Source organism: Thalia democratica, chromosome 7, assembly GCF_965202585.1.
Source record: "Thalia democratica chromosome 7, ktThaDemo2.hap1.1, whole genome shotgun sequence".
NCBI classification, from domain to species: domain Eukaryota; kingdom Metazoa; phylum Chordata; class Thaliacea; order Salpida; family Salpidae; genus Thalia; species Thalia democratica.
Window position 1 is genome coordinate 5,417,024 of NC_139171.1, and position 144,179 is coordinate 5,561,202.

Here is a 144,179-nt window from a genome sequence, read left to right on the forward strand (position 1 = left end):
ATTTTGAAATTTTAAAATCTGTAAAAAGCATCTTGTAGCTTAGTAAAAACAATATAAAATAAGATAAAATTGTGAAAAAAGTGTTTTACCCCTCCTCCCTACACCCTAAATTCAAAATTTTAAAAACAAGACAACTTTGTTAAGTAATCGGTTTCTCCTCTTATTGCCATAGTTAAAAAGTATTTTTCATATTTTTTAGATAAGTTTGTAATTCGTTTTATTTATTTAATTTTTTTAATATTTTTATCCATAGGAATTTATTATAGTTGTGAATTATGAATCACACTAAAACTATAAACAAATAACTAGACACTTTTTACAAACTAATTTCTACATGGTTTTAAAACATGGGGGTAAAACACATTTTTCACAATTTCATCCTATTTTATATAGTTTTTACTAAGCCACAAGATGCTTTTTACAAATTTTGAAAATATTAATATTTGAGATATAGCCAGTCAAAGTTGGAGGCAACAATAGGTTTCATGTGGAAGGTGCACACTAAAACAGCAAAAATAGACTATTTCATTTAAAATCTATCTTTTCCTACGTTTTTTGTGATAAATACTTAAAAATTTCAGGAAGTGTTTTTTGATACATTTAGAAAATTCTCTCAGAAAGATTTAAAAGAATTAAAAAATAAAAATTTATATAAAAAATTTGCAAAAAAAAAGTTCTTTTTTTGTTTTTTTATAACAATTTTTTAATTTTAAAAATTTTATTCAGACTAAATTTTCTATATTTTTCAAGGAACATTTCCTGAAAATTTAAAGTAGTTATGTCAAAAACGTAGGAGGAGATAGATTTTCACTAAAAAAGTTATTACTAAGATGTCTGAAATTTTGACACTTTAAATTATAATAGATATGTTTTTTATTTATCCATTGAATTTTTTTATGTTAACTTCACATATTGTATACTTTGTCATGTATATGCTACAATAGTATATAACATACCAATGTTCTGATAAATCTCCAGTGTTAGTTACTAATAAATATTTTAAATGGTGGTCTGATAGTTTATATTTTATACACTCCCTATCAATATCTAGTATATCTAAACATAATTACCTTCCAGGTAAAATTTTAAATAAAAAATAAATAAGAACGACTATCTTCTTCAAAAAAAAAAATTTTTCCAATATTTGTAACATATTATAACAAATTTCCAGACTTAATTAATAACAGTATAAAAATATGAACGGTGATCTTAATACAAAGAGATTGGACGCCCCCCACCAAGACCTGTCAGATGCATACAGTTGCCCAGCCAACTTCCTGGAAATTGAAGTTGTAAACCCGATCACTCACGGGATTGGAAACACTGGCAGATATACTGACTATGAAGTTGTTGTCAAGGTTGGATATTAATTTATTTCCAGCAAATATTAAAAAAAAATCAATATTGGTTATGTGATATATATTTATATTACTTGAAGGTTCACTGATTATGAAGTTATTGTCAAGGTTGATAAAATGTATGTTTTTTTATAAAATAAGTATTCATTAATGTTTATTTTATATATATTCTACATATAAGATGTAACTTTATAAGGCGTTAAATCCTGGAGATCCTGATAAGCTAAGCTTATCGGAATGTATACCACAGATGTTCTTGTGCTAAAACTTTATTTCAACTAACGGCGTTTCACTGCTCTCAAATAAATTTAAGAACAGATCTATGGAGTCTATAAAATGTTAACACACATTAGAAAAAAAAAGCAGAAAAAAGCATGTATAATTATGTATAGTATTTATCTAGGTAGTAACTATAAATGGACTTTATGGTTTAAAAACAAAGTTTGGGATAAAAGCATAAAATTATAAAATTGTCTACAAAAAAAACAAATTTAATAAAAGTAGGCACTAACCTCAAAAAGCTCTAAGAATAGGCAAGTTTTAAAAATGAAAATTAAATTGAGTTGTGCAGAAATGTTACGTCATAATAATTTTAACAAATTGTTCAATAAGTTATACAGCTTAAAAACATGAAGTATTAAACTTGCAAGTATATGTGAGTTTTGTGAAATAAATTAGTACATAAATAGACAGAGTTATTTAAAGTAGAATCGTTAGTTATGGGGACAGATATTCGATAAATTTTGCCGCTTATTCAGAAGTAGGTCTTTATCTTCTGCTGCAATTACTGCTCTTTCTGTATTGCAAGTTGGGCAAATTCTACTTACTCCGTTGGATGCATGTTTGATCTTTGAAACAATACTCCACTCCATGTTTGGCCTGAGATCCTGAGTGGAGTATTGTTTCAAAGATCAAACATGCATCCAACGGAGTAAGTAGAATTTGCCCAACTTGCAATACAGAAAGAGCAGTAATTGCAGCAGAAGATAAAGACCTACTTCTGAATAAGCGGCAAGATTTATCGAATATCTGTCCCCATAACCGACGATTCTACTTTAAATAACTCTGTCTATTTATGTACTAATTTATTTCACAAAACTCACATATACTTGCAAGTTTAATACTTCATGTTTTTAAGCTGTATAAATTATTGAACAATTTGTTAAAATTATTATGACGTAACATTTCTGCACAACTCAATTTAATTTTCATTTTTAAAACTTGCCTATTCTTAGAGCTTTTTGAGGTTAGTGCCTACTTTTATTAAATTTGTTTTTTTTGTAGACAATTTTATAATTTTATGCTTTTATCCCAAACTTTGTTTTTAAACCATAAAGTCCATTTATAGTTACTACCTAGATAAATACTATACATAATTATACATGCTTTTTTCTGCTTTTTTTTTCTAATGTGTGTTAACATTTTATAGACTCCGTAGATCTGTTCTTAAATTTATTTGAGAGCAGTGAAACGCCGTTAGTTGAAATAAAGTTTTAGCACAAGAACATCTGTGGTATATTCTAACTATTAAGTTGTAGTGCAGGTAAAATATATACATTTCTTAGGTTACATGACAATTCGAATTTGGACAACTCAAATTCCAACAATTCAAATTCTTAAAAAAAATTTCAAAAGACTATATCTCAATAAGTAATATAAATTAGAAAAAAATATATGTTGATCTTATTAATATCTACAGGCCACCTTTATCTTTTTTGAAAAACCTTAAACATTTTTCAAGACAGTTTAAAAATACTAAAAATAACTATATTTTTTACCTTATTTAAGCTATATCTAAAAAAATATTTAATGTTTTGCAAAAAGAAAAAATACATTGTGTATATTAATATGACCTACATATGTATTTTTTATATTAGACAAATATACATTACTTTTTTGATTGTGGCCCTTTCAATTTTTATTATAAGAATTTGAATGTCCGAACTAGAATAGTCTTGCACCCCATTTCTTAAAAGGGATAATTAGTTGATTTATTTGTTTAATCTTATGCTGATAATTAAGATAGTTAAGTCTTTATATTAATATATTTATTTATCACTGTTGTTTATATTTTAATTTACTTGAAGTATATGTGTATTTTATTAAATTTTTAGTAAAACTTAAATTAAAAAAGTACTTTTTCTATGCATATGTCATTTAAACTTTATTTACTATTTATTTAATTAGTTAATTCATGAAAGTGAGTTTAATAAACTTAATTTTAATTAAATCACAATTGGTATTTTATTTGTGTATTTTTAACATTAGAAATTAGCATTTATATACTGATTGCAATTAATAATAAACAGATTGCTTAATTTATATTTTATTTCACAAAGCTTTTCAAAAGTATACTTATTTAAAGCTATAGAGGAGGTCCAACATATTTTTTTACAAAAATTAACTTTGTCTTTTTTATGAAAGCTTTAAATACAAACTACGAGCCTGTTTTTATAGAATTCAAAAATATCATTTAACTTTTGAGATATATTTTTTTTTGTAAAAAGTTTCTGATACAAGCTTATGGACCGTAAATTTTTTGAGGTCAATTTTCTTGGAAATTTAAAAATTCACTAAAAATCTATCTCCTTCTTCATTTTTCTAGCAATCTTCTTCAAATTTTTAGGAAATGTTCCTTACATTAAAAGGAAAAAACGTTACTTTCGAGTTTTGATCATGTAAAAAAAAAAAAAAAAATATCATAAAAATTATAAACAAAAGTGTTTTAATTTTCAAAAAAATAACATTTTTACAAATTTTTTTTTTAAATTCCGAAGTAACATTTTTTTGTTATTGTACTGTAAGATTTGACTCTGAAAGTTTGAAGAAGATTACTCGAAAAATGTAGGAGGAGATAGATTTTAAATAAAATATTTTTCTTTGCTGTTTCAGTTTTCCCTTTCCATAGGGAACCTGTTATGCGGCCTAACTTTGACTGATCATATCTCAAAATTAATTTGAATTTTTAAAAACCATAAAAAGCATCTTAAAGCTTAGAAAAAAGTCTATAAAATAAGATTAACTTGTAAAAAATGGCTTAACCCCCCTATGGCCTTAATTGTCAAGTGGTAAAAGTTAAATGAAGTTGATAAATTTTTTGTTAGTTAAACAGTTAAAAATAAGTTCAAATTATGACGTATGAATAAATTAATTTAAATAAAAATTTCAGAGTTTAGAATAATAATAAACAAAAAATGTTAAACTTCATTTAACATTTACCACTTGACAATGAAACGAGTATAGTTTTGAAAAACTTTTGAAATAAAATATAAAATAAAATGAGTAATCTATATACAATAAGTTACAAATGATTTTTTCTTATCGTAGTACACAAGAAAATGCATATTTTTAACATATTAGTTAACTTATTTATAAGTTATTGATCTTAAATTAAAGATTCTTTAGATATTAAAATTAGGTTTTGATTTTGTGTTTAGTTTGAAATAATGTGCTTAACTATGTGAAAATAAATAATAAAAGCTAAACAAATAAGTAAAGTTTATACTGCATTGTTTTAAGTTTTATTGGTAATTACTATTTTATAAGCTATAGCGTCATTAAGAATGTTTTAAGTAAAGTCAATTTGATATAGTTTAAAGAAAAATATAATGAGGAATTTGTTAATCAAGTACTTAATTTCACAGGATTAGCTCACAGTGGGCCATTGATCATTTTAGTGACTTCAAAATTAACTAATAGTTTTTTTATTTAATTGTTTAGAGCTGGGCTTCTTTAAAAACTGGGCTTGGTTCTATTTTGCTTTAATTATTTTAAAAGTTATGTAAGCTTAAATGTAGCAAGTTTATCTTGTTTCAAAGTTTATAAATACTTTGTAGAATCCTAAAACAATACCAAAATTAATGCTCACAGCAACTACTATAAGTACCTTAAAAGCTTTAGTACTTTTAAGTTTTTCCTTTTCTGCGGTTTAGTGTTGATTAAAAAAAAGTTGACAATATTTTAACATTTAAACAAAAGTGCAAAACTTCTTATTTAAAAAACTACTATGCTTTCTGATTTTTTTTGGTGTTTTTTGGGCAATATAGAAAATTTTGAGTTAAATTATAAAAATTTTTAAGTCTTTAAGTTTTTAGATTTTAAATAGCTCATTTTACTTTTCGATATTCATTATACCATTTTTAAGAAAAATATTTTTAATAATATATTTCACGTTTTTTTTTTAATTTTATGCAAGCAAATTTTTGACTAAATTTGATTTATTTTGTGTAGTTTTTTACTGTAAAAGGCAAAAACTTGTTGTATTTAAACTTTCTTTACCTTTGAAACACTTGAAGCAAAATACTAACAAAACCAATTTTGAAACAGAGAAATCAAGTTCTTTCTAAGTATGTTTAACTTTTAGATTTTCTATTCAGAAAAATTGTTTTTTAGTCAATGGCCGTTTGATCCTATTTAACCCACTGTGTAGCTGTTTTCATTTTGATAATAATTTTAAAAGTTGTACTAAAATAAAATTGAAACCAAAAGGGTAGGTCCAAGTAATTATAATAAGTTTTAACTCCCTTATTTAAGGCCATAGGGGGGGGGGTAGAAGCCATTTTTTGACCAAAAATAACATATAGACTTATATTATAGTAAATTTCATAATCTTTCAGATGCTTTTTTTAGATTTTAGAAATATTAAGTAACTTTTTTTTTATGACCGGTTATATAAAGGGTTGTCTTTATAAAGGGTATATAAAGGGTAACTTTAAAGCCGTTTTTCTCAAGTTTTTAAAAACGGGCTTTAAAATCTATCTTCTCCTTCATTTTTCAAGCAATCTTCTTCAAATTCTCAGGAAATGTTCCTTACATTATGAGAAAAAAACGTTATTTGTAAATTTTAATAATTAAAAAAAAAAATAATTTTATGACAAAAATAAAAATAAAAAAGTGATTTTTTATCAAAAAAAATTTTTTTTTTTCAAAAAAAAAGGTATTTTTACTTGAAATTTTTTAAAGTTACAAATAACGTTTTTTTTGTTATTGTATAAAGAATAAACTGTGAAAGTTTGAAGAGGATTGCTTAAAAAATGAAGGAGGAGATAGATTTTGAATGCATTAGTCTTTTTTTGCTGTTTTAGTTTTTCCTTTCCCATAAGGAACCTGTTATGCGGCCCGACTTTGGCCGGTCATATCTCAAAAACTAATTCGAATTTTTAAAAACGGTAAAAAGCAACTTGAAGCTTAGTAAAAACTCTATAAAATAAGATCAACTTGTAAAAAACATGGCCTACCCCCCTATGGCCTTAAATGCTTTAAGCATAAGCTATAATTTTGTTTTCCATTAGTTTTTTTATCTTATTTCTGAGAAAGAATCAGTTATGTAGAAATTTTCCCAATTTTATACACAAACACAGTTTCCAAGTATAATTTGTAATTTAAAATGCATTATTTTAGTTCAGTAAATAAAAACAGTTCTCACTTAAAGTTTGAATAAATAATCTTTTACAAATATGAAATACACAAGTTTGATAAAAGTTTTACTAAAACTTTCGACATGTTTTGGCATAAACTTTTTGCTTTACTATTGATTTCAATTCATTGATTTTCTTATCCTAAATCAATGAAAAAAATGTGTTTTATATTTATATCCAACTTAAATGCTGCTAAATAAAAATAAATAAAGCGTGTATACAAACATTATTTTTATAATTATCACGTTTTACTGATTTTAGTTTATATAATATGTTTTGGTTTTAAGAAAACAAATAGAGAGATCTCAACTGCTGGAGGAGAAGTAATATATTTATTCTTTCAAAAATTTATTTTACAAACTAAGTTTCGGTCAAAGACCTCTTCAGTGCTTAAATAAATCTTATTCAAATAGAATCATTTCTATTTGAATAAGATTTATTTAAGCACTGAAGAGGTCTTTGACCGAAACTTAGTTTGTAAAATAAATTTTTGAAAGAATAAATATATGATTTTAGTTTATGTCAACTATGAAAAATACTTTTATTTTAAAAAGGTGTTGTATTTCTAAAAAATAGAATGTTAAAATCTTTTAGTTAAACATTTTTTGTTATCATATTTTGAATTGTAACAAAAGTAAGTTAACTGATTTAAGTATTTTACTCTACATTTATGTCTTTTAAGTTCATTTTTTATTTTAACCAGTATGCAAATTTTTTTAATGATAATATACTAATGTACTATATTTTTAACTATATACAATGTTTGTGTTTAAATTGTTTTTAATAAAGATTAAGGTTTTTATCAAAATCCGTTTATTTTAAAACTTTTAAAATTTTATTTTTCTCTTAAAAATAGTTTCAATAGATTACCCAAATATCTACATTATTGATAACAAACTAATTTTTTACGTAATAAGTTTTAGATAACCTGTTTAGAAGTATGAACATTTTTATTATTAATAAATTTTTAATCATCTTATCAATTTTTTTTTTAATTACTTTTAAAGCGTGTAAGTAATATATTTTTTATAAATTTAACTTTTATTTAGAGATGATACTATTTTATATAACCAGATAAGCTTTCTAATTAAGTTTTGTTATAAACAAATTAGCAATAAAAGTTATCCGGAAGTTATCAAACAAAAAATCGTTCATTACACGCATGAAATAGTTGTAATGCAAAAAAGTTTGACATCATTAGTTTGTTTTTTTTTTTCCAATAATTTTTTTTTTGTCTAACTTCACTACACTTAAAAATAATTTACCTAAAAGCTACAATACTTCTCAAAGTTATATACTGGTATTTTTAAATTTCCTTTGAATAGTTTTTCCTATTTTTGCTTAACAGTATAAACTACAATTTAATGAGGAAATAGACAAGGTGCTATGCATTTAGAAGAAAGATAAGTTTTACGTTAAATAAAATGAAGTTAAACTTAGCTTAAAAAATATTCGTTTTGTATTTGAAAAAAAAAATTAATTATAACTTTTCATAAACTTTGAATTGCAGTTAAAAACATTTATGTGTTTGTACCAAAGCATTGAAATCGAAAAAATATATATATCCTACGTTATTTCATGAAAATGTTATTTTAAGATGTTTAAATCAAATTTATATTTACGATTAAATTTTTTTTATATAGACCAGTGTTTAGTGTTTAGAAGTTTATTTTAAACCACAGTCAGTTAACAATACTAAATAGAGTAATTAATAAAAGAAAAAATAAAGAACAGTTAACGTAAGCTAAACATTAACAATAAAGTTGTGTGAATTAATTAACTGATAGTAATCAGGAATCTTGTTCTGATCAAGACAATACTTTAAAGGTATCCAAGTGGTTCACGACTCGATAACCTAAAGATTTTTTTGTGCACCAGGTCCTTAGACCAAATGTTTTGAGCGTCTTTTTTTTTATCGTTCGATAAACTTATGATAAAAGTAATTTAGCATAGAATAAAAGCAGCAATGTAAATATATAAATTTGTTATAGACAATGCAGTATTTTACACAGACCAACTTACCTTTATTCAAGATGAAATATTCTTCAAAGGAAATTGTTCAATTAGTTAACAGATATGTTTTATAACAAAATAACTTGACTGATGTAAATAACTTATTTAAAAATAATTTCATGTTGTTTATAACAAACCAAATTACCCGTTTTCAAAATCAAAGACTCTTAGATTCACCTGTCCGAGTAGCATAATTTATTAAGTTTATCTCATATATTTGGTTGAATTTATTACAGGTACTGTATGTGATACATTATATCGAACTTGAATTTTTTTTTTAAGTTTGCAGGAGATACAAAGTTAATAATATAAGTTATACCATAGGGGATAACATTTATACAGATATGATGTTGTACTTATCTTATTTTATCATTTCAACAGACCAACTTACCCGTTTTTAAGATGAAAGATTCTTCAGTTCGCAGGAGATATAAAATTAATAATATATAAATTTGTATCTTCTACGAACTGATAAGTTATACCACAAGAGATAACATATATTACAGATATGATGTTGTGCTTATGTTATTTTATTTACAGACCAACCTACCCGTTTTCAAAATGAAGGATTCATCGGTTCGCAGGAGATACAGCGAATTCGAATGGCTCGTAGATGAACTGGACAGAGACAGCAAGGTATATTATTTGTATTTATTTATAAATATGTGTGCTTATTTATCTTATATAGGTACATGATTGTTTTGGATTTTATTCAGAAATCTAGCTAGATATCATGAATTAAAAGTATTTTTTTTTCCTCAAAAGTTATATTTTTTCAAGTATTATGTAATTTTGTTAATGCTATGATACTTTAAGTTTTCAAGCTTGTAATCTTAAGTATTTTATTTTTTTCTCTTGCTACTTATGATAAACTTTATAACAATAAGCCTCTAGTTTGACTAACTTAGGAAAGTTTTTGTCAATCAAGTTGGATTTTTTTGCTGAAAAAAGTAGCAACAAAATTACACTACAACTTAATACTTTGTATTTAGCAATAGCTACTGAAAATTCTGCTTTAATTTTAGAACATCAGTAAAACTTAAGTTGATAATCATTATTACAACTAAAACATCTCTACAAGGTTAAATTATGAGAGTTGTGCTTTTAATGTCATATTGTTTAGATAAATATATTTCCTGTTATGACACCTGAACCTCAAGTTTAGTTGATTTTTTTATTATTTTAAAGAAAGTAGTTAAATACCAGGAAAACTTACAAAGGTTATGCGAACCATAATATCTTCCCAAAACGATATTGATTTATTTCTTACCTTGTGATCCATCTATTTGGCATCACCGTTATATATTAAACAAATTTATACGTTTTTAACAGATAGTAGTTATCCTCTATTACTAGCAATTTTATGAAAACTGTCATACGTTTGATATCTCAATAAAGTTATATAAGTCGCATGTTATAAATTTCATTTATTACAGACAGTTGTAAATATAATTTTTTTGTATTAACATTTTATGATAACAGATAGTTGTAAATATATTTATTATGTAATTTATTAGTTGTGTTACAATATTTAAATATTATCATATTAAAACTTTAACTTATTATAACAGATAGTTATATTTTTTTTTATATTCAAATATTATTGTACTAAACTTAATTTTTTCATTACAGATAGTAGTTCCCCCGCTGCCTGGCAAAGCGCTGAAACTTCAATTTTCTCAATTTTTCGGTAAAAAGAACGGAATTTATGACGAATCTTTCATTGAAGAAAGAAGGAAAGCTTTGGAAGTTTTTATTAACAAGTTTGTTATGTTATTTATTTTTTATAAGAAATTGGAAAACTTTATTAAAAGTTTGTTTTAGTTTATACAAATAGTATTAAGTTTTTAGGTAGCTTTTAAAGTTTTTGTTACTAATTATAAATTTTTTTTAAATATCAATTTTTTATAAACACTTATTATCGAGTTTATATGTAAATACTAAAGGTTTTATAAAAAGTTCTGGTCGATAGTGCTCGACAAATTAAATTGGAGCTAAATATTTATCTATTTATATAAAAACTATATTTTATACAGCTGTTTTATACATGAAATATAAAGTTTCATGTACTTCTCAGTAAGCTACAGCTTATTATAATAGTAAACAAAAATTTAGATTTTGAAAATTTTTCTAATAATTGTGACGTAGTAATGATACAGTTTATTGTACAGTTAGCTGAATTTAAAAATAATACGCTGTAGTTGTTAATTTATGCATTTTAGGAAAGTTTAGAAAGGTTATTTTAGAAAAATGTTTTAAGCTATTAGAAAAATTTTTTTGGGCTGTTGGAAAAATTTAATAAAATATTCGTGTTTACCGCTTAAAATTTATTTTATTTTAATATTTAGTTGGTTCTAATTTTGTTAAAATAGTATTTTTGATAATGGATACATATGTTTTGTCTTTCGCTTTTCTTGTTTAGTGTTACGTTCTTATCTGATTTTACGATTTCTAATTTTTCTAAGTTACAAAGTTTGCAGCCGAATTTAGTATTGAATTTTTATTTTGTCCTGTTTAATATTTCTTATTTTATTTTGTAGTCTGTATTTTTATCTTTTAAATTCCAAATGTAGTTTGCTAGTTCTGTTGTGTATCTTTTGTTAATATTGTTGAATGATGATTTGTGGTTTCTGTATTTTTGTTTAAAAGTATTTCCGGTGGATCCAATACACTGCTTTGTTGTTTTATTTGATGTTACTGTTGCTTTATAAATTATATTTGACACTAAGCATTCGTTATTTAAAGGGCAAGGTTCTTTACTGCAATTAAAAAGTTTATCTTTTATGGTGCTTTTATCGTCTATTTTGTTTTGGTTTAATATTTTATTGTTGTGAGCTATTTATTTACTACTGAAATTGTTTGTACAACTGTAAGATATTTTAATTGTATTTCGGTCAAATATTTTATGGAATGGGTGGTTTTCGTCAAATGATGTGGTAATCAGATTTAAGAATTGTTTGCCTAGTTTTGAACTTACATTTAGACTAAATGGTAGACAAAAGACAAAACATATGTATCCATTATAAAAAACACTTTTTTAACAAAATTAGAACCAACTAAATATTAAAATAAAATAAATTTTAAGCGGCAAACACGAGTATTTTATAACATTTTTCCAACAGCCCAAAAAATTTTTCTAATAGCTTAAAACATTTTTCTAAAATAACCTTTCTAAACTTTCCTAAAATGCATAAATTAACAACTACACAGGGTTGCCACTCGGTCAGGAAAAGTCAGGAAATCAGGAAAAGTCAGGAAAAATTTAAAAAAATTACAAAAGTCAGGAAAAGTCAGGAAAAAATAGGGGGTTTTGAAAAAAAGTCAGGAAAAGTCAGGAAATTTGCTAAAATTAAAAGAAAAGTCAGATTTTGTCAGTTTAAATTTACAAAACTCCTTGTTTTCAAAAGCCTTCAAATGGTAAAAAATAAATTAAAAGTCTTAAAAAGTCAGAAAAAAATTCCGAAATTTCTCCAGAAATTTACAAAAATATTTAATTTTATTTCCAATGCCTTCATCTGGTGTAAATTAGTAAAATATCCTTTATAATACTGTAAAAATTTTCTATTTTCATATTGAACAAGTACCCTACTTGAACAAGCAGATTTTGTAAGCTTTTTAGTATTGATGATCTGTAGCAAGGACACTTCCATGGTGAAACTGTGATATATACACTAAAGTTTATCTTGCATAATTTTAGAATCTAAGTGTTTTTTGTTTAAGTAAATAATTGAGTTTTTTATAACTAAGCAGTTAGTTTAGTATTTTATGTAACAAAAAAATATGTATACTTTACCTCTTTATAATTTTTTAAAAAATTGTTTAAATTTATAAAATAAGTTACAAGAGAGGTATATGCCAAGATTAAGTTTAATTATTATTTGTTTTTTTTTCTAGAGTAACTTAAGTTTTTAAAGTAAATAAGAGTATATTTGTATGTTACAAATTTTATACTAAATGATAAGAGAAATGTTTTATACAACAGATATATAGTTTAATTTTTTATGTCTTGTTTTTACAGTTGATTAAGTATATTCTTTTTAATTGATTTTTAATTTAAAGATTTCATATTAAACAGTTTGGGTAGTATTTTATTAAACTAAGTGAACAATTGATATAAGTAAAACATGTTTTAAGTAAATACTTTTTATTGTTAGATATTTTTAACTTCTAGGTTATTTTACAACTTATATGCTAAGTCTGACTAAAGTTTACTTTTTTAGTTAGATAAATAGCTTATTACTGGTAAAGAGTAAATTTATTTTTCGTATAAAGGTGTTAGATTAAAATTATTTGTACAGAAAACTATTACTTTATGTATTGGGTTTTCAAACTCAGACTAACCATTGTTATTCTTATCAGATCAGTATTTAATTGTTTTTTTCATATTTTAATTATGCCAAAGTTTACATATTTTAAGAATTCTTATATGAAAGTTCCTAATATGTCGTTTGTTTATCTAGATACATTTATGCTAGGAAATGCCAAAATTTTTTCAGACAAGCTGTGTTTATAAGGTAATAATACAATGCTGATAGAGCTGTTTTTTACAAACATCAATCATACACAGATGGTTTAAGTGATGTACTGGAAGTTTGATGATAGAATTCAGCAAAAAACTGTTGTTTTTAACCTGTATTAAAATTAGATTGAAAGCTTTATATAATTTTAAGTGTTAGGTTATGTATTTTATAATAAATTTAACTTAAGAATTTGATTTAGAAAAGTCAGGAAAATTTTAGTAAAAAGTCAGGAAAAAGTCAGGAAAAGTCAGGAAATTTTTCTCAGCATGATCAGTGGCAACCATGACTACAGCGTATTACTTTCAAATTCAGCTAACTGTACAATAAACTGTATCCTTACTACGTCACAATTATCAAAGAAATTTTCAAAATCTAAATTTCTGTTTACTATTATACAGGGTTGCCACTTTACCTGGAAACCTGAAAAAACCTTGAAAAACCTGGAATTTTGATCAAAAAACCTGGGATTTTTAATAATTTTAACATTTTTAGTATTAAAATTTCAATTTGACGGAAAAAATCTATTATATAAATAAGATTTATTTGTCAACATCAAAATTGTTTTTATTTAAAAACACATTTAAAGTAACTTTACAGCATCTTTTAAATGTATTTGTACTATTTAACACAGATTCGTTTATAGAAATTAACTTAAAAATAGATAGAAAAATGTTTACTTTTAAAAACCTGGAAGAAATTTAGAAAACCTGGAATTTTTTTTTTTAAATGAGTTGCAACCCTATGTTATAATAAACTGTAGCTTACTGAGGAGTACATGAAACTTTATATTTCATGTATGAAACAGCTGTATAAATTATAGTTTTTATATAATTAGATAAATAAATTTAAATTAAAAGGTGTTTAAAATTTCCATTACTAAGTTAATAGTTAATTGAAATAAGATAACTACAAATAATTAAAATATTAAAAAAAGTATTGCAAGAAATGTTGAAGTTAAGATTATAAAAAATTTAAAATAAGTTAATTAAAAGAGTTTTTGGTAATTTGTTAGCAAATAAGATTTTATATCTATTATGATAGTGTTGGTACTTGTAGCCAACAAAAGTTAATCTTTGTTCTTTAGTTGTAATGTATCAATATGACAAAAGATTTATTCATTATTTCATGAAAATATTATTTTAAAGTTAAGTATTTTCTTTCAAACAAAATATTTCTCAAGGTTGCAAACTGTAAAACTAGTACTTAAAAACTTTTTTAAATAACATTTTTTATAAACCAATAAGGCTTAAAAAAGTTTTTGAGAACAATTTTATAGCAGTTATTGAACTAAAACTAGTTTTCAAACTATGTGAGGTATAAATTTTTGTTAAAGTCACATGAATAAAAATAATAATTTAGTTAGCCGAATCTCATAGAAGACATCATATGTAAACAAGTTAGTTTAATCAATCAAATTAGCTTCAAGTTCAAAATATTACTAACTACCAATTAACAAATAAACGTTAATTACAAAAAATATAAATAAACAATTTTAATAAAATACTTATATTGGAAATATATTTATATTTATATTGTAGTGAAGTTACTTCAATAGGATCTTTTGCTAGCAAACAATTAAACCTAAATTTTGAACAGTTATATTGGAAATAGAAATGTAAGATTAAGACTAAAGTTATTATTACTAATAAAAATAAAGTACTATCAAGTTACGTCATAATGTTTGTCATTTATAAAAATTACATTTTAAAATCACGACAATCAATTGGCAACACTTTTTAAAAGTTTTTTAATAATTTTATATTTTGTATTATTGTTTTTTTTATTATTAATGAAAATTTGATTAAGATATTACAAAAATTGTGGTATATTTCTTTACATAGTTTTAACTAGATTTAATTTGCTTTCAAATATTTTTGAATAGGACTATTTCTTCTGTTCAATTGTTTACGGTATTAAAAGCTTTTTATAATAGATTAAAATTTTGATTAAGTTCAATTTAAACAAATACCTAAAAAATTAAAACATTAATCCTTGTTTGTAAATAAAGTTTATCAAGTAAGAACATTGAAAAAAGCCTTGATTTAATCTAAACTATATAACTAATTTAAAATTATTCTAGTTGAACTAATTTTAAGTTTTTAAAGTTAATTACACTGTTATCTCTAATTTAACTCCAACAAAAAAGTGCATTTTAAAAAATTCACATAAGTTTTTAAAAAATTAAAAAATTTAAAATAAAACATCAATAAATTCGTTGCATAATTTTGCTTTCGTCAAAAAGAACTTTTAAAATTGAATAAAAGAAGCTCTAAATTTATCTGGTTTTTATAAATTAAAGCCCCATATATCGATTCATATTAAGAAATCTTAAAAGATTAATATAAATTATGAAATCATATTGATTAATAAAGGGAAAGCTACTATCGCATTGTGGAAATTTTGAAAGAATTATTTTAGTTTAAATTGTCTTTGAAAAGCTCTGCTTTTCAAATTTTTTTAAATTTTCACAGCTTTTCAAAGAAAAACATAGTTTAAAGTGATACTACATAGAGTAGAAAGTTATATACTAATAATTTACTTAAGAACTTTATGACCTACGTTATATTAAAATACCATTTTATTATTAATATCAGCTAACTTAAAGTATTATGAGTTATAAATAATTAAAGTCTTTAAAACTTTACATCTGTACAGTTCTGTTAGATTTGGATTAAGGATAATAATAATAAGTGTTTTGAATATGTATCAATTTGGTGATAAATTTAATTAAATGTAACAACTAACTTTTTATTGTAACATACACGCTTTATAGTTTTATCTATAAAAATAAATTATAAGTTTGTTTGAGCACAGAAACTTAATATAACTATTATTAATGTTTGTTTTTTAATTTTTCTATTAGTTAATTAAAGTTGGAAAATACAGTAGTTACAAGTCAAAAAAGTTCAATAGTTCATATAAACATTAATTTTTTATCAAAAATTGTTTACTATTGGTTTTTTGTTGTTATGAGTAAATAAATAGATTTATATCGATGTACACAAGTTAAAAAGTTTATAAAACTTAAAAAAGTTATATTTATAATGATTACAATTTTTTTCGCTTAAAAATCAGTAAATTTGTTTAACTATGTTATTTCAAAAATTGAATTCTTTTCACTCCTTTTAAGTACTTTTACTTAATGTGAGCTTAAAACCTTTAAAAAATGTTTCAACTTATTGTACATGTTACTAAGTAGGGTATATTTTGTTTAAAAACAAAAAAAAAAACTACATATTTCAATATTTTTCCTTAAAAGTTTTATTTGTTAACTTTAAATCTACTGTTGATTTGTAAACTAGACTATACAGTACTAAATTTCAGTTAATAAAACAGGGCTGCCAAAAAACCTAAAATCCTGGAAAAACCTGGAATTTGAGAAATTTTGAAAAAAAAAAACAACTGGAATTGTGAATAAAAATCACTAAAAAACCTGGAATTTTAAACAATTTTACTCGTTAAGTAGTAAAATTTTAATTTGACACCAAAAATCTACCATAACGATAAAAAAAAAGTTGTTCTCATCAAAAAAGTTTTTAATAAAAAACAAATTTAAACTAGCTTTACAGTATCTTTTCAATGTTTTTATACTATTTGACACAGATTTTTACCTTTAACTTAACTTTAAACTAAAAATATACCCAACAACTGTACTTTTAAAAACCTGGAACAAATTTCTCAAAAACAAAATTGGTAACACTGAAAAATCAAGTAAAGTTTTAAGAGTACACGTATCATTTAGTTTCAACCAAGGTTTCAAACTTGAGTTGATACATTTTGATTTTGTTTTGTTAATGAAATGCAAAGCTGTTTATTTATGACTTTATCACCTATTATTATTAAGTATTAAATTTGAATTTTGCTTTACACAAAATAGAAAATTCTTGCACATTTAAGTGATTGAAAATAATTAATTTTAATTTTGTCTTATACATTACATCATCAGTAATAGTTTGTTTTCAATAAGAAACGCATATATGCTTGATAAAATATAATATTGTTAAGTAGAAGTTCATGAGTATAATCATTTTACTAAACAGGGTTCAGTGTCACTACTAGTGTATAATGAAAATTTTTTTATGTTTTTCGAATCATATATTTGAGCAATAGATTATAAGTGTTATCATTTTTATTTAATCAAACAGAGTTGCACGTCATCCATTAGATCAGAATGATAAATTTCTTCCTATGTTTTTAACATTGAAAATAATAAACATAACTTTTTAATATTTCTATCAATTATGTATATACGTATATTCGTAATGAAAAGTATCTCTACGTGTTTTAATTAAAAAATTAATACGTACAAATTTTATAGAAAAATATATTTTTTACATTTGTTTAGCATTAAAAGTGTAATCAAATATATATTTATTAATTTTAACATACAATTATTAAACAGGGTCGCAGGTCATCCGTTAGCTCAGAATGAGATATGTCTTCACAGTTTTTTACAATAAAGAAATAATTAATACAATTTTCTAATGTTAATATTTTTTATATTTATTAAACAGGGTCGCAGGTCACCCACTAGCTCAGAATGAGAAATGTCTTCACATGTTCTTACAATAAATAATAAATACAATTTTCTAATGTTAATATTTATTATATCTATTAAACAGGGTCGCAGGTCACCCACTAGCACAGAATGAGAAATGTCTTCACATGTTCTTGCAGGAGAAATCAATCGACAAACAGTATGTTCCCGGTAAAGTAAGGAACACCTGAGTTGATTAAGTGGTAATTGATCCTTAATCTTTAGTTAGTTTTGAAATCATTGTCTAGTTGATTATTAGCTACAAAGCTTAAAATGTTTATATGAAATTAAATATGTTTTCACATGATAAAAAAGGACCTTTTTTAAGCAAAATATGTTTGTTGAAAACTTAAAAAATAAAACTATTTAACAATTGTTGATTACACTTGGTAGCTTTGATTAAGCTAGAAACTTTTCATTAAACTAACTAAATTTTAAAGTGTTTTTACTACTAAAGCCTGTGTTTAAAAGTTTTCTCTTCTCTAAAAAAAACTGATCTAACATTTTTTTCTTTATAAAAATTGAAGCTATTTTAATTAAAAAACCTGATTTTCTTTAAAAGCAATTATTATTTATCTCTTTTTTCACAACTATTTTGTTTCACCCTTTTTTTTTGATAATTTTTGAAAGCAATCTTTTGGGTTATATATATTTATTTTCAAGTGTATTTTAAATTTGCTGGTAATATTCTTTTTGTTTGATATAAATGTGTGTCAAATTAACCCTTTTTCTTAGCCATGTGCTTCAAATTACTAACAAAGATTACTTGACTAAATATTTGAATACTTTTTTATCTTTGTAAAATACGACTATTTTTTTTCCACCCAGTTTGTAAGGTTTACATAAATATTAAAGAAAAACATGCTCTAAAAAATAAAGTACTTGAAATTTTTTTAAGAGATTAACATCTACAAATTTTTTTTCATTCCTAATATTTTACTTTCTCATATTTATACCGACTAATACGTGTATTTATTTTAAAATTGTAAATAAACTTTCATAATCATTGTAACTTTAAACAATAGTTTCTAAATACTATATGATTTATACTTTCTATAAATAATACTGAATTAACTGCAGCTATTTAAAAATAATAAGTGTAATAAACGCATTCTTGAATTTTATTTTTGTAGTTTTTATTAGTGCAATATGCTTAAAAAACCAAAAAAAAAATGTATAAAAAACTATTACCATACCCTAACAAACTAAGTTTAATAAAACATTTAAATTTAGATATTATTGACGTTATCAAAAGTAAATGTTATAAAGAAGCTGTTGCTGGTGATTTAGCTAAAATTTATACCAAATTAGTCTTAATCAACAAAAATCAATTTTCAAATTGATTTATCATAAAATTTTGCTGACGGCGTTATTTCAGCTTTTTATATACTTTCCGACGACAGTCATTCTAATATAAGGGGAATTTTTTTTTCTTTGGAATTTAAATTTCAAAACACGACAACATTTTTGTTTTTAAATAATTTGTTTACAGAAATTAATAGTACAATTAAAATAAATTATGTTTTTTTAGTTTAAGTTTATTTGGTCGGTGCTAGAGACTTTATAACAAGTGAAACATTTTGGCTTTTTTTTTTTGGTCCTCGCAGCGTTCGAAAAACACGTTTATTTTTTAAATACTAAACTAATCTTATTAGTCAGTATCTTTCTTTTTTATAAAAACTTAATATTTCTAAATAAAATACTTTTTGTTTTTTTTTTTAGTTTTATTCTTAAACTGGGGTCTTCTTGATCAAAAACTTTTTAACTCTGTAATAAAGAATTTTTTTAAATATCTTAAAGTTGAAAAAATCATTAAAAATAGTAAGACTTTATCAGAAGTATTAAATACTAATTTTAGACTATCTTTTTATTAAATTTATTAGAATTGTTGGCTTTGGTTTTCGTCTATCTAAAATAGAGTTTCCCAAAGTGGGCCAAGTGGCCCCCTAGGGGGCCATGAGGCTATAACTTGAAACTTACACTAGATATTCTTGAGTTGCAGATGAAAAGCAAAAAAAAAAGGTCTTATGTGTATTTTGTGGTAGTTTAGAAACTTACACTAGATATTCTTGAGTTGCAGACGAAGAGCAAAAAAAAAAGATGTTAGGTGTTTTTTATTGTAGTTTATGAGTAATCTTGTTGAAGGGGGCAATTGCTTTTTCAATTTCTTTAAAGTGGACCATTTGCAAAAAAGTTTGGGAAACCCTGATCTAAAACAATAATAAATAGCTTAGAATAAGACTTTTATCAGTAGAAACCTGTTGTTAATACTTTAATTATCTCTATTTTAAACACTGATTAAAGTTGTTAATGAATAAACAACATATATTAACGTTCTTTTAAAAACTAAGCATTTTAATCAAGATCAATACTTATTTTTAATATTAAATGTTTTATAATAACAGGTTAAAAACATTTTATAGTACTTGTCATAAGTACTATTTGTTAGAAGTCTAGGATTATCTGTGTTTAAGACCACTAAAAAGGTGTACTCTACAACTCACATCAATATATTTACTTAAGGAGTTTTAGGGTTGTTTTTGACCTGATGTGAATATTTGTCATTTTCTACACCAACTTTAGCAGTATTTGATCTTCAAGTTATATTTTTTCTTAAACCTCATTTTAAGTTTACTACGTAGTATATTATGACTTATTTTTTAAACTAAGCTAAGACATATAAATTTTTACTTTTCCTTATAGTTGTATTCAAGTTGTTTCAAATAAGCTTCAAAACTTAATTTGTCCAAAATACCTTAAAATATCTTTTAAATTATGAAAAACTTCTAGCAATATCTTAAATTATCATAAATTTTGCAATCTTTAAATAATTAATTATTAACTATCTAATTTAATTCAGTGAGTATAGGTTTGTTTTTTAAAATGTATGTGATGAATACAGTTGTTCAATAATTTTTTTTTACATATTGAGCACTCTAGTTCATACAGTTTTATAACTTATGTAATATAGCCCCTTTTTAGAAAGGCACTCTATTGAAACTGTTGATATGAACTCAAGGAATGACTCGAAGCACATGAGAATAGACTATTCTTTAAAAAACAATCATTTAGCATGTAGTCCAGGGTTTCCCAAAGTGGGCCATGACAATTGTTCAGGGGGCACGAGCAGCAAAGAGAGGAATGAAGGAGCCATAGCTTTTTAATATCTTTAAAGGGGGCCATTTGAAAAAAGTTTGGGAAACCCTGATGCAAAAGTTATATCAGAAACTATACAAATTTGTTCAAAATCTATGTTGGAAAACCTAATGGTATTCAAGAGTTTATGCGAATTTACTTGATAATGATAACTTAAACAACACTTATTTCGGCTTTCCAACCAAATAATCTGCGCTTGAATGCGAAGAGCTCAAGTACTTCGAGCATGACTTTTACTTAGTTAGGTCCATTGAATTCAGAGAATGTAAATTCCCATTTCCAGAAAAAGTTGTCCGCCGACATAAAGAGAATTAAATCGACAAATGAACTAATTATTTTTAGTGGCAAAACCTACAATCTCTGAATTATTAGCAAAACTAGCTAAAATAGGTTAACGAAAAACTCCTTGACTAATGTCTATAAGATAGCTTCTAAAAACTGTTTTAAGCAAATTAATCTGAAGGCAGCATCGTAAATAAAAGAATTGAGTATTAGAGGTAAAGTTAAAGGCTCCACCGAAAAAGAGCCTTTATAACAGTCAAAGACCATAAGCAAAACTTTCATAACTAACTAGAAAGTAAATTAATTAACACGATGAATCAAGTATTGGAGTTATTTATATAAAGATACTTGATAAAATAAAAAAAATATCTAAAACTAATTTAGTTCAATGGAAAAATTCCTTTAAATTTATTGATCGGTTCAATAAAATACAATAAAAAGAACAATAAATTTCCTGAAGTTTGATATTGAGAAGTTCTATCCTTCTATGACATATAGAGCTATCTAATGCAATAAAGTTCACATAAAGTTACATTTAAATAAACCCTCAAGACAAAAGAATAGTTATTCATTCCTGCATGAGTGTACTGTCTGACTTCAACGGTACGGCATGGGTAAAGAAATAATACACCAGTAATTTTGATGTTGCTATTGGCAGTTATATGCATGCTGAGATCTTCGATCTAATATGTCTTTATATGTTATTTGATTTATCTTCCGTGAATAGTTTATTATCTTTAGGCCTTTATCATGACCATAGTTTAGCCGTTTTTAATAGATCTAAGTGCGAAAATGAAAGAGCAATAAAAAGAATTAGAAGTACACCTAACTTCTACCGATTTAAGATTTCTGAGGAATTTAGTTTAATCCAAAAGGTTTTTTAAACATTAGCGTGAACTGAAGTAGTAACACCTTTGCACCATATGAAAAGGATAATTTAAACGTAAAATACATAAATGATGGATCTAATCATTCCAAGTTAACAAGAAAAGACATAAGCTCAATGATTAATAACAGACTAACCAAACTTTCTAGTAACAAAAAGATAGTTGATAGCATCAAAAAAGGATATAATGAAGTATTAACTTCAAGCAGACATGATAGGCGAAAAGGCTATCTGAATTCTAATTGTAAAAAGACCAAAAAATAAAAACAAATTGTATATTTTAATCCTCCGTTTTGCAATTCTCTATAAACCAATACGGGAAAGAGATTTTTGGATCTTGTTCGTCTACATTTTTCCAAAAACAATAATTTTCACAAGATTTTTAACGTGAGTATAATCAAAATATCGCACAGCTATTTGTTTTTCTAATATGAAAAACATTATCAACTCGCACAACAAAAAAAAATTAGAGGCTGAAAAAAAAACAAACAGAACGTGCAATTGCATAAACAAAATGAATCGCCCATTTAATGTTGAAATCTAAAGGTATATATAAAGCAACAGTCAGAGATAAGGAATGCATTGGTTCTTGGGGGTTTCTATCTAAACAAAGTGGCAACAACACAAGTACAGTATCCTCAAGAAATTACAAGCAACAGCCCTGGCCAAATTAAATACGTCAAATAACATCAAATTCTTCGAAATTAAATGACAAATGCTATTTAAAGTCGACTACTCAGTACACAGAAAAGTTGCTCTATCTGCAATCTAGAAAGAATTCCCATTGCCGAAGCGCACAGAGTCAAACCACTTAATGTAAGAAAAGAACTTTCATTTACATGCCCCATTTTAGATCTAGTTATTTCTAATTTTTATATATTGGTGTAATATTTTGTTTCTTATAACATCCTAAGTTATAATTATTTCTTAATGGCCGTTTATTTAAAAGTATCATTTTATTTGACGAGTGTTTTTGCTTAAATTTAATTTCACAATTAATTAATTTTCCTTTTATCTACTTAAGAACGTAACTACAATGACTAACTAATTGCTTTCTATTCACTTTATTTTACTGTAAATATTTAAATGCTTCATATTATTTTATTGTTTCTTTGAAGATCCTTTCAGGAAAAACAGTGTCAGCTAAAGTAGCAATAGTTGAAAAAAAAAATTAATAATGTAAATATAGTTTTATACAAACAAATACATAGATGAAATTTATAAATGACTACAAATAAAAATTCATACTACATTTAGGCGACTTTTCTAGTTAGCGGGCTAGATTTACAAGAAAAGTTCTTAGATTTACTAAAAAAATTCTTACTGAATTTATATAAAGTTTTATAATGATAAAAGAAAATAGTAGTTAAACTACAATGATACAATCATTTAATAAACACAACTTACTAAAAAATAAGGTTACAGGAATGATTCAAAATATATGTGATTTTTCAGATTATCAAAAAGCTCTTTCTTACTCTATTTAAAAAAAACTGTACAACATTAAGCTATATAAAACTAATTTAAATTAAATGTAGCTACACAAAAGTTTACTTTTAATTATCAGAATAAATTAGTGTAAAAACATAAAAGAAAATGTCATTTAATTAGAACTGTTAATTTGAAAGTAAAACTTTTATTGAAAAATCAAACTAACAGAAAAATAATGAGGCTGTTTTGACTGTTAGTAAAAATTTTAAGTAGTGTTTGTTTTTAAATAAAACCTGTTTACAATAGTATTGTTTTTTTAATTTTATAGAATCTTTAAATTTTTATTATATTTTTCGAAATACTTATTTATTCAAATGAGAAAGAGTACTAAAACAGCACAAACTTTTACTTTAACCAAAAACTCTTAGTTAATTACTTAAGTAAATTATTCAGGCCTGTGGGAACAATATTTTTTATTTAATTCGGAAAACAACTTAGAATCATATTTTTGCTAACAATCTTAATAAGATTTTGTATATAATAGGAAATTAAATATTAAAAAATACATACTGTATAGTTATTTTGATTATTGAATGTTTAAAACAGCTGTATTGTGATGTAAAAATAAAAAAAGCTAAAATGAATTATTTAATTTTAGTCATAACAAAAAAAAAGTCCCTGTTATATAAAATACTTGCACTGTTTTGAAAAAAAAAACTACTTTGGTTTAATTTGTTCCCTTCTTTTTCACAAGCTAGAAGTTCGAAAGTATTTTGTTTTATTTCTAAAAGAAGTAAAAAACAATAGGAGAAATGAAATAAAAAGAAATTGACGACGACGAAATATTTAATGAAATTAGTGTGCCTACTTTATTTGCTTTACATTTTGCTGTTTATCTAAAATATTTTATTGCTAACAGCATTAGTAAACTTGATTAGCTTTATGGCAATAAAAACATTAATTAAGGAAAATAACCAATTTAAACTTTATAAGTAATAAAAGCCATAAGATTATAATTTGTTTTCGAAATATATTTAAAGGATATTTAAAAATTAAAAAGTTTATGTCAACTAACTTTATTGGAATATAAATACAGCAAGCAACTTATTTACATATTAAATAAACGTTATAAATTAGTATCAACTTTTTTATATAAACATGACTTTTATGTGATAATAAACTTTATCTTAAACTTTAACAAAACAAAAATAAGAAAAATTTGAATTATTTAGTAACTAAAATAAGTAAAATTTTCAACAATTACAAAGCTTTTGTAGCTAACTATTAGCAAAGTTAGAAAAAGTATCTAAAAACTTTGAATTGTTTTTATGTCACATTAGCAAATGAAACATAATAAGTGCTAACACATATAATACAATGATATATACAATAAATTAAGTTCAAAAGACCTTTTAAATTACTCAATAAAATCTCTGTGCTAAAGAGTTTATAAAAATTATATCATTTTTACATACAGTAATAGTTTAGAAATGAAAAAAGGCTAAACTGTAAAATTTGATTATTTTCAAACCAAAAGTATGAATGAGGTTAATAAACTTATTGGTAGGAAAACAATATGAACTATTGACTAATATTTAAAAAATGAGTTTCTTAGATAAAACTTTCTATTAAAAAACTAAACACAAATATTTATTTTACACAAACAGTAGTTATTTATAAGTGAAAAAAGAAGCCGTAGTAGTATAGTTAAAATATTTTTATCTAGAAAATAGTATGAACAAGGTTGGTAACCTTATTGTAAGAAAAATCATATAGTAATTGTCGTACTTACTTTTTTAACAAAAAATATAAGCAATACACTCCGGTAAAACTGAAGAAAAAATCTTAAAAAGCTTTGTTAACAAACTTATTAGTAAATCCTAAACACAAAGATATCAGAAGTATTTTTAAATTTTAAAATATTAAACTTCTTAGCAAGAGGTGTAATACTACAAAGCCATTAAAAAATTTAATAAAAAAGTGCTTTTTAGTTTATAACAAGCCCTTTGTAAACATTAGATCTTAAACTTCTGTTAATTTGTAGACAATTAATTTAATTAAAAATACTAATTACAATACAATTTAAGTTTGTTTCATATGATGACGTTTCGTATGAGTATTCAGGTTACCTTTTGAGTGAGTTTTAATTTTAATATCACAGTGACTACAAAAAACTCAGGTTCATACTGTCAGACCATGTGTTGATTTAAATCTTTTTGTGTTTTGAAAGATCTACCTTCTGGACAAATAGGACATTTGAAACTTTTAACATCACTGTGAGTAGCTTGGTGCTGAACTAAACTACTTTTATGTGAAAACTTTATATCACAAATTTGACAAGATTAAAGTTTTGCTCCGTGATAAGTAGCTAGATGTCGATTTAATGTACTTTTTATATGCAATTTTTTTATTGCAAATTGGACAAGTAAAAGGTTTTTCATGGTTTTTCTCCAGTATGAGTAGCTTGATGACAATTTAAATCATGTTTCCTGGAGAACCTTTTGTTACAAATTTGACAAGCGAAAGGTTTTTTGTACTGACTTGACAGTATGGTCTCGTTTAAAAATACTTTCAAGCAAACATCACACTTGAAACTTTTTAATTCGTCATGAACTTTCTTGTAAAGATTAAAAGATTTCTTAGAAAACTCTGTATGACACCCTTGGCAGTTTAGAAGCTTTCTTGTAATTATTATAAAAAATCAAAATATATATAACAATAAAAACTTCAATATTTACTTTAAACCTAATTTAAAATTTAGATATACAAATTTTTAACATTTCGAAATTATAAAACTTATTGTAACCACGTTTTAAAAAAGTAAGAGTGACTGAAAATAACAGTCTAACTTAAACTAAAATGTTTCGGGCTATAATTCAAGAAATATACACTTAAGTATATTGATTAAAGTCTTGAGAACTAAACGTTTATTGTAGTGTACAGTATTTATAATTTTAGGAGTTTTTTGTAACGCATTTAAAAACCGTGAACAACAATACTCACCACTAAACTTAGAAGAGCTACCAACTTGATCACTAATTTTCTTGAAACTTTTACCTAAAACTTGATGTGTGGTACAATCTATACAAGAGTTTTATTTAGTTTATATGAATGTTGAAATAAAACTAAATTTTCATTTTGTCTATTATATAAGTTGTTTAGTTGTTCAGGCATTTAAAGTGAAATGTTTTCTTCAACTTTAACTTTTTTTAAGTTTTTATAAACTGGCTAGTTTTCTTAAGAATAATTGAACTTAAACACAAGATGTTTTAATGTTAAATAAAGCAATTAAACAAAATGTAAAAAGTTACATAAGTATATAAATTTAACTAAACGCATGTAAACTAGTATTAATCCTAAAATATTTCTAAAAAACTTTCATCTTTAAAGATGTAAATATATATATAAAACTGTTCAAAAATATAGGTTTAACCGTTTGCTAACAAAAGATCCTAATGAAATAACTTCACTAGAATCAAAAAATTGAAAAAACAAATTGTACAGTAATCTTCCTTTATTGTACCAACATATGTTTCTGTGTGTTAACGAATTAATACACTTCAACTGGGTTCTATAAAAAAATAATTACTGTAATGAAAGTATAGAAGCATAGAATAAAGTAGGTGTATGTTATTCATTAAAATAAAGTATTTTCTACAGATAATAGTTAATAATAGGTAAAATACTTTTAATATTAAATCCAACTGTTATAAAACTGTATAATAATTGTAATTATTAAGTCTAAAAAAAGTAAAGTAAACTAAAATTCACAACAAAACATAATATAAATAAACCACTCACGTTAATGGAAAGAATAATTGATTCAAATTTTACTGTTGTCAATGAATGAAGAAAATACATTCATTACATCTAACAATTGCGTCACAATATTAATGAGATTATTTCAACTATTTAATTTTTATCTTTTCTACTTGAGTTTTAAAACAATCTTTTTCAAGTTGTAGATTTTCAACTATTTTTTTAAATTGGCAAGTAGTATATTAGCTCTATTAGTAAGACCTACAAATTAAAATTAGTTTTAATATGGGTATAAAGTTTTAAAGTAAAGAGGTTACTTTATAATAACGTAAACTATTTTGATACATACTTATGAAACTTTTATACAATACATACATTAAGAAAAATGTAAATACCTAAAAATTTAAAACAATAGTACAGTGATTGTACAAAAATTATAATTATTATGAAATATTTACAAGGAAGTTGCAAATTCATTATATAGGTAAGAAAGTTTCAATGTATCAAATATTTTTACAAGTCTACTACTATTTTATTTACTTTTACTAAACAGCAAAATAACTTAACAATACAAGTTACCTTTATATAGTAAACCTATAGGATCCATTTAGATGACTTTTGAGCAAAAATTATTAATCTAAACAAATTTAAACAATGAAACACTCAAAATTCTTTCTAGTAAACAACAATAGTATTTTTTAAATAACTACATTTTATTTTCGCGTTTAATCTGAATACAAAAGTCTAACATAAAAACGAATATATAAATATATATAAATAATCGGTTTTTCTTACATTACATTACAAATTTTAGAGCAGTTTATGAATATTAAGTTCAATATATAAAACATAAAAAGATAAAAACTGCTGCACATTTAACTTTTAGTAAAATAAATAACTTAAAAACTAGTTTTTTTACTAAATTTGCCAATATTTTACGTAACTTTATAACTCAAGCATTTTAAATAGCTTTAAACCTCTCATGTCAAAAACAATGAACTATTTTTCTTATTTAAAGAAGTTTGTAACATATATGCACAATAGTTTAAGGTCCGAACGTTTAAAAAAACGAATGAAAATAATCATTCAGAGTAGTTATAGAACTCAAAAAAATTTTTGTAAAACATGCTAATAATACGTAAAAAAAAACTAAATTTCAACTAAACAAGACAAACTTATAGCAAGTACATCAAACTTTTTGTTTGTGAATTCATAAATACTTGATTATTCTTTAGAAATCTTAAAAAAAAGTTTATTCTAGCATTCATAAAACAGATCAAGTTGTATTGCACAGTTGTTTTAACTTAAACTAAACATTTTGTCCAATTTTACACTCTGTTTTCCTAAAAAGATTTTCATGTTTAGATAAGTAAGATTAAAGTCAAAACTACTGCAAGAAAACTTTGGTCCTTAATGAGTTACCATGTGTTGGTTGAGCATTCCTTTTGTTTTAAAAAATCTACCTTCTGCACAAATAGAACACTTAAAGATTTTGGCATTTTTGGCATTACTGTGAGTAGCTTGATGTTGAACTAAATTACTTTTTTGTGCAAATCTTTTGTCACAAGTTTTACAAGCAAATGGTTTTTCTCCTGTATGTGTTCTATAATGTGTGGTAAGAACTGATTTGCTAATAAATATTTTCAAGCAAACATCACACTTGAAACCTTTTGATTCGTCATGGACTTTCATGTGCTGATCAAGAGATTTTTTGGCAGCATATTTTCTATGACAAATATGACATTTGAAGAGTTTTTCTGTAATAGTGTTGTATCATACTTACCAATAAAAACTTTAATGAATATTAAATATTTAATAATATTATACAACAACTTTTAGATACTATACAGCAGTTTATGACAAATATATTCCGACGTGTCAAAATATATTTTCTAATATAATGTCTACAAAAATCTGCTAGCTAAATTATGTTATATCACTTATCTTTTTTATACTTTCAATTGCTGTTTGTCCTTAAAATAGAAACCACAAAATACTCACTACTAGTTTTAGAAGAGCTTCCAACTTGTTTTTGTTTTTGCAATTTTTCATTTAAAACTTGGGTAGTGCTACAATCTAAATAAATTTTATTTGTTAAAAAATTATTGTGTTATAAAAAATTGTAATATTTCATATAGGAATAAAACAATGTACTTCAAGTTAATTTAAATCTATAGATTTAAATGTTTTTTGTAGTGTACAGTAGTTATGTTTTTAAAATGTTTTTGATACAAAAACTTCTTTTATAAACAATTATATTCACAAAAAACTCAAAATTAGACTTAGAAAAGCTTCCAACTTTGTTACTAACTTTCTTAAAAAATTTATCTTAAACATGTAATGTTGTACAATATGAAAAAGTTTTATTATTTAGTTTGTATTAATGTTACAGGAAAATATTTTTTATTAAACTACCTTTGTTTTGTTTATCAGAGTTATGTTTTTGAGCTTCAGACATTCCAAGTGAACTTTTTTCATCAACTTCAACTTCTTTAGAAAATCTATTAAACTGACCGATTTTCTTAAAATCAGTTGAACTTAGAGCTATAATGATTAAAAAATAGAGTGAAAGAAAGCAAATCAAAAAATATATAAAGGTAACACAAACACATTTATTTATTTTTAAAGATAAAGGTAAGTTAGCCACTGTTAATCCTAAAACATTCCTGTAAATAATTTAGTTTGTAAACAGATTATAGTTGATTTAAAATTGAGAAGTAAAAAGCTTATAATTAAAAAAAAAAGTTTATTAACTTACTGATTTCAGTAACTACAGATTTATTAATCTTTTCAAAATATTCAAGATTATTTGACGAAACTTTAACTTGATTTGAATTGATTTCATTCTTGTTTTTGTTCTCTGAACTTTTGCTACCATCAATTAAAATAAATGTAAAATATGCTTATTAAATTGATCTAAATATATAAGCTAAACATTTTTTTAGTTACTAAACTTATGTTTTTAAATCAAATTTTGTTTCAAATACAAAAATCTTAAAGCTTTGAACTAACAAAGTAAACTTGGTCTTCAAATTTTCTTCTAGGCAGTCAACCTTATTTGATAGGCTTTTATTTGAAATAATTAGTTGTTTCTTTTCAAATTGTAGTTTTTCTACTTGATTTTTGAAGTAATTTCTATCAGCTTGTAACTTGTCAATTACTTCTTTCAAATTGAGAAGTAATAAATTTGCTTGGTTTGATACATCTGTAAATAACATAGTATGACAAAATTTCACTAGTGTTTTAAGCATTTGCTTTCTTTAGTATCGACCTTTTTAAGCATATTTTGTACATAAGTTTAAGGTAACTAGTTTGTAATAAAGAACATACTTAAAAAGTATTGTAATAAAAATAATATAGTTATGATAAAATATCAGTAGTAAAAAGCATATATCTAAAAAAGTGTTACCCGCATAAAATTGCAAAATTTAAATTTCCTAATACAACAACTGTATCAAATGTAAAAAGAAATAATTAGTTAAAAAATAATGTCTTGTAGTTCTGTTAAAAGTAAATTATCACTAAAAAATAATATTTAAACTCTTACATAAAGCTTAACATTAGATATAAGTTTATAATGTATTATATCTTTTTTTTGACAGAAAAAGATTAACAACTAACCTTCAATAATGAGCAAGTTTTTGTTTGTGATTTCCATTATATTGTATTTCAGTTGATTCTTTTTCAAAAACTGATCAATTAAGTTTGAAAATACTTTATTATAGTTTACTTTACAAAACCTGAATATCAAACATAGTTGAAATAAATATTTGAAATAGTATAACAGCTTTCATGGCATACTATGAGCAACTATAAGTTTTTAAAAAGTTTTTTTTCACTTACTTGCTATTCTTATAACAGTATTGTTAAGCAAAATATATCATAAAGTGCAAACATAAAAAGAAAACCATAATAATAAAAACTTTCAGTTTAAAGAGCAATTACATACTACAAGTTGTTCAATTGTTATTTTTTAAATTTGGTCAAAATTTATGCAATTCGAAATACAGTAACAGTATTTATTTACAAGTCAAGAAAATAAATTATATAGTAAAACAATATTTTTTTGAAACAAAGAACCCTTAAACAAAAAAAATAAATTGAAGTAAAATCGAATAGTAGGAAAAAAGTTGTTGGGTATCAATCAAAACTATTGTTTATTATCACAAAATAAACTTGTAATAATAACAATTTATACAGTATCCTTCTTTTATTACACTAACACACGTTTCTGTGTATTAAAAGATTAATATACTTCAATGGAGCTCTGTAAAAAAAATACTGTAAGGAAAGAATAGAACCTAAAGTAGGTATATACGTGTGTCCATTAAAGATAAAAACAATTGCTATAGATTTTTATAGGTCAATAATAGTTTGTAGATAAAATACTCAATGTTAAATCCGTTATATACCACTTAAGCTTCTAATCTTTCCTTACAGTATTTAGTGTTTACAGAGCTCTGTTGAAGTGTATTAATCTGTTAACACACAGAAACAAGTCTTAGTTTAGTGTAATAAAAGAAGGATACTGTATAATTTGATATTATTTTATATTCAAGCAAACTTGTTTTGCTAGGATCGTCTGTTAAAGAACTAAAAAATTTATATTTGAATAGAAATTAACTTTTAAGCATAAAAATAAATCATACGATTTCAACAAATCAGAAGCTTTTAATTTATTTACAATGGAAAGTTTTTATAATGTATTGTAGCAGTTTATCTTTAGTTTTTATCTCTGCAAACATCATCTTCAAAGTAAACTAAAACCCAAAAAACAATCCTTGCTATAAACAACTGCAAATAACAGCTGAGTTATTTTTTCACATGAGTTTTTTCATGAAACCGTAATTCCCTTTTTGTATAACTTTTGTGATTACAATAACTACAAGAAAATTTAGGTTCATAATGATAGACCATATGTTGGTCTAAATCCTTTTTCAGTTTAAAAAATCTACCTTCTTGACAAATAGAACATTTGAAACTTCTAAGATCACTGTGACGATACTGATGCTGAACTAAATTACTTTTTTGTGAAAACTTTCTATCACAAATTTGACAAGCAAAAGGTTTTTCTCCTGTATGAGTGGCTTGGTGTTGAACTAATACAGACTTTGAAGCAAATTTTTTGCCACAAACTTGACAAGCAAAACGTTTTTCTCCTGTATGAGTAGCTTGATGTAGATTTAGTGAATATTTACGGGTGTAAGTTTTGTTGCAAAGTTGACAAGCAAATGGTTTTTCACCAGTATGTGTTCTATAATGTTTTATGAGAACTGATTTGCTTATAAATAATTTCAAGCAAACATCACACTTGAAACATTTTGATTCGTCATGAACTTTCATGTGTTGGTCAAGAGAACTTTTGCTAGAATATTTTCTTTGACAAATTTGGCAAGTAAACTGCTTTTCTGAAAAACAAAAAAAAATTAAAATTTACACAGCAATAAAAAAGTACTAACTTTTACATAAATATCAAATTAAACATTTAAAATAATCTAGGCTAATCCATGGATAAGTAGCAAAAAACAAGGAAAAACTTTTTTTTTTAATTTTTAAAATTAAACACAGGTCACCTTACATTGCAAAACTAAAAAGGCAACATCAAGTCATTTACAAAAATGTTCTCTATGAGCACTAAAAGCGTGAGAAAGTGTTTAAGAAATATGTTATAAAACCCTGTTGTTTCTGCTTCTTGTTTAACTTCCCTATGAAAACCGCTGGGAACTGAATTGTTCTTAAATGTCACTCCATGCTAAAGTGACTGTGATTTCTCAGACCTAGCTGTTACAGCTACCTATGTGGTTTTTGCTTACACTTACTTAAGCTGTTAAACACACCCAAGTTTACAGATCATTCATTGAGGGTTGGATCAAATTTAGCCAAAACGTTTTGTTACATTTTTTAGATGGTAAAGAAGATATTTTGATGAGCCAAGTGCCTAAAATCAAATTTCATACTTTAATTGATTTACTTCAATTTTTTGTTGTCCATCTTTGTCTTAGTCCATTAACGTCTTAGTATTAGGTACTTGCGTTTTAAATTTTTCATTAAAAGAAAGATAATTAAAACTTCTCTCTTAAATTGTTTGGAATTTTAAATTTCCTCTATTGAAACATTTTTTTTATTAATCTAGAGACTATTGTTGTAAGTTGCAAAAGTTTAAGAAATTATAGGGAAGTAGAAACCCTGATTAAAACTTTTCATGTAAGTTTGGTGTACTTTAGCTTTATATAGATTTTTTGGTGCCTATTATATAGCTTTAGTAACATAATTAAAATAAATATATTTTAAATAAAAAACGGAAACTCTGATAAAACAATTAGGCTGTTTTAAAGTCTCAAACTAAAATAATATTAATAATTAATGTAATCATATTTTCTTAAAGTAAACAAACAACTTTACATACTTTTAATAATACTAAAATAACAATATAAGGTTAATGTATAAAATAAAATAAAAATTTCTTAAAACTACTTATGAAGGTTTATACAATATTTCTTAGTAGTATAAAAAGCTTATCAAAAAGATAATATACAGTTATCAACAGTTAAATTAAATTAATGTAGTATATCATAAGAAATATTTGAAATACTTCAAATAAAAAACCCATCTATATTTAAAAACTACCAAATAATTTTTGAGTTTAAGTTATTTATAGAACAAGTATAAAAGTTTGCATAAAACAACTTACCTCTGTCTAACTTGTTTATAAATTCCATTATAGTTATAAGCAAAAATTCTAGCTATAACTTAGTATAATCTGAAATTTTTTAAATTAAACTTAAACAACAAAACACATAAATAACTTGAATAATGAAAACTAATTTTTTTTTTGTATATGTATAAAAAAATTAACACTTAACAAAAATTATTAAAATGGTGCAACAAGTTTTTTTTCTGAGTAAAATTTCAGTAAAATAGCTGCTTAATAGGTTTCAAGGTAGATATTAGTGTTTATGCAGTAATTAATTCATTAGTTTAATATATTTTTTCAATGGATGATTGTGAGTTAACTCTGGTGGCAGTGATCACATGATTAAAATGTCGTGTGATTGTTTTTAGTGAACACTTGCTTAGGGAATTGAGCTTGATGATTTTGCCATACTTTGTGGTTTTTAGTGATGAGATTTTAGCCGATGAGTTCTCCAGATGGCGATGAGTTCTCCAGATGGCGTGTCACCAAGTCATTAATTTTTTTTTTATAATTAAAGCTGGGCAAGTAATTAAAGTTAAATATAATGAGGCAGGTAAAATTACACATGATGTAACACACTCTCTTATTACAAGAAAATGTTAATTGTGCGACTTGGAGGGGTAAAGTTTGAGACTGAGGATTATTTACCATTAAAAAAAAGTATTAAAATGTAATTCTAGTAAACTATACTTTTTTATTGAGAATTATTTTAAATAACCAGACCAATTAAAGTAAACTTTTTTAATGATCAAAAAACATTATCTACGGTAACCTAGTAAAAAAAATACTAACTAATTTCTAATGGTAAGTTTTTTATTTGTTCTTCCTAACTTATTCTAAAGATTAATAAATAAACTTGATCTATTAACTTTTAAAAGTTGAAGTCAACAAAACTATGTAAAGCCAATGTTAATAATAAAAGCTTTAACAACTTAAATACCTTTAATTTAAATTACCAAGTTATTCAATTTTTAATTAAAGTTGTTTTAAAATTTATTATTGTTATTGTACAAGTTTCCACAGGTTGTTTATATTTAAGGTTACTTTTGCTTATTAGGGGACTTTTTAATTTAACATTTTCTTAACTTTTTTAAACCAGGGCTGTATTTCTGATTTTAAACTGGGCATAAAATTAAAACAAACAAATGCTAATAACAAAACTATATAATTGCTTTAGGTGTTTATATAAACTAAAAGAACTTATATTTTTTCATCGTTAGAATTGGTCTGAAACCTATAAGTTTGATTTACTTCATCATGAGCAAGCAGTAAACTCACTATAAGCACTTAAGTTGACCAAGTAAAAAAAAATAGATTTGAAATAAGTTTTATTTTAATTAACTTCATCTTTTTTTTTATTCTTTTTATTTTAGAAGTCATATTTTCTTTAAAACAAATCGTTGATTTTAAACAGTTTTTAAAAATTTTAAGAGAAAAGGTCATTTGTGTTTAAAAAAGGTAAATTTTACTTTAAGCATAAAATTAAATGTTTCTAAATTATAACAAAGATATTAACTCTGTTACAAAGATAACTTTTAATATTTTAATTTGTTTATAGATATTGATAATACTATTCTACACCTCATCACCAGAAGGATTTTAAAGAAACATAGAATGTATCTATATTTTATTTAAAGTTTGAGTTTAGGAAAAACTTTTTGCAGCAGATTATCTTTTTTTAAGCTATTTAAAGTATTTGTTATAACTATAATTTGTTAGTTTTGATTTCAAATACAAATATTAGAGTGAGCTTAATACAAACTAAGTGTAACATTTAATAAAAAAAACATTCAACTTCTTAAAGTGGACCAGCAACTAGACATAAAGAATTTTTTTGAGTTTTTTTATTAAAGAAAAGTACATAAAAAAAAAGCCAAGCCTAGCGCATTTAAAGCAAAAACTAGCATTTAAAATGTCGTTTAGTCTCATTTTTTGTCTTTAAAAATTTAAAACAAATCGTCAAATATAAAATTTAAATTTTATAATAAGTATTTACAAGTTTGTTTAAAGAATTTTACAATATAAGTTAGCGTATAATCTTAATTAGCTTGATATGTATATATATATATATGTTTTTAAAATTCTTGTTTTCTGTTTTTAAACAAAAAGAAATCTAGCTTTTTGGGTAATACCCTTAGGGTCCGATTATAATTCATAGGTTAACCCCAAATATTTACTGAGCCAGATAAATAAAAAAACCATATAAATTTTTTTGTTTATTTAATACTGTCATCCTTAACCCACCTTACAAAAACATATCAAAAATTGATCAAAAAAAATATTTCAACTCAAAATAAAAATAATTTAAAACTTATTACTTAAATTTATTTAACATTATATCTAAATATTTAATTTTCCTAAAAATTACAACAAGACTAACACGCTTACGTACGATGGTTGCTTACTAAATTAAAACTATAAAGTTATTTTCTTCAAAAACTTTGTAGCTTTAAGAGTTTTAAAATATTTTGTTACTGAAATTTTATTTCAACATAAACATATATATTACAGAAAAAAAATTATGTCCTGTCAGGAGTTTTGTAAAAGGGATTTTCCTAATATTTGCTGAGTCAGCAATAATAAACTACATTAAACTTATAAATAAAAAATGAAATTTGTAATAGTAAAAGCGGAACTTTATAAGTGTATTTTTTTAAGAAATAAAATATTAAAAACATTTGTAACAGTTTCAAAAAAGTCGTATGATGGATAAAATTGAAAAAAAAATTGTTTGTATTTTATAACAGGTATTTTATAAAAACTTTTAAGAAGCAGTATTATGGATAATATAAATAATGGTTTTTTATAAGTGAAAGTAGTTTTAATATTTTCGTTTATTTAATCTTCCTTTTTTCACACAAGATCATAAAGGTATTTTTTCACAAACTATTTGTATTCAAACAAAAAAATAAGAAATACAAATTAAATTAGAGCATAAACAAACAATAAAATATAAACAAATTTTAAAATTTTATAATTGTTAAGGTACCCTTGACTTTTGCTTTGATATTGCTTATATGCAGTCAAATAAATTATATTAATAAATACTAATTTATAATTTAAATTAATCTTTTTAAAATTAATGTGAGACTTTTTTTAACATACTCTAAAATTATTTTTATTTTATTTAAATAGTTTACAATTTGATAGTTTTATTTGTCGCTGGATTTGTTATGACTATTGAAAGTATTAGTGATAAATCAAATCTAACTTTTTAACTGTAACTTTAAAGAAAGAAAATCTTAAAAAGTAAACAAAAATGTTATTTTTATTAAAAACTATATTTCCACAATCTTTTTGTGTTTAATATTCAAATAATAATTCGTAACATTTTGGAATTATTTGACGTATTTTTATCATCTTACTTATTAAATTAAAACTTAAATTTTGACTAAGCATAAGCCTTAATATATAAAAGGATTATTATTTTTGCCTTGATCTTTAAAATTCAAACTTTTACATAATTAATTATTGATACTAAAGTCTTTATTAATAAACGATTTTTACATAGCGCTAAGCAAAATCCGTCTACTAGCGGTCGTTTAATGTATTTTGGTCATAAAGTTAGAAAATCTTTTAATGCGTCATTTAGCTACTGTTGTTAATACTTTAATAAAACTTTTATGTTAATATTTTTAATTTAAATGTTAATATTTTTAAAAGATAATTTTTTTTAAGTTATTGCCAAAAAAGTTACTAATCATAAAGTTTTTTTTTAATGAAATTCTGAAAAAATTCGATATTTGCACAATCGAAGCAAAAATATTAAAGTTTTCCTATAGATATATATATAAGTATTTTTGAAAACATTACTTCAAGCAAAAATAACACCATATCTAAACGACTCATTTTAAGTTATTCAAACTTTTTCATTAACATCGACAAAATAAAATTAAACAACCGCTAGACGCATTTTTCTCAGTGCCAAGTTTGAATAAATAATTAATTACCACTTCATGCAGTGGTCGTGCGTCTTTCAGCCGGAAAGTGATTAATACCTAATAATTCAGTTTGATTTTACGTCAATTAAAAATCATCTCCTTGGTTCTTAGAGCTTTCAACGCGGACGTAATTTAACTATACTAGAAAAACTCTACTACGAGTCAGTTTGGAAATTTGTTACTACAGAATAAATTTACGCATCAACTTAAGCTGAATCTTCACCAACAACATTTTAAAAATTTATTTTGTTTGTTTTATCTAGAACATTTTAATTTTAAATTTTGTCATTTTAAACCATCCCATGCCCAACAAAGTAGAATAATCGTTGACAATCCAGCAAACATCCATTACAGCACACTTAGAAGTCGTGAACTGCAAGAACATTCTAAAGTAGGGAAGTTTGGTACACGATTTTTATTTTGTCTGTAAGTTTTTTGTATCATGAAGCATACAAATAATTGTTAGTCTACTTTAATTTAAAATCATAAAATGTAATGAATTACAGCCTTAGATAAAGGGTGTATGCTCTTAAACCACTTCGCAGTTGGTCCTAGACCTGGGATCATCTAAAATCTAGCTTTTCGGAACTACTGCGAATCTAGTTTCTGCCGAACCGGTGACCGTTTCACAGAAAGTTTTATAAGTTTCAAAAAGCAATACAATAAGCGAATTATAAATAGGTTTTTATGTAAATTGCAATTGTTTTTATACCTTGTTCAACCAACATAAATAGGAAACAATTTTTTTTTCTTTTTGTAAACAAGACTTAGAGATTTATAGTTATTTTATATAATTAATTTAAACAACTTTAATTTATGCCAGAAGCTATTTTTTGCAAACTAAATGATCTTAATTCATATCAATAAAAAATAATCTGTTTAGCAATAACAACTTATTTGTTAGTTAAAACTTTCCTATAAATAACAGGAAACTTAATAAAACAGTAACTTTTTAAAAATGCAAAATTATTTGAAATATACTTTAGAAAATGTTAGATTAAATTTATTCTTTTAAGAATTTTTTAAAGAATAAATTGATTATTTCTCCTGTTGTAGTTGAGAATTGAGTTCTCTTTATTTATAACCTCAAAACAAAACATAAAATAGTAAAACATATTAACATTATTAAGGATTCATAGTAAAATTGCCTGTTCATAATAAACTAAACCAAACTTATAAGGTTTTAATTAGTTATAGCATAAATAAAAAACTTCAATCAGAATATATAAGTAACTAAAACTAATCATATAATTTAGTTTTTACCATATATGTGTTTTAATTTTATGTCCTATTTATCATAATAAATACGGACCTGCCTCTAAAAAGTGAAGAAAACGATAAAATTCCCCTAATAAGCATAAGTATATTAATATAAACATTTTGTGAAACCTTGTACAGTAACAAGAATACATTTTTTAGAAACTTAAATTAAAAAAATTTTAATAACTTGGTAATTTGAATTTAAGGTTTTTAAGTTGTTGAAGCTTTTATTATTAACATTGGTTTTTTACAGTTTTCTTGAATTGAACCTATAAGAAATATTTGGTTAATTTTGCTTATTAATCTTGCTTTTAATTTAGGAAGAACAAATAAAACATTCTTTAAAAAGTTAGTTAGTAAATTTTCTTGTAACTTGGTTTGGCGTAATTAAATTAGTTTTGGTAAAATTATACTTAAACTAGTTTAATATTTGTTGTAAATCTTAAAAAAAAAAGGTTTTTTACTAGAATTAATTATTTAATACTTAATGTATTTGTACAACTTTTAAATAGATGAATTTATTATTTAGTTTTTTATTTGAGTATGAAAAACATCTTCATAGTTTTTCTTTTTAGAAAATTTTATTTATGTGTTCTGTTGTTTAAGTTCAACTTGAAAATTTTCATTTTATACAGATTTATATTTTTAATTTTTGCCTACTTCATAATGGAGTTTGTAAATCAGCTAGATGAAAGTAAGTTCGTTGTTCAAACTTTTTTTTATCTATGATAATTTAAAATAGGTTAGAAACAAATTGTTTAGTTATTAAAGCTTGCTTCCTTTTATATATTTGTTTTGCAATTTACAATAACAAAATTATTGTAAAAACTTCTTAAGTAGTTCTAAACTTTTTGTTGTTGTTTTTTTATGGTAGAAAAACATCATTCTTACTATTACCTATACAAAAATAAATGTATTATTGAAGGTCAGGTAAGCAAGTTATCATCACCTGTAGTTCTACCTGCCTCTTTAGATTTAACATTAATTTAACCAAAAAGTCTATTTAACTGAAAGAAATATCCCTTGGTGACAGTCATTTGGCAAACACTCACACACTTAAAATCTCAACACTAAAAACCACTAAGTGTTTGGTAAAATCATTAAGCTGTGAATTCACAATCTGCTGTTGCAAATTTAATTTAGCAAATGACTAACTAAATATGTAAAGTTCTATAAAAATAATAAGTAAATAACAAATACTAAAAAAAAAACATTTAAGCCAAACAAAAATCTTTATTTTAAACCCCTGGTTAATATACTCATTAAAAAGCTCAATTAGATACTTTATACAAAAGTATATAAGCTAAAAATATTGCTTGTGAAATTCTGACATGTAATTTAAATTTACTTACAGATGTATCAAACCAAGCAAATTTATTATTTATTAGTTTGAAAGAAATAATTGATAAATTACAAACTGAAAGAAATTACTTCAAAACTCAAGTAGAAAAACTACAATCTGAAAAGCAACAGTTAATTGTTTCAAATAAAAACCTTTCAAATAAGGTTGATTGTCTAGAAGAAAAAATGCAAACAGAATTTACCTAGTAAGTTTAAAGTTGTTCACCTTAAAATATAAGTAACTAAATAAAATTTAAAAATAGAAATGTAATGAGTATAAATATGGTAAGAAGTCTAGTATGTAAATATGTAAGTCTAGATAATTAATATTTAATGATTATGTTTTAATATTTATTAAAACTTATTTTAGCGTATGTTCCAAAAATAACAGCATTGATGAAGTTAATTTGAGTGAAATTGGAAGTTCTTCTTCCAATGTTGAAGAAGTTAAAAATACAAATAAATCTGTAGTTACTGAAATTGGTAAGTTGCTAAACTTGTTATAAATTCTATTTAAGTTAATTTAAAATTTGTGTTTGACTACAAAAGTAATTAACAGAAGTGCTTTATGATAACCACTGGTTTACAGGCGTTTAGGTTCAAAATTAAATTTATGTATTTTTGTTACTTTTTACATTTTGCTTAATTTTTCTATTTTACCTTAAAAAATCTTGTGTATAAGTTCAACTGTTCTTAAGAAAATTAGTCAGTTTAATGGAAACTTAATAAAAAGTTAAGTTTGAAGAAAAATATTTCCTCTAAAATGCCTGAGTCACTAAACAACTATTCCAATAAACATAATGAAAGTAGTTTAAAAAAGTATGATTTTATTAGTAAGTTAACATAAGCTAAATAATAAAACTTGTACAGATTGTACTACATCTCAAGTTTTGGATAAAAGTTTGCAGAAATTCAATGATCAAGTTGGAAGCTCTTCTAAGTCTAGTGGTGAGTTTTTTTCAGTTAATCATTTAAAAATAAAGTCTTTTGTATCAAAAACATTTCAAAATCTTAGTTACTGTAAACAACAACAAACATTTAAATCTAGAAGTTTAAATTAATTTAAAGTACATCTTTTTATTCTAATCTTAAATATTTTAATCTTTTATAACACAATTAGATCTAGAAATTAAATTAATTTAAAGTAAATCTTTTTATGCTATTCTGAAATATTTTAATATTTTATAACACATTTACTTTTTAGCAAATAAAATTTATTTAGATTGTACCACATCTCAAGTTTTTAATGATAAATTGCAGAAATTTAGTGACCATGTTGGTAGCTCTTCTAAAATTAGTGGTGAGTATTTTGTTTAAAAAATAATTCTTAAATAAAGTTTTTGTAATGAAAAACACTAAAATATTTGTGGTATACTGTCTTTCGTATATACAGACACCAACTATTTATTACATAATACAAACATCTGTTTTAATTTGCTAACAGTTTACAGACACAAATTAATTATCTATAAGGATTCAAATTTGTAACCTATTTTAAAAATCAGTTAGAATTCTATATATAACTTGTATAAATTAGTCAGACTTTTAACTGTTTTATTTTATTAGTAAAATGTCCTTAAAATGAGACTAAAATGTAACTTGAAAGTTCTTAATAACTAACAAATTCTATTTTATTTATAACATTTAATTTATAAAATTATAGTATTTTTACTTGTTATACATGTTGATTTTTCACAATATTTACAGAAAAACAATTTAGTTGCCAAGTTTGTCATAGAAAGTATTCCAGCAAAAATTCTCTTGATCAACACATGAAAGTTCATGACGAATCAAAATGTTTTAAGTGTGATGTTTGCTTGAAAATGTTTATAAGCAAATCAATTCTCATAAAACATTACAGAACACACACTGGAGAAAAACCTTTTGCTTGTCAACTCTGCAAAAAAACTTTCAGCCGCAAATTTACACTAATTCAACATCAAGCTACTCATACAGGAGAAAAACGTTTTGCTTGTCAAACTTGTGGCAAAAAATTTGCTACAAGGTCTACATTAGTTCAACATCAAGCTACTCATACAGGAGAAAAACCTTTTGCTTGTCATATTTGTGATAGAAGGTTTTCACAAAAAAGTAACTTAGTTCAACACCAAGCTACTCACACTGATATTAGAAATTTTAAATGTACTGTTTGTCCAGAAGGTAGATATTTTAAAAGTAAAAAAGAGCTAAATCAACACATGGTCTATCACTATGAACCTAAATATTGTTGTAGATATTGTAATTATAGAAGTTATACTAAAAGTGATTTATTGCGGCATGAAAAAAAATCACATTAAAAGTAACTTAGATGTTATTTGCAACAATATTTTGTTTATTTCAAGAATTGACTTTTGGATTTTAGTTTGTCTGTAAACAAAAAGTTTTAGATATGAAAGATAAAGATATACTTTTAGTAGATTTAGCCAAGTTTTTCAATTGTACATATTTAAGGATCTGCAGATTTTCTGAAGTTATAATTATACTTCCTATAATTAAAAACTAGTATCAAGTTAAGAAAAAATTTTACTGATCAATCAGAAGATTTTTTAAATTTTTTTATTCTTTTTTTCATTGTTTTGAAGAGTTCTTTGTTTTCGGAAAATATTGTCTTACTATATAACTTTGTTTTTGTTAACTTGTAAATAAGTGCTATATGTAAAAAAGAACAAAAAGTTTTATACAGTTAAAAAACCAATTATAAGCATACTAAGTTAATTATTTTTTTTGTAAAAAACCTATATTGAGTATTGTTTGGTAGAATAGCTGTTTTATTGTATTAAAAATGTTATATTTATGTATAAATTTCAGGTTTTGTAAATACCTTAAGTAGTTTTTAATTAGTTGTTCAGTTTTAAGAAATATATAACTGAAATACTACATAATAGAAGTCACTAATAAACAATTGCTAACTAATAAAGGTTAGTTAATTATTTTATTTTAATTAAACTCTAATTCTTAATGTTAATACTTTTTCAACTAATTTCTAAACTTAGTTTTTAATAGAAATAAATAGGATATTCTAAAAATTATAAATTGGATTTCATTATCTAAATAATAAACTTTAAAATGTTACAATCTGTCTCCAAATTTTTTTTTTACATGTGACACAATTGATCTATATATGTTAGTTGTATTTGTAATTTTACGCCAGTAACATTTTGTTTAGATAAATTCTTTTTCAATAGTGAGCTTCTGTAACAATATTACCTTAAGTTTAAAATTAATCAGCTCAATAAGACATTCTATGTAAGAATATACTAAAAATGTTAATTGTGAAATTCTGACATAATTTTATTTTATTTGTAGATGAATCAAACCAAGCAAATATATTACTTTTTAATTTGAAAGAAGTAATTGATAAGTTACAAGCTGAAAGAAATTACTTCAAAACTCAAGTAGAAAAACTACAATTTGAAAAGAAACAACTAGTTATTTCCAATAAAAACCTGTCAAATAAGATTGATTGTCTATAAAAAATTATGAAAACTAAATTCTTTTTGTAAGTTGAAAATTTTTCAGTTTAATATTTAACTAAACGAAATTTAAAAACAGAAGGTAGGTAACATCTTTGTTATTAATTTTAATTTATGGTAGCAAAAGGTCTGAGAATAACATCACAAATGAAATTAATTCAAATCAAGTTAAAAATTCATCATCTAATATTAAAAATTTTGAAAACATTGACAAATCTGTAATTATTGAAAATGGTAAGTTGGAAAACTTGTTATTAATTTTATTTAAATTAAATATTAATTTTTTATTTAAAGTTAAAAGTTGTTTACTTATTTTAACTATATATTTAGTTACTACTAAATTTTAGGACAAATACTAGTTTACATGCGTTTTAATTCAAAAAGAAATGAATTTAGTTTTGTTTTTTAACTTTTATATTTTTGTTTAATTGCTTTATTTTACCCTTATTTCTTATTATTACAGCTCCAAGTTCAACTGGTCTTGAAAAAATTGGTCAGCTTAATGAATGCTTAAAAACAGTAAAGGTTGAAGAAAAGATATCACATAAAATGCCTGAATCTCAAAATAACGATTCTAATAAACAAAACAAAGGTAGTTTAATAAAATTTAATTTTACTGCAACATTAGTATAAGTTAAGCAGCAAAATGTTTTTAGGTTGTACCAGTTCTCAAATTCATGATGAACTATTGCAGAATACTTGTGACCAACTTAGTAGCTCTTATAAATCTAGTGGTTAGTAAATTTTGTTTAGACAAAAAATCTTAAATGCAGTTTTTAGAAAGAAAAAACTCATTTAAATTATTATGTATACACTTAAAAATATTCATACACACATATATATACATATATATATGCATGTAAATTAGATTTAAAAATTCTTGTCAGGAAACACTTTGTTCATGCATCTATCTGTTTTGATGAGTTTACTAAAATGTTTTCAAAATAGAAAACAATATATATTAAATGTTCCAAATACTTTAAAATATATATTTTATATTTAAACTATGATTTTTAGTGTAATAATAGATAAAAATAAAAATCATTGTTATAAGTTTGTTGATTTTTTCAATGTTTACAGAAAAACAGTTTAGTTGCCAAATTTGTCATAGAAAATATTCTAACAAAAAATCTCTTGATCAACACATGAAAGTTCATGACGAATCAAAATGTTTTAAGTGTGATGTTTGCTTGAAATTATTTATTAGCAAATCAGTTCTCATAAAACATTACAGAACACATACTGGAGAAAAACCATTTGCTTGTCAACTTTGTAATAAAAATTTAAATTCACACTAGTTCAACATTAAGCAACTCATACCGGAGAAAAAAGTTTTGCTTGTCAAGTTTGTGACAAAAAATTTGCTACTAAGTCTACATTAGTTCAACATCAAGCTACTCATACAGGAGAAAAACCTTTTGCTTGTCATATTTGTGATAGAAAGTTTTCACAAAAAAGTAACTTAGTTCAACATCAAGCTACTCACACTGATGTTAGAAATTTTAAATGTTCTGTTTGTCCAGAAGGTAGATATTTTAAAAGTAAAAAAGAGCTAAATCAACACATGGTATATCATTATGAACCTAAATTTTGTTGTAGATATTGTAATTATAAAAGTTATACAAAAAGTGATTTATCGCGGCATGAAAAAAAAACACATTAAAAAATAACTTTATTGTTATTTGCAATGATATTTTGTTTATTATAAAAAAAGATTTTGGATTTTAGTTTGTCTGATACAAAAAGTTTCAGATATGAAAGATAAATATATACTTTTAATAAATTTAGCCAAGTTATTCAATTGTACATTTTTAAGGATCTGCAGATTTTCTGAAGTTTTAATTTTACTTCCTATAATTAAAAACTAGTATCAAGTTAAGAAAAAATTTTACTGATCAATCAGAAGATTTTTTTATTCTTTTGTTCATTGTTTTGAAGAGTTCTTTGTTTCTGGAAAATATTGTCTTACTATTTAACTTTGTTTTTGTTAACTTGTAAATAAGTGCTATATTTAAAAAAGAACAAAAAGTTTTATACAGTTAAAAAACCAATTATAAGCATACTAAGTTAATTAATTTTTTTTTCGTAAAAAACCTATATTGAGTATTGTTTGCTAGAAAAGCTGTTTTATTGTTTAAAAATATTTTATTTATGTTTAAATTTCAGGTTTTGTAAATACCTTAAGTAGTTTTCAATTAGTTGTTCAGTTTTAAGAAATATATGACTGAAATACTACATAATGGAAATCACTAATAAACAATTGCTAACTAATAAAGGTTAGTTAATTATTTTATTTTAATTAAACTCTACTTTTGATGTTAATACTTTTTCAACTAATTGCTAAAGTTAGTTTTTAATAAAAATAAATAGGATATTCTGGAAATAATAAATTGATTTTAATTATCTAAACAATTAACCTTAAAATGTTATAATCTGTCTCCATATTTTTTTTACATGTTACACAATTGATCTATATATGTTAGTTGTATTTCTAATTTTACGCCAGTAACATTTTGTTTAGATATATTCTTTTTCACTAGTGAACTTCTGTAACAATAGTACCTTAAATTTAAAATTAATCAGCTAAATAAGACATTCTATGTAAGAATATACTAAAAATGTTAATTGTGAAATTCTGACATAATTTTATTTTATTTATAGATGTATCAAACCCAGCAAATATATTACTTTTTAATTTAAAAGAAATAATTGATAAGTTACAAGATGAAAGAAATTACTTCAAAACTCAAGTAGAAAAACTACAATTTGAAAAGAAACAACTAGTTATTTCCAATAAAAACCTGTCAAATAAGATTGATTGTCTAGAAAAACTTATGAAAACAAAATTAATTTTGTAAGTTGAAAATTTTTCAGTTTAGTATTTAACTAAACGAAATTTAAAAACAGAAGGTAGGTAACATCTTTGTTATTAATTTTAATTTATGGTAGCAAAAGGTCTGAGAATAACACCACAAATAAAATTAATTCAAATCAAGTTTAAAATTCATCATCTAATATTGAAAATTTTGAAAACATTGACAAATCTGTAATTATTGAAAATGGTAAGTTGGTAAACTTGTTATTAATTTTTTTTAAATTAAGTATTAATTTTTTATTTAAAGTTAAAAGTTGTTTACTTATTTTAACTATATATTTAGTTACTACTAAACTTTAGGGCAAATACTAGTTTACATGCGTTTTAATTCAAAAAGAAATAAATGTAGTTTTGTTTTTTAACTTTTATATTTTTGTTTAATTGCTTTATTTTACCCTTATTTCTTATTATTACAGCTCCAAGTTCAAATGGTCTCGAAAAAAATGGTCAGCTTAATGAATGCTTAAAAACAGTAAAGGTTGAAGAAAAAATATCACATAAAATGCCTGAATCTCAAAATAACAATTCTAATAAACAAAACAAGGGTAGTTTAATAAAATTTAATTTTACTGCAACATTAGTATAAGTTAAGCAGCAAAATGTTTTTAGGTTGTACCAGTTCTCAAATTCATGATGAACTATTGCAGAATACTTGTGACCAACTTAGTAGCTCTTATAAATCTAGTGATTAGTAAATTTTGTTTATACAAAAAATCTTAAATGCAGTTTTTAGAAAGGAAAAATTAATTAAAATTATTATGTATACACTTAAAGATATTCATACACACATATATATATATATATATATGCATGTAAATTAGATTAAAAAGATTCTTGTCAGTAAAATTTTGTTCATGCATCTATCTGTTTCGATGAGTTTACTAAAATGTCTTAAAATAGAAAACAATATATATTAAAAGTTCCAAATACTTTGAAATATATATTTTATATTTAAGCTATGATTTTTAGTGTAATAATAGATAAAAATAAAAATTATTGTTATAAATTTGTTGATTTTTTCAATGTTTACAGAAAAACAGTTTAGTTGTCAAATTTGTCATAGAAAATATTCTAACAAAAAATCTCTTGATCAACACATGAAAGTTCATGACGAATCAAAATGTTTTAAGTGTGATGTTTGCTTGAAATTATTTATTAGCAAAACAGTTCTCATAAAACATTATAGAACACATACTGGAGAAAAACCATTTTCTTGTAAAACTTGTGACAAAAGATTTGCACAAAAAATAACGTATTTCAACATCAAGCTACTCATACAAGAGAAAAACCTTTTGCTTGTCAAGTTTGTGACAATAAATTTGCTACTAAGTCTACATTAGTTCAACATCAAGCTACTCATACAGGAGAAAAACCTTTTGCTTGTCATATTTGTGATAGAAAGTTTTCACAAAAAAGTAACTTAGTTCAACATCAAGCTACTCACACTGATGTTAGAAATTTTAAATGTTCTGTTTGTCCAGAAGGTAGATATTTTAAAAGTAAAAAAGAGCTAAATCAACACATGGTATTTCATTATGAACCTAAATTTGCTTGTAGTCACTGTGCTTTCAGAGCTCATACTATGTCTAATTTAACAAATCATTTAAAAACGCACATTAAGGAGTAGTGTTACTGTAATTTGAAAAACACAATCTACAAGAGATAAATACTAGAGCTAGACTGTCTTTCTTTTTGTTAAGTATACATATGATTTCTAATTTTTTTATTTTCAAACATTATACGAAATATATTATTTGAATAAAGATACTAATTTTAATTCCTCCTCACAAATAAGCTTCATAGATTTTTGTTCAATGTCATGAGTAACTAAAAAAAAAAAAGTGTATTGTGTTTAGTTAAAAACAGTAAATTACTTAAAGTATACTATTTCTATATCTCTTGGTATGTATAAATACTTCTAGTTATTTTTTTCTGTTAGATTACTGAAACGTCCATTATAATAAAAAAGAAGAAATATTATTTTTCAAATTTGTTGAAAAGACTCAACATTTTTCAGTTTATTTTGTAAACAATTCGCTAAAAACTTGAACTTTTATTTTTTAAGTACAAACTTTCAATTGACAATTTTTTACTATAGTAAATTTTTCATGAGTTTTTTGATAGATTTTTAAAAGTTTAACTATATTTTCTAAAGTTGGTTTCTAAAATTTATGTTCTATTTTTTATACAAATTGCGTTAGATACTTTCAGTTTAATTTTATTTCACTTTAATTTATAAAGAGTAAGTTATAAAGTGTAATACATTTTTTTGAATATTAAGTTTGATCTTAAAATTTTAGTTCTTATACTTCTCTTTTTTGATTTATTCTAGATTTTAATATTAGAATATTGTTCTTTCTTTTTATTAGTTTACTCTATGTTATACAAAGACTAATTAAAATATTTAAGTTTCCAATTTTTTATTATTTAAAAGTTGTTTAACTTCAAAATGTAACATTTCATATTTTTTGTTTAATTTCAGAGTGTTGTGAATGTATACAAAAGTTTTTAGTGATTTTTGATTTGAAAAATATTTATCTGAATTGCTATGAAAATCTTAAAAGGAAATCTGCTTATAATTGATGGTTAATGTCATGTCCAGGACAAAAAAGGAAAGAATAATGTTTATTAGTTAAATTTCTTTTTCTATAACTTGAAATTTTATAGTTTTGACGTTGTTACAAAAAAAAGGTTAAATAATACTAAGTATGTAATTTTTTTTCTAAAAATGGTATAAAACTGAAAAGTTAGTTTTTTCTAAGACCATTTTTCTTTTTTACTCTCGTTAATATTTAATATAGTAAGATAATTTTTCAAGTCTTTCCAGTATTCCTTTAGCTCAAATTTTCTTAGAATTCGTATCGGAAAACTAAATTAGACAGTGATTCAAACAAAATGTATGCTTTAAAGAAATATGGTTAACATATAAAGTTTTTTGATAAATAACTTTTAAAGTTCCATGGTAAGCTTTTAATTTAAATTTCTACCATAGGGTATTTTAGTTAATTACCTAAGATAAAAACAAGCTCATTCATTTATTATTGTTTTCATAAAAACAACTAGGTGAATGTAAATTGAAAACTATTTTTGAGTGTAAAAATAGGTTCTATTGAAAAAGATTTACATTAAACCTTGAAACTGTTATTTCAATGTATTTACAACTATTGTTTGAGAATTCACTTTGTTAGCAGTGATATAATAGTTGGATTGTAAATGTAAATTTTAGTTGAAAAATCAGTGTAAACTTGTTTTAGAAAGTGTAGCCTGTTTAGGGGTCTTAATGATGGCTTTGAAAACTCTCCGACTTGAACATTGCAAGATATATTGTGGTCGACACATATACAATTAAAAGTTTTTTTTAAACCTTTTTTCGTTATGAAGTGAATTTTGCAAATTATGTGCCATCAAGAACTTCAATAAAAACAATTTTAACTTTGTTATAATTTAGAGTTATTCGTTTAAGCTGAATAGTGATATAGATTCATAATTCCCATACTCTCAAAATACTCTTAATTTAATACCAAGTGGTCTGGTACTACTAAACTATAATTTGACTGTAAACAAACTATTTTTAATCTAGTCAATAACATAGTGATAATTAAACTAATAGCAAATTATTTTTTATTAATTTTACAAAACTTTAAAACAACCTTAGGTAAATGTAGAACATGCAGCTTTAGTCAAAAAACATTAAGAAGTTTCAAAACATCTAATAATTTCTTATTTAGTTTATTTCGGATAATTATATAATATAAGATAGAAAGAAGCTTTTTATTGATTCCTATCATTTAGATTTATTTTATTTCAAAATCTGGTCCTAACTAATCTTCTATGAAGTTTTTATTGTTGTTGTAAAGTTTTTTAATAACATAGAATTTTACTGCTTTTAGTAATATTGAGCAATTATTTAAAGGATTTTGTATATATGTTAATTTCTAAACTACTGTGTTAACTAAATATTTGTAAACACCATTTTAATGATTAACAAACCTTAAAATGTTGTGGTAACATAATTTAATTTATACGTAATAAACGGTTGCCACTATACCTTGAATCCTGGAAAAACTGGAATTTGACAATTTAGGCAAAAATAACCTGGAAAAACCTGGAATTTAAGAAATTTTGAAAAAAAACCTGAAAAACCTGGAATTTTTAAGAATTTTTACATGTTCAGTAATAAAATTTTGATTTGACTCAAGAAATTTATCATATAGATAAAAAAAAATTGTTATCACTAAAATTAAAAAAAAAAAACACATTTTAAGTAGTTTTACAGTATCTTTTCAATTTTTTTATATTGTTTAATACTGTTTCTTACCTTAAATTTAACTTTAAACTAAAAATAAACCCAAAAATGTGTACTTTTAAAAACCTGGAAGAAATTTGAAAAACCTGGAAAAAAATTTAAAAAAACAAGTGGCAACCCAATATGAAGTATAAAATATACAATCCAACATTTTTTAAATTTTGTTTTGCAAATAGCCTAGTCTGGGACAGGGTTTATTAGTACTCTTTATATAATAAAAATAAATTTGTTAGTCAGTACTTCTAATGTATTCAAAAAATTTATAGTCAAAAAAAATTTCAGCAATTTGTAAAAAAAGTAGTTGATTTAAACAGTTGAGCAAAACCTTGAAACTAAGCTTTAAGGTTGTTTTAAAAAAGTTGGAATAAAATATGGATGGCAACAGTTCAAATTACAAGGATGCATCTGGTTACCATGACAGCAAGCCTTTGTTGACTTCAAATGACAGCAGAACAGATGAAACTGTGGTTAGATTTCTTTATTAGTTTGAAAGTAATTCCAAATTTTTTCAACTGTTGTTTATTAATGAAGCTGAGTTTTAATGAGGTGATTATTAAATAAAATTAAATAAAATTTTACGAAGCTTAAGTTTACAGTTTATTTTCCATATTAATAATAATATAGTTTTTTAAATATAATAGTTTATTATACTTATTGCAGTTTTTTGTTTTTGAAGTTTACTAAGCTCAAAAGTGTTTAAAATATTATAAGGTTGCCACTTACTCATACCACCAAGTCTATATATGGTTAGTTTAAAGCAGGGTTTACCAAACTTTTTTTTTCAAAAGGCCCCCTTTAATGAAATCTAAGAAGCTGTGGCCCCCTCCAACAAGATTTCTCTAAAACCTACCATTAAAACTGCTTAAGGTTTTTTTTTTGTTCTTCATCATCAACTCCAGAATGTCCAGTGTAAGTTTCATATTATGGCCTTGTGGGTCCCCTGTGGCCTCTTACTGCTCATGGCCTCTGAGTTTCTGTAATGATCTAATTTGATCCAGTTTGGTAAACCCTGGTTTAGAGTTACACAAATATTAAAACCACCCTAGGTTGGTACAAAACTTTTACTTAAAACATCAGGCTCAAAATAATAAAAATATTTGAAAACTAAGGCTAGTTTTATTAAAATTTAATCATTTTCAAGCTAGTTATTTAATTTTTTTTTTCATATTTGGTAATTTAAATAAACTTAAACAGTTTTTTAATTGATTTGTGGTTGTATAAATAAAAGTAGGTCTTTTAAAACAAACTGTTACTTATGTTTGTTATAGTACTAGTTCACTTATATTTTTAATTTTGTTACTTGTTTAATTTTGCAATTGTTTATGGTATTTCAGTTGTCTTCAATTTTGTATTTTGTTGTAGTATTCAACTTATAAGTAATTATTTTTTTTCATGAAACTTATTGGATCATTTAAAAATTAGTTATATTCATCAGATGAAAAAAAGGCATAAACAACTATACTTAGAAAACAAAAGCACTTTTCGATCAGTAAAACTTAAATATTTGAATTTTTAATAAAATGGTATATGAAATGTATATCAGAGGCGTATAACATTTTATATGAGTGGAAGAACATATAATCTATGAATTTTTCTTACAAAATTTTTTGCAACATTAAATGAAATTAATTGGAACATTTTTTCTAACTAAAATAAAAGTAGTTAAAGTTGTTCAGAATTCCTAATGACTGTGTAGTAAAAAAACTGTACAATAAGTGTTTAGAAAAAAGAAAACAACACAATTAAAAATAGTTGCTTAACAGCATAAAAAAGAAGTAATCCCGGTCAAGTTATCCCATGAGAAGCTTGAAGAAAGCAAGTTGTTAGCAAATAATGCAGCGGATAAATCACCTGCAGGAGATGGAGATAAGATGAAGTTGATAAGAAGCGATTCAGTTTCCATTCAAGTTGAAACTGAGGATCTGATGACTGTCAAGTATAGAGCTGGTATGTTTGTTACTAGGTTCCATTTTAAATACAGGGTTGTCAAAAAACCTGTAATCCATAGTTACATTTAAAATAGTTTTTTATATAATAAGTTTTATAAAAGTAACTAACTGAAAAAAATTAGCTCTGTGTATCAAAATTTTATAAAATTTTATAAAATCAATTAAATATTTGTATGTTTATTACGACTTACAAGGTTTTATATTAAAATACTCTATTTAAATTCATAACTGTAACTGATTGAAAATAAACTATAGTTTTAGAAGTAAACTATACTGTTAAACTATAGTAAGCAAAATTAAACAATAACTTTATTTAGATATTACTGTCAAAAGAATAGTTATTTTAAAGAGCTTTCAAAATATTAAGATACTTATCATATAACATACAACTTTAATATTAATTTGTTTGCAATACCACAAAATCATATTTTATTTATTAAAGTTCCGAAAATGAACAAATGTGAGAACTGCGGTCAGCTAGTGAGAAGTACTAATGACGAAAAAGCAACTTCAAACGATGAAAAAGCAGTTGATGAAAAACCTCACTGTAGCTATACAAGCAGTTCTGCAAGGAAAATCTCAGGCTCACTGTCCACCAATTCATCTCTGGTTAGTAGTATATATCGAATCATGGTAATAATATGAGTTTTTGTAAGCCTAGCTGTTGTAAACGTTTTAGCCACTTAAAATTATATGTGCATGCGCCTAGTCTTTACATACCAAGTGCAAAAAAGTATAAGTTTATAAATCCCCTGACTTTTTGAGTTTTTTACTTATTTAATGTAATAAGATTTGTTTTAAACATGAAAAAAATTGTGGCAAAGTTGCATAAAATGTAGTTTAAAACATATATAGTTATTTTCTTGTTTTTTAAAGTTGTATTAAGTTTCTTTTATATTTTTTTGTATTTATGTTTTTATAATTTTAATTAATATATAAAGTTTAATGAACTTAATTTTATCTTGATTTATTTTCATAGTAAAACTGTGCTACATAGTTATACAATGCTATTTAGTAGTTGTATGTGTATATATTTAAATTTGAAAGCAATTATTTATACAAATATTTTTTCTGTTATCATTTCAGATTTATTGCTTTGCAACATAGGTTTAACTTTTTTAGTTTATAAGTAAACAGTGAAAGTATAAATAAAAAAGTAAACAAAATACTCAAAATATGTCAAAAAGTGCTTCTGAATCACACTTTTTGACATATTTATATTATTATGACTTAATAAAATTTTTATGTTAATACATCTTACTATAAACCAAAAAAATTTACTAAAGTAAAAAACTTACATTAATTTTTGTGTCACTTTATATTACAAGAGCTTAATAAGTTTCGCAGTCACAAGATCATGTTTTAAACAACATTTTTTATAAAGTTTTATCAAATAAAAGCTCATTTTTTTGAAATAAACTTCAAGTGCACCATGGTTTACAAAGAAACTGTTTTTTATTGGAAATTCACGTTCGGCACTTCAAGTAAAATGTCATATCATATTAAAAGTCTGTATTGGAATAGGTGTGCAAATAAATTTATAAAATAAAAATTTTATCTTGAATTTAATAATGTCAGTGTTATTAATTTATTTCATCTGCTTTTGAAAGCAGGGTTTTCAAGTGAATTTTTTCTGAAGTGGTACTCAACGTTGGTTTTTGTTCGAGGTAAAGTCATGAAATTGTAAGAGTCTTATTTAAAAGGTGTGCAAATAATTGTTTTGTTAAAAAAAATAATTAAAGTCTTGCTTTCAAAGTTTTTAAATTATAAATTGTATCTCTATGTCTTTGAAATTAGTTTTTGAGTATGTTTTTTTCAAGTACCTTACATTATGCTTACATTGTATTAGATATAAATTTAAATATAGGGCTTAAGATTTTCAATCTCAAAGATTTTTTATACTAAAGTTAATTTTAAAAGTTTTGTTGTTAAAAACTTGTTTTTACCATCAAATTTATAATTTAGTAAGTAGTTTACAGTTAAACTAAGATTTTTTTTGAACTATTCTAAAAAAGTAATGAACTTTGAAGAAAAACTTTTGTCAAACTATGGCTGAAGTATAATTTATAGAAAAGTCATTAACTTAATTGTACAACTATAACTAATTAGAATGTGATAAATGTTAAAAACTAAAAAACTTGATAAAAATGTTCACGCGTAGTTTAATTCAATAACATCAATTAATAAATAATCATTGCCAATTTTGTTGCTGTAGAAATAAGATAAATATATCTTAATTTGTTTTTGATCCAAAAATTATAAATAATGTTGTTATCTTAGCACATTATGTTGGATTTTAAACACGGTTTTTATTGTTTGATAAAAGTTAAGTTAAATTTTTGAACTATTTCAATCTTAAAGTTTTAAAATTTTATTTAAGTTGGTTAATCTTTTAACCTTACCTATTTAAGTTGACCTAGTTTATCTTCTTAGTAAAAACGGACGATTTGAAAATAAATATTTAATTTAAATACGTTAAAATTTTCTCATTGATTTTAAAAGCTTAACGGAAAGCGTTTAAACTGACATGAATATTTTAAAGTTTTGCAATTTACTAAACTATGGACCTAAAAACCTACTTTATTTAGTAAACTAAATCTAATTTACTTATATGATTAGAATACAGTTTACATCTATACATAAACAAATTAACTTTTAGTTTATAAGAAATAGTTTCTGAATAGTGTTGAAACGAAAAATATTACTGTTTATTCCTAATCTTATAGTAATTAGTTACGTTTTTTAAATTGTTGTACGTAGTTGTTCTTGAACATAATTGTTGTTTAATTTTGAAGCAACAATTAATTCTAAGCTGAATGTACTTAGTTATGTTTTTCTAGCAAAACAATGTTTGAACATTTAACTTTTTTTTTAATTTACATATTAAGTCTAGACAGGTTTACATCGGGAATAGTTAATCTATAATAGTTCAGAAAATTTAAGATTACATAAACAAGATTAGTTTTATCGTAAGTTAAAAAAACAATTAGAATATATACGACTTTAAATAAAAATGTTGTAAAATACACTTAAGTTAGTCATAAGTTTTGTTTTACAACTATCACTATATTTATTTTAAACAACTCTAAACAATAAATTTTGTATAAAAATAACTTTAAAGAAAAAACAGTTTAATAAAAATAGCTATTGATTCAGTATATGTTGTAAATATAAAACAAACAGCCAAAGTTTACTCTAGTTCGTTCGCAAATATGAATTATTAATGCTAATGTCTTTTCAAATTTGCGTCACAAACGTATCCTGTTTGTTTGAAATATTGCAGTTTTGAATTTCACACTTGGCTGCTATATTACAGTCATATATATTTTACTTTCTTGACATATTATTGGAATATTTCCTTATACAAAAAAGCATGAAATTTGAAGTATTAGCTAAAAGTAATTACTGTTATACTTGAATTTTTTCAATTTTTTTCTTTAAACTCTGAATATGTTAAAAAGGTTTGAACTGAAAAATATTGCAAATATATTTTACCTTTCATCTTTTATGCCATGTTTTTTTAACTTTGAATAACATTTTATAAAACTAAATTTTTCACAAAAACATATTTAGAAAGTGATATTTCATAAAAACATTAGTTTAAACAGTTTTTCTAACTTACAGATTATTATGATGTATTAATGTGTATTTAATAATTTTCTTTAATTTAAACTAATATGTATTTCTGTTTTTTATACTAGTTAATATATACTAGCAAAAAAAAAACTAATGGTTGTTAAAGAAATTCCTAGTGAGGTTTATAAAGTTTTACTACAACGGTAGCTTTCATAATTTGTCAATATTAAGGTTTTGTAAGTTGAAATGCATTAGTATGTTATATTCTTAACTTGCTGATTTATAAGAAAAGATTGTTCAAGTTTTTGTTATTACTGATGTGCGTATTAGGTAAAGTTTGTAGGTAATGAAATTCTTACACATTAACAGTTTATTTAAAAGAAGCTTTTTGTGAAAATTAAATCAATTAATTTTAACATATTGGGAAGACACTGGACATTTATGTAAATAAAAATTGATAGCCTTTTTTTATTTAATTTTTTTAATTAAATATAAAATCATGACTATTAATAATAAGCTATAAACAGTAAATGAAAAATAACATCTATTTTACATTTGTTAAAAGTATTACTTAAATGTTTTAGAAAAAAGTAAATGGTTAAAAAAAAATCAAAACTATTATAAGCACAAAATAAATATCATTTTGTTGCTTAGTCTTAAAACATCTCTTTTCACTTCTTAAAACAAGTGTTACTGTGTAGTTTATTTCATTTTAGTTAAATCCTAGAAACACTTTTGTGTGGAATAACATGTAAGATATGTCAAGTGTTGTTTCGACAAAATGTTAAACAAACATATGTAGTTTATACTTGTTTAACATGAGTATACTTAGGTCATCTTAAATTCAATAAAACTTAGTTGATGTTAATAAGTTGTAAAGTATTTTAGTTATTTTGTTTTACATATATCAAACCTAATTAATTTTAATTGAATTATTCAATAATGTAAACTGAGATATCGTTGTTGTGAAGCAAATTTGAATTTAGAAGTTTTAATTTGTGAATGTTTAATTATTTAGCTTTAAATTGCCCTTTTTTCTAGGTTTTATTGATATTTATTATTTTTCTTAAAATGTTGTTAGCCAGTCTGAAACAAAATTTGATTTAGAAATTCTTATTTGTGGATGTTTTATTATTTAGCTTTAAAACTCAAAGTTTTTTTGCATTAGAAAAAACTTTGATGTTTACTATCTTCATAAAATGTTTTTAGCCAAATTAAAATTGTATTAAAAGTTTTGATAGTTCATTGAGTAGCATAAGTCTTTATGGTAACTTTGTTATTTGTCTGTCTGGTTTTCATAACTAGTTTATTTTTATAAAGTTTAGTAATGTTTTCGATTAAAATAAGAATAAAAAAAAAAAAACAAATTAAGCTTTAAAAACATGGTTCTTCAAAAATATAAAAATAATAGTATTATGGTGTCATTTCTTTTACATAATTTCGAAAATTAGATGTTCAATACCAATATTTTTGGTTCAAAGTTGAAACGAAAAAAATGTTAAATTTTGTAGTAAAGCAAAACTTTTACCAAAAAGTAACATTTTATTAGTTATAAAGTGTAAAAAGACTGAATAGTTATAGATTTTTGCATATAAGAATATAAATTTTCAAACATTTTGTCTTTAAGTTTTAATTTGACAGCTATTTCTTCCTACTAAATTTTCAAATTCAGTTTAAATTGTTTCACCCCTAATTAACCTTTGATAAGTTGTAATATTTTTTAGTTGAAAAAAAAAAACAGTTTAATTTGCTGAAGAGGTTTTTGATAAGGTCAGAATTTAATTCCCAAACCATTAGTAATTTAATTTATAATCAGGTGTTTTATCTGGGAAAAGTTTAATTCAAAGTTAGTAACCTTCGAACATAATAAAGAGTTTCTTGTAAACAGTTGAAATTTGATTATAAACTTGTGTGAACTGTTTTATTAGTTGTCAAATTCTGTTTAGTATGTTTAACCCTACTTAACCTTATTATATTGCTTCAATAAGCTTGTTACAAATATCTTTTCAACATATATTAAAACCAATATTTTTCGAACATTACGTTTTTCCTACATTTGATTGCGTATTAAGTCTGTAGACGTAATATTAAAGTTTGTATAAGATTGTATTTGCAAATATTTTTTCAACATACATTACAAGCAACTTTATTTTGAAGTGCTAAATTTTGAATACATATTATTGCTTATTAAGAATGTAAACATTATATTTTTGTATTTATGTCTGTATTTGATATATAATAATAAAAAGAAGTTTTTAATTTGTATTATTAATTTGTGTACTTTTTTAAAAAACTGTAAAAAACTTTTTGTGTAAAAAACTTATCAGAGCACTATGTTGTTTGAACCCAATGCGGGTTGACTTTAAAAATAACAAACATGTTTTTCAACTAATATTTAAATATTTTTTATTTGTGATTTTTACGCATTAGTGACATCACAACTAAGTAAACATGAAAGTTTGCCAACATGAACTACATTAACCTCTGAAAAATAAACTTTATTAACCTTTCAACGTTTAATGTCAACAAACAAAATTGAGTGCTCATGTTTTGAGTAAATAAAAAGTTATTAAAAAAATGTTTTAAATTTGCTAAAATTATGTTGTTGATTTTGTTTCGTATACATGTAATTAATACTAGTATATTTTAGTACATATGACTATTTTATATGATTTTTAACAAAAAAAAAATTCTCACTATAAAATTTTAAATAGTTACTATGTTTATTGTGTGATACATAAAAGCATACACAATTATTACAAATAGTGTTAAACACTTTAATTAGTTATGATAACTTATAAATTTATTTTTTTAAGTGTTTTGTGTTAAAACTTGAGTTTATTGTTTAATTAATCAAATAAATATTTAGAAATATTATAGTGAAAGCAAAAGTTGAACACACCATAATTTGTACAATTAAAAAAAAACAATGAAAAATGTAAAATGTTTACTTGTGTAAATGTTACGTCATTATACGGAACTATTACAAAACAATATTTTGTAATATGTTGAGTTTGTTGTAGTTTTTGCCACATTTTTAATCAATTTTTTTAGTACTATGGTGTTACATGATACATATAAAAAAAAATATTGTTATTGTCAATAGTATTGATAGACTTTAAAGCGCATTTATTATTATTTTTATACTACAACGCAAAAATGTTTTATAAAAATTAGTTATTTTTTAAACTGGACTTATAAGCCAAGTTAATTAGTTCAGAACAAATTGAAAAAACAAAAAACCTTAAGTTTTTTTCTTAATTTTAGTAATTTTTTAGGGATTACTCTATTTTGTTTTTGCTTCTGTAAACAGTTTAGTGTTTATTTGTTTATTATTTTCAATAGAAATAAAACTAGCTAAAGTTTTGTTACAAACATTAAGTTAAATTTTTCATTCTTGCATAATACATCATCTAGAATATGTATATAATTTTAAAACATAAACGCTTTTATATGAAATTATTGTCACAATTGTTTGTTTGAAAATGTTGTTAAAATAACAGTTTTATAAAATTGTTGTTAGGTTTACGACTATCTTTAAAACTATAAAGCGTAAAAACATCAAGAGAAAATTTTAAAAAAATGTTTACTTTTCAAAGTATATCTAGTTATAGCATAGTTTAGTTGGATAATAACTTTTATTAATTCAAGAAAAAGTTTATGAAAATAAATATTGTAAAAAAAGTTATTCACTCCAAGATCGAATAGTAGTTATTAACAATTGTACTGACACAACACAATGAAATTTGAAAAAAAAAAACAATTTAAAAATATCTCAGCGGAAACTGACTCACAAGTGTTTAAATTACTCAAAATAAAATCGATAAAAATCTGTTGAAATTGACCTATAAATTGCGATTGTTACGTCATAACGTAAACAAGATAAGAAACATTTGTTTTGATAAAATCTAGAACGCCCATGAATATATAACGTATCAGATGTTTATTTTTATAGCTTATACAAATAACACTCCTTCAAATGTTGCTGTTTTGTTACTTTTAATGTCTTTTTATTACATTTTAATATGTTTTATTATAATAAATGTTTATTTTAAAGGTAAACGTTTAACTTTTTCAAGTCTCGGTTTAAACTGGTAAGAATCATTGTGATTTTTAAAGATATCTAAACCTATATTTGGAAGTTAACATTCACTAAAATAAAGTTTTTTTAACTTTTAGTTTTGCTTTGATTTTTTGAGAAATGTTGAAGTAAAATGTAGAGTAAAATCTTCATTAAATGTTGAAGAAAAGTGTTGATAAAATAGCTGTTTAAGCTAACCCATAAAGAGCAGCTTTAAAATTTTTGTAATAAGCATTTACAGCTAAATTACACTAAATACAATAGTCTTAGAAACTAAACAAATGTTAAAGTTCTAAATTTAAAGTATAAGCAGTTGAACTAAAAACTGGGTTTTAGAACTTCTAAATAAAATCAAAGTCTTAAAAAGAAATGTCTTATAAAGTATAATTTTCTACGTTTTTGAAAATCATTGTTAAGTTTTTTTTGGCTAATTTAAAGTTTTGAATTTAAAGTTGAAAAATGTTGATCCTAAATATATTTACCATATGTTAATGACAATGTATGTTTTTACGATGTCAAGTATAAGAGACGTAATGCTATTAGTCTTGAAAATAAACCTATAATTGTTATTAAATTTATTTGTGTTAGCTTTAGTTTCTCCAAAGTTGCAAGACACTTAAGTTTTACTTTCTTTTCTTAAAACCTTTTTTTTTCAAAACCAATGTTTGCCAGGAAGTAGGAAATTGTATTACTTATTTTTCATAGATTTCTTTTTGAAACAAGTTAAAAGTATGTAAAATTTGGCAAAAAATTACTCAAGCATCATATTTTAAGTTAAACAAAAAAAAGTTTATCTAGAATTCTTTACTTCTGAAGTTTCTGAATCCTTGCTTACATGTATTATGTAACATAATTTAAGTTTGTATTTATTGATTAAAATGTTTGAATTTATTTCATTGAACTTGAGTTCAGAACTATAATAGTTACACAAAAAACCGAAACTTATATTTTTATGTAACATATTTTAAGTTACATGTTTGTCAATGTTTAAAACTTTACAAAATTTTTATGTGTTCTTTTGTTTTGTGGCTTTGAAAACGATCTGCGTAATATTCTTATTTAGTTGAGATATGTGTTTAATTTGTTAAATAGTTTAATGTTCTTGTTATAACAAATAAAATTAAACTAAAGTTTATAAAACTGTTTTTGGAGTTGATGAGAACCTATTTATAAATTTTATTTAAGTTTACCATTTTTACTTTGAATATTCAAATTTTACCAAATTTGATAGTTAAATAAAAGTAGATTTTCACTAAGTATAGAGCTTATGATAATTTAGTCTTATTGTTGATAGGTGTTTTATTTTTACATTGTTTTCTTTGTAGTTTAAAAACTCAAGTTTATCTTGACTTATATCGAAGTCGTTATAAACTAAACTAACTGTTTTCATTGCTGAGTCAAGTTTAAAACATTTTATTAAATTTCAAGCAACGCTAGCATATCAAAAAAAAAAAACAACTTTGATGTCATTATTCAAGTTGAAAGACAATTATGTAAACATTATTCTACTACAAAACAAAGTTTTCGCTCTAATTTAGTTACGCCCGTAAAATTATATTATTAAGTTGCATTGAAATGGCCAATTATATTTTATAAAATACAGTTTTTGTATTATTATTTGTTGAGCATAGGACATAATTTTATAAAATAGAGTTTTTTCACCATTATGTTTGAGTATAGGACATAATTTTATAAACTGCCTTCATAAATTTGTAGGGTACTTTACTTAGTTTAAGTTTAATTTTAAGTAGTACTTTTCTTGGTGCTATGTGAAAGTTCAAAAAAATGTTCTGTTATTTAATAAATATTAAACAACATGTTTTTAAATCGTTACACTTTTGTTGATTGTAGTTTGTTGTTAGTTGTTCACAGTAAAATACAAACGTGTGTATTCAGTAAAGCTAACATTTATGTATTATTTTATGCAGAACTAAAATGAGAACAACATATAAATCAGAAAATATTTTTTTTTAGTTTATACAGCCGGGTCTATTAAATTATTCCCATAAACGCCGCCATATCAAAAAAAAAATTCCCTCATTTATTATTATCAGTTAATTACCCATTTACCTTTTCCTAACTAAACACTGCCCCCATGTAGCTAAAATCCAGATATTGTCCACTTTGGGAAACCCTGCTTGCTATACAGTTATCTTGCTGTAAGTGCTTCAAGGGTTGTAATAAAATTGAACAAAACCTATTTTTAAGTAGTGTGCAGTTATTATCCATTCAGTAATCTTAGTTCATTATCATTGTAAGTTTCTGTATATAAGTAATTTTTCAAAGACCTTATTTTAAATTAGTTTGTATTTCAAATAAGTATACATCATTGTAACTCAGTTTGTTATCTTAGTAAATTTATGTTATTAACAGCTATATATAAATATACTATTAGTATTAACAAATTTGAATAACTTGTACAGCAAGAGGATTTCTGCAGAATATGCCACTGCGAAGCCGATAGTGAAATTGGAAGACTGATAAGTCCTTGTAGGTGTAAAGGAACATTGAAATATGTACACCAATCTTGTCTGCAACAGTGGATAAAAAGTTCTGGTTAGTAATTATATTTAAAATATAAATAATTCCTTTTGGATTTAAGGGTATATTGAAATATGTACATTAGAGTTGTTTGCAACAATGGATAAAAAGTTTAAGTTGCTAATATAGTTATCCTAAGTAATTTCGATTTTAATACTAAAATATGTTCACTTATATGTAAAATACTTAAATTTATTCACAAAAGTGTATTAAATGCTTTGGTTTATACTACTTTTTTTAATTATTTTAAATAATTACATCGAAATATGTTCAAGCTTGCAACATAGGTTAAGGCTCAGGTTTATTTATTTAAACGTTTTATAGTTTACATTAGTTATGTTAATATTTTGTGATAGATTTAAACTCATTTTAACTCATTTTCAATAATTTAATCAATTATTATGTATAAAATATAGTTTTCAACTTAATTTGAAATTTAGTTTAAGAGTTAAGTTTACAAAAGGTTCAAAAGAAAACTTGCTGGAATTTAAACTAATATATGATAATAATACTTTGAAAATAGTTTTAAAATCTGAATTATTAATTGAATTAAGCTAAAAAATAGTGTTAACATATTTAAAAGTATTACAACTTCAATGTGAAATAAAACTCTGCTTTTTTGAAAAGCTACATTAAAATTTGTTTATACAAAAGATACTTCAACTTGATCTTATTACTAGTTGTTTTGCTAACTAACTATATCGAATTACCAGGGCAAGAGCTTAGTTTTGCTGTTTAATCAATTTAACTAAATCTAAGGTTTCCTTTCAGTTTTCAACCAACAAAAGTTTTATCGATTCGCATCCAACTTTTAATTGATTTATTTTATTTTCCGGAAAGCGTTATGAAAACTCGATAGCCAACTCTTGCTTTCAGTTTAATTTAACACTCAAGTTTTTAATTCTTTTTTATTCGAAACGTAAACACTTTTGTCCATTTTTACTTGAAAGAAAATTTTACAGTCAGAATTTCAAAAGAGTTTTCAGTTTTCACAAAAAGTTTCAGAAAGCATGTGTCCAGTATGTACTTCAAAAAACTTTTGAGAAGCGTTGAAAATTGATTTGTAAAACTTCGCGCGAAAGTCACCTTTCTTTTATTGATTAAAACTTTCACTTTCAACTTATATTTTTCGTACATCCTTTTAAAAAAAACTTTGCACTGACTTTTAAGTTGGTTTTTTATGCACCTTTTGTTATTTTTTTGTTTACATCCTGATCAAACTTAAATGGCATATTGCTTTATAAATTTAATTGTCCACTTCAAGTTTATTGTTTTCATCTTTGACATACCGGAATAAATTAGTTCTTGCGTCACAATCCAAAATTTTAATGTGAGTTCATCTACTGAAATAGAGAAAACTTTTGGTTTAATAAAACAGCAGTTAGAATTTATTGCAGTTTTTTCACACAGTTTTTACAACTAATTTCCTCATATTATATTATGAACGAAGGAAAACAAATGATGAGCAAAAAAGATAAACTATTGTGTTCCTCTCGAAAACCTCAAATAACTTGCGTTTGAAGTTTATAGCTTTTGTTTACTCGTTTATCTTTTTTGATAACACAAACTTGATGAACCCTTTTCAGCATTCATCTAAAATTAATTTTTGGAAGAATGAATTTTAGCATCTCACTAGCTTGTGAAACATAAACATCAAAAACAAACTGTTTATTTTTTTTTATAAAATGTTCTCTACAATTCACACGAAGATAGAAGAATATGTTTATTTATAAAAAAAAATTTTTTTAAGTTTCTCAACAATAATAGTCCAACACAGTTTTATTAGACTTTAAGATTTTTTTTGTCATTTAACAAATAGTTCACAGGATAAGTCACGAATACCGTTTAGTTTCATGAGTTAGCTGATTTTTATGAACAAACTAAACTTTGTGGAAAATAACAATTTACTAATTTATTTTAAATAACGTACTTTTGTTAGTTTGTTAACCAAAGTTGATAACCCTTCTCTGGTGTTTTGTATTTAGTAAATAAGGTTTAGACTAATAATTTTTTAGAATTTTTGTTCTGTTATTTTTTCATTTGAAAACTTTATAACTTTTTTTCCTAGTTTAAACACAAAATCAAACTACTTAATACTATTTTCAATACACTTCCATAAAATACTTTAATACTGGTTTTGTTGTTTAGAAATATTTTCAATAAGATAAAATATCAAACTATTCTTTTATTTTATATAGTTTGAATAACCGGCTTAATTATAGAAAGTTTTGATTAAACGGGAAATCCTTTCTTTCTTTGTTCAATATTAAATACGAATTAAATTAAATTTTAGTATTTTTAATGTAAACAAAGGCATGATCCAAACAAAATCTGTTTTGTTTGTAAATTTACTTATATTTTTGTGCTTTTCTCTGCACAGCCAATTTATTGATTATTTGATGAATTAAATTATTTATGCGCTTTAAAAATTTTTATGGCTTGACGTAAAAATTCTTTTAACTTTATCTTGCTTATTTCATATAATTTTCTGATGTGTAATAAACTGTGATAGGAAATTTACAAATATTGATTACAACCTTTTATTTATTTAATAATCATAGGATTTCATAATTTTTTACTACTTCAAAATGTAATTATCTTAATATAATTATATGATTGCAATGAAATAAGTTTAAAGTTAGCAATTATTTTAAACTTAAATACTTATTTTTACTTAAGAATAAAAGTCTAACATATAAGTTACAAACTATTTATAAAGTAAGTGGCATATATAATTAAACTATTCTTAAACATATTATAGCAAGTTTATTAAAACTTCGTGAAATTTAAATAATTTGTTTAGTTTTACAATTGAACCTTAATACTATAGTTAAAACTTTACTTTGAATATCTATTTGCAAGTGTAACCTAAAAGCTTATACTTCAAATAAGAATACAGTACAACTGTTTTTTTATTATCAAATGAAACAATAAAAAAAAAACTTTAAGTTAAAATAATTTTTTCATCACAGTTTTTAGAAAACTACTTTACTTACATAATAGTTTACAATAATTGAATTTGTTTTTGTTTACAACGAATTAAGCTTTTATTAGCTTGTTTTTAGTAAACGATTTCTAGTAACTTAGCATTTTACGGTCATTAAACTTTAATTACAAACATTTACGATATTTAATATCGATTCAAAGAGGTTTTAAGACCTTTAATACATTTGTGCAAAGTTTTTTTTCGTTTTTTTAAAACTATTGTTTAATCTTGTATTTATTATTTTTAAACTTTATAGAGCGAAAATGTAAAGTATTAAGTTTTCAAGTAGCTTGATAAATAGAGACCTTACTTATAATTTCTATTATTTTATGACAAAAAATAGTTTTCGATTGATTTTGTTAGAAAAGTTTACGACTCCAACATTTTTGTGTTTAGTCTTTGATTTATCAGCAGAAAAATTCGTTACATAAATAATCCTTAGCTTTTAATTTTTTCATAAGTTCCACAGACTTTCCCCTATTTTAACAGAAAAATTCAACGTTTAAAAATGAATTTTCTAAATACTCAGTATAAAATCTATAAATCAGTGGTGTGTTGGTCAAAAATATTTAAATAAAACTAAATGTCAGATTTTTTCTTCAAATAATAAAAACTGGCTCAACTTTAAAATAGTTTAGTGTTTATTTTAAACAGAAAACTATAAATTTGTTTATTATTGAAATATATTTAAATATGTTTTTATTTATTTTTTATAGATAAAAACAAAGGCCCTATCCACCAAACTTTTTTTTTTTGTTGTGATTTTACTTTTTAGTACAGTCTATATTTTAGAACATATATGTTGTTTGTGTTTATTTGTAAAATAATTTGTTTCTGCAATTATAAACTTTTACAATTAACTAAAATAATAAATTTTTGTTGTGTTATAAAGAAATACATACAAAAATAAATAATTTTATTCTAAGTATATTTAAAAGTTGTCTAAAGTAGTCTTTATTATATCAAAAAAATTTTATTAATATACATAAACATAAATTTTAAAATTTTTAGTAACTATATTTAAATTATACTAGGAGTATTTTGTTTTAAATGAAAGTTAAAACCCAATTTTCAAACAAGAATACAGTACATTTTTTTTATTGTAAACACTTTAGGGATTTTTGATAAAAAATTTAGAATTAATCCATATACATTTTTCAAAATACTAACAATTTTATTAATTTACTAAAAGGATTTTGACAAAATAAAAATACATATTTTCATTCTTTCATGAAGTATAGATTTTCTTTCTGAGATTAAAGCTATTCTCACCATAATTTGCAATAAAAATGTTTATTTTTGTTCAAATTAAATTAAGCTATTAATAGTTTGTTTTTAATAAACAATTTTCTATTTGTTTATTAGGTAATTTGCCAGTCATTAAGGATAATTACAAAAGTTTACAATAAGTATATAATAAGTGAAATATATATTTAAGTATATTTGTAACCTTTAAAAAACACTTGTAAAAGACTTTTTTTTACTTTCTGGAGTATAAAAATAGTCCTACAGTTAAAATTTTCTATTTATTATTAGCTTTGTTTAAAAACCAAACTGTTAAATAGATTGTCGAATTTTAACTTACTTTTGATAAAAGATTAGTTTACGTTTTTATCTTAACCTTAAGTTTTCTACAAAAGTTTCAAACTAAAAAAAAAGTATTTAGTTTCAATTAATCATTGAAAACAAGTGTTGCTTAAATAATCTTTAGAATTTATTTTTAATTTATTACCATAAATTGTATAAGTTTTCCTTAGTTTTAGCGAGAATTTCGATGTTTTAAATGAATTTTCAAAAGTGAAAAATCTATATGATTCAAGTAGGTTGTTTAGAAACAATTCAAATAAGCTTAAGTATTAGACTTTTTCTTTATACATGAAAAAACAAAAAGACCGACTTTACTTAAAAGCTGTTTTTTTTTTTTTAATGTACTTACCCTTCTTTGTCTGTTGATTTTTAAATAAGATTAATATTTTTTAAAATGTGTTTTAGATATAAACAAAAGATGTACCCAACAAGCTTTGCTTTGTTTGTAAGTTTTGTTATATTGCTGTACTTTTCTCTATAATGTCAATCTATTGATTGTTTGATAATGTTAATTATTTATGTCTTTAAAATTTGTAGCTCTTAACAAGTGAAGTAGTTTTATTTTTCTTTTCATCTTTATCTTATTTTTTATATTCAAGTTTATATCTAAAAGTTTGTTGTTTTTTCAAATTGTAATACAGTGTAAAATAAAACTTTTGCTAGTTTAAAACACTTAAAAATATAAATATGAAATTGTTTCAAAGTTGATCATTCTTCTACTTAAAAGTTCTAAAGATTTCACTTTGTTTAAGTTGAAATCTTTAGAACTTTCTTTTTTTATTTTGATTTTTTTACTTCTTAATAACCTCAATATTAGTCAAAAAGTATATAATAAAATTACTGTTAATGGCTATTGTTTTAAAAACTGTATAAGCAATTTAAAAGTAAGAGCATTAAACTACCTAGAGAAGAAAATCTTCATAACTATACACAGTTTAACTTGCAGTAACGTGATTTATGTTTGTTTAGAATTGAATTAAACTTTTAATAGCTTGTTTTTAGTAAACAGTTTTTCTTGTATTTGTTGTTGTTGTGTTAGGTAATTGGTCAATCATTAAACTTTAATTGCGGAGATAATATGTAAATTTAAAGACGTTTGTTCAACCTTTAAAACTGTTTGTAAAAATAAAGATGTTACTTTTTAAATCAAAAACTTTATCTTTAAGTTTTATACTTGAAAATTTGCGACTGTAAAGAGCAAATCATTAAGTAAATTGTTAAGTGTTGACCTACTTATGTTATTACATTAGTTTATAAACCTTAATTTCCTTGAAAAAAGTTTAATGTGAAATATTTAATCACAGACTAAAAAGAGGTTTTTAGGTATGTTCACATTTTTATTGTCTAAATAGAGGCAATGTTATTAATCTACATTTTATTGAAAATGACTGTAAAATTAACCATAATTACGTAATATTACGCAACAATGTCTTATTTATATGCAGATTTATTATTTCCAAAACAAATTTTATAAATTATTTTGGCATGAAAATAGACTAAAGTGGTTTAAGGCATTATATAATAGTGCAATATTTATGTTTAAACTTTTACTTTAAAACTAGTTCGTTCCTTGAAAAAGTATAACTACTGTTTAGATTTTGTTTATAAAATAAAGCTTTCGTATAAAAAACTTCAGTTAAATATTAGTCAAATACTTTGCCATTTAGCTTAGGATTTGCTAAAAATAAAAAAAAAGTATTAAAAATTAAACATATAGTTATTTAAGTGTTATTACTAATAGTTATTAAAGTATTTTATTAAAAAATAGTTGAAGTTTGGTATAAAATAAGAAGATTGTTTAAAAAACAATATTTTGGAAAAGTTTAGTAAAATACATTAGTAAATTTTGTAAAACTTATTTATTTGTTCTTTTACTATGTTATTGTAACTTTTTTGTAATTATTAGCAATCTTTAACTTTGTAAAAGACTCTCATTAATAAAGTTTATTACAATAAAAACATAAATTAAAATTATAAAGGCTAGCTATTATACTTTATATGGAAATAATTGAATTCTTAAAGTTGTGTAGTATTTTAAGTAAGTATTTAAATTAAATAACAAAAAAAAGTTCATACTCAAAACAAGTTACAACAAAACTTTGTAACACATTCCATTAGTTACTATTGAGTTTCAGTTTATTTACACTGTTTTTGTATTTTTAAATATACAAATAAATAATATTTTTTCAGATTGCAAGCATTGTGAGTTATGTGGATACCATTTCGCTATGAACACCAAACTGAAACCGCTGTCAAAAGTTTGTTTTGTTTTTTATATATTAATTAACAAAAACTTTACTGGTGTGAACTTAAAAGCTATACGATTAAGTTAGTATTGTCATTTGTCTAGGGATGGAAAGTTTAGGGTTACATGACTATTCAAATTCGGACAACTCAAATTCCGACAATTCAAATTCTTAAAAAAATATTAAAAGGACTATATCTCAATAAGTAATATAAATTTGAAAAAAATAAAAAATACATATGTAGATCTTAATAATATCTGAAGCCACTTTTTTTTATTTTTTCAAAATCTAAAATACTTTTCAAGATATTTTAAAATTACTAAAAATAACTATGTTTTTTACTTTATATAAACCATATCTCAAAAAATATTAAATGTTTTGCAAAAAGAAAAAAATGGCCTGTAGATATTAATATGATTTACATATGCATTTTTTATTTAAGTCAAACACACATTACTTTTTTATTTTTAGTTGTTTTAATTTTTTATTAAGAATTTGAATTGTCGGAATTTGAATTGTCCGAATTTGAATAGTCGTGCACCCAAAGTTTAGTTAGCTTGGAGAGTAAAATATAAGGTTTGGTAAGGATTTAGGTTAGAGAACAAGTTTAAGCTAGTAATTCTAAATTATATATATGTTTAAGATAGGAGGTTAGGAGCAAAGTTAATTTTTTTTAAAATATTTATAAATAGGGTAAAGTAAAACGGAAATTATAGCTTAAAATTAGGTTACTTAATATGAGCTTAAAATGGGTTCCTATGCACTCCTAATCGTCCCCTTAGTTTTGGAACTACTTATAATAGTTAAGTAATTTTGGTTTAATTTTAGAACTAACTGTCTAAAAGGTTATGCGTTCAAAATACTGAGTTTTATTTATTCTCTTAACAATTTGTATCACCGTGTAGCTTAATAAGCTACTTTTTTTTTTTTTAATTTCCATCATTAAATGTAATTACAACTTTATTCAGTCTTGATACAAATACCAACGGTAAAGAACATTGGTGTCAAACTCAGTCAGTATAAAAATAATTCAGTATTAACCGTGTCCGCTTATATTTGTTTTCAGTTGGTATCTTACCGCTTAGTTGGTAATGTCTATAAACCTCTTAAATTTAAATTTTACAAATAAGTAAATTAGTGTAATAACATAATTTTAATTTTTCTATTGTTACAGTTACTTAAATCTTTAATCTACTATGACGTAATACAGTGGGAGAAGCTGTCAATGTCAACTTCTGAAAGGAGGAAGATAATTTGCAGTGTTTTGTTCCACCTAGTGGCAATAACCTGTGTTGTGTGGAGTCTCTATGTGTTGATTGAGAGAACCGCTAGTGAACTGACGCAAAGTTAGTTTGTTTCGTCATAATATGTAATATAGAATATTAACAATTGTGTTTAGGATAGCTGACTGTTAAGGAACAAAAACAATATATAATGCATGTGACTCCGTTTAGAGTAAGATTAAATACTTGGGCGCGATATTTACTATCAAGGGGTAATCTTTAGTGATGAGACGAATGTTATATGTGTAATTAACTTTGAAAAGACTGTAATAAATGTGGCGTATGATTATTTTTTAAGTTTCTGTCAAGTGGGAAAATATGTTTGGAAAAACCTGATTTAGTTATCTTATTAAAATACATTGAAATTGTAGTTTCAAGTATTTTAATCTTTTTAATATCTTAAGCGAAATATAAATTTAGGTTAGGAAAATATTTAAAAGTTTAAAAATTTTTACTCTTTTTTTTTTGCGATTTAATAATTACGTCTTATGTCTCGAAGTAGTTAAAAGTTTAATTACTAAACAAGTATAACAGTTGAAAACAACTCTGTTTGTGAAATAAAATGTTCACATAATCTTGACAACTTGAGTTTTATTAAAATCAAATGTCATGTTTAATTTATAACATTTTATTTAGTAAACAATTTAACTTCACAACACTAATTGGACTTAATTAATATGTAAACAAAATTTCAACATTGTTTTTTAAGATTAACTTGTTTATATTGATTAATATTGAGTTCATTTTGTCTTATGTCACGACATAACAAGGAGTTTAATTGCGAAACAAATGTTGACAATTAAAAATAACTGTTTTAGTAAATCAAGTTTTATGTTAAAGTAATGTACAATCATTTATCTATTATTCGATTATAACCTCTTGTTTAGTAAACAAGTTAATTTATCAAAATTTGTTAAACTTGGTAAACAAAATATTAAAATTTTTCTTAACATTTACTTTTTTTTATGTTTTGATATAAAACTTCATTTAAATATTATTTGACAATTATTAAAAGTTGATCAAATTGTTTTGTCAATGTATGCCTGCAAGTATTGGTAAAACATAGGTTACTTTAAGTTTTATTTCTGTTTACTTTCAAAAACTCTCCTCTTTTATCAAAAAATGTATTGGCTTGTTTTATAAGTAATATAGTTTTACTAGTAAATTTAAATTTGTCTTTAAACATAGCATGTACATTAAAAATTCCGTACTGTCTAATATAATAGATTTATGCTATTACCTTCACTAATTGTAATATGTTTACATTGAATACTGTTTTAATTTTTGTTTAGTTTATATTATAGCAAACAAATAAAGTTTTTTATATCTATCTTAGGATATAAAGTAAAAATATTTCATAACTACCTATGTTTTCAGATTTTGTTATTGATTAGTTTTATAACGATTGGTATTTTGGTTTATGTAACTTGTTTTTGCAATTTCTACTAATTAATTGTGGATACTTTAGTTTTGATTGTCCTTTGTGTTTAGTAGAATTATCAATTTTGGTTTATTTGCTTTTCATTTGAAGTAGTATTTTTAATTGTTTACTCAGTTTTATTAAGTTTTTTTTTCAATTTCTATTCAAATTATTGCTATACTTGCTATACTATAATTAAATATTAAATTAAATGAAAATTCTCAATTTAAATGTTACCAATAATGAATTAAAGTTTTTAAAAATACTTAATATAAAAAAATCTAAATCGAAAAATGCTATCGTGCAAAAAACACAAAGTTTACGGAACTTTGTAGAAATCGGAGAAAGTTTTAACCAATTTGTTCCGCTAACTATGACATCATAATCACTTTTCGTCACTTTTATTTCCTTTTTGAAAACAAACTTAATTTTTATTGAAAGATTTGATATATTTTTTGTTTTTGTTATGTACAAAACGATTTGAAAAATATTTTGACTATTCAGGATTTTTTTTTCGTATACATGCATAATCTTAAGTTTTTGCCCAGGCAAAATTACAGGCGAAATTTTAAGAAATTTTTAATCACTTGTATTTTTTTATTTTCATTAAAAAAAAACTTGAAAGATTCGATATTTATTTTGTTTATGTTGGGTATAAAACGATTTAAAAATAGTGGTTTAGATATTTAGATAACCTTTTTCATATACTACATGCATATTTTTCACTATCGCCCAGGCGAAATTTCTGTGAATTTATAAGGAATATTTCTCATGCATAAACTTTTACATATACTTGAATTTTGGCAAGAACTAATATAATTTCAAACAATTTAACATGATGTAACTTTTCCTTGTGGTGTAAATTTATATATTTCATTATGATATAACTCAAACATTTTGCAATTTTTCTATATCTATTCTTATGAATAAACTTTCACTTACATTTGAATTATGATAATTTCGAATATTTATGATATATATTTTTTCAATTTACTTATTATATTTTATTATATTTCATTTTTGTTACAATTTTTTATGATTGCTGCAAATTTCATTTTATATATAATTGCAGAAACTGATAATTGCAGCAGTTAAAAGTTGTTTTATGAACTTATTGTTGTTACAACCAACTAAATTTACAGCTTAAAAGTATTGTTGGTATACACCTAGTTGTAGTTTTACTATAAATTTTTACAGATTAGAAAGTAATTAAACTTTAGGTTGACCTCATAGTGCTTTTTAAACTTCAAAATAATTTTATTGTCTTACACTTGAACCACGACTTTATGCACATGAACTGATTGAAACCAAATTGTTTTTTGTTTATTTTTGTGGTTTAATAAAAAGCTTTTCAAAATTATATTTAATTAAATCGAATTTTATTTGTACTCTTAAAAAACTGTACTTTGTTCTAAAGTCTTGATTACTTTTTTTTAATTTGAAGGTTTATATATTTAGCAAATAATTTTTATTTATTTACTTTGTATCTGAGTAAAATAAATTTTAGAATTCTCTAACTTTAAAAAATTTTGTTTTACATAATACTTTTCCTGGATAAAATGTTCTTTTCTAAAAATATATTTTATGGTTCCTAATCACTGTTCATATTTGTTGTTGAAAAATTCTAATGAAAATAATGAAATCATATTGACAAATATTACATTTAAATCAGTTTCTTAAATAGCAAATTTTTATGTTATATTATTGATAGATCTTACTAAAAATATGATTTGTATAGTTCTTTGAAATTTTTATTTATTAATTCTTTATCTGAAAATATAACATACCAGTCAGTTCCATGTATTACTTATTATTTTATATATAAATTGATTAATACTACTAAAGGTATATTTTATATACTTTTTTTTAATTATAAAAATATTTTATTTGTGACTAAAACTATAACAGTTATTTAAATGATTTTTTGTAAAATGGTTTTCGTTTTTCTAGATGTAGAATCTGTTTAAAAGTAGAAGAAAAAATATTATTTAGTTGTTAAAAAAAGAATATTAAAAAATAGATTATGTTAGTAGTAAAACAAAGCATCATTAAATTAATAATAAATTAACAAAAAATCTGAACATTTAGTTTTAAATAGAGCCTGAGTGAAGCTTTAAAGCATAATAATTATTACTTACTTAATAGCATACTTATATAGTTATTTGAAGTTAGTTTATACGAATAAGTTTAATTGAAAATATTTATTGTTACAGAACCGCAAATTCAATTACTTTTCAAAGTTTGATAAACATCATTATCTAATAACAAACTTTTATGCTTCTTAAGCAAATATTAAAACGTGTTATCTTTTGTTTAACTAAGGATATATTGTACAACATTTACCACTTAAAATGGGGCAAACAAAACATAAATTATTATCTGGGTTAAACATTGTGTTTCAAGTTTTTAAGTCTTTTAAAAAAGTTAGGCATACAAATAGTTAAACATTTTTTTAAACTGAATCACTACAAATAAAGTTTATTGAAATTAAGTTTATGCATTCTTATAATAAACAGTTTGATATTAGTTTTATTGAAAAATATATAAATTGAAAATTTCAAAAAAAAACTTTAGAAAAAACAAAGTTTAAAAAACTAAACTATACAAAAACTGAATAGCACTTATAATTTTGTGTAGTGTAATTTTTTTTTTTTTCAATTTTTGAAATTAAATTAAATTTCTATTTATTTTCAAAGTTGTTATTTTGTTACGAAACTTGTGAAGTATGTTGAAGTAATAAAAATGTTTCCTGTCATGTACAAATATTTATCACAGTTGTATAAAAAATTTATTACAATTTCCCAGAAACTCCATTTAATAATAAAAATATCTCAGAGTTAAACGAAAATTCGTGGTGTTTCATAACGAAATTGTTTCTTTGATGAAAATAATGCATTTTATTTTTATTAAAATACTTTGGTATCAATTTTGTTGATATTAACATGTATTTTCATAGAGAAAAAATTGACTCGTTTTATATATTTTATTTCTAGTTTATTATAAAAATTACTTTATTTTGATGATGTTTTATTTTTTTAACTAATTAGTTATTAACGAGTTTTGTTTCACAAACTCTTCACTGATATTAACAATTCTAAACAATTTTTTTGGTTTTAATTATACTTATTTTCACATATTCAACTTTGCAAAGTTTTAACATAAAACATTTAGTAACTGCTGATTTAAAAAATTATTTTTTAACTTAAAAATAAATCTAAATTAAACGCTTGGTTATTTCAACAAGTTGTTCAAAAAGTTTTCCTAGTTTAAAACTTCTTTGCTGTGTTTAAATGTCACGTTCGCAAAAAAGCTCTCAATAATTAACGGTTCATTAACCACGAAAATGACTCATTGAACAAACTCAGCTGTCTTTAGAAAATGCAATAAAATTTGATATTTTTATTGAGTAAAGTGTACAGTTTCAATTCAGTTTTGTTCAAGTTTCGTATTTAAATGGTGTGTTAAAAGTTTAGAGAAACAGTTTTATTGGCAATAAAATATTTATGACTCTAATCAAAATAAGGCTTTAAATGTTGTACTTATTAGCTATTTTGTTTAAGTTTAAATTTATAAAAGTATTGATAACGACATAATATATCATCACCTTTATTATCTATTTTTAATTTTGTTATTTTTCTTTAAGATTGATTCAAATGGTCTATAAGTGCTTTAAATTGTCAATTTGTAGAATTATAACCCAATAAAAGATTTTTTTTACAAAACTTATTGTACTTATAACTATGTTTATTTATCTATTCATTTAATACATAAGTTTATGAATTTATGTATAACAATTTTTTATTCAATTCATCTAATAGCAAAAACATTTCTAGTGAAAACTTACTATAATATCGTATAATTATTCAATTATTCCTATTTTTTGTGTATATAATTAAAATTATAACATCTTAAGTGTTTCTATGATTTTAACTGCTTAAAAAAAGACTAAACTCTTTTTAATCATTAAAATAAATGAAAAAACATTTTGTTTATTTTTTTAATAATTTTGAAATTTGTTTCGTAAAACTTTTAATATAATCTGTTAAATTTGGTAGGTAAAATTGAAATGAGTTTTTTTTAACATAAAACAGAAATTTAGTATAGGAGTATTTTTTGTTCAAGAAAAATGTTTCGACAATATCATTTGTAAGTTTTTTTTGTTATTTGAAAAGATTAATTTACATAATAAATATTTCATAAACAAACTTTTGGATAAAACTTGATTAGAGTTGATAAAAATTAATTATTTAATGTAATACTGATGTTCTATAAAAATATACCTTTTTAAACTTAAATCAACTTGTAAGTTATGATAAATCTAAAATTTATTTTACATTAGCATTAGTTAAAACCAATATTTAAAAAACTTGATCGACATTTTCAGAACAAAACCATTATTTTTGCGCTAGATTTAGTGTAAAAAGTTTATAAAAATCTCAATTTCGTACTTAATCTACCGTGAACGTTAAGTATAATTGAAAAAAAAAAAGCTAAATTGTATTTCCATCTATGCATTAAAATAACACACCTAAAATAATTGCAGAAAAATTGTTTTTATTCGGTAAATTAACTTTTTCAATAAGAATACAACTTCGCTTATTTATAGGTAATTTTAAGCATACAAAACAATTGTCCGTGAAATATAGTTTTTATTGTTAAAAAATGGCTGTTTGATAAATTCTATTAGAACTGTATTTAACTTTATTAACCCAAATTACTCATGATTAAGTTAAAAATTACACATGTGTAACGGGTATAAGATATAAATAATATAGTTATCTTAAATACTCTTTAAGCGACATTATACCTCAATGGGGCGTCATTTATGTACTTAGCTACAATGTACATTTGTATATTCGCTGATTTTTTTGCTAGCTACAGCTTTAATGTTTTTTAATTTTCTATTTTAGTTGTTGTATTATATAATATTTGATTGATAAATTTGTTGAGTATTGTTTTAATTATTAAAAAATACAAACAAAACGACACACTTTAAACTTGTTTACTATAAACACTCTCACAATAGGGAATTTAAAATGGTTAAATGTTGTTTGTGCAATTTGAACATAAGTATTAATTGAACTGCGTTCGTTTCGTTTATTATTAAATAAAGTTAAAAACAAGCATTCTCACAACAGGGAATTTAAAATGATAATTTTTGATAATATATAATTATTTTTTTTATAATACTACCTTGATTTGTTATTTATAACAAACACTCTCACAACAGGGAATTTAAAGTGGCCGTTTTGGACGAAACTGGTCGTTGTGGCGATTGGATTTGCAGGAGGTCTCGTGTTCATGTATGTTCAGTGCAAAGTTAGTTTTTAACAAAATAAGAAATACAATCAAATTGGTGTATACTATAATGTATGTTTTATATTATGTGAATGCCTATTTTGCATACTATTTTAATGTAAAGTTAGTTCAGTTTTTAGTTATTTTTCAAAAAATACATATATTATTATACTTTATATAATTTTCATTGCACTTTTAAAATAAGGTTTTTAATTATTTCTTATTTAGTACATAATATTTTATATACTTTCTTTTTTACTGCATTTTTATAAAACTATAGTACGGCTTTTAACAGCTGTTCGAGATAAAGCATTACATTATGTTTATAGTTATATTTAAATTGGTAACCTTTATTAAATAACTTTTATGTCAGAAAATGTACAAGTTATTTTTTTATATATGATGTATGTATGTATATATATATATAAAATGATTGAGTTATTTAACTTAATAAATTAGATTCATCACACTGAGCCCACCTTGAGGGCTTTATTATTAAAAAGGTTTATTTAAAGATGCAAAACTCAAAGGACTCGAGTTTCGTGACTATTCACTCATCAGCTTCAAAACAAGTTTAAAATAAAGCACAAAACAAAATCACTAATAAAACTTAAAAATTTTTTGCATAAATAGATTATGACGTAATTTTGAAACTATCAAAAATCATGCAAAACGGCTTGTGCAAAAATTAATTTACCAATCGACAATAAACTAGCAAAAATTCATATAACTTCAGTGAGTAACTATATATTAGGACAGATAATTGAAAGAGATAAAGATAAAATTAAGATGCAAATTGAAATTTAGGTTATTTTAAGATGAAATTAAAACTTGTTAAACTTTAAAAGCGACTTTTTTATATGTCTACAAGACGATACAAACTCGCTTCTTTTGTTTAGGCATCTCTTGTCTTTCAGTGCATATACAACGGCTGGTGCTTCTTTGAGACACAGCCTACATATTGGGCTATTGCCGTCGGCTATAGGCTGTGCTCTTTTTATAACTTCCCAGGATATTTCGAAGTCAATGCCGCTGCGCTTTAAGCCACAAACATACTTCGAAAGTTCAGTGTAATTTTCATATATGCCGCCTTTAAAAGATTTTTTATGATTGGCATACCTGAATCTAAACTCAGTCGAGCACAAGCCGACATAGAACCTCGTCTCAACGCCAGAGTTAACTGTGATTTTGTTTTGTACTTAATTTTAAACTTGTTTTGAAGCTGATGAGTGAATAGTCACGAAACTCGAGTCCTTTGAGTTTTGCATCTTTAAATAAACCTTTTTATATATATATATTCAAATTTATTTCAAATAGCGATTTTAAAAATTCTGGAACATATGTTTCACAAAGCTTTAATTTTTCATAAAGCTTTGATCATTAGCCAGTTAAATTCAAAATAAAAAGCACTGTACTAGACAAAGATACAAAAGTTATGCAAAAAAACAAAAAACAGTATGACGTAATATTGTACATTACAAATATTCAGTACAAAAATCGATCTACCTTCTAACTAATTAAACAACTAAAATTAACGAAAACAACAGTTAATTGACTATAAAATGCTTCAAAATTTGTTGTGTTTTAAGAGAAGCTTTTTTATAAAAAAAAATATGAGAAGCTCATAAAAAAGCTTCTCTTAAAACACAACAAATTTTGAAGCATTTTATAGTCAATTAACTGTTGTTTTCGTTAATTTTAGTTGTTTAATTAGTTAGAAGGTAGATCGATTTTTGTACTGAATATTTGTAATGTACAATATTACGTCATACTGTTTTTTGTTTTTTTGCATAACTTTTGTATCTTTGTTTAGTACAGTGCTTTTTATTTTGAATTTAACTGGCTGATGATCAAAGTTTTATGAAAAATTAAAGCTTTGTAAAACATATGTTCCAGAATTTTTAAAATCGCCATTTGAATAAATTATTTAAAAGCCCTTCAAGTGGGCTCAGTTGAAAGTGTTTAAGTTTAAAAATTAACCTTATTTTATATATATATATACATATATACATGTATATATGATGGAAAAATGTAAATACAGTTTATTTATTATCTTTTATTTGTAATACTAACAAGTAAACGATTTTGTTTTTATCAGATATACGTACAATTATGGAGAAGATTGAAAGCTTTCAACCGAATTATTTACGTTCAACATCAACCTAAAGATCTGTGTTAGTCTTTGTTATGTGTTTATTTTAATGCTTGTTCTTTGTAAGCAAAACCTAATAGTTTAATAAATAATGAGTTTTATCTTTTAGTAGTAGTCATGTGACTTTCTTTTAAATTATGGGTTCAAAGTACTGCAAATAGCACAATGAGATTTGAAGAATTTAAATTTTGCAATCATTAGTAAACTTACCTTGTTATTATCAACTCTAAATTTTCAGTAAATGAGGAAGCAGCAGAAAGGTGGATTCCCAAGACTGATAGACACGTGACAAGCGTGAGACAAAATGGTCGAAACGAAGTTGGCGTCGTTCAAGTTGAAATCAACCAGGGATGATGAAAATATTGTTGACCATATAAAGAAAAAATGGGTGTAATTGAGTGGAACTAAAAATGCGTGTTCAAGAAAAAAAAGATTTCAGTAGACTGTATTTTTCAATTGGTAATATTTCCCATTGTTTTATTTCAAACTATTTAATTATATTTTTTTTAAATTTCCTGACGTATAAATACAGACTTATTTGGTTTTGGTAAGTTTTGAATGAAAACAATCAATAATAATATAAGATAAGAAAAAAATAGTGGATTTACCTGATCTGAAACATTGTTTTCTAATTATGAGAAATAAAACAAATACTTCAATAAACTGTAATTTACAACTTTTAAGTTTCCCAAAAACTTATATTTTTCAGTTTTTTTTTTAAATTTGGTATTGTTTCTGAACATTCAAAAAATCACATTTATGTTTTTAGTTAAGGTAAGTTTAAAAAATCACTAGTTTCTAAAATGTTAAGATAATAATATATAAAAGATACGAGTTTATCATCAAAATAAAAAGGCTTTTTGAATCCAAACTTATTTTTTAGATAAGGTATAACAAAGCGTTGTTTTAAAAAAATAAAATTTCAATCAATTTAAAATTAAATAACCAGTTTTGAAATATGACAAGTTTATATTTTTCTGTGTAGAATTACGAAAACAATATCTGCCAGTTTTTTTTTTTAATAAATAAAAGACTGTAACTTAAAAAGTACCTTTTTTAAAACTACATTTTATTTTCTAACAGTCTGATTATCATTGCTGCTTTTTTTTGCAATCTTAGATTTTGACTTGAATCTGTTCAGTTTAAGTTCGAACAAATTTGTATATGTGTCAATTAAAATACTTGAACATTTTGTCTTTTAACCAAAACCTAACTAACTTTCTTGATTTAAATCAAGCTAAAAGAATATGATTTCGTTTCTCAATAGTTTGCAATAGAACATTACTTCTGTTTAACAAAAATAAATTTTACTTTTCAAAATTTAGTCTTATTAAAATTAATTTTTAACAATAAAACTTTTATTGATCAGTTTTTATAATTAGTCTGTGTTTAATGTTGCCGTAAAGTGTTGTATTGTATACATATTATTTCAAGTTATAAAAGTTCTTTTTAGTGTTTATACTTGTTCACAATTTTAATTGTTAACTTATAAAAAATAAACTTTGTTTTACCTAGTTTGTAACAGTTTCGAACAATATAACATGTAATTTTAGTTTACAACAAATATGAAGTGTTTCATATGGCAATATTTATAGTAAAAAATTACCTCTATAAAAACTTTTTTTGTGGTACTATGTTTCGCTGTCTTTCCATTAAACTATTTGATAACATAATGAAGTTATTTTTTTTTTTTTATTTGACATTATTACATAGCTAATTATTTGCTATAACTTTTGTAATAATTTTATATTTTCGTACACTATTAGTTTGGTTTATCGTAACATAGAAATATATATGAAGCTAATCATATATTTTTTCTGGTTTTTTAAAGGTCATTTAAAATTTCCAAAAAAATAAAAAAATACATTATGTACTATCGCATTTTTACAATAAAATATCCTTATCGTTTCAAAAACACTGCACATTAATAATGAAACCCTTAAAACACAAACCGATCATTTTAAACTCTTTCAAGTACTTTATGACTAATAACATAGCTTTAACTGTAGAGTTCAAAACAAATAAATAAGACACAGTAATCTATCCACAAGGGAGTAGGATAATAAATAATTTATTACTTTTGAGAAAAACAATTACTAAGTTTCACCGCAGAGCGGATTTTAAAATTGTAAATCTGTAGTAAAATAACAATGTAAAGTATGAAAAATAAATAAAAACTGGTTTCAATTAAGCCTTTTACAAAAAAAAAACGAATTATATTGATGCTTAACAACCTTTAATTTAAAAACTATTAAATAATTGGGAATATTTTGCTTAAAATATATAAACCATTTAACCATACTAACATGTGCACTTTATGTAACCTAGAAAAACTCCATATAACCCTAGCAGACAAAAAAAACCTTAAACAAGAGAAACGAACTGATAACCTAATGCCCACATTACTTAAATGAATATTTATGAACTATATCTCACATAGGATAAGATACTAGATTATTTGTGCATGCATTATAATAGTATTCCCATTTTTAGATTTAAATTGTTATACGTAATTATTTTCTAAGTTAGTTTTTTTGTCAATTGTATTTTATTAAGATATTAATTAAGTTGTGCATGCTTTAAAACATACTCATTTCCAGTTTTAAATTATTTATATTTTTTCATTTAAACTATTATAATTTTATTGAGTTAGATTATTAGTAAATTATAATCTCTTTGATTATTTCTCAACTAAATATTTTTTTAATTTAACATCTTAAACCTAACCCTCATTCTATTTTTTGTTTTACAAATATTTTTCACAAAAAACCATTTTATTCTATGGCATCATAATATAACTGTGTTAACAACAACGATGATTTCATATACATTTTATTCTAGTGTTTACCGCCTGGTTTTACTTAAAACATTATTAAATAATTATAGGAACAATGTGCTTAACAATGTTAATTTACAACTTTACAATTTCTAACTCTGTAAAGGTTTTGTTTTTTTAAATCCATTAGATATCAATACCCCGATGTATAACATGGTTTAATTGTGTTTGTTTATGGACTATAATTTGATAATTTTTAAGTTAAAGGTTGTTTAGCATCAATATAATTCTTAAATAATTTTTTTTATAAAAAAAACTTAATTCAAACCAATTTTTAATGATTCGTCATACTTTACATTATTATTTTACTACAGATTTACAACTGAAAATCCGCTCTGCGGTGAAACTTAGTAATTATTTTTTCGCAAAAGTAATAAATTATTAATAACAAAGCAATCATTTTTGTTACAAAATCAAGTTTGACACTTAAAATAAAATGTGATAACACTTTAAAAACTATTTAATAAAAGACGTGCAAATAAGTATAAGTGTTATAAGTTTTTTTCAAATATAATATTATTAATATCGGTTTTTTTTATTCACTTATAGTATTTAATAACAGTTTCTGAGTGCAACTTTGTGACTAAACTTATAAAGTTTTAAGATTCTTGGGTAAAGTGCAAATAGGTAGTTAAGAAATGAAAATTCTTTGAATGACCTGTAATTGTCCTTAAACAATTTGAAATATCAATTTGTTTTAAAAGTTTTCTCTAAAAAAATGAATGATTTGTTATTCGAACAGTTTAATTATAAGTTTTAGTAGTTTAAAAATATTTAATAACCAAATAAAAGTAATTTTGATGTAAAATATTTCTTTAGCTTTTGAGAAGTTTATATAACGTTTTGTTTTAAATTCAATAAAATTTTACTATGCAAACGATCAATACATTAAAAAACTTTTTTGAAAAAAAAGTCTTAATGACGATTTTTTACCGATTTAAGAAAATTAAAAAAAAATTATAAGTTTTAATAAATTTAAGTTTTTATGTCGTGAAAAACTACTTACAGTAGTTTAAATCACAGCTTCAAGCTGAAACATCAAATTTCTTTATTTCGAAATATGTAAATAATAAACGGCTGTCCTTTACAAAAAAGGTATTAACAAACACAAGTTATTTTTTATTTTATATTTCGTAAACATAAGCCCATCAAAGGTATTTTAGTTATCTTAATGAGAACATCTAACAAAGCGGTTGAAATTAGTTTTGATCAGATAAATAAAGAAGTCAAAATGCAAAGATCGTGAGCCTTAAACAAAGAGGTTGGCAAACTTTACTGATAAAAGTTTATCATGGGACGCTCCGAAATGTTAAAGGAAATGTTATCTGCCGACAGCAGTTACTAAAACTACTTTGAAAAAAAAAAACAAAATGTGATTAAAGAAGCAACATTGAGATTTAAAGAAAGTTGTTATTAATTTATAAGCCTAATTGTAAATTTTTACAAAAAAATGTTTTAAAAAGCATGTTACAATTTTTTTTTTCGTGCAAATTCATTATTTAATTCATATTCAAATTAGTATTACCGGTAAATGGAGTTTTGTAACTAAATTAAAATTTAGCAAATACTTCAACTGGGTCTAACAACAAATAAATTAAAAGTTAACATACTTCAAATTGGTTATGCTTATGAATGGAAAAGATTAACAGTTGTTCCTTTTCAATCATAACCCAGTTGAAGTGTGTTAATCCCTTAACACACAGAAACATATGTTGGTACAATAAAGGTAGGTTACTTATAATTTGTTTTTACTTATACTAATTTTAAAACTCTGCTTTGACAAACTTTAAGATAATACACTACTTAACAACTATCCTAATTGAACAATCAGACAATTCAAAGATGACAAGTATCGAGACTTTATTTTGAAGTAAAAAAAAAAGAAAAATAACGAGAAATTAAGAAATTATTATTCATCAATTATAGATAAATAAACTATTCTAACTTTGTACAAAAATATGATAAGCTATTTTTTGAGATTAGCACTTATTAAACCGTACATTTTATTTTATAAATGATGTTATAAACGATCTAGATAAATAAAAAAATCCAAATTAAAAAATTTAAAACTATTTACTTCCACAACTCGTTTAATTTAATTTAGGTTTATGAGTTTAATTAACTTTATGCATAGCTCATCTGTTGCTCCTCAAAAATTAAAATTATTCAATTAAAATAAAAATTTAATGTTTTTGCTTAAACATCCGTTAAAGTAAAAATTCCAAAAAAAACATTTTTTTCTAGGGCCCCACTCAAAAGTTCAGACCCCAATCCAATGTATTTTTTCAAATTAAAGGGAAAGGATATCTCTAGAGTTAAGAAAAAATATTAGTTAGCTTTAAAGGTAAGGAAAATAGTTGGATCTAAAGTTTGGACATTTTTTTAAAAATTACAAAAAAAAGTAATCGAGCTAAGCTTAGGCTCGTACAGTTTTTTAGTTAAAAGTTACTTAGTTCGTTCCCTGTTTAGCTTGTTGTTAATGGTTTCATATTTAAGTAAAACAATGTATAAATTTATGTTTATACGAGATTAGAAGAGTACTACTTTTTTACTGTACAGCTTGTCTTTATAGTTTTAATATTTTATTGTTTTTTAGTATCGTTTTATAAAACTATGGAGCTAATATTGCTTTAATAGTAATAAACTTTAGTTACAAGCTTAAAAATCTAAACGTATTTTTGATCCGTAACCTTAATAAAATTGATTTTTAAAGTTTATTTATTGTTAAAAAATGTTTTTGTTGTTTTTAAGAAAATAATATAGTAAGTATATTATACACAAGTTTTTTTTTATATTATTTTAATATATTGTTTTTAATTTATATAGACATTATCAAAAAGTCACTTATAAGTTTATATTAAATTTTAATTTGATAAATGTAATTTAATTAATTGTATGGACGAGACTTTAAACTATATCTAAAATTCCAAATGGTGTACGACTCGATGACCAAAAGGTTTTTTGTATACCAAATTATAGGAGCAACTATTTTGAGTGCTTTTTTAATTTTTTTGTTCAATAATCATAAATATTAAAAAAAAAAAGTAAAATCGCAAGTGTATAAACTTAAGCTTTCGAGTTGTAAAGGATTGCGCTTAAGTTTATCTTTGTAAATCGTTGATCGTATCAAAACTTTTTTGATTGAAATTAAAAAAAAAATTAATGCGATATTTGAAACAAGTTAGCTATCGATTTAGTTATTGTTTGCAAAAATACAACTTTTTTTTAGTTATTAGTTTTAAATAAATACTTTAGAAAGAAAATTTTTTTATGCGTCTAAAGAAATTTTGTAAAAGTAAAAAGTTAAAGTACTGAAAACTTAAACATATCTGTATTAAAGAGATTTGGTAAAATTAAAAAATGTATTCTAGCAATTAAAAATCTATCAGTCTTTCTATCTTTGTCCATGACACATCAAAAGCTTGTATGCTGTTTTTAAAAAACCGCTAGAAAGTAAACACAAGCGCGTGTTACAAAAAATCCGTTGAGAGGATAAACAACAAAAACTGAAAATCATATTCATAACTGTTGTTAATTATAACACTTAACTTGGCAATTATAGCACATTGATTAAATTAGTTAAATTTGTCATGGCCCTAGAAGTTACTGAAGATTGGGTAAAGAAAAAAGCTAACTTGAATGGAGATGAATTAGGTTAGTAATTGCACTGTAGAAAGTAAAAAAAAAATATTAAAAATAAACTGCAATGAATTTTTATTAATAAGTAGAAATTTGCAAATTTTTATTGTTTTAAATTTAATTGTAGATACTATAAAAAAATAAATGAATATTATAATTTATGTATATTGCCTGTATAAGAAAAGCATTAATTTTAAATGAAAATTTGTTTAAGGGCATAGGGAGGAAGGGGTAAACATCCTTTTTTGGTTTTTGATTTTATTTTATATAGTTTTTACTAAGCTACAAGATGCTTTTTACAGATTTAGAAAATTCAAAATAATTTTTGAGATATAGCGGGTCAAAGTCAGAGGCAACAATAGGATCCTTATGGGAGGCGCAAACTTAAAAAATAAAAAAAATAAATTTATAATAAAAAAACAAAAAAAAAAAAAGTTTTTTTTTGTTAATTTTTTGTATAAATATTTTTTTTTTTTTAAATTCCTTACGACAGAATTTTCTAAATATATCAAAGAACATTTCCTGAAAGTTTGAGGTAGTCATCTCAAAAAACGTAGGAGAAGATAGATTTATAGTGAAATAGTCTATTTTTGCCGTTTTAGTTTGCACCTCCCATAAGGATCCTATTGTTGCCTCGGACTTTGACCCGCTATATCTCAAAAATTATTTTGAATTTTTTAAATTTGTAAAAAGCATCTTGTAGCTTAGTAAAAACTTTATAAAATAAGATCAAAAACCAAAAAATGGTGTTTACCCCCCTATGCCCTTAATAACCATTTCTTTAATTACTCACAAATTGTCATACTTTAAAATAAAAGTATATTGTGTTTTTAAATATTCACAAATTGTTAACACAAAACTAAAAATAGTACAAAAGAATTTGATTTACAAAAACAATTATTAAAAAACTGTTACCATCATAATAATTTTATTGTTGGTTTTTTTAGTTTTATTAAATATTTATTATTAATTTAGTTTATAGATATTCTAAAAGTATAAGTTGTTTAAATTATGTTTCCTGAAAATTTAAGGTTTCTACTTTAGAAATAAAAAAAAGGTTGGGTTTTATGCATATTAACAATTTGTAATAAAAACAAAATCAAAAAGTTGTTGTGCATATGTAGTGGAAAATTTTTACCAAATTGAAAGTATCTAAAAAACTGATAAAAGTTTTTATATTTTTTAAAAAGTGACCTTTATCTAATTTTTTAATCTTTATATAAAAGCCAAAGCTAGTTTTTGTAAAAAAAAATATGGCTTTGAATTTAATTTAATAAATTACTACTATGTATAATATTATATGTCGTTAGTTTAAAAGTGGCTAGCTTAACAAAAGACAAACTAAAAGTTCTCTCTTCTTTTTTTTAATCTATGGTAAATATTGTTTAAAAACAAAAACTAATGAAATTTACTTTAATAGTTGATTTGAAGAAAAAACACTATGCACATTTATTTTTTAAATTTAATTATTGGTTAATTTTAAACACTAATCGTTTTTACTTTTACAGTTTATATTTTACTTTGACCAATAATAAGTCGTAGACAAATAAAAAAATGGCTATAGTAGAGGTTAAAACAATTTTTTACAAAAATTAACATTGATCTATATCCAAAAGCGTAAAGTGTATACTTTAAAATGCAAACTTTTCACAAAACTTAATAAATTTTTGTTCTATAAAAATATTTTATAGTGTACATTTCACACTTTTAAATTTACAAATACAGATGTATAAAAATAAGATTTTATTAGCAATTTTTTCAGATTAAAAATAAATCTCAAAAAATATATCACCTCCTTCATTTTTTAAGCAATTTGCTCAAATTTTTAGAAAGTTCACTTCTCAGTATTTTGAAAAAATTGTATGAAGTTTAGAAATAGAAAATCTTACCTAACAAGAAAGTTACCTTCTTTTTATTGATAAAATAATATAACTTTACAATAATTTTCTTATAAATTATTTTATTCAATTTTGTGAATTGTACAAATTCATATTTTATGTTTGCACATTCCATAATAAATTTATTGAACTTTTTAACTTTGATCACTTGTTCTCACTATTTTAAATTTAAAGAGTTTTTGTCGAGTTAACTATTCTTAATTTATTTAAACAAATTACTTTTTATATGTTTTTCCTAAGTCAACCTAATTTAAACCTAAATTTTTTTTTGTTTTAACAACCTTTAAAAAGTTTTTACAGTCTTATGACACCAAATCTGTTATAGTTTCTTAATATATTTTTAAGATTATAACATCTGCTTAATTAAAAAGTTTTGTTTAAAAAAAAACTTAAAGTTTCAACTCATCATACATATTTAAAATACATTAACACACATACAAATAGCATTTTAAATTTTCAGATGATGTCAAGTCATTATGCCTAACTGGAACTTACCATGAAAAAATAACTTGCCTTGGAAATTCCTTGCAACATTTTACTAGGTTGAAGACATTGGACTTGTCCAAAAACAACATTGTCACATTAAAAGTAATATTGTGTTATTTATTTTCAAATAACAACTTTTTCATCTTAGTTTTTATATGTGTTAAACCTTTTTAAGAGAAATGTATACATAATTTACTAGTTTTCACTAGAATCAAATATAATTTATAAAAATATTTCATTTTTTATTTGTTGTTACTTAAATTTATGTAAATTTAATTAAAGTGATAGTGTTCAAACTGAACTTATATAATTTAGTTTATTTACATTTAATCACAAATAAGTTTACGTTGTACATTTTGATGGTGTTTAAAACTATGGTTGTTTGTATTACTTTCATGTTGTAAAGTGTTTGGTTACCCTTTGAAATAAAGTAAGTACTTAAATTAATTGAATAAGGTGTTCATTTTAAGATCACTTCAAACATGCTTAAAATTAATGTCCTTATTTTAACATAAAATCATAAAAGTAGTTTTTATAAGTTTAAAAATTTACATTTGTTTACTTCAGTAAAAGAACTAAGACTTTTAATCTTTATTAAATTAATTAAATAAGCTGCCAAAAAAAGTAAAGAAATATTTTCAAGAGAAAAACATGTTTTATTTTTCCCGCAGGGGTTGGAACACTTGAGATTGTTAGAAACTTTAAACTTGTACTACAACAAAATAGCCGACTTGAAAGAAGTGTTCAGGTTGAAAAACTGCCAACAAATCGTCAACATGGATCTGAGGTTGAACCCCGTCACTGGTAACGAACCTGATTACAGACTGTTCATGGCACATATGCTGCCCAAGTTGCAGAGACTTGGTTGGTTTAAACAATATGTATAATTATATATATATATAACAAGTCTGGTCACAGATGTTTGTTAAATGTTGCCCAATATGTTTTCTAGGTGCTTTTTCCTTTTGGTTTTGAACAATTTTTTCTCAGTCTAATTGCAGTGACTTAGTTGATGATGCAAGTTACTTAATGAAACTTTAAAGTTTTTACAATTAAAAAAAATTAAAACGTTTAATAGCAGAAATAGATTACAAAACTACAATTAATACAAAAAAACTTAATTCCAAATTTGTTACTGTTTTAGAAGTATATATTTTTTGTTCTACTTATAAGAATGATATTGATAGTTTATGCAACAAGTTGGTAAATAAGTAAAATTAGATTTTAAAATTATTTTATGGTGATTATTTTTTTTGTTAACTGACAAATGTGTAATTTGTGGTGATAACTAATATCTGTAAATTAAACTAGAAAAAAAAATTGTACTAATAATAATATTTAATAGTTTTTTCAAGCTCATATACTGCTAAAAATGTAGAAAATCAACTAGCAAAAATTGTAAATACACATTTGAAAATATTAATTTGTCGAAGTTTTAAACATATTTTAATTTATACAGACTTAATTGAATTTATTTATGTATGATGCAAAAGTGTTTAACCCGTTTAATTTTCTAAAAAAAAGCTTATTGTACTTTATCGTGTTAATTTACCATACCTTTCTAAGTACTGTCAAATTAGTTTGTTGACTTTAGTGTTTAATAATTTGTTATTTCTATTGATATTTATTCTAAAATTATTCACTTGTACTAAACTTTAAACTTTTATTTTAAATTAATTTTATATTTATAATTTTTAAAAATCCATTTTAAACCTATTTTTATAAGTTAAAAAAGCTCTTAATTTGTTTAAAGGTAATTAATTAAAAGTGATTATTATTTTTGGTTATAAAATTTGTTTAGGTTTAAAAACAAAACCATCTAATACATTATTTAGTTGTGAATTTAAGTACAATCAATATTTAAATTTATGTGAAATACTGTTTCATTTACAATAACCTTTTTTTATAGTTATTCCGTTTATTTATAAAAGAAGATTAGTTTTGTTTTAGGGTTTATTTATGAGCTCATGCTTGTTTTTTTTTTAAATTTAGTTTTTTTTTACACAGTCAGGTTAATTAGGCTTATTTTTAAATTTTACCGCATTTTAAAGTTCAAAGGAACCTTTTAGGTATAAGCGATCAAAGTTAGATCATTCACTAGGTTCTTTTTGGGAAGCGCAAATTAAAAGGGCAAAATAGACTATTTCTCTAAAAATTATCTTCTCCTTCAGTTTTTGAGAGATTGTTTCGAAACTTTTTCAGAGTAATCTTTAGTAAATTTTAAACATCTTATAGAAAACAGATCGTTAAATTTTTGAAAAAACATTATAAAAAAACCTTTTTAGATTGTGGTCATAGATTTTTTTATGGGACTTTTTCAAAAATCCGCTTCCTTCAAATTTTTTGTAGTAAAAGAAAAGTACATTTCCTGAAAATTATAATTAAGTTGTTTTAAAATATAAGGAGGAGATATATTTCTAGTAAATTTTTTAAATTCCGAGAAAATTGATAATTTTGATTTCATACTGTTAGATTGGAAATTTTTACAAAACTTGTTACATCTCAAAACTAAATTGGAAATTTTTTGTTTTATAAAAAGTATCTTATAGTATACAATTTAGACTTTAAAATAAAAGCCAGTGTTAAATTTTGTAAAATCAAAAAATGCTGGACCCCCTATGCCCTTAAACATTATTTTAAATACTTACTTTCAAATACTACTATTTCTATTAGTAATGGATTTTGTATGAAATTACAAAATTATATTAAACTTTTGTATGCTAACATACTTGAGTCTTTTTTTAGCTTAAACTGTAACAGCATAACATAGCAACAAAATATAAAAAGCGTTCTTATGAATTTAAATTAATATAAAAAACATTTTAACAGATGACAGGCCACTTAGAGACAGTGAAAGAAAATCAGCAATCCTACATTTTTCATCTAATGAGGTTTGTTTTTTATTTTCTAAACTGAAAAATTTAAATAATTTCACAAGTAATTTTTGACCTTGTATAAAACTTATTGTAAAAATATTCTTAAAAATGAACTAATAGAAAACTTATCTGTAAGGCACCACTTAGGGACAAGCATTTTTATTTACATTCAGATAAAACACATGTTCATTTTAATGTTACAATTTTTGTGCATTTAAGCTGCTATCATTGCATATATAGTATTTGAAAATTGTTTGTACTTAAACCTGCGTTTCTAATTCAAGCTCTAAGTATTTTTTAAATACTATTTTATTGTGATACCTAATATTTCAACTTTTATATTTTAATTAAAAATACTAGTGGCTGCATTTTTTTTTGTATTTTTAAGCTCTCATTTATTTTCAAGGAAAAATCTATAGAGTAGCCTGTTTGTAATATGATATTGAGGTATATTATTTAGCTATAACACTAACATTTTTGCTTTTTTTAAATTATTTGTTTTATAAAATAAGTTTTAGTTATAGTGCTTTTTTATAATTTATAAATAACTTTATATAGATTAATAAAAAATATTCTTAACTATTTGAAATTTTTCAGGTACCTGAAAACAGCATGCTGATCAAGGAAATTCAAGGTTCTGGGGACAACAACGAAAATAAAAAAGTTGAAGTTAAATCGAGGCAACCCAGGGTTGAAAGTGTTAAGAAGTTCGTCAGAAAACCCACTTGTTAGTGTTTTTTTAACTTTTTTTATTCATCATTTTTTAAACTTTAAAAGTTTGTATTTCAACCTAATTTATTTTTTCTGTGGTTGTTGTACTTAGTATAATATTTTTATTTATACTAAAATTAATTTAGGTAACTTAGTCAACAGGTTAATCCCTTTACTTATTTAAACTTTATTTTACTTTACTTTATTTTACTTTACTTTATTTAATATTTCAAGATCTAATTTAGCATTCAAGTTTTGTATTGAAATTTTCATACAGCTTTTAACTTTCTTTATGCTTAACAACTGTACTATATTTTCACAAAATATAGGATAATTTTTTAGTCTTTTCAAGTTTTACTTTTAAATGAAGTTTTTCTTTTAATAATACTCAATTTGTTTTTTAGTTGTAACTGACGAAGACACAATCAACGATGTCATTGATCTTCAAAATAAAGTTGAAAACAATTTAAAAGATGAAAAACAACAAAAAACTATCAAACATACTAAGAAAGGTAAAACTTATTTATTTGTATTGTTTTAGGAAAAAAAGTTTAAAATATTTAGATTATCTTTATTGTATATAAGTGTCCTAAAATTAAGATAAAACTTGAAATTTTTATTGTTAATTTTTAAGTCTACAAAATTGCAAGTTATGTTTTTTTTTTCATAAATTTATTCCTGAATAAATGGATTATTTGTATTTTTTTAGTTTTCAAAGTAAGCCAGTTTAGATTATAAAACTAAATAAAATTAGTTTTAACAATAAATATGAAAACAGAGTTACTGGATATGGTAAGAAAAGAACATGAACAATGCAATAATGAATTGAGAAAAAGACAACAAAATAGAGATAATAAAAACAAGTTTGTTTAATGATAAATATAATATTATATAATATGTTGTTAATTATTAAGTTTAAAATAAACATGTTATTTTTAAATAAATCTATCAAAAATAATTTTGTAATTAAATCTAGTTTAAATTGATAGAAACAAAAAAGTTCTTACTAGTTAAAGACACGTTTTAAAACAGCTGATGAATTTTTTTTTCTGTAAATACTCTTAAGTGAACCTTCTAAAAACTCTTCTAAAAACCACATTGTTGGAAATCATTTTAGATGACTTGCTTTGTACTTTAAACTTTATAATTAAAATTTAAGGGCAGAGGGGGGAGTCCAACATTTTTATTTACAAAAAATAACATTGGCTCTTATATGAAAGCTTCCAGTATAAACAAGCCAGTTTTTATAGAATGAAAAGTTTTTATTTTACTTTTGGGGCATTATAATTTTTTTTAAAGGTTTCCTATACAAACGTATGGACCACAAATTTTTAATAGTCTATTTTCTTGGAAATTTAAATAATCACTAAAAATCTATCTTCTCCTTCATTTTTTGAACTAGTGAACTCAAATTTTCAGAAAACATTATTTTTCTAGTTGAAAAGATTTCAAAAATTAAAAACAAAAAAAAAAAAGATAGTTTTTTCTGAAAAAATTATTATTTTTCAGAAGTAAAAAAAATCCTGTTTTAAATCGATTTAATTATTAGTAATGGATTGTTTGTGAAAACTTAAAGAAGATTGGAGAAAAATGAAGGAGAAGATAGATTTTTAGTGATTATTTAAATTTAAAAATTTTAGTTTTTAGTAAAATTGTTTTTTTTGCGTTTTAGTCTGCGCCATCCATAAGATTCCTATTGATCAAACTGACTTTGATAACTAATATCTCAAAAGTTACTTTGATTTTAGGGGGTTAATATGTTTGATAGCTAAGATAAAACTGTACAAATAAGATCAACTTGTAAAAATCAAGGTGGACCTCCCATATGCCCTTCAAGTTGATTATTATAATAAACTTAAACATTGTACATAATTACAGAAACAAGCCGATAGTCAACGGCAACAAAGTAATCAAGGAAAATTTCAGCAAAAAAGTTGATAAAAATTTGAAGTTTTCCGATGAGAGTGAAGCTTACAGTCAGTTCAGGAGTAACGCGCATTTTACTCCACACCCTGGTTATTTAGAAAATTATTTAAAAAAAAATACATTAAAAAAAATTTAGAGTAACTTTACAATATTTTTTCAATTTCTATGCTTTCTTTGTCAATTTTTTACTTTAAACTTAATTTTAAACCCAAAAACTTATACTTTTTGAAATCTGGAAGAAATTCAGAAAACCTGAAAGAAATTTCTCCAAAACTTTTAGAAACCCTGAAATTTTTAATTTAATTTGTTTTATAATTTGTCTCTTACTGACTTGTTTGATGAGTTGCTGATATTTGAAGCTCGTAGTCAGTTCAGAAGTGATGCTCGGTCACACCTCATTCTGGCGAGTTTATGTATGAAGGGTGGCTACTGCTATCTTCGATTTTGAACAAAGTAAGTATAAAACCTGGATTGAAAAAAAATTACTAAAAAAAATTAAAAAACTTGGAATTTTAAACAAATTTTACATGTTAAGTAGTAAAATTTTCGATTTGAAAAAAATCTATCAAATAGATGAACATTTTTTGTCATCAACAATTTCTTTTACTAAAAACACATTTAAAGTAGCTTTACAGTATCTTTTCAATGTTGTTATACTACTTTGCACAGTTTTTAATTTTAAACTTAGCTTAAAACTAAAAATTGACCCAAAAGCGTGTTCTTTCAAAAACCTGGAAGAAATTTCTCAAAAAATAGTGGTCACCCTGTTAATATGTTATAATTACAATTTGGTTGTAATTTAATTGTTGTCTCATAATTTTGATAGATTTTTTACTATGGTTTGAAAATAGTTATCAGATTTTTTCATGAGAGTTGTTATTATTTTATTGTTTCTAAAATATTATATCCAAAATAGTGTCTAACAATTCAGTTTGTTACACAGCATCACTTTGATACTTGTTTTGTTTTTATTAAAATTATTTCATTTGCTTTGTAAGTTGTTGATACTTTATGTACTAAAGTTCTTAGTATTTATTTATATTTAAAGAGTTTATGAATCAGTTTTTTATAAAAATTTTCAATAAAATTTGTTTACTCTTAAGTAAGTTTTAATTTTTTCTAATCTCATTGTTGCTGTTATTTGAAATTAGGTTGCCTAGATTTGAAATTATTTTAAAAAAGTGTTAAAATTTAGTTTTGAAAAAAAATTGTTCTAAAAGTATCATAATCCAATTGTTATACAGTTTTTTAAACTAAGTGAATATTTTTTTAAAAGTTATATATTACAGACGTTTTTTAAACGAAACATTTAGATTTATACATGTTAGTTTTCATTTTGTTTTGTCTGTACTGATTGTTAAAGCTTTTTTTATCACCTCAAAATCTATAGTTTGTGTTTTAACCAGTAAAACAACTATAACTTTAGCACATGGATTTGAAAAGTCTTTTCATTTTAAAAGTTTTATTTTAACCTCAATATGTCAGTATAAAGCTTCTAAAATATCAAGTTTTAAGAGATTAAGATAAATGCAAATATTTACAAATAATAAAACTTGTTGGAATTTTACGAGCTTATTGTTGTGATAGTAAAACGTACACTTGAAAATACTTGAGAATTACTTCAAGGGTGCTTCTTAAGTTCTCTTGGTTTACAAATATATGAAGTTTTCAAAAGTGGTATTACTGAATTTTAGAGAATAAGTTGCATGAAATTATTTGTTGGTTCATATTTATATTGATATAAGTGTTTATAAAAAGTTTCGATATATTACAGTTTTGTCGGTTATTTTGTTATTAGTACTTTTAGTAGGAATTGGTGTGTGGTATTTTTTTGTTATTTTAACTTTAATAGTATTTGGTATGTGTTTGTTGTGATAGTAGTAATGTGCACTTGAGATTTACTTGAGAGTTATTTCAAGTTGAAAAAATTGTTTGTATAACAAGCTTTATAAAGTTCATACATCCGAGATTAATAAAGTAAGATAAAGTTTATTTTAAGTGTAGGTTTGGTTAGTTTAAATCTATTTTGTGTAATAATATCTGTTATTTTTGAGTAAAGATCTAAACGTTTAGTTGTAAAACTATTAAAAAAATATTTTTTGACTTTAGTAGTTATCATGATGAAATTTTGAAAAAAAACTTGTTTGTTTCCTACATCTTCAGATTTAATAAGCTTTTCTTGCTCTTAAAAGCACAATATTTTTTCATGTTTATGTAAATAGAAAACTTTCACTTAGTTTTATGTATTGACATTGCTACATATCTGATTTGTTAATCTTACAGTTTTAAAGCTGTTGAAACAAGGTAGTTAATTGCTTATTGAAAGTTAATATAGTAAAGCTAGTTAAATTTTTTCATACTATAATTTTGTCAGTTTTGTATTGAAAAGTTAAGTATGTTATTCTGGTATTTATAGTTTTGAAAATAAACTCTAATTAACGATTTTAAAAAAGTAATGAATTTATTTTTTTTATAAATATGTTATAAAGTGTTAAATATTAAAAATAAAGTTTTTTATATATTTTTTTTGATCCTACAATAAATATTTTACGAAAAGTTAAACGTTAAATCAAAAAACTTATATAAAATATGAACAAAAACTTTATATATCTACAAATGTAAACTAGTGTTACCACTTTTGAAAATATCTATTTGAATTTTATTGAGTTTCAGTTGAAAAATCTATTAATTATAAAAACTAAATAGGATCATCAGAACCTCCACCAACAACGCACAATAAGAAGAAAATGGAATACATAAACGAAGAAGCTTATAAAGAATATCACCAACAAGATTATGTGAAACTTCCAGAGTGTAAGAGTCCTGATTACGGAGTAAGTTTGTTAGATTTGTAGGTAAATAATTTAGCAGACCAGGGTTTCCAAACTTTTTCCAAAAGCATTTTATGGAACAATTTAAAATTATATTTCTCAGCCCCTCCAATTATATTTCTTAAAATAACTACTTTTACGCCTAAAACCTTTTTTTTTTGCTATTTATCATCAACTCAAAATATTTAGTTTTAAGTTGTGTCGTGTGCCCCCCCCCCCTTTTACAGCTTATGGCCCCCTAAATTTGCTAAGTTTTTCATTTTTATCTAATCAGTTTCAAAACTACCATTAGAAATGCCTAACACCTAACCCCTTTACTGCTCATGGTCCGCCCTTTGGTCACTTTGCTGCTCATAGCCCCTAAATTTATGTAATGGTCCTCAAGAGGGACACTTTGGGAAACCCTGGTGTAAGAACTTTGGTAAAAATAAATGTCAGGAAAGAATTTTTCAGATAAATCTCTGAAATTCTGATTTTTTTTAATGATATTGACTAAGAATTCGTGAGCATAATAAATAATAGATGCTTTTGCAAAAATGTGTGAGCTATATTGCATTAAAATTATACTTTATTGTAGAGTTTTAGAATTAAAAAAAATCTACATTAGAAATGGTTTATTTTATTATTAAGTAAAGTTGTTTTGAAAAAAAGCTATACACAGTAAGTAGTAGTCTTTACAATCTACTGTTTTTTTTAAATGTAATGTTTTGTTTTATACAATATAACTCAATGTATATCTACAGGAATCAACAACTAATCAGGAGCAGAAACGTACAAAAAACATTCACCAAATAAATTTCATTGAATCAATATTAAATCTTGTTGATAAATATTGGAATGGTAGTAAATCACTACACCATCATGATAAATTTCAAGGTAATATTCAAATAATTAGTTATATATAATTCATAAATTAAATCTTATTGAATCAATATTAAATCTTGTTGATAAATATTTGAATGGTAGTAAATCACTTCATCACCACGATAAATTTCAAGGTAAAATTAAAAAACAAACTTATTTAAATACATCAAGTAATTTTTATTGAATATTTTTATAGATATAATTTTGTTTTATTTTACAGACAGAGTTCAAGGCCCAATAGACAAGTTTGAACATGAAATGATGAAAGCTAAAACTGCACATGTTAATGTAAGTGAAAATAATATGACAATATTAAACAAAAAATGCACATAATAATGTGTTTAAAAATAACGAATAATGATGAAAACTTGTATAAATGCTAGTTCAAAAAATATAATAAAACTGATCATATAAATGTAAGTAAAATAATTATATAATAAAAAACAATTAATGGGTTTATGTCAGTAAGAAAAAATTACATGTAAAACTTATATGTTTTAAAAATAAATGTTTACGTAAGTTATAAAAAGCTCAAAAAATGTAAATGACCCTAAAAATAAAAATGAAATATTACACATAAGTTTTAGTAAATATAAAAGTGCTCATGTGAATTAAAAAAAAAAGATATTAAAAAAAACAGCACTGTTTAAATAATTCTAAGTGTTAAAAATATAGTTTCAAGTTTTTTTGATAATGTTTTAAATAACAGTTTAATAGCTTTAAAACAACAATGCTATTTGAAACAATTTAAATTTTTATTTATATGTGTGTAATATGCTCATATGTATATAATTAATTTTAGGTTTTGCAAAGTAAAATAGCAAACCATCAGAAAGAAATTGAAGATTTGCAAGAAAAGCTTTTAGAAGCTGAAAATAGTAAGAAAGCAAGTAATGAAAAAGAAATGGTTTGTGTATATTTATAACTTTTTTCTTTTAAGTTAAGCAAAACTAAAAATTAAGTTATTTTACGTATAAATTTGACCTTAGTGTATATATTTTAATGTTTTTTTACTTTGTCGTTCTCAAAAATAAGTTATTAAGAAATTCATACATATACAGCATTTACATATAACTGATTATTTTATTTAACTTACAAAAGTTATTTTACACTTAATAAACAGTTTTAAAAATCGATAGAAACTTTTTCAGGCTTTATTTTAACTCAAAATTGAGTTTTAAACTATCAAAGTTTAGTTTTATATAATCGTTTATTTATTTTCAGGAATCAATGAAGTCAAGGGTAGCTGCTGCCAACAGTGACAATAAAATATTGAGAAACAAAATTAATAATCTGGAAAATGATTTAGAAGAAGCTAGAACTAAAAAGGTTTAATGAATCATTATAGTTATGTAGAATAATAATTATTCTTCGTTTGTAATTGTTTATAAACAAATTAAGTTTAATTCAAATTACTTTAAATATAAAAACTAGAAAAACTTAAAATTTTAATATGATTGGTTTGACTTGGTTTTTACATACACTTATGTATAGGAACGGGTTTAAATTGCACGAATACAATCTTGCATCAAGGACGGAGGGTCATTTTTGCACGAGAGTAAAAAAAAAAATAAAACAAACAGAAAAAAACATAAAATATTTATTAGTAAAAAATCAAAAAACAAAAAAAGTTATTGACCGAGGGTAAGGGTTAGGAGTAATACTGTAAGTAAAAATAATCAAAAGTTAACTAATAAAAGTTGTTATAAAAAAAATATGTATAAAAGTAAAATAATAATAACAAATTATACATTATCCTTCTTATGTTACACTGACATATGTTTCTGTGTGTTAACAGATTAATACACTTCAACTGAGCTCCGTGAAAAAAAAAACTGTAAGGAAAGAACAGAAGCTAAAGTAGGTATATAATTGTGTCCATTAAAAATAAAAATAGTTGCTTTGAGTGTAGGCTGGCTGTTGGGATGTTCTTGAGCGAGCATTCGAATTTAATTCTACTGTAACTTCTATCCTTTCCTTACACTATTCTTTCCTTACAGTATAAAAGCTACCCACTTGTACATAAATCAAGTTAGTGTTATATTATATAATTTTACAAAACAGAACACCAGTGAGCTTGAAAAAATAAGCGGTTTGGAAGAACAAAACAAGCACTTGTTGAACGAACTGGAATTTTTAAAAAACAAAATAGAAGAGCAGAATAAAAACGAAAAACTCAATAAGATGCTTCACGAAAGCCACAAGTATATATTTCAAACATTTTTTCAATTTTGTTAGGTATTATGTTGTACATATATATCAAGATGAATGAAAGTTTTAATTTTTTAATAAAATAAAATTTTAACAGTTTTAAGTTGTTTTTATTTTTAGAAAAAACTGCCTTGACAAAATTATTTTTTTACAATAACATCTTAATAGTGTTGCATATAAAAAAAGTTAAAAATTAAAATTTCTTGTAAATTTCTTACCTTAAAAACCTTAAAATATAAAATTAAATAATTAATAAAGGAACCTAATACAGCCCTAAACTGGTTAAAAATTTTATTAGTATCTGAACTTAAATATTCATAAATTTGTAAAAATTATCGATAGTATGTGAAATATCTTTATCAACATTGCTGCCACTCAGGCTAACTTTTATGACTTTAAAACAATTTTGTTTATTAAAATTTATGTGTTTCCTTCTTGCTATTAAGTCCTTTCAAACTATTACCTTTGAAGCAAACAACAATACAAATTATTTATAACTTATTATCATACAACATAGTTCTATTGAATTTGTTAACAAAGTTAGGTTTTTGATAGATAATAGTAATTGTAAAAAAAAATGTTTAAGATTTAAGTTGTTGTAGTTACTTAAATCTGATATAACAAAACATCTGTCAAGCAATTAACTAAAAAATTTAAACATAAGTCACTCATTTAAAAAATGTTTATTTATTAATTTCGTTTAGCTCTTCATCAGAATAAACTTGCTAAAAATGATAATAATATAGTGTAAACTTATTTATAAACAGTAATTTCGAAATACCTAGCTAAAAATAGTTACGTCTCAAAGCAAAAAAGTCTGTTTAAAATGTTTAAATTAGAGTTGAATTATACTAAGCTGATTTAAAGTTGTTTGTAAAACAAAACTGTTAAAAAAAACAAAAACATTCAAATTAGTAGAAATTTTACCTGAAACAAAATTAAATATGCATTCTACTATCTTAAATGCTTCTGTTTTAAAAGTTTTGTTTTACAAACAATTTATTCTGATGAAGAGCTAAACGAAATTAATTAATAAACCTTTTTAAAATGAGTGACTTATGTTTAAATTTTTTAGTTAAAACCAGTACCAAAACCAAACTATTCAAATAGTTAGATTTTACCGTAATATTTACACTAAAATTTTTGATATGACGTCACATAAATTTTTATTATTACGTCAATTAATAGCTCAATAGTTGCATCAAACGAGCACTTGAGAAACGAACTGATAGAAACGAAACAACGCCATATGAGTGAAATAGACCAACTGAAATGGACTTACAAGCAGCTACGCACAACACAGGATCAGTACAATAATACCAAGAAAAAGTACAATGGCGTGAATGGTGGAAGTCATTATAGTGATGATGATGAATTGTAATGTTTGATAAATTAAAAACTAAAATCGGGTGATTTTGCTATATACAAGTTTACATTTAAATTTCGAAATTTAATTATTTAAAGTTCTGTTAAAAAGTTCTAAATCAAAAAAACTTTTTATGTTTTAATTTAAAATGATAAGTAACTTAAGTGTTTTTTATTAATAGCTATGAGGTATATAAAAAAAATACTATTTTTCATTCTCTAAGCTATCAATTTTATTATCTACTCAAAACAATCTTAAATATTTAATTCGTTATTAAAATATGTTAAAAAGTATACAATGTGTGTATATATATACATATATATATATATATATATATATATATACACATTGTATACTTTTATACTATATACACTATATATATATACACCAAATATATATATATATATATATTTGGTGTATAAAATTGACTTAATAAATTTATAAAAGTTTTATATATTTTTATTTACTTGATAAATTTGGACCAAAAGGTAAAATTCTAAACTGTTTTATGTTTTCATACTTAAATGTCTTTCTTGAACTAATACAGAGTAGTAAAATGTTCTACACTTTTTATTTGTAAAAATGTGTTTTTTTATATATTAATTTTAGTATTTATCTTTTTACATGCTTTTTAAATATTATATTCTTTAAAATGAGTAGAAAATTAACGTGTTTATATTTTTTTTAACTTTTTCAGTTTTGTAGTGCTTTAGTAATAAAAACCAGAATAAGTTTTAGTTCAAATGTATGTGTATTTTGAGTAGTATCTTTTTGTTTTTATAAAACTATTAGCGTTTCTGTTTTTTGAATTTGAATTACATTATAAATTTTGTTAACAACAATTAATTAATATTTTTTTATAGGTTTGTTAAAACTTATTTGTTAATTGAATTTAATTTTCAACACATTATGTTTATAATAAAGACGTTTAGTTTTTACAAAATGTATACAATGTAGATTTCAATTATTAATAAAAGATTTTGTTTTTTATCGCTTACTTATGTGTTTAACTTTAGTTTTGGTAAAGTAAATTTTTCTAGATTTGTCTTATAAACAAGAAAGTTAAAATTTTCAAACTTTTTAAACTTTTATTTTAAACGAGTATTTCATTAAGCGTAATTAACAGTTTAAGCTGTTTATTACGCTGTCAGACATGTTCTTTGATATTTTGATTTTTTTAAGAAATGTAATCTTGTGTAATTGAATTTTAACTTTTGTTTAATTTTACCATTTAAGTGAATGATTTTTATTTTAACGTCTACACTGTAATCAATATACTATTGTGCACAACTTATTTCTCTTAAAATGATAATAAAATATTACATTTCTTATAACTTTTGTTTTTGTTTGTATATTTTTGAAATCTGTTAGGTTGTGTGCGAATTTTAAGTACTTAAGGTATAAATTTTTATTAAGTATGAATTTTATTGTTAATAAAAACTTGTGCTCAAGATTTCTCGTTATCAATCAAGTTATGAGATTCTAAATGAAGTTTTTAAACAAAGAGCTAGTTTTTACAAACACAATTTATCAAAGTTTGAATTTACATATATTTTAACGTACATATTTACTATAAGTTAAATAACATTGTGTAAAGCTATTGATATTAACAGCTTTTAAGATGAACAATAAAAAAAATAAAAGTACATGTTTTGGCTTTGTTGAATATTTTTAATTTTGATTGATTATAAGATTTTTAGATATGAGTTAAATAAATTTTAGACAAACAAAAATAAAATGTATATAAGGGTAGCTGTCTAAATTTCACAAGCGTACAAAACTGCACGAAGATATTTTTGTACGAGGGGATAAAATTGCACGAAGGGTTATTTTTGCGCGAAGACACTTTTGCACGACCAGACGATTTTGCTCGGAGACATTTATGCTCAGGATAATTCTTTTTATTCATTTTTACTTTTTTATTAAATTTTATTATTTTTTTTTTACTATTCCTGTTTCCTTTAACCCTTACCCTCGATCGGTAAATTAAAAAGAATTCTTTTTAACTATTTATTTTTTATTTTATTTATATTTTAGTTTTTTAATTTTTTTTCTACTATTACTGTTACCCCTAACCCTTTCTCTCGGTCAGTAGCTTTTTTTTACTTTCACTGTTACCCCTTACCCTCGGTCGGTAACTTTTTTCTTTTTTTTATAAAATTATTTTATAGTATTTTTTTTCTGTTTTTTTTTTTTTATGTTTTTCTTTATTTTTTTACTCACGTGCAAAACTGTAACTCGTGCAAAATTGATCCTTTGTGCAAAGTCGTCTTCGTGCGATTTTTTGCACTCGTGCAATTATGTTCTCGTGTTTTTTGTCTTCGTGCAATTTAGACCCATAACCGTATATACAGATATATAATACTTTAAACAAATCTACAAAGTATAAAACATAAGAATATTAATACACAAAATGATATTAAAGTTTGTAATTATTAGTAAGGATTATAGCTTCTTAGAAGATATTTATAAACTAATTCGAAAACTTTATACTTAAATACAGTTTAAACTTATTGTTACTTATTTAAATATATTCTGTATTAGTTTTTTCTACAGTTTTAAAATAGTTCTAAAAATTTTAACCCATGTAATCAACTTCCAATAAAAAGTGTAATTTCATTTAAATTTAAACAATAATACAGCAAATAATACTCGTATAGCATTGGTTTTAGAATCCGCTGTTGTTAAAAAATTAGTATATGAATTTATATATGTATATATAAAAATTATTATATTAATAATCTTTCCACTAAAATAGTTGTGTGCACATGTTTGTAACACACGTTTTGTTTTTAGCTAAATAAAGTGTAAGTTTAAAAATTATGTAAACTATTGCTACTCAAAGACTAACATTTTAGAAGTGGTTGAAATTAAAAAAAAATCTGTATCAGTTAAAACTATTATTTATATCAAAGCCAAATACGATTAAAATCTACATTAAATACCTTTTCACTTTATATTTCTCACTATTTTTTACTACATACAATAAATTTTGAAAACAAAGCACTGCTTATAAAATAAAAATATTTTAATTATTATAGATTAGCAGTGTATAACTCCGCTTTTTAATAAAGTAAGTCGTACTAAATTTTATTTAAATTCAATTTTTTTTAGATTATTAGAATTATCATTAAAAGAAACTAGATGTTATAAGAAACCATACTATAGGTAAAGTACTTCAAAACTAAACACTTAAACAAATTTCAGCCGAATAAGTTTTCAATGCAGAGTTTGAAAAAATATATACTATAAATTTAATACAGCTTGTTTATGTTTATATAGTATTTAAAATTTAAAGCTACAAACCACAGTAGTTAAAATACTGTTATCTTCTCAAGAGCAAAAATATTAGTTTTAACTACTAATTATAATTCTTTTTAAGTGTTTATTTTTTAGTTAGATACTTTTTCAGCCGATTTTAAAAACTCACGTTTTTCATTTGACAATTCAAATAAAAACTCTTTAGGTGTTTAACTTGAAATTTTTAATTTATAACAGCTACAACATTTGGTTAAGTTTTTTTAATAAATTTTCATAAAATTCATTTTTGAACTAGTAAATAGATAAACTTGGTGACTTATAATCAAACTAGTTTTCAATAACAAGCTATAATTTAAAATTAAGCAGAATAGTTTTTTTATAAGTACTTAATTTAAGAAAGATTTTAATCACACTTGCCAAGTTAAGTATTACTAAGTACTTTAGTATTAGTTTATAAGTTTATATAGATGACCGAATTAAAAGATAAGTTTAATTAAAATTTAGTCTTCAAAAAACTCAATTTTTAAAAACTTTTAAAGCATTTGCACATTGAAAAAGTTTGTTTTTAATAATACATTACCTATATTTTTTTAATAGTTTCAATGAGAGGTTAAATAATAAAATATAATCTAAAGTCTTAGCTAGTACTTCAAAAATTATTTTAAATTGAAAAAAAGTTTGCAAAAATTTAAACTGTTAAATTCTACCAAAACTTTTTACGAATTAGAAGTTGTGCTCACATTGATAAAATACATATTATTAGAGTATTTGAAAATATACTTAAATAATGATAATATTTATTGAACGATGAAGACCACTCAAATAGTTTGGTCTAAGGACCTGCTTTACCCTCTTGTTCAAGGACCGCCCAAAAATGGCTGTCGGATGCGCAATAGACAATTTACAATTAATATCAAAAGTGAGAGTTGCTGCTTTTGACAAGATATCCAACGTATCGTTATAAGATTTAACTTGAGTTTCATTTAAATGTAAAGGTGTTGTATTAGTAGATTTAGGACCCCTGATATTTTATCAAGTGGAGCAGTTATTTCGGCTAGTTTTAGAATGTGCCGATTATAATAGTTGCACAGGCCAAGAAAACGTCTTAGTTCCTTGCGGTTCAATAGTAGATTAAGATAAAAAATATATTATAAGCAATGTATAGTCCGCAATTTAAGTAATTATTAATTATTTAAGTTTGAGCAGGTAATCAGTTAATTAAAAGAAAAAAAAGTTTTGATGCGTAATAATCGACTATTTATCGTCTAGTTAGTTATAGTCAGATGGTTTTCGAAATATTTAATAACTTAACAATAAATAAAGAACTTTCAAATGTTTAGTTTTATAAATGAATTGAAAGTAGCAAATAAAACACACAATCTAGGAAACTACAATTTTTAAATAATAAACAGTCGAAATTTATTTGTCTAGTTTTAACTTAACCTCTTTTTGTAAAAACAATCTCACATATTGACTAAAACTATGTAATTCATGCAAATTTTTATGCAACTTTTTGTTATATTGTAATAAAATTACTGTTACATGAACAACACAAATTTCTAATTAATTGTATGTTTTGTTGTTACACGTTGTTTGTCTTTAGTTCAAATAAATCAATTGTTTCTTACACTAAAAAATTTCAGAGTGTTTTATTGCTTTATTTTGATTTGTTATAAAAAAAATTCCAAAATTTTTGATTATGATAAATAAAACATGATTAAATAAAGTTCTTTAATAGTGCTACATTTATTATAAATTTGAAAAACAAAAATAGTTTTATGGTAATTTTAGCTGTAGTAATGTTAAAGAATGAATAACACTTATTAATAACTACTTTTTTTCTTTATTTACCTAATATTCACACTAGATAAAAAATATCTCAGATAAAGCTAAATTTAACCACGCATTGAGTTTAAGGAATTATTTTTTTAAATAACCGGCTACTTTTTATAAATACAAGTGCGCACTAAATAAAAAAAAACAGTTCAAAAAAAAATCTCAAACTAAATAAAATTGTCTAATATACTTAAGCAATTAACTTGGAAAAATATTTATTTTTATTAGCGCTAAAGAAGCATTGTAAAAATTAAGTTTATATAAAAAAATAATACTTGTATAAAAATTTTACTAATTTTAATGATAAGTAGATTTTATCTTTTTCTTTATTATATGTGACTTATTTGATACTTAACATTTACATTGTTTTCTAGTTAGCAAATTCAATTTATAATTAAGCATTTGAAGAGCTTTTTTCCGGTGCATAACTTACTAAAAATATATAACAAAACACATTTCATTTTAAATTTATTTAAGTACTTTCAAATAGGCCTCGTCAGAAATTGTTTCCTATTGAATTTGAATGAATACAAATTGAAATAAAATTATACTGAAGTTTAAAGTTTTAAGATATAAAATGACGTAATAATCAAAAGTTAAAATTAAGTAAGTGCTAATGTTAAACAAATTTGGTATACTAATAAAACTCGGTAGAACTAAAACAATCTAAATAAAAAAGCGAAAAAATTTTAAATTAAAACTATGCTTAAAAATAAAGTTAAACAAGAAACTAATTACGTTAAAATTACTAATATAAGGATTTAAAAAGTCTAGTTTGGTAAACAAACTTTTTCTGCTTGCATAAACTGGGCTTTAAAGATTGAATACATAAAGCTTCCAGAATATGCAATTGGAAAGAGTTCTCCGCTCTCACTAAGACTGAAAAATTGTCCTTTTTATAATTTTTAACACACTCAGGATTGTCCAACAAATGCTGCCCAATCGCCGAGAAGTATTTTTTAGTTGGTTTCTCAGAACGGCCATCAAACCACTTTTTCAAAACTTTCGGAACATGTTGATCGATTCTTACATGAAACCTTTGAGATGTTTTTCCCACGTAGTCACTACCACAGTGACAACTAAATTTATAGATGATGTTACTTTTTTCATGGGTGGGAGAAACATCTTTGTAAATTCCACTCAGAGGTCGATCAGTATACAAAACTGTTCTTAAATGAACAGAGCTGAAAATTTGGCTTATTTCCTCAGAAATTTTCTTAGAAAACCTCTCAGAAATATTTCCAAGGTAAGGAAGTTTTAAGTATACTGGACACTTCTGAGGGCCAATCATTTTTAAAGCTGTTGAACTTCTAGCTCTTGTTATAACTTTCGAAACTAAGTTACCTGGATAACCAAGCGAAAGGAAAGTGTTTTAAGTGTTTTCAACTCGCCTTCAAGAAAGCAAGGAGAACAAAGTCTGGTGAAACGCTTCACCATACCCGTTAAAAGTCCTAACTTCTGCTTGACTGGACCAAAAGATTTATGCAAGCAGAAAAAGTTTGTTTACCAAACTAGACTTTTTAAATCCTTATATTAGTAATTTTAACGTAATTAGTTTCTTGTTTAACTTTATTTTTAAGCATAGTTTTAATTTAAAATTTTTTCGCTTTTTTATTTAGATTGTTTTAGTTCTACCGAGTTTTATTAGTATACCAAATTTGTTTAACATTAGCACTTACTTAATTTTAACTTTTGATTATTACGTCATTTTATATCTTAAAACTTTAAACTTCAGTATAATTTTATTTCAATTTGTATTCATTCAAATTCAATAGGAAACAATTTCTGACGAGGCCTATTTGAAAGTACTTAAATAAATTTAAAATGAAATGTGTTTTGTTATATATTTTTAATTAAGCATTTGTTTACAATTGAGAAATAGTGAGTTGTCTATATTAAAATTTGTTTCTATAGCCTTTTACAAAAATATGCATTTGGTGCTGTAATGGATTTCTTCTTTTAATCAAAAATATATAATTATAAACGACAATAAGAAAAATCTTGGAGTAACTGGTGCTGGTTAGCATTACGAAGAATTGAAGGCAACGTGTGAAAAATTTCAACGCTTGCTGTGTTACAAAAGATAAACTTTAACTAAAAAAAAGCGTCAAATGAAAATTAGTGATATTTTTACTGAAACACAATTGAGATTTGTGTTAAGTGTAAGTTCTATATTTATTATGTATCACTGCTACTTTTTGTAAGGAAGTTTTATTAGTTTTTTTTAAAGATGTTTATTCATATATAGGGCAAGAGTGCTGTATTATTTATTTGTGTTTTAAAATTTAATTATTTCATTATACTTTTATTATTTGAAACAGTCTAACATTTTCTTTTAGAATTTTAATTTAATATCTTATTGTTAACAAAGTTGCTGACAAACTAACAACTAAATGTTTATCAATTAGTCAAGGATATTAAGTTTACAAAGTCTAAATATATAGAGAGGTGAGCTAGCATTTAAAAACATACTTTTAATTAAACATATACAATAAACCTAATTTGTGCAATATCGAATTTTTTTTTGTTTTAAGTTTTTAGAATTCTAAAATGCGTAACTAAACGAGAGTTAGTAACGTCACGAGTGCGTAAAGATGCGAGAGGTTACTGTATTTTAGAAATCAAATATAGTTTGATCGCATTTTTTATTAGCTCAGTAAAACAGTTTAACAGATAAAAAAAGAAGATAGTTATAATATTATTTCCTTTATTAGACTTGATAGTAATTCTGATAGAACAGAACATTTTTTATGTTAGATTTTGATAGATAGGAGTTTAGAGTTTAATGTAAGAGTGTAAAGTAGATAAAACTAAAAACAAGTGCTAATGATTTATGTGTTCAAGTACAACTTAAAAAATGTTAAATATGATTTTTGTAAATCTTAACTTATATCCTTTCTTTTATGTAGCTATCAACTATTTTAATTAAAAACAGTATCAAAGTTTAATTATACTTGTTATTTTTTACAATTGTTAAATAACAAGAAATCATAAACATATAACAGTTTTAAGTTGTTATGCTTTTTGAAGTTTTTTAACATTTTCATAGCTATTACAATCACAAGATTGTTTAAATTTTCAATAGTTACGTCACGATTAAAATAAGCTACATTAAATTGAATTCAATTTTAAGCTCACTTTATTAATTTCATTTTTACTTAAGCAATGTTAGCTTTGTAAATTAACCAGAAGTAAAAGAAAGCTACATACAGCTATTGTTATTATTATTATTGTTGTTATACTGATTTAAAACTTAATTAAAATCTAGAATTTACGTTATACTCAGTCTTAATAATAAAGTTTGTTTTGTTTAGTTTTTTAAGTAAAAGTTTTGAGTAAAAATTTGGTTTAATTTTAATTTAATTATTGAAATGATATTTTCCATGACTGTGACATATCTTTTTTAGTTATTTGTAGGCGCCTAAAAGTTAGTGTAAAGCATTTTAAACCTACTTTGAATAATTATTTTACACAGGTAATATTTTGCGATAATAGTTGTTATATGAGCCTTTTTTAAAACTTGGAAATGAAATTCAAAGCGATGATGTGAATTACCAAAGTAATGTGAATTCAGATTTGCGGAAAAACAACAATAAAAACAGAATATGTTTGGCTTTTTGTGGAATATAATTTGTAAGCTTTTAATGAAACGCTGTAAAAAATTTATTTTAAATACTTTAATTATGTCAAAACTCATTGTTTTCTTCATCTAAAAATTCTGTGGAAAGAAAATTTTGTTTTATTAATAACTATTTGATAGGCGCTTTTGAGTAAAGCGCTTTAAAAATGCCGAAGGTTATGAAGTAGATGATGAGTACAAGTTATTAAAGCACTTCGAGATATGTACAACGCTATTAAGCAAGCATTTGCGAGTTAGTAAATGACGTCATTAAGAAACTTTTATTTTCAAGTTATATTTTGCATACTAACTTTTTGCGTATATGCGACAAGTTATAGTTGCATACATACACATTTTTAGTTTTAAATAAATATTTTTAACAAATCAAAAGTACTAAAAATATTTTTGAATTATAACCAGCATTAAAGTTTATCAGGTTTTTAAAAAAGTAAAATTTTTCGACAAAAACTGCCATATGCGTCTTTTTTAAATTGTGTAAATTTAAAGCAACAATATCAATGATTAAAAATATGTGAATTTTGACTTTGATGAATTACAACAAGTTAATAACAAAAATAACAGAACAAAAGTTTGTAGGATATAATTATTAAGCAATTTGAAAGTACCAACACTAATTTTAGTTTAAAAGCAGCGTTAATATAAAACAAACTTTAAAAAATTTTAAGTTTATTTTATTCATGTTTAAAGCAACCAAACAATATAGATAAAATAAGTTTAACAAGTAACAAGCAAAAAAAAAATCCAAAGTATATCTTGATTTAAATTATTTAATAGTTTTGTCTAACTAATTTTACAAGTACAAAATAGTTCAGATAGTAATTTATAAAATACAATTTACGTTGTAAAAGTAATTATATAAAATGTTATATTTTTATTTGATAGATATTATATGTAGGCGCCTTTGTCTGAAGCGTGCAAAATAAGCTGAATTCAAAAACTTGTACGAATATATTTTTTACACAAGTAAAATTTATACGACAATAATCGTTATACGCGCTTTATTCAAAGCGTGCAAAATGCGCTACAACGCAGTGATGAAGTAACAAAATTTTTGTAAAATGATGGAAACTTACATATATATATATTTATTTAATGGCCATAAGTTAATATTCGTCGCAAAGTTGTTATAGAAATAAGTATTACTTTGGCATAATTTAATCAACAGATTAATATCATCGATTTAACTAATAAGTTTAAAAATAAAATCATTACACTTATCAACAAACGCCAAGTTTACTATTTACTATTAGAACAGATTCATAATAAATGTAGTGATATTATTGTACGATAAATAAATGTTATTTATCTGCTAAAAAACAAAAGGACCTTTATAAAAATAATCAATCATAGCTTATAATGACTATTTGGTCAAATTAAGTAGAATAAAAAAAATTATCTGTTATAGTTATTTACAACTTTGTTTTTTGTGCTATTTTAAAATAAACAGAATTTAAGTTGTTCTTGTAATCAATTTAATTAATACAATTTTTAATTAAAAATATTTTAAACTGTTTTTGGTTAAAAAACTTTGATTGAATTGTGGAAAACATTGTTTTCACATGAAACAAGTTTTTAATCTATGTAGCTTTGTTTTCTTTATTTAAGTACTTTACAAGTTTAAATATAACTTTTTGTTAAAAAATTTAGTGTCCACTTAACAATTAAAACAAGCTATATCAAGTAAACCTACTTTTTTTCTGCACTTTCAAAGTACAAACTTATCCATACGACTGTATATTATGTGTAAAAGTTTAATTTGTACAATTTTTTAAACTTGTTAACAAAATAACTATAAAATGATTTTTCTTAAGTTTTTCACTGTTCAGCTCAATGGTTATTAGTGAAAAAGAAAATGCTTAAATATTTAACACATTAGATATGTTGCTTAAATATTAGAAAGTATTAAACTATGCAACAAAACAGTTAACCTTTGAGCTAAAGTAATTTTAACAAATAGAAAAACACTCGCTTGAACAACGAAAATATAGATGAAAAACAAAATTACAATAAGCTTGTAATTTTATAAGGAAACTTAGTGCGACTTAAGTGAAAGAGCTTTTAAACTTTATTGTCTATCAAATAATAACTAGTTAATTGGTGTATCTTAGAAACACTTCAGTTTAGTTAAGAACTGTATTTTTGTATATTTAAACTAGTTTCAACAACAGTTTTTATTCTGAAATCAATTTGATAAAATATAACAAATTTTACGAAAAACTGAAATTAGTGATAACATTAAGTATTTTTATACTTTTGAATACACTCAGTCTAATAATAATAGCTTTTAAAAACTAGTTGTAAACAAAACATGCTTTGTCAAAAAAAAAAATACTACATAATTATTTTTTGAAGTTAAAATAATAAAAAAAAGTGAATCATGTGTCAATGCTGCAATATACTAAATAAAAGTTTAAGTGAATTTTTTTTGAATACATTGTTTGAAATGTTCTTCCGCCATTATTTTGAAAAATTGGTTTATATCAATGTATGTGTGTTATACTTTAAACATTTGCGAGCTCATTTATAATATTAAGTTTTTGTTCCGATCGATTTAAATATAATTTACATAAACAAATATAAGTTGAACATTTGAGACATTATAACGCTTTTCTTTAAAACATGCAAATTTTTTTAAAGGTTTTCTACTATTTTATAACCTTTTTCATTTATTTATATCTTCAAGAAAAAAAAATAGTAATTTATTAAAAGTATTTTACAAAACATTACATTTATTTTATGTCTACAATTTTTTAGTTAAGATAGTTTTTAAGTTAGCTACATGAGATTATTAGACTCACAACTAATACGTCGATAAGCAATGATTAAGTGTTATCATAATATTTTATAGCATTAATAGGTTTAATGTTTAAAGTATGTAAAGTATTCTAAAACTAATGTTTTAAATGCTTCTTAAAAGCTCACACTTAATTGTATAAGAATTATAGAACATATTGTTTATAAAATTATTCTTGGAAGCACTTGAAACAAGTTAAAAATACTTAAAAGTTACTTGAAAATTTTTGAAAAATACAGATTTATTAATTTAACATGGTTAAATAAATTCTTTTTCGCTGCTGTGGTGCAAATCAAATAATTAATAGTTATTTAAAAAATAAGAATATCGAGCAATTTGCTAAAGCGTTAAAATATTCGCTATTGGTGAGAGGATAGTTAATTATAATTTAATATTTACATACATTATGGAGAAAAAAAACAAATAACGTCAGTTTGAATGTTGTTTAAGTTCTTAAATATAAAATATTAAACGTATTGTATTAAAATAAAACTTTTTGCTAACAACAGCAGGGCTATTCATATAATAAGAAACCTAATTGTTGCCAACAAAGTCATATTTTATAATTTTATTGTGTTATCTATGGGTACTTTATTTAGTATGCTAAATGCTTAAACTAAATAACTTTGCTGTATAAATACAACTTGTTAGATAAAAATCAACTAAAATAAAGCAGCGATAAAAATAAAAATAAAACTAAATTTTATAAAATAAAAATTAAGAAAAATTTAGCCGAAATCAATTACACTAAAATTACTGAATATAAAGATTTAAAAAGAAATTTTTGTTTCTAGTAGAAACGTTTCGTATACCAAACTATGCTTTTAAAGTCTTTAAATTACTTATTTAAAAATAATTGATTTAGCGTAAAAGTAGTTTTTAATAAATCTATTTTTAATTTTAAATTGTAATTTTATTTTCACTTATTTTCGCTGCTTTATTTTAGTCCGATTTTAATGTAAAAAGTTTTATTAATACATCAAAGTTATTTAGTATATGCATTTAGCTTACTATTTCACTTGATTAATACGTCACTTAATATTTTAAAACTTTAAAATACAATTTTGTTTCAATTTTAATTCAGTGTAATTTGGTGAGATACAATTTTTACAAGACTTACTTCAAAAATACTCCAATATATTAAAGAAAAATATGAAACGTGTTTTGTTATATTTTATAAAACATACAAAAAATTACTATGTTTAAAGATTATTTTATCCATATCTTACAGCAATTACAGTTATACAAAAAGAAAAATAGTCTTTATATTTTATAAGACTTATAAAAAAATTGTTATTGTTTTCAAATATCTATAACGTTTTAAGTTGTGGCCCTTAATATACATATTTTTAAGTCTTTGAATTGTTGTGCAAAAGTGTTTTATTTTGATTCTATCTTACTTTCTAAACTTAGTACAAAAATAAAATATTTTGTCAGCTAACCAATTTTAATACACTTAAAAAGTTTAAATAAAATTTTAAGCAACTTGAATGTTCTTATAAATCTATTAATGAAATTTTTTACACTTCACCAATTTAAAATGTTTTTGTAAACAAATTATATTTAACTTAATTTTTTTTTATATTACTTTATAAATTTGAAGTAAAATGCAAAAAATTGACAATGACATTTTAATTAAAAACTTTGTTCAAAACTTATAACACATTGAGAGCTAAGAGTTTTACACATTAAAGTAGTTTAGTTACTAAGCTACTACTAGCTAACAGATTTACATACACAAGTTTTTTTTCGTTTTTTAAAAGTTCATGTATTGTATTATATGCTTATAACTTCATGTATTAATGCTTTTAATACAAGCATAAACATTTGATACTAATTGATTTGTTGTTTTAATAATTTAATAGTTACAAAAAAAAATTAAATTAAAATTAATTTTATTAAAAAAATAAGATAGCAAAACCTTTTGATCTAGCTAAAACTTTTTAAAAAAGCTAGTTTTTACAAACAAAATTTATCAAAGTTTGAATTTACATATATTTTAACGTACCTTTTTACTATAAGTTAAATAACATTGTGTAAAGCTATTGATATTAACAGCTTTTAAGATGAACAATAAAAAAATAAAAGTACATGTTTTGGCTTTGTTGAAAATTTTTAATTTTGATTGATTATAAGATTTTTAGGTATGAGTTAAATAGATTTTAGACAAACAAAAATAAAATGCATATAACGGTAGCTGTCTAAATTTCACAAGCGTACAAAATTGCACGAAGATATTTTTGTACGAGGGGATAAAATTGCACGAAGGCTCATTTTTGCGCGAAGACACTTTTGCATGAGCAGACGAATTTGCTCGGAGACATTTTTGCAGAGGATAACTTTTTTTTATTCATTTTTACTTTTTTATTAAATTTTATTATTATTTTTGTTACTATTTCTGTTTCCTCTAACCCTTACCCTCGATCAGTAAATTAAAAAGAAATTTTTTTAACTATTTATTTTTTATTTTATTTATATTTTAGTTTTTTATTTTAATTTTTTTTTTCTACTAATACTGTTACCCCTCGGTCAGTAGCTTTTTTTTTTACTATCACCCTCGGAGAGTAACTTTTTTCTTTTTTTTATAATTTTTTTTATAGTATTTTTTTACTGTTTATTTTTTTACTCACGTGCAAAAATGTAACTCGTGTAAAATAGATCCTTTGTGCAAAGTCGTCTTCGTGCAATTATGTTCTCGTGTTTTTTTGTCTTTGTGCAATTAAGACCCGTTACCGTATATACAGATATATAATACTTTAAATAAATCTACAAAGTATAAAACATAAGAATTTTAATACACAAAATGATATTGACAAGTTTACATATAGTGCAAAACCTACTAAAAGTATATAATTAATTTTACAAAAATCAGTTTAAAAGTTACAGACTTTTTGAAATGAACTTTTAGTAGGTTTAAAATACTACTGCTCTAAATGTGTTTCTTTATTAAAAAAAATATATAAACAAAATTTTTTAATCAATATATTTTTTGTGTCAGATCATTTATTTTACTTTACGTGTAAAAAATAGTTTATTATTCAAGATTTTTTTTTTCAAAATCTTCACACTTCAAGTTCTTCCAATTTTTTTTCCAGGCCAAAATTTTTAACATCCAGGTTTTTCCTGGATTATAGGTTTTGTTTTAACCCTGCTATTAATGAACAAAAAATCTTACCAAAGAAAAAGAAATAATTTTAAATGAATTTCTAGCATAACTGATAAAATGAATACAATGAATGATACAATGGTTTAAAATAAAAAACTGCATTCTTATTTAAGAATTGTTCAATGATAGTTGTTTCATAACTACAGTTAGTTACTTTAAAAAAATCAAAGATATTTTTTATCTATTTTAGTATAAAAATAGCTTTAATTTTAAGTTGTCTTTATCTATTGAAAATATTAATTAGAATTAACTTTTTGAAAATGTTTTTAAAAAAATTAAGAGTTTTTAAAAATTATTGCTATATATTTTGAAATTAGAATCCGGCCAGAACCGGATCCGAACATTTTTTTCAAATTAGAACCCTGCTGGAACCGGGTCCGGACTTTTTTTTTCAAATTAGAATCCGGCCGGATCCGGATATCAGACAAAAATGGCAATATCCGGCTGGACCCGGCCCTGATAGTGAGTCAACTACATAACTATCAGTAACAAATAATAAATAATTTTACCAACATATTTACAAGCTTCATGTGAACTATATAATATTATTGCATTATTATTAATATTGTCGCCAAGCAAATAACCGATATTAAAAAAAAAATAGCTGTCAAGCAGCAGCAATTTGTTCTAGTTGCTTGCACACTTGATTTCCAGTATGCACCCTACCATGTGCTGGTCAATGACTGCACCTAAGTTTGCTAGAATTTCACAGGTATAACTGTTGAGCTAGAAATACTACTGTGTTACCACACAATCTAGATTAGAGGTGGGCAACGTACGGCCCGCGGGTCGGATCCAGCCCGCGGAGTGAAAATAACCGGCCCCCAAACCTTTTTTAAATTTAAATGGAATCCGGCCTGCGGACAAAATCGAGTCTAGTGGCCCGCGAGTAGATGATCCGGCCCGCTAACCATTTTCAAAATTTATATGAAATCCGACCAACCAATGTAAATATTACAAAATTTGTACAAAACGTTTTTAGAACTATTTTAATAAAACAAAAAACGTTTGTTAAGTTTTGTGACCCTGAAAACGTTTGTAAAATTGGCTTTTTATTTTTGTGGTGATAAAAACACTCTTATTTTATTTTTTTATAACCGTATATTTTTCTGTTTCGAGTCAGTTGAAGTAATCCTTTCTAAAATTATCCAAAAACAATTGTTTGCTTAAATAACTTCGATGATCTTACCTTCAATAATGACTTTCATAAAAGATACACGTGTTAAAAATTGCTTTCCAGATGTGTGTGAGTTGTTTTTGTACTTGTTTAGAAAAGTAAAACAAAAATATTTTTAAATATTGACAGTTATTTTAAGTCAAAGTGCTCAAAATTTAATTTTAGTAAAATATTTCAAGTTGAGACTACAATTTGATTAATTTTAATGAATTAATGAAATAGAATAATTTTAGTCAACCGTTTCAAACTAACGATACAGACCGTTGTAAGCAATTTTTTTAAATAAAAAAAACTTATAAAAATCTTAGATATACTATAAACATAAAATTCTTATTTCTGTTAGTTATCGAAAAAACTTAATTATTTGAATAACTCAAAGTTCACGTGCCGTTTTTTGTATACATTTCAAAAGAAATGTTTATTTAAAAATATTGGTTTTAACACTTTTATTTTCATTTGTATTTTTTGAAGTTAAGATACCTTAAATTAAATTTATGCTTTATATTAAGTATAGAAAATGGTTGTTTTTCAATTTTTGACAAAAGTAGATTAAAATTTTCATACAATCTCAACTTGATTGGTTAAGAATTCGTCATTAGATTTAAGTTTTTGGGGAAAGTCAGAACTTTTTTTCTGTCTGTTTTTAATATTATTAAATACCTTCTAGGTATCTGTTGAACTTTTATTAAAATATTGTAATCGTTTTTCAAAATATTTTTTTACAAATAGTTTGGATTTTAGTTGATTTGTTTTGGTAAGTTTTGACTTTTTGTGTGTTACTAAAATTGTTTTTGCATAGCAATTTGTAAAGATTGTTTTTATACTTAATTGACTTAAGGATACCTTTGTTTATCAGGGGTTTTAGTTTCAGTTTTTGTTTAGATTTTGACAACTTCATAGAGGGAACATTTTTGTTAATGATCTCTTTAACTTTTTCAATCAAGCACTCAAAATTTGAATCTACTGAACCCTTGGAATTAATAATTTTGTAAACTTAAAAAAATATTTATAATTTTAATAGTATTAGTTGATAGATTCTTAGTACTAATTTTAAAATGATACCCTTAAAACTGAGTGTTTACATGATTCTATGTTAGATTACAATTTTTAATTCTTACATATAACGGAAAGTTATCAGAAATTTCACATAAAAGAAAATTTGCTTTGTGCACTCTTTGGGGATTAGAACAGTAAAAGTGATCGAACAATGTGCCTCCCTTATTACTACCTCTAGTTTGAACATTCCTTAGATTTGTAAATCCAAAGCTCCAAGTTCCATGAAGATAGTTTATAACCGATGAGTCTTGTAAATAATCATTTATTAATAACTAAATATCACTTCATGTTTATTATTTTATATTTACAAATCAACTTTCTACAGCTTGATTTCTCGTACACTGAATTTATTTATTGTTACATTTTCATATAACTTTTAACTCTTGCTTAAACTCATTAACAGTATTTGATTGCTTTATACATATTTGTTTTATAATGTGTAATTTATATTAACATAAAAATTTAACTAACGATCCATTATTAGTTTATCAATAGTAGATAATAAATTAATTTTCAAAGATCTAAAATTATAAAAATGCTAGCCCTTGAAAACAGTATCTTTATATAAGTTAAAAAAAAATTTTAACCGTTTTAATTAGAAATTTATACTAATATTCTAAAAGAACTTTTAGTAAACTTTTAAAAGTTTAAACCTAGTTATGGATATCAATTTTTTAACGTCAAAACTCACTAGAGACAAATTGTTATACTTATTTATGTGTTACCTCGTTGTTAAAATGTAACTGGTAAGCAAAAAAAGTTTAAAAAAATGTATTTTTGCAAAGTTCTTAGTCTAAAATTTCATTAAGTAGTTTGAAAGTTTTGCATATAAATTTATAAGGTTAAAGATTATTGTAATTTATGTATCATAAGTAGTAACATTTTTGTTTAATTTATTAAAAATATGAATCTAAAGTAAGCAAAATATGTAAATTTTAATTACTCTTCATTTTTTCGATCAAAAATAGTGAAAAAAAAATATATTAACAAAAATATATAGTCGCTTCGTTTAATATGCAAACTAAATAAATATAAAAATTTCAAAATATTAAGATAACAATTTAAAATATGTAGATAAAGCAGCCAATGACATACGAACCGCTCATCAGTCTGGTAAATAACACAAATTATTTCAACTAAATTATTTAGGTCTTTAAAATTCTACCAAAAATTAAGTAATCAAAAGACAAATAACGACCAAACTTAACTGTGAGTAAAATATAGTATTTTTTTTATTGTTATCAGTTTAATTTAATTAGTTTTTAAAAAAATGAGTATGGACATTGAAAATGATTTTTTTATCAGTAATTATAAAATACAACTGGCTGAAGTGATTTTACGTTATTTAGTCAAATGACGTCACTAAGATATTAAATTATTATATCAATTTAAATAATTGATTACTTAAGTTTATAATTCTACTATGTTCTAACACTAAATAATATAAGTTAAAATTTATTTATTCTTTTTATTTATGTATAATTTTTTTTTTCTTAAAACTATTAAAACAATTCAGATTAATAATAAATAAACAACGATAACGATAGGTTATATAGATTATTTATTGAACGACAAAAAAACGGTCAAAATAGATTTTCAAAAGACCAGTTATATGAAATATTTTTTGTTGTCAGGTCTTATAGTACTTAAATACTGTTTGACGTTTTATCAAAGACAAAAATACTCACATACCACGAATGAAGTAAACGAATAAAGATTTCCTTAGCGGTAAAAGCAAACTTTAGAAAATTTTTAGCTAATAAATGCTGTGTAATATTATGTGTACTACCTACAATTATTAAAATTTATAACTTGTACTTTATAGAAACAATATTATTTTGTATAAAAGTCTAAAATTCGTCGTGTATTTACATTTGCATTATTTATATGGTAGACACTAAGTTATTACATTTCTAGAAATAATTCAATGGGGTGCATTTTAATTCTAAATAACTAATTGAAAGAGATAAGCTTTTTAAAAATAAAAATTAGTGAAAAACATTCGTTTTTTGTTTTTCTAATTTCACATTTAACCTAACAAAATATTAATCTCTGCTTCTACAAGCTTCACATTAAATTTAAATGATATTTGACCGTTAAAACATTAAAAATTTATTTTTCTACTTTTACCTATTGAACACATGGACAATACAAATAGAAAAAACTAAAGCAAAGAACAAAAAGCATTGTCTGTGCGATTTTTGTACTGAGTTTTATAAGTATTTTTCTGAAACGATATCATTGGTATTTCAACACAAGAAAAACATTTTAAATCTTTTGTTGCTTCACATGACTTCGCTGACCATTTACCGTTTTCGACGTCATATGTTATGACTCTACCGTTTCTCTGAAAAACATAAATCTTACTGCCATTAGTAATCACTACATGAGGCTCATACAAATCAAATTTAGAAGCTTGAGTAAGTTGTTTTAATAAAGTAAACTTGTTAGTAATTGAATCAAAAACTTCACAATTGTTTGTATGACTACCACCAATTACAAACAATTTGTTTGATACTGCAACTTGTTTGTGACTATTTCTTTCACTAATCATATTTGGCATGTTTTCCCAGGTATCTCCGACATGGTCATATGCTTCAACAGTGTTTAATCTCCTATTATGTATTCCACCAGATATAACAATTCTTCCTTCAAATACCGAGCAATCTGAAAATCTTCTTGCGTTATTCATTCTTGATATTTCTTTCCATTTCATAAAAGTTGTATTAAACTCAAAACAAGTAGCTATATCGTGTCTTCCTATAAAAGGACCCATATGACCGCCTATGATATAAACATTATCCATAAAAGAACAAGCAGAAAACAACATACGATCATCTATCATGTTAGTTATATATTCCCAAGTGTTGGTTGCTGGAGAATATTTTTCAATTGAACTTTTTAGTTTTCTAGAACCATCCATGCTACCAAACACATATACTTCACCTTTAATACATACTGCTCCAAAATAGCATCTGGCTTCTTTCATGCGTTGCAAACTCTTTACTTCACTCAAATAGTTAGCATCAAACAATTTAACATCATTGGAAAAATCATTTAAATTAACATTTACACCTCCAAATAGTAGTATGTTAAAATAAGTTTTGTTGCAGTACCTGCTCGTAGTTTTACAAGTGGTTCTGTTTAATTGTTTTTTATTGTATAATACAGCTTTAATAATGTGACTACATTCATGATAGTTTGATGATACTCTATCTAAAATTTGTTTTAATGCTGGAATAGACAGAAGCGGAAGTCGAACCTTAGACAAAATTTCTTTCGCATACTTCCTACGTTCAGTTACGTCATGACACAACCAGCTGTCTGCTGCATTAAATATTTGCAATTCGGAGTCAATGTTTAAACCACTGCTTGAAAGTATCTTTCTAACATAGATAATGTCTAACTGTAAAAAGTTGTCAAGATCAGCAAACATCGGAAAAAAGTGCTCTATAAGACTCATGGAAACTTCAATTGATTTTGAAAGTTTGAATATATTCGATAAGCAATATATTACTAAACTATTTTCTATATGAGTTTTGGAAATCATAGTTTTCTGTATTCTATCATCTTCAATTTTGTTTAGTAAAATTTTGTTAAATTTCATTGATGTCACAAGTTCATCCTTCTCCGAAATATGGTTTTCTGTAAAGATCGACATTTTAAAATGTATATATATTATTTTTAAACAAATTAATTCATTTCAACTTTTCTAGCTTAGTTAGGCAATGGGTTACCCCTTTGCTTCAATTTATTAGGGAACCACCTAGTATAGGGTGAAACTTAAATATAAATTTTAAAATAATAAAAAAAAAACTAATAAAGGATGCGATTAATTTTAGAATTTTTACCTAGCATGTTATAACGGAAATAATTAAAAATAATTGAATTAGTCTACATATTTTTCCTCTTAAAAGCATTTACATTTTATTTTTAAAAAAATTTTAGTAAAATAATCATTTTTGCACTAAACAGAACTACGACTTTTAACCATTAACTAATATTTAAACTAACGAACCATTAACTAATTGTTGTAGAATAAAGAATTATACAGATATAATGTTTGTAAAAAAATAAAGTATTTAATTTTTAACTAGAACATCAATACCATGCAATAAACAAAACAATTACATTACAGCAAAAAAAACCTTTATTTCTAAGTTTTTCGGTATTCTTCAACATGTTTCCACCAAGTTTTTCAAAAGTTTTTCTCTTGCTTAAAATAACAAAATTGTGGCAGATTTTTTTCTCTGGTCTTGTTTCAGACTTAAATACGTTTAGTCTGGCATTTTCAATTTCCTTTCCATTACGTACTTTCATGCATCTTTTTGTTTCTTTAGCACGTTTTTCCGTATGTTGTATGAAGTTTACAGGCATTTTGAGGGTTAGAAGTTTTAAAATATCTATAAGTTTAAGAAAAACCATAAACATCAAAAGTTTGAAAGAAATACATAAGTTTATTTAAAGTCGAAGGTACTTGTACAAAAATTATTTTAGTTCTATTTTTTTAACAGTTATCGTTTAAAAAGGTATAAAAGACACTTCGTAACTTTCAAGTTCTATTAAAATATAAAAATTTATTTAAAAAAAAATAGTCAATAGAAATAAAAATGATCTTTACTTGTCGTTTACTAACTTAAATTAAAATATTTTACATTCTTTTGCATATCAAACGACGGATAAATCTATTTTCTAATAATTCTGATCTCTGACTATTGTCGTTAAATCGAGTTTCTATTACTATCTTAAAACTAAAAAAAAATAATATATAAGTTTTGTATTTTAATACAAACTCATGTAAAACAAAAAAAAATATTAACTGTTATAGATACACGACACTCATTCTAATGCATAAGGAAGGTTTGATTAATAAATCTATTTTTTAATAATTCTGATCTAAAACATAATGAAATTTTAGTCATGTTTTCTTGACAAAAAAAAGACAACTTCTATGCTTTTTAATCTTAAAGTATATCTTTCATAGAAATTAATTCGTAATTGATAAAGCTAAAACAATATATGTTTGTTTTTTAGTTACGTTTTATCTGGTTAGCGCTTGATCTTTTAGAAGAAGTAGGACATTTTGTCTTTATTGTAGTCATTGTATCTCGAAAAAACACATAAATTAAATAAAGTATATAGAAAAAGTTTACTTAAGATCCAACAAACGAATAAATAATATATGATTAAAAATTTTTGAGGTTAGAAATATGACTAGTATTATACTTATTTTAGAATGGTTGTTGTTAATATTACAGCATTATGTTTATTTGAGCTTGTATCACTGCACATTTTTATCGAGTTTGTTTCTTTGAAAAGTGTATGCAGATGTTTTTTTTAAGTTAATTTAATTTTTTTTTTTCTTAAACTTGAAAATAGACACAAATTTTTAAATTTGTGTTGTTAAGTAAATCTTAGAGTAGTACGTGAACTTTATATAACTTAATGATAAAATTTCTACTCCTCGAGCATTACATTTTGAAAAAAACAATAAATTATTTAGATTTTGAAAAAAACAAGATGTCTGAATACTGAATAAATAGTTTTTAAAATTTTTTGCATGCAGGTTTAGTAACTTATGAAAATTTTTTTTTTAAATATTTAGTGTAAGTTTCAAATTATAACTTCATTGCCCTTTGCTGTTCATGGCCCTTTATTTTTCTGTAATGGCTCCAAAAGGGTCTAGTTGGCCTAATTTGGGAAACTTTTAAACCTGTAAACATTTTTTATTTAACTTTATTTAATATGTATAGTACAACAACCTTGGATAGAATCAAAACTATCTTTAAGGAGTAAAAAAATAATAAAATAAAAAGTGACATAAGAAACACAAAACTGGACTTAGCTTTAAAAATAGTTATTCTATCTGTAAAATAATAAGTTTCACTAATTAGAATATAAAGTTATTAAATCACGAAAATAAAAAAACAATCAGAGAAAAATTACTAATGAATAAGCTTGTCAATACAGACTAATCTTTATAAATTTATGTAATTTTTAAAATCTTTAAATATGCAAAAAATCTGCTCAAAAATAAAATATCATAGTGATATATTTTACAAAAAAGCAGTTTTATTTTATTGTGTTTGTTTGATTTATTAAACGAACGTATTTTCTGACGAAAATGACTATTTTTATTTTACACAGGGTTTGTTTTGGAAAACGAAACTTTTCTGTATGCTATTTTTTACTAACTAGATCCAAATTGGCCGGATCTCTGTTAGGATCCGGCCGGATCCGGACCCGGATGGTGAGTCCGGTACATCACTAGTTAGGTGTAGTTTGTATATATTCATGGCAAAAACTCCAAACTCGTATTCGAGCGTGACATTTTATACATAAAACAAATAAATGTTTTGCTTTCAAGAAATTAAGATACCTGCTTATTAGATAAACTTTTTATTTTTAAATTAAAAATAAAATTACATGTTTTTTAAATTAAACTTATTTTTTGCATATTGTTTTAAAACTTATGATTAACAATTCTTTACAACGTCATTATTTGTAAATAATTTACTTTTAATTAAAATAACTAATATTATGTTACAAGTTAAAAAATAACTTATAAAATTTAACTTTGAAATTATAACTAATGGTACAAAAGTCAATGTAGGCCACAGTATAGATTCTATTATTAATTTTAAATAATAATATTATAATAATCTGATGTTAGATTTAAGTGTAAAATCTAAATGTAAAAGTTTTTAAATTTATAATTTTATTTAAAATTATTACATACTTACTTATAGCATAAATATATAATGTCTAAGTAAAAGAATCAAATAAGGTTTATAGTAAAAAATAGTATATCTCAGTACTGCAAGTCTTTAAATAAAGTATTATAATAATAATATTCAGTCCAAATTACTAATTTCATTTTTTATACTGTAGACAATAGTTATATGACCAAATATATTTCAATATGTAAAATGGTAGTATAAATTAAAACTAGTCAATAGTTTAAAATTTTATAGTTTCTACTATAGATTAAATGCGAAAAAACATAAAACAAAACTAGTCTATTTGCAATAACTATTTAAAGCAGTTGCATATTTTTGTAAAAATAAGTTTTAATATTGAAAACCTCAATTTAAAATTCCCTTTAAATTAGTTACAAAAATTTGAAAAAACGTAATTCAAAGATAAATTACTAAAGAATAAAAATATACTAACTTAAATATGTATACTAACTTTTACAAGAAATTATACAACTTTTATATTAAGGTTATCTTTACATCAATTTCAAATATAAAAAATAGTTCAAAATATTATGAAAACAATATTATAAACAAATGATTTCTTAAGTAATATGTTATGAATCTAAAGCTAAGTAAAACACACTAAAGTTATTTTGTTATAATTCTTATAAATCTACCAAAAGACAAAAGACTATTCTATCTAATTAAGAGAACTTAAAGAAGGTTTTAGCTACCACTGCTTTAAATGTTATGTTTAAATAAAAATATTATGTAATCAAAATTTTTTCATCTGTTTATGAAATATTTTGTGGCTAGCCTAATTTTTTTTATTTAACATGGTTATCAGGTTTTTCCATGTACTTTTTTTCAATATTTTTCTTATTTCGGGTTCTTCCAGTTTTTTTAGTCTAATATTTTAAATTCCAGGTTTTTCAAGGATTCCAGGTTTTGTGGCAACCCTGGCACAAATTAAAGAAAGGAAACATTTACTAAACTTGGTTAAAAAGTGTTTTTACTATATTGTCAAACATTTTTATATCAAAAACAATAAAGCTAAAATTATAATAATTAGCTTACAATTAAATTACAAAGAGTCTCATTAAATACTTTTAGTTGGTTTTTTTTTTGTTAGGAATGTAAATACACACAATCCTAAAATACAATGTATTTAAGTTGTTAATTTCATGAAATAAATTTGACTCACTAGGTCAGTATAAAAAAGCTTGAGCTTTTTAATAGCATAAGCTTAATAATCATTTAATGACACATTGGTTTGTGTTTTGTAATATCATGTTTTACACAATAGTTTAAATACTTTTTTTTTGTATCCATAATATGTTTTATTTAAATGAAAATATAATTTAAGAATAAAATTATTATTACCTATATTGATAACTTCAATTAAATATAGTTTATACAAGAGAGAAATTAAATTACTACTTAGAATTAATATTTAAAGTATTTTAGTTTTATTAAACTTTTTATTTACTATTCTCTAGCTTTTTTTTTCACTACTAATACTGCCTTCAACAGTCAGGCAATATTTTACTAAAAGTTAGGAATATAACTCAATTCAGTATGCAGTATCTGTAGAGCTAAGATTAAAGAGGAAGTAGCAAGTCTAAGTCTTATACTACCTTTTTCATTTACAACGTTAAAATCTAAGCAATGCGAAAAATTACAAAAATTTTCAAAATGAATCTTTAGACAAAGACAGAAGTTGTAGTGTTAATGACTAAACATAAAACTTACAGGATGACCACTATCTGTTAATATAGGCTAAAATCCTTGAGCTTGAGAAATTTTGAACAAAAATCACTTAAAACCTGGAATTTTAAACAATATTACATTTTAATATGAAAAATTTTGACTTATAAAAATAAAATCTATCATAAACTTTGTCATCATTAAACTTTTTTTCATTAAAAAACACATTTAAAAAAACTTTTTTTGACGTTGTTACACTTCTTAGCATAGTTTTTAACCTTTAACTTAACTTCTAATTGGAAATGTACCAAAAATGTGTAATTTAAAACTTTGAAAAAACCATAAAATTTAGTGGCTAGTCTGTACTTACCATAAGACCTGCCATTTTAATTTGCATCTTGTTTTAAAAACTACAGATGTGTAAACAATATCAATTAAACATTAATTTTATAACAAATATTAAAAGTATTCTAACTACAATAGTAAGGCTTGTTATAAAAAAACTTTATACATGGATAAATGTGAAGAAAAATGTAAAAGTAAGTAAGGTTTCAGCTTAACTAAACTTAACTAAAAAACAAAAGTTTTTTTTCTATATATGTTTATTTTTTTATGACAAATTTAATAATTTAATAGTTTACTCAATTAAAATAAATATGACAAGTGTAAAACATGCTGTTAAACTTTTTTCTGGTTTTTAAGATTTAAAAATTATAAAAACTATATTTCATAAAATATTAATTTGTAACAATTAACTAATAATTAAGTATATATTTTTTTTGTTACAAATAGAATACTAAATAAATAAACAAAATATATTTTTAAAATGTAACATATGGTACAAAAGTTACTATAGAGCAGATTTTCCTAAGATGACCGATTGACCCCTTCGGGGCTATGAGCAGCAAAGGAGCCAAAGGGGGATTTGAGCATTAACGGTACAACGAGGGGCAATAAAGTAATATTTTGAAACTTACATTAGATGTTCTGAAGTTGCAAAAAAAGAAGGTTTAGCGTGATTTTAATGGTAGATTTTTGAATAAATTGTTGAAGGGACAATACCTTTTTTTATTTCTTTAAAGGCGGCCTTTAAAAAAAAGGTATGTAAAACCCTGACTTAGACCATAGTATTTGTTTTATTTATTATTTTGATTTAATAAAAATGAAACAATTAAATTATAGATTTAGATATAGTTTTTTACTGTATTTTTTATCATTCAGAATTAATACTTATTACAGCTCAAATTTGTTATATTAGGATAAAACTGTTTTAACAAGTTCATAATATATAAGTATAAGTTATTCTAAATTAATAATTAAAGCTCAATTCAAAATAACTAAGGTGTTTTTTTTACTTTTATCAAAAGTTAGTTTTTAATAAAAAACTATTGTATTTTATAATATAAAAGTTTGACTGTCAAAAGCTTTAATTAAAAACCCCATTTGAGTTGTTTTAAACTTAAGGCAAAAAGTAAAAAGTTAAACTAATATTATATATATACCTTTACAGAAACATAAACAACTTATTTAAAGATTAACTAGGGATTAATCTATAACAACCAAAATATCTAATTAAATTTACTCTTTAAAAGTGGTATATTATACTTCTAAAGCTTAGTAAAACTTACTAAGTTAATTGGTAAAATTTTTAGAAACAATAAATATGTCAGTTTTTAAGTAACAAACATTTTCAAAGAAATTTTGATAGGTTTTAAATTACTACTGCACTAAATGTGTTTTTTTATGAAAAACAGTTCTAATAATATAGTCTTATTTCAAAATGGTTCAATGATGTTTATCAAATTTTAAATACATTTAGTTACTCAAAAAAACTAGTTCATTGATTACCACAGATCAAGCTAAGAAAAAGTTCCTAACTTTTTCCTCATTTTTTACTGAAATTTGCCTAACTTTTTTAACTTTTATGTTAAACTTATTCTACGATACGTAATCAAACACTTGAAATTATCTAAAGCTATCAGTCTTACTTTTACACAGGTTATATCAACGTTTTTATCTGATTTCAATCATCTAACTCCCATTACATAACTTGAACCATCTGTGTATGATGAATGTATTTTCAATAAACAGCACTATAAGCAAAACTTAGTTAGACGTAGCACAAAAGTTGAAAAATAAACTCAAAGGTAATATAAATGCATATCTTATAATAAAAAATATTGATATAAGATATGTAATACTTAAAAATATTGTTCACTTGGTTAAAAATATTACCTAAATTAACAAGTATACAATCCTTACATTTAAAATCAAATAGATACGAATATACTTAGGTAAGTGTGAAAAAATTCATAAGAAGAAAGTATATTTCGTTTATATAAACTTTTTCTTTCTAGAACTTAATATAAAACATTTAACAAATATATATATATTTAAAAAATTTAAGTTGTTCTAGAAAAATTACTAATATGTTAACTTATCATGAAAAATAGCTCTTTTATAATTTGTTATTTAAGTTTAAACAACTTAAATAACATACAGAGGTATAATATACTTATAACTTGTTACATAAATACTAAACTTAGTGCTTAATTATTAAGAACTTGATTGTTTACTTGAACAAAACACATCTTGATTCTAAATTTCAGCAAAATAAACTTTTGTGTATATATTACAGTTTCACTATGGAAGTGTCCTTGCAACAAATCATCAATACTAAAAAGCATACAAAAACTACCTATTCAAGTAGGGTAGTTGTCCAATATATAAATAAAAAAACTTTTACTGTTTTTTAAATGACAGGGTTGCCACTCGTTTTTTCAAAGTTTTCTTCAGGTTTTCAAAGTTTTATCCAGGTTTTAAAAAGTACATATTGTTTGGTCTATTTTAAGTTTGAAGTTCAGTTTAACGTAAGAAACTGTGTTAATAAGTATAAAAATTTTAAAAAAATACTGTAAAGCTACTTTAAATATTGATTTTTAAATAAAAAAGTTTTTATGATGACAAAATTTTTATCTATATGATGATTTTTTTTGTCAATACAAAATTTTACTACTGAACATGTTTAAAATTATTCAAAATATGAGATTTTTCCAGGTTTCTCCAAAATTTCTCAAATTCCAGGTTTCCTTTCCAAAAATGTCAAATTCCATGTTATTTTAAGTTTCCAAGTAAAGTTGCAACCCTGAAAGGATATTTTATTAATCTATTTCAGATGCAAGCATTAGAAATTAAACAATATTGTATAGTTATAGAAAAATTTTGCATTTATAGTCTGACAAAGGAATTTTGATATGATTTTTATAGTTTGAAAGCTTATGAAAATAAGGAGTTCTGTAGATTTAAACTGACATTACTTAACTTACTTTATTAATTTATCAAACTTCCTGACTTTTCCTGACTTTTTTTTCAAAAACCCAAATTTTTTCCTGACTTCTGTCTTTTTTTTTAAGTTTTTAATAGCTTTCCTGATTTTTTGACTTTTCCTGACCTTGTGGCAGCCCGGAAATCTACCAAAAACATATATCTTTTTTGGTATATATTATTTAAGTTTTGGATTGTCGTCTTCTATTTAATATTTGAATTTAAATAAAATTCTAAAAATGTTTAAGAAAAACCAAGAATTTTTTTTATTTAATGTAATTTATTTTTTTTACTAAAAACATTTGAGCTAAATCAATCAAATTTAGCTTAGACACTATTAACAATAGTTTTCATAAACTGTTTATTGTTATAAAATTGTAAAAAACAATAAGCATTACAACATCCTAAAATAAAAGTCTAGAGATTATATCAATTTAAACAAAAAACAAGCAGTCAGGTATTTAAATATAAAGCTAACTTTCAATTTTTATACATCTCAATTACTATAGGGGTTATACATCTCAATAAAGTAGCTCAATAACTATTTAACTTTTATTAAACCTTATACCAAAAAGTAATACAACAATTCTGTAAAAAAAGTAAATCATTTAAATTTTTCTTAACATATTAAGCTTTGTATTAAGTAGCCGAATAAATTATTAATAACCTCAAATATTAAATTTTTCTAAACCCTTAATAAGTTCCGCTTGATTTCACTAAAAAGACATTCAAGTTTCAAATGACAGCAATTCTAATTTTGAATTCAAAATTGCTGCAACCTGGTCAGACACAGTTAATAGATAGTTTATACATTTTTACATGATTATTTCACGCTTCATGTAAACTTTTTTGGATTATTGCAATTTAATTAACATTGTTGCCAAGCTGTAACCAAATGGATATTTCTCCATAAATTTTCATATGTTAATCAGCAGCACTTGATTTCTAATATAAATTTTACCAAAGGCTGGTCAATGGTTGCACCAATATTGCTTACATTTTACAGATTAATTGTTGAGCTGGATATCTTACTATGTTACCATACACTCAAGATGCTCATGATAATTTATTACCTTAAGATAGCTCAGGATTCTGAAGTTTTTTGAAAATATCAGTTTCTAAAACTTTTTAATCTTATAAGGATTTTATAATTTTTAGGATGACTAAGGAGAGCTTTTAAGACATATGAATTTTACACTAGTTGCCAAAAGTGTGGTGTAAATCTAGCGGTTGTAGGCACAATAGATATAGTTCTATGAAAAATTTACTGAACATTTACTCAAGCATAACATTTTAACTAAAAACAGATAAGCTTTCATAAAACAAAAGTTTAAGAGATTTGAATACTAAATAATATTAGTTTAAAATAAAAATGAATTTTTCAGTGCGATTTAAAACTTACTTCAAATTTAAAATATTTACTGCTAACTATACTAATTTAGAATTTACTTATCTAAAAATTGTAATACTTAAATAAATTTATTACTTAGATTTTAATACCACATAAACAATTTGATATAAAATCCTTAAATTTAAAATTAATTAGATACGAATATACTTAAGTAAGTGTGAAAAAAATACAAAATAATTAAACTATATATATGTTGCATAAAATATTTCCCCTTATCTTTTATAATAAATTTTGTAACAAATAAATCAACAATTACTTATTTAAAAAACTCAAGTTATTCTGTAAAATTAAAAACATATAAAATTGTCATGGAATATAGCTCTCTTACAATTTATTATTCAAGTACAAACAATTTAAAATAACATAAATAGGTATAGTATACACATAAACCTGTTACATAAAATACTAAATCAGTGCTTAATTATACAGAACTTAATTGTTTACTCCAAGAAAAACACTTTGATTCTAAAATTATGCTAGATAAAATTTTGTATTTATCATAGTTTCACTATGGAAGGGTCGTTGTCAAAAATCATCAATACTAAAGAGCATACAAAATTACCTGTTCAAGTAGGGTAGTTGTTTAATACATCAATAGCTATATTTTGCAGTCTTATAAAGAACAGGGTTGCCACTTGCTTTTTCAAAACTTTCTTTAAACTTTCAAAAATTTTTCCAGGTTGTTAATAGTAAACACTTTTGGGTCTATTTTTAATTTAAAGTTAAGTTTAATGTAAGAAACTTTGTTAAAAATTATAAAAACATTGTAAAGCTACTTTAAATGTGGATTTTATAAATAAAGTATTAATGATGACAAAACATTTTACCTTTTTGAAGAATATTTTTTGTCAAACCAAAATTTTACTACTGAACTTGTTGAAATTGTTCAAAATTCAAGGTTTTTCATAGTTTTCAGGTAAAGTGGCAACTGTGAATAGATATTTTATCAATTTATACCTAATGAAGGCATTATAAATTGAGTAACTTTTTATAATTTAAGCAAAATCTTGCAATTTTAGTCTGACATAAAAAATTTTAATTGATATTTACAGTTTAAAGACTTAGGAAAATATGGAGTTTTGTAAATTTAAACTAACAATATTAAATTTTATTTTTTATTTTATCAAAATTTCTGACTTTTCCGGATTTTTTTTTTCAAAAACAACCCTTATTAATTCCTGACTTTTGTCAATTTTTTTAGTTTTTCTTACCTTTTCCTTATTTTCAGACTTTTCCTAACCTTGTGGCAGCCCCAAAGTTCACAAAAAAGCTTATATCTTTTTTAGTATATATAAATAATTTTTTATAAGTATTTAAACAAAAATTAAAAGTTTTTTTTATTTATTGTCATACATTTTTTTTACTAAAATCATTACAGCTTAAACTAACAAATTTAGATCATAAACTGATAACAATAGTTTTTGATCTCATGTTTCATCATTTTGATTTAGGGCCAAATCGTATAAGATATTAACATAATTTATAAAATAAACATTTAAGAGTTTGAATAACATGCAAAGTAAGGAAAATAAAAAAAATATAAAAAAAATTATTTTTTGTTCTAAAACATGATAATGAAAAAAAAACAAAAAATAAAACTTTTTTTTTCGAGGGACCCCATGAAATTATTCCAACCCCAAACCAAATTTTTTTTTTAAATTAAAGACAAAGGTGCGTTCTCTAAAAAAAAAATAGAAAGCCTTTAGATAAGGAAAATAATTTTATTAAACCGTAATAATATGTAAAATAGAACATGATTAGAAAATAAATTGTCAAGTGATAAGTTTTATAATTTCCACGGACTTATAACATCAAAATAAAGGAAAATTAAAAATGTACAAGTGTTGAAATTTTTGATACTTTTGTATAAATAAAGATCAAATAAATAATAAAAAGTTTTTGTACAAACAAAAAAAAATAACTTTATTGTACTACTTTCACAGTTTTTTCAAGTGAAAAGTTTTTTATAATCAAAAAAAAAACACAAAAACTGTTTTTTGTGCTTTGACTAAAAAAAAATTTAAAGTAAATTTATAGTACAAATTAATGATAGTTTACTTTTTCAAAAACTAATCATATTTTTATTGTCTATTATTAAAAGTTTTTACCTCATTTTAGTTAAATATTTAACTTTTTTGCTTATCATAATTAACTTTACAAAAAGTTAGTTAATGAATTTTCACGTAAACAATAATTAAAATATCATTTTACTTGAGCTTACTTTTAACAACTAATAATAGTTTTCTATTGTTGTAATTATTTGTTATTGTGTTGGTTTGTATAACAGAAAACTAGATTTAAAAAAAAAGAGGAACTTTTTAGCACTTACATGAAGTATGCTGTTCATATTTACGGTGCGCATAAAATGAACAGCTCAAGAGGTTTATCGGAAAATTTTGGAAAATATAGAACTCCAGATGAAAAAAAAATACGATAGTGATGCTAAGACATTACTTATGACAACTCTTCAGAACTCTACCTGCAAAGACAACGAAATCATAAAAATTATTTTTGAAAAAGCATGTATTTTTACAATTAATGAATGTTAGTTTATCATTAATAAATTATTATTCATCAAAAATAATAATGTAATAAATTTGTTATCTAATATACGACGTATATGTTTTTTTAGATTGGACCTGTGAAGTCACTAGTAGCTGGTCATATCTTAAAAAATTTGCCAATAAAGGTTATACTTAATAATTATTATCGTAAAGTTCATAAAAAATGTAAATATGTGCTTTTGAACTGTTAACATGTTATACAAAATTTTGCCTAAACGAAAAAATTGTATCTAAAACTGTTAGCAAAACACTTAAAAAAGACCGACCTGAAAATTTAATAGATTTGGAAAGCAAATATAATAATATAATTAAAGGTTGTCCTTTCATCAAAAACTTTAAAGTTTGACAAATTTTTTATTAGTTATATTTAGTTTTGTTTTATTCATATACAATTATTATTACTTACAACCTTGTTCTAAATTATTTTTCTAGGATATAGAAAAAAGGTCCTGAAAAACAATGAAAGTAAAACTACAAATAAAGGATTGAATAAAAACCCATATCATCTACTAAAGTTTTCAATTTCTATATTAAGCAATGGGCACCAATCACTTCATTAAATTCTGAAACGATGTCACTGTTTGTCAAAAATCAGGATGTTTTTCTGAACAATCAAGCGGCAGAATTTTATTTTGGAGTTATGAAGACTAAAACAATGAACCAACCTCAACTAGAGGAAAAGAACTAGAGGATTTTTCTATAAGAAGGTATGTTAAAGTAATACTACAAAGTTTTTACTCAGTGCTTTATTTTAAACCTTATTTGTTTAATAAGATTTACGAAACAATTCACCTTCAACAACATTAGCAAGACTTAAAAAAATTGTTTAACAACTATGGTGTTTTTTTTTACCCGAAAATTCTTTTTTTTGTGTTTAATAATAAATAACTTAAAATAATCTATTCAAAAACACTGTAGGTTAAAATTATTGTTTCAACTAGTTTACTTTTAAAAATAAAAAATAAATAACCTTTCAATAAAAACTTTAATAGTTTTCCTTGGAGAATTTTTTTTTTCGCATATCTTAATCAAACGCTTAGTAGAACAAAAAAAAATTAGTTAATCGTTTTAGTTGCGCTGATAAATTTTTATATCATAAACATTTAGCTAACGAGCATTAGTTTAATCTATTAATTTGAACGATAATTTGAGTTACTTATAATTGCGTTTTTCTTCATACGATACCTTACATTTCATTAAGCAATACTTCTTTACATAAAAATTTATAGCTACTTACAGCATTACTCTAATTTAAATAAAAAATATTTTTATTCTTGAAACTGTTTTTTTTTAACAGTGTTAATTATTTTATAAAAATACTAAAATTTCTTTACTGTACGAACTTTGAAATGGAAACTGTTAATGTCCACTATTAAACCATTAGTAAAATTAAAAAAAATTATTTGTTTTCAAAATTCATGATCTTTTTTTCGTACATTTTAAAACAGAAAAAGTTAAACAAAAAAAAAACAAATACGATTATTTTTCTGATTTAATTTGTTGAACCACAAAATAACAACGCTAAAAATATTTCATCCAAAGACCTCTGTACAAAAAAGCATTCCAGTAATCGAGTCTTACATTACTTGGATAAAGCTTAATGTAATATTGAGGACAAATATAGTCATATACTGCAAATGACATATGAAACCTTTTAATAAATTTTTAATGTATATATCTCAAATACTTCGAATAGTTTTTTTACTTCTAGCATATTTTTCTTTAAATCTACTCACTTCTTATAAAAAACTACATATGAAAAATTAAGAGCAATTAATAAAGAAAAAAACTTCTTTTGTCTTTTTTTACTGAGTTTTATTAATATTTCACTTTAATAAGTTGACAGGTATTTTAACACAAGAAAAAAATGTTAGATCTTTTGTTGCCTTACATGTTTTTAATGACCATTCATTGTTTTTAAAGTCGTAGATTTTGACTTCACTGTTTCTCTGAAAAACAAAAATCTTTGTGCCATTTGTAATAACTTCAGAAGGGTAACATAAATCAAATCCTGAAGCTAATGTAGGTTTTTTCAATAGAGTAAAATTATTAGTAATTGAATTAAAAACTTCACAGCTAGTTTCAAAAAATCCACTTATTACAAACAATTTGTTTTTGACCGCAACTGATTTGTGACCATGTCTTTCATTTATCATATTTGGCAAGTTTTCCCAGGTATCTCCAACATGGTCATATGCTTCAACAGTGTTTGAACTATCATCACGATACCTTCCTACATTATAAATTCCACCAGATACAACAATTCTTCCTTCAAATATCGAACAAGCTAAATAACTTCTTTCGTTGTTCATTCTTGACACTTCTTTCCATTTCATAAATTTTGTATTAAACTTGTAACAAGTAGCTGTATCGTGACTTCCTCTAACATGACCTATCCTTCCACCCATGATATAAACATTATCGATAAAAGAACAAGCAGAAAACAAATTACGACCATCTATCATATTAATTATATATTTCCAAGTGTTTGTAACAGGGGAGTACTTTTCAACTGACCTTTTTTGTTTTCCAGAAGCAAAAATGCCACCAAACACGTAAATTTCACCTTTACTCCAAACTGCTTCAAATCTGCTTCTGGCTTTTTTCATGTTTTGCAATCTATTTATTTCAGTAAAATTGTTTGCATTAAATAATTTAACTTCATCGGAATTATTTCCTAGGTTAGTATTGTTACCCCCACATACTAGTATGTTAAAATTAGTATGGTTGCAGTACCTTGGTGAGTTTAATTGATGTTTATTATTTAAAACAGCCTCAATAATAGCACTACATTCAGGATACTTTGAAGATGCAATATCTAAAATTTGTTTTAATGCAGGAGCTGATAGTAGTGAAAGTCTAACCTTAGACAAAAGACCTTTTGCATATTTGCTACGTTCAGTTATGTCATGACACAACCATCTATCTACTGCGTCAAATACTTGCAGTTCTGAGTCAATGTTTAAACCACTACTTGAAAGTATCTTTACGATATAGATGAAGTCTAACTCTAGAAATCTACTAGAATAAGAAGCCATTGTAAAACTGCGTTCAATAAGGTTCATGGAAACTTCAATTGCACTTGATAACTTGAAAATATTTGATGAGTAATATATTATAAAACATTTTTTTATATTAGTTTTAGACATCACAGATTTCTTTATTTTATCATCATTAAATTCAGTTAGTAAAACTTTTTTAAATTTCATTAATGTCACAAGTTCATCCTTCTCCAAAATGTGGCTTTCTGTTAAAATTTAAAGTTAAATATTTTTAAAATTTTATATTAGACATTGCGTAACATAAAAATCCATTTTATGCATTTACAGAATTGAATAAAATGAGCAATATCACATCTTTTGGTTATTTTTTTTTTCTTAGGAAAATGACTAGTGAAAAGGCAAAAGTTAAAATTGAAAATAAACTAGTAAGACAAGTTATCTGATACAGGACAATATTATTATAAAAGATTTTGTATAATCTAGTTTTTCTTAGTTTAGTAAAGAAAAAGAAAATGAGTTTTGGAATCATAGTTTTTTCTTAAACTTTTTAGAAGTGATAATAAACAATCTAGTTTTTAATTGGAAAAGATCTTAGAAATAAAACTATATTTTGTATTTCAAAACATTTTACAACTTTGAAGCTTAACCTGAATACAATTAAAGTGAACAACTGTATAGATTTTAAAATAAAAAAGGAGATACTTAATTCTAATCTCAATTAAATACTTTATAATATTCAATCTAAAAAAAATTAAAACCTTGATTTCTAAAATTTTTGATTTTATTTAACAATTTTTTATCAAGTTTTCGAAAAACGTTTTTCTTGTTCAACATAACGAATTTAGAGTAGTTTTTGTTAACAGGATTTGTTAGCAACTTGAATATATTTTGTTTGGCATCTTCAAGTTTTGTTGTCATTCTACTTGGTGCTTTTATGCATAATTGTTCTTCTTTAGCTGCTTTTTGCATATTTATTTTAAGTTTTTGGTATTTTAAAACTTTTAACTTTTTATAAAATCTATAAATAAATAAAAAACATAAATAAGTAGAATTAAACTAAATTATTTCACTGTAAAAAAGTTAAGGATATAAAACTCAATTGTATAACATGATTTTTTAAAGGTTGATATTATTTAAGAAATTCAGAAGGCCATATCTGTAAAAGGGGAGCCACAAAGCGACAGTGTAAAAATTACATTAGTTATTCTTGAACTGATGATGCAAAACAACCAAAAAAATCTTATGTGCATTTAAAGGTATATTTTTAAGCAATTTTGTTTGATTAGGCTGAAGCTTTTTTATTTTCATTAAAATGTATTATTTTTTTAGGTGTTGTTGTAATCCTAAATTATATTTTTCATAAGTATACATTGAACATATGAATGTATCATTGAAACTAGTTCAAGTGTATTTAAAAATTAAAAAAAAAATAGTTGTATTCACTAACTTAAAGTGCATCAATTTATTATCATTTCTACGTCTAACCCTGAGTAATTTTTTTTACTACCTCTGACAGGTGCAGTTAATCTTTTTTCACTACTTAAAACTTAATTGAAAAATATATATATATTTTTCATTAATTAATATTTTACTCTTTTGAAATTTTGCAAGAGGATACAAGAGATCACAATTTGATACTCACATTAATATTCTGAAATTGCAAATAAACAGCAGAAAAAAAGAAGGTTTTACGTGATTTTAATTGTAGGTTTTTGAGTAAATTGTTGAAAGGCGCCAAAGTTTTTTATTATTTTTAAATGGGACCTTTTAAAAAATACTTGGAAAACCCTGATTTAGCTAAAAGCACATGTTTTATCATTTATTTTAATTGCTAAAATAAAACAACGAAATGTTATATATAAATATAGATTTTTACTGTTTTATTAATATTCAGAATTATAACTTATTATAAGCTCAAAGTTATAATGTTTAAACAAATAGTTAAAAACATAAAACAATTATATTTAAAAAATTTATAATATATAAATAAGTAAAAAAATATTTTAAGTTGATTATTTAAGCTCATGTCAAAGTTGCATAGGTTGTTTTTTAACTGTTAACAAAAGTTTCATTATAAAATATTGTTTTTTTTTAAACTAAGTTAGACTGTCCCAAAACTATAATTCTAAACTCCATTGAAGTTATATAAAACTTAAAATAAAAAATTAAATAGTTGTTAGATAAATCTTTAACAAAAATATAAACAGCTTTTATAATAAGACTATTTTTAGATAAATCTTTAACAACCTAAATATCTAATTCAAATAACTCTTCAAGTAGTTTTTTTTACATCTAAAGCTACCAAAATAAAACTAAACTATTTGATTGCAATTTATAGAAATCTTAAATAAGTAAGTTTTTTCAAAGAAACTGTAGGAGGTTTAAACTACTACTGCTCTAAATGTGTTTTTTATGAATAAAAAAAATAAAAAGATTTTTTTTCTAATAAAAAATCTTTTCGTTAGATCAAAAAATTTTTACTTAATATTTAAAGAGCTGTTTAAAATACCAGGATTATCCAGGTTTTTTTTTCAAATTTTCTAACATTTCAAGTTCTTCTAGGTTTTTTGTGCAATTTTTTAGAAATCCAGGTTTTTAGGATTACAGGTTTTGTGGCAACACTGCTAATAATAAACTGAAACTCTTGCTATATTAAAAATGAATAGTTCAAATGGATTGCTTAGCATAACAGAATAAATTATAATGATGCAATGGTTTAAAACTAAAAGCTGCAGTTTTATTACAAAATTGTTTAATGGTATTTACCTAATTTTAAATAAATTTAGTTGCTTAAAGAAAACTATTTCAAGAGTTGCCACATATCGAGTTGAGAAAAATTTCCTGACTCTCCTGACTTATTCCAGACTTTTTACTAAAATTTTCCTGACCTTTTTAACTCTTAATTAAAACTTATTTTAAAATACATTATAAAATACTTAAAAATATCTTAAGCTTAAAATCTTATTTTTGACACTTGAACCATCTGTGTATGATTAATGTATTTTCAATAAACTGCTCTATCAGCAAAATATAGTCAAACTTAGCATAAAAGTTGTTAAATTACTTAGAAGTAATGTCTTAGAATAGAAATTTTTTATCTAAAAATTGTAATACTTAAATAAGTTATATACTTAGTTTGAAATACTACCTTAACAACTTAATATAAAATCCTTACATTAAAATTATTAGATACTAATATACTTAAGTAAGTGTATAAAATTAAGTAAACTATATATACTTGTAGTATAAAATGTTTCCCTTTATCATTTAGTAAAAATTTTGTATCAAATAAATCTACACTTATTTATTTTAAAATCTTAAGTTTCTCTATAAAAATTACAAACACATTAAATTATCATGGAATAAGCTCTGTTACAAATTAACATTCAAGTATAATCAATTTAAAATAACTTAAAGAGGTATAATATACACATAAACCTGTTACATAAAAAACTTAATTTAGTGCTATTTTATATAAAAATTAATTGTTTACTTAAACAAAAAAACTTTTATTCTAAATTTCTGCAAAATAAACCTTTGTATATATATCACAGTTTCACTATGGAAGGGTCCTTGCTAAAAATCATCAATACTAAAAAGCATACAAAATTACCTATTCAAGTAGGGTAGTTGTGTAATACATCAATAGATATATTTTGCAGTTTTATAATGGACAGAGTTGCCACTTGTTTTTTCAAAACTTTCTTCAATCTTTAAATTTTTTCTTCAGGTTATTAATAGTAAACATTGTTTGGTTTATTTTTAGTTTAAAGTTAAGTTTAAGATAAGAAACTTTGTTAAAAAGTATAAAAACATTGTAAAGCCACATTAAATGTGGATTTTTAATAAAGAAAATGATGACAAAACATTTTACTTTTATGAAGATTTTTAATGTAAAAAAAAAATTTACTACTGAACATATTAAAATTGTTTAAAATTCAAGGTTTTTCATGGTTTTCAGGTAAAGTGGCAACTGTGAACAGATATTTCATTAATTTATACCTGATGAAGGCATTAGAAATCAAGTAGTTTTTTGTTAGTTAAAGAAAATTTTGCAGCTTTAGTCTGAAAGAAAAATTTTTAATCGTTATTTACAATTTGATGGCTTATGAAAAGATGGAGTTTTGTAAGTTTTAACTAACAATTACTAATTTTATTTTTTAATTTTATCAATTTTCCTGACTTTTCCAGATTTTTTTTCAAAAACAACCATCATTAACTCCTGACTTTTGTCAATTTTTTAGTTTTTCTTAACTTTTTCTAATTTTCAGACTTATCTTGACCTTGTGGCAACCCTAAAGTTCACAAAAAAAACTTATATCTTTTTTAGTATATATAATTAAATTTTTATAAGTATTTAAACAAAAACTAAAAGTTTTTTTTATTTTCTGTCATACATTTTTTTACTAAAATCATAACAGCTTAAACTAACAGATTTAGATCATAAATTGATAACAATAGTTTTCATTAACTCTTCATTGTTATAAAATTGTAAGACACAGTAAGCACAACAACATTCTAAAGTACAAGTATAGAGATTTATTCAATCTAAACATAAAAAAAGCAGTCAGGTATTTAAATATAAAGCTAACTTTCAATTTTATTTATGGGGGTTATATATTTAAATAAAATAGCTTATAACTATTTAATTGTTCTTAAACCTAATACAAAAAATACAAAGATTCTCTGAAAAAAATCATTTAATTTTTTTTACATATCAAACTTTGTATTAATTATTCAAACAAATTATTTATAAACTCAAATGTTTACGTTTTCCAAACCCGTTATAAGTTCCGCTTGATTTCACTAAAAATACATTCAAGTTTCAAATGCATGCTGGTTAATAGTTGCACCAAAGTTTGCTTAAATTTTACAGGTTGACTGTTGACCTAGATATCTTACTATGTTACCATAAACTCAGGATGCTTATAATCATTTATTACCTCAAGACAGCTCAGGATTTTAAAGTTTTTTGAAAATATAAGTTTCTAAAACTTTTAAATCTTTTTAGGACTTTAAAAATTTTAGGATTGCTAAGGACAGCTTTTAAGATATATGAATTTTAAACTAGTTGCCAAAAGTGTGGTGTAAATCTAGCGGTAGTAAGCGCAATAGCTATAGTTTTATGAAAAAATTACTAAACATTCACTAAAGCACAACATTTTAACTAAAAGTAGATAAGTTTTCAGTAAACAAAAGTTTAAGAGATCTGAATACTAAATAATATTAATTTAAAATAAAAATTATTTTCTCAATGTTATTTAAAACTTACTTTAAACTGTTAATATTTACTGCTTACTATACTAATTTACAAATTATGATGAATTTTATTGATTTTAAGTTTTTTACTTATTAAATGTTCAACTAATATTAAACTACATATTTTCATATTATACATAGGAAATTGTATTAAAAATAAATTAAACTTCATAATTTTAACTAGAATACAAAAATCAATACATATAACAGCTTAGGTTTTATTTTTTGTTATAAAATGCTGATAGACATGTTCGGTTAAAATGTACTCAGTAATTGTGATTATTGTTAAATGAAAATAAGCAGCACAAAACTTTATTGTTAAATGAAATGTTTTATAAAACAAAAAAGTTCTTTGATGAAAAATAAGATACCTTAGTATTTAAAATAGTTAACTTAAATGTTGAAAACTTAGGCCTAAGTAACAAGTGTTTTTGTTTAGATGATTAACAGTAAAAAAGCTATTTTAATATAAATTTGTAGACAGAACATCGTTAAAAAAATAAATTGTCTAATTATAATTTGTATAATTTTCAAGAACTTGCAAAACAACGTAATAAAGCCAAGTTTCAATTTTCCAAACATTGTAGTTTTTGATAGTTTTGTATAAATAAAACTAAAATAAATTTTATAAACGTTTGTGTATAAACAAAAATGTTTTACTTTATAATACTACTTTTACAGTATTTTCGAAGTAAAAAGTTTTAAATAAATTAAAAATAAAAACAAAAACTGCTTTTTATACCTTAACTAAAAGATTATTAAAGTAAAATTATAATGGTTATTAATGAGAATTTACATTTCTAAAAACTATTAATATTTTTATCGTCTATTATAAGAAGTTTTTACCTCATTTCAATTAAAAATTAATAATTTTTTTGTATTTCTTAAAAAGCCTTACAAAAATTTATTAGACGAATCTCTACGTATACAATACAAAAATAAAATATCTTTTTACTAGAGCTTACTTTTAAAAATTATGAAATATAGGATTTTTAACAAATATGTTAAACAAGTATTTAAAATTACTATTTGTTAATAAATCATCTTACTAAATATCATGTTTCATTGTACCAGTTCACCATGTTTTAAATCTCTACAAAAATTATAAGAGTAACATCTTGCTGTATATACATATAGTATTAAATGCGCAATTTATTGATAAAAATAAAAGTGAGAGGTAGTTGCTCAATTGCAGATTTATATTAGAATATAATCTATCGATTAAAGCGAGTGATTTTTGAAATTTTAAAACTTTACTTTTATCTTTGTTTG

General features: G+C 23.6%; 5 protein-coding genes across 5 annotated transcripts; 3 read left to right on the plus strand and 2 right to left on the minus strand.

The window, feature by feature from the left end:
• The first annotated feature begins 1,175 nt into the window (after positions 1-1,175).
• LOC145841767 (sorting nexin-12-like) lies at positions 1,176-18,808 on the plus strand. Its single transcript, XM_082949122.1, has 4 exons — positions 1,176-1,358; positions 9,329-9,424; positions 10,421-10,551; positions 17,931-18,808. The coding sequence occupies exons 1-4, from the start codon at positions 1,197-1,199 to the stop codon at positions 18,034-18,036; spliced, it is 495 nt and encodes a 164-aa protein (XP_082805248.1). The 5' UTR covers positions 1,176-1,196; the 3' UTR covers positions 18,037-18,808.
• A 32,731-nt stretch (positions 18,809-51,539) lies between these two features.
• Positions 51,540-81,796, plus strand: LOC145841765 (E3 ubiquitin-protein ligase MARCHF1-like). The gene is made up of 9 exons (XM_082949119.1): positions 51,540-51,716; positions 53,013-53,196; positions 53,641-53,807; positions 63,279-63,411; positions 70,160-70,227; positions 71,426-71,561; positions 78,149-78,237; positions 80,315-80,390; positions 80,607-81,796. Exons 1-9 carry the CDS (start codon positions 51,621-51,623, stop codon positions 80,720-80,722), a joined length of 1,065 nt encoding a protein of 354 aa, XP_082805245.1. The 5' UTR covers positions 51,540-51,620; the 3' UTR covers positions 80,723-81,796.
• Positions 81,797-86,728: 4,932 nt separating this feature from the next.
• LOC145840660 (uncharacterized) lies at positions 86,729-102,276 on the plus strand. The gene is made up of 15 exons (XM_082947982.1): positions 86,729-86,858; positions 89,202-89,329; positions 89,899-90,091; positions 92,057-92,118; positions 92,701-92,830; positions 93,219-93,326; positions 93,593-93,677; positions 94,693-94,829; positions 97,447-97,574; positions 98,315-98,447; positions 98,656-98,723; positions 99,238-99,342; positions 99,660-99,764; positions 100,500-100,639; positions 101,835-102,276. The coding sequence occupies exons 1-15, from the start codon at positions 86,795-86,797 to the stop codon at positions 102,025-102,027; spliced, it is 1,779 nt and encodes a 592-aa protein (XP_082804108.1). The 5' UTR covers positions 86,729-86,794; the 3' UTR covers positions 102,028-102,276.
• Positions 102,277-117,336: 15,060 nt separating this feature from the next.
• LOC145840740 (spermatocyte protein spe-26-like) lies at positions 117,337-123,319 on the minus strand. The gene is made up of 4 exons (XM_082948068.1): positions 123,091-123,319; positions 121,410-122,587; positions 121,208-121,289; positions 117,337-117,407 (listed from the first exon to the last, which is right to left on the minus strand). The coding sequence occupies exons 1-4, from the start codon at positions 123,317-123,319 to the stop codon at positions 117,337-117,339; spliced, it is 1,560 nt and encodes a 519-aa protein (XP_082804194.1).
• Positions 123,320-134,557: 11,238 nt separating this feature from the next.
• On the minus strand, positions 134,558-137,255 carry LOC145840743 (kelch-like protein 23). Its single transcript, XM_082948071.1, has 2 exons — positions 136,753-137,255; positions 134,558-134,561 (listed from the first exon to the last, which is right to left on the minus strand). The coding sequence occupies exons 1-2, from the start codon at positions 137,253-137,255 to the stop codon at positions 134,558-134,560; spliced, it is 507 nt and encodes a 168-aa protein (XP_082804197.1).
• Between the last annotated feature and the right edge of the window lie 6,924 nt (positions 137,256-144,179).

Bases quoted from the DNA above. Each gene is read 5' to 3' on its own strand.
- LOC145841767 (XM_082949122.1), top strand. From the start codon at position 1,197: ATGAACGGTGATCTTAATACAAAGAGATTGGACGCCCCCCACCAAGAC. The intron at 1,359-9,328 runs GTTGGATATTAA...TTTTATTTACAG, and splicing joins ACTATGAAGTTGTTGTCAAG to ACCAACCTACCCGTTTTCAA. The intron at 10,552-17,930 runs GTTTGTTATGTT...TCTATTAAACAG, and splicing joins TTGGAAGTTTTTATTAACAA to GGTCGCAGGTCACCCACTAG.
- LOC145841765 (XM_082949119.1), top strand. From the start codon at position 51,621: ATGGATGGCAACAGTTCAAATTACAAGGATGCATCTGGTTACCATGAC. The intron at 53,197-53,640 runs GTATGTTTGTTA...TATTTATTAAAG, and splicing joins GACTGTCAAGTATAGAGCTG to TTCCGAAAATGAACAAATGT. The intron at 53,808-63,278 runs GTTAGTAGTATA...TAACTTGTACAG, and splicing joins TGTCCACCAATTCATCTCTG to CAAGAGGATTTCTGCAGAAT.
- LOC145840660 (XM_082947982.1), top strand. From the start codon at position 86,795: ATGGCCCTAGAAGTTACTGAAGATTGGGTAAAGAAAAAAGCTAACTTG. The intron at 89,330-89,898 runs GTAATATTGTGT...TTTTTCCCGCAG, and splicing joins ACAACATTGTCACATTAAAA to GGGTTGGAACACTTGAGATT. The intron at 97,575-98,314 runs GTAAGTTTGTTA...GTATATCTACAG, and splicing joins GTAAGAGTCCTGATTACGGA to GAATCAACAACTAATCAGGA.
- LOC145840740 (XM_082948068.1), bottom strand. From the start codon at position 123,319: ATGCCTGTAAACTTCATACAACATACGGAAAAACGTGCTAAAGAAACA. The intron at 121,290-121,409 runs GTTTTTGATTCA...TATGTTTTTCAG, and splicing joins GTCATACAAACAATTGTGAA to AGAAACGGTAGAGTCATAAC. The intron at 117,408-121,207 runs GTTTTTCTTGTG...GTGAAATTCTAG, and splicing joins AGCAACAAAAGATTTAAAAT to CAAACTTAGGTGCAGTCATT.
- LOC145840743 (XM_082948071.1), bottom strand. From the start codon at position 137,255: ATGAAAAAAGCCAGAAGCAGATTTGAAGCAGTTTGGAGTAAAGGTGAA.